The sequence below is a fragment of the Helicoverpa zea genome, chromosome 16, assembly GCF_022581195.2.
Source record: "Helicoverpa zea isolate HzStark_Cry1AcR chromosome 16, ilHelZeax1.1, whole genome shotgun sequence".
Taxonomy (NCBI): Eukaryota; Metazoa; Arthropoda; class Insecta; order Lepidoptera; family Noctuidae; genus Helicoverpa; species Helicoverpa zea.
This window is the reverse complement of record NC_061467.1, coordinates 1,434,468-1,554,460: the sequence shown is the minus strand read 5'-3', so window position 1 is coordinate 1,554,460 and position 119,993 is coordinate 1,434,468. Positions and strand designations below refer to the sequence as shown.

General features: G+C 36.9%; 5 protein-coding genes across 7 annotated transcripts; 2 read left to right on the top strand and 3 right to left on the bottom strand.

The window, feature by feature from the left end:
- Positions 1-2,877: 2,877 nt before the first annotated feature.
- Positions 2,878-58,581, bottom strand: LOC124637362. The gene is made up of 7 exons (XM_047173753.1): positions 58,370-58,581; positions 58,072-58,226; positions 30,188-30,299; positions 12,791-12,981; positions 12,125-12,254; positions 11,298-11,438; positions 2,878-6,979 (listed from the first exon to the last, which is right to left on the bottom strand). Exons 1-7 carry the CDS (start codon positions 58,416-58,418, stop codon positions 6,837-6,839), a joined length of 921 nt encoding a protein of 306 aa, XP_047029709.1. The 5' UTR covers positions 58,419-58,581; the 3' UTR covers positions 2,878-6,836.
- Positions 58,582-59,127: 546 nt separating this feature from the next.
- On the top strand, positions 59,128-81,357 carry LOC124637369 (kinase suppressor of Ras 1). Of its 3 annotated transcripts, none has more exons than XM_047173764.1 (18): positions 59,128-59,438; positions 62,662-62,799; positions 63,126-63,264; positions 63,633-63,773; positions 64,564-64,693; positions 65,133-65,250; positions 68,885-69,063; positions 69,708-69,790; positions 70,076-70,182; positions 70,653-70,794; positions 71,247-71,339; positions 71,769-71,893; positions 73,215-73,385; positions 74,005-74,190; positions 74,567-74,712; positions 76,024-76,155; positions 77,980-78,109; positions 78,551-81,357. In XM_047173764.1, exons 1-18 carry the CDS (start codon positions 59,274-59,276, stop codon positions 78,701-78,703), a joined length of 2,478 nt encoding a protein of 825 aa, XP_047029720.1. In that variant the 5' UTR covers positions 59,128-59,273; the 3' UTR covers positions 78,704-81,357. The 3 variants fall into 3 exon arrangements, with proteins under 3 accessions (XP_047029720.1, XP_047029721.1, XP_047029718.1); XM_047173765.1 differs by having other exon boundaries at positions 71,244-71,339; positions 74,567-74,700; XM_047173762.1 differs by having other exon boundaries at positions 71,244-71,339.
- On the bottom strand, positions 81,085-82,351 carry LOC124637370 (exosome complex component RRP40). Its single transcript, XM_047173766.1, has one exon. It carries the CDS (start codon positions 82,218-82,220, stop codon positions 81,510-81,512), a length of 711 nt encoding a protein of 236 aa, XP_047029722.1. The 5' UTR covers positions 82,221-82,351; the 3' UTR covers positions 81,085-81,509.
- Positions 82,352-90,403: 8,052 nt separating this feature from the next.
- LOC124637368 (probable RNA 3'-terminal phosphate cyclase-like protein) lies at positions 90,404-93,605 on the top strand. The gene is made up of 6 exons (XM_047173761.1): positions 90,404-90,796; positions 90,901-91,086; positions 91,679-91,848; positions 92,149-92,283; positions 92,813-92,983; positions 93,377-93,605. Exons 1-6 carry the CDS (start codon positions 90,505-90,507, stop codon positions 93,581-93,583), a joined length of 1,161 nt encoding a protein of 386 aa, XP_047029717.1. The 5' UTR covers positions 90,404-90,504; the 3' UTR covers positions 93,584-93,605.
- A 63-nt stretch (positions 93,606-93,668) lies between these two features.
- LOC124637476 (mucin-5AC-like) lies at positions 93,669-115,301 on the bottom strand. Its single transcript, XM_047173985.1, has 7 exons — positions 115,272-115,301; positions 114,616-114,898; positions 98,134-98,373; positions 97,494-97,736; positions 95,976-97,226; positions 95,410-95,709; positions 93,669-94,620 (listed from the first exon to the last, which is right to left on the bottom strand). The coding sequence occupies exons 1-7, from the start codon at positions 115,299-115,301 to the stop codon at positions 94,427-94,429; spliced, it is 2,541 nt and encodes an 846-aa protein (XP_047029941.1). The 3' UTR covers positions 93,669-94,426.
- Positions 115,302-119,993: the final 4,692 nt, after the last annotated feature.

Here is a 119,993-nt window from a genome sequence, read left to right as displayed (position 1 = left end):
ATGAGATTCACTGATTTCTTTTACAACAAATAAAAAAATTGTCTTCAATCGCTTTTCGTATCAGTCCACAGTGCAAAATATTTTAGTAAAAAATTCAATTGGACAACACTGGTTATGTGAAGACAAAAGTATTGTAGATTTTTTTAAAAAGAATGTTCGCTCCGATTTTAAAGTATATTTTTTGTAGATAAAGTTTGTGCTTAAAGAAACAATAAAACATTTTATATTTCAAATTATAACTGAATATATAGGTAAATTGTTATTCCCAAGATATAAATGAGTTTTAAATTCCCAGTGAACAATTGACGTATATTTTAAAGCGATTACAGCATATTTTTTTAATGAAGACAGGCGAATATTTTAAAATTAATATCATCATGTGCAGATCTATGGAATACATTGTTTTAATTAACTAGTCTTACAATAGGAATGCGCATAAACAAACAATATTTGGTAACACTTTGACACAACAAATAAATATTTGCAGAACTTTTGAGGACACTGAATTTAGGAAGACATTTTTATTTTTATAATTTGAATTCAAAATGATTTATTTATCTTGATTTTTTTATTGCCATAAGATATACATATTTTCCCAGATTTTTTTTTCAATATGGCGTCCTGCTTCTATTTATCTATGGTGCCTCTATAATAACTTACGTAATAGCGAAGAACTAAACAATTCGCTGCCCTCACCAACTGGACGTGCTTAATTTATAAAAGGCAATCTTAACCTAACATAATTATTACTTTAATATAAAGTAAAGTTGAGATATATACGCGGATAGCTTTGTATTGTTAAGCTAAGGATATACAACTCATAATCACCATTGTTTTTTTTGACCATTGAATTTGACATTTGACAGTATGAGGCTAATGTCAAAATTATATCTCTAGTAGGCAAATCAACAGATAGATGTAATATTGGAAGCAGCCGTTAATAATTGCCATTTTAAATTATCTATCACTGGTAATCTGCTGTACTATATTTACTTGATTTCACGGCAAAGTTTGGCATTGGTCATCAGATATTGAGTATATCCTTAGCTTAAACACACCCCTATAAATACTCGAATATTCATACAATAACAATACGAATCGTTGCAATTAGCACTAGACCTTTATAATATATATTAATATATTTACGTCTTTGTACGAGAATTATGACTACAAGTGCACAAAACTGAAAACAGACAGAATCACATGAAATCCACAAAAATATATTTTCCCACATGTTTCTACTCATGCATTGCTTTTGTACCCTGTGCAATTAATTGATCGAATTTATCATTCGAACGATTAATATTACTGGGATATTTGAACAGAATTTATAAAAAATATATGTTTTAGTTACGATCAAACCGAACGTTTTCCAACGATGAAAACACCGAGTGTATCATGCAATCTAAAAATACATGAAGCAAGTTGTATGCAGAAGAATTATCATGCAGCATAAAGGCTCAAAGTAAAGAAAATAAAATCAGCAAAAACGTGCGCCTGGCAGTGGTCTGTGGCTCTCCTTAGACCTACCAATACACTAAACATTACAAATAATCTTTACACGTCAATTATGACAATTAAATCCACCATTTTTCAATGAACAACTCCTTACAAAAATGTCGAATTATTTAATGACTTTTCTGCGCATCCTACATTCATATAAGACACCGAACACACTTGACTTTTGCATCGACACGCTTGTCGCACGACAGTCGTCACAACCATTCTCAAATCACATTTATTCACACTTATTTATATAGGGTGACTGGTCATTAGTGACCAACACTTGAACATGGTGATTCTGCTCATACAACAAAGACCTTTCTCAAAGAAACTTTTTTATATACTCATTATAAGTTTCACAAACTTGGAACTTTCAGACAGCTGTTTGGTATTGTAATTAAACTAACGAATGTGAAAAGTATATTTGGGAAAGTTGTTTGTAATCATGTGTATTTACCAGACACCCTACATACTGGATGTTGATGCAAAAAGTTTAATTTTAACCAATTACTTTGTTACCTTTCCCCGTCGCTTGGCAGTCTTGTCGCTCCGCGCTTCTACGCTAGCGTTCAACAACTAGTCTAGAACAACACTTAAGCTTGTGGCACATTGTAGCAGCACGGCAACAGCACGGCAGCAGCACGGCGTCGCCTCGAATTAAGACTACGGCTAGCTGTCAGCGCGCTAACCACGCGCTGTCCGGTCGCCGTCGGCGCGCCGTTGGCGCACCGGCCGCGCGCCGGCCGCGAGGTGTAAGCTTGCTGTCACCGCAAACTCAATATTATTTTAAGACGATTATGATTGATGTTATGATTGAACACGACGCAATGACGTTGTTTCGCTGCCGGCTCGGAGTCGGCGCGCAATTAGCACGCCGTCGGCGCGCTGTACGCATGAGGACCGCTCGCTTGCAGCACGCGGGCGGCGAGTCGAGTTATGTGGAAGCGGCAAGCACGCTGACTGCTCGCCGTTGGCTTTTTTATATTGACATTACGAAATATCTTATAATATACACGATTTAATGCTCTAAATTGAATGACACCTTAAATGCTGGTGTGGAGCCATGCTGTTGCGGTGCCGCTATAATGTGCCATAACCTTGAGTCTACAGCCATTTATTACTAAGCTACACGCATTCGTTAGGCGATGTCGGTTGCCGTGGCTGTTTGGGTATATATAAAATTATCAACTTAAATTTTATTTATTTATATACAGCAGAATATTAAAACAAAACTTTAAATTTAAATTTTGAAAAAATTGTAGATAGTTTTTTTTTTCAAAATCAATCTGAGAAAAGATATTATATTTCTTCATCAAATCTAATTTTACTAAATATAATGTGTAGTTTTATGTAAATAATTTTGTATCAACCCCGAAAACAGACCAGTTTGCAGTTTATCTAAAAGACAACGTTGAACTACAAGCTGCTATGTAGTTACACATTCTGGTCATTGTATTGGCGAATACACTGAGATTCAAGTAGAAGAGAAAGATTAACATTTAGATGAGATAGAGCACACATTACCTAAAAAAAAATATATAAATTTTTTACCGACTTAAAAAAAGGAACAGAGACTTTTTTCTTTTCTTTAAATGTCCAGTTGAAGGTGTTTTCGAATATTGTTAGAATATTAAGACAAATCGGTAATGTGCGCTTTCTCTTAAATTTTATGCTCAAAAGGACGGGTCTAGGAAAGACAATATCAATGTTACATTTAGGTACGTATTAAAATTTCTTGCGTTTTGACTCACAACACAATTTTACGATTGTAAATAATTAATTTTCGATACAAAAATATGAATTTGTTAATAAATATACTTTGAAAGGAAGAGCTGGGTAGGTAGAATGGTGCATACTCGTCACAACTGCGGTTTGTGGTTCTAGCTAATAGGTCAAAGATAAAACAGTTTATATTTAATATTAGGCATTTTGTGGGGTATTTTTTAATATGTTTGTTTATTAATTCATGATTAACTCTGTGGTCAAATAAAATAATTCTAGGTATTGGATTAGCCTGGAAAAACAATAAAATTGGCGTACATAAGCCAAGTATATTGAATTATTTTAAAACTAATCTATATTTATAAAGAGATTATTTATACATTTTACATACTTAAGTATGGAAAACGCGTTACACAAAAGAACCCGTAGATTGAACTACAAACGCAGTCGCACGAGCACATTTTTTAAGAATAAAGTGTGAGGGTGCAAGCACGAGACACGACGAACACAAACGGATGCAAGTTACACGTAATTGACACGATAGCACATTGATACGCAAGACGGACATAGTCGACTGTTGGGGCTCCGAACCCACACATTGAGACTACATAAATAGGCTGCATTAAAGAATAATACCTAAGATGCTACTATAACCAGCGTGGTTAGCCAAGATTCCAAGATGTCTATTGTCTACTTAGCGAAACTTTTCTGAAGTCTGCATCGCAGTTTTGTGTGGGAGCCCTAAGATAATCGAATTCAAAGTGAACTCAAGATTTATTTTCGGGGATTATCACTCTCTAAAACCATATACATTATTTTCTTTCTAAAAATATGTAGTGATTGCGGAGCCCCCAATCCTTAAACACTATTCGTTTATGAAGCGAGCACAACGCGGTAGGAATATCCGTTAAATAGTTATTGAAGGGATTTCAGTATCAACCTCAACATAAACAAAATAACATATACAATAAATAACAAAATTATATATAACATAATACGATGATTGCGAAATATACATATCTTATATAAAAAAAAGGTTTATACTGAAATCTCTCCAAACATTCTTAAGTTATTCTTTCGATATAGATTTTTTACTATTATTTCGTTATTATATAATATATTCTTTATGTATTTGAGTGCAAGAACAGTTATGGAAGGTAGTGAGAACACAGAAAGGCAATGAGCTTAGAAGAAAGGAAAATTACTTGCACGCTTAGGATTTAATTAATTTAAGGGAGAATTCTTGGCAGTGGAATATATCTAGAATATACCTCAACATTTATATTGGTTAAGTTTAAAAATTCTTTTTTATTATTTTATGCATTAAGATTATACATTTTAAAGTTTACTTACGTATTTTTTGTTAATACCAATTTTATCTACTACGTATTTTATCGATTTTAAGTTAGGTAGTTTACATATTTAGCGAAAAGAGGTTCAACTGCGTCTAAGCGTGCAAGTACACAGATTGGAAGGAAGTTAAAAACCGTAATATATAATAATATGTATATCTCTGTACATCCTAAGGCTCCCTGATATGTATACAGGCCGTATACAAAAATAAACAGCTCTACACTTACACAACAATGTTATATATCAACTTATTTTATATTCTGTCGCGAGAGCACGTGAAGATCTTACGTAAATTTTATTTATTTGTTCATCACGACAGTTTGTAATTCCTCTATGTGAGAACAATCGACATCTTCGCTGATTTCAATCTACGTTTGAATATAAAACAACCGCCAATTTTGACAGCTGTCAAACACCAAACGCCAAACTGACAGCTAAGAGGATGCCGTTTATACTCACAAAGCGGAACAGTCTTTCGCATCATTGCCTTCAAGTGTCGCAGGATATAACACAGATAATATACAACCACTACCATATTGTCATTTATTATATAACCTTCAATAAAGCAGTGTCTGTCGCTACGCTACGGCGAGCTCACGATAAGCTTACGTTACGCCACTACATTATACTAACTATATTACTCAATACCATTGCACCAGTCTCCATACGATATATATCAAAATATATACACTTATCCATTATCTTAATTACAAAAACCAACCAATTATAAGAAAAACATAATAATCACAGCGTTTAAAATCACAAAAATTTGAAAATAAACCGACATTTTTCTATATTAAATTGTTAAGTGTCTTAAATACATGAGATCCCCGTTATAAAAATATCATCTAAAATATAGCAAAATATATATAATTAAAAATATACTATCACTATAGCTAGCAACATTAACAATATTGAACGTTAAGCAATATGTTTTCTAAAAAAGTTTTAATCAGATTTTGGGGTTGCCAGAAAGGAGAATATTTTATAAGAATGGTAGCACACAGCTGCTGAAGAGAGAAGTAACGATATTTATTGATATACTTTTATGAGATTCAATTTTTTCTGGAGTATTATTATATTTGAATTATTAGAACTACGCGGTTAAATGTTACCACCCTCATAAGATACAATTACAAAATAAAGCGTCCGTGTCAGACTTACGGCGATTATGTGTAAATGTATAAAAAGTAAATGCAAGCATCAGTTCTTAGAAACAAATGTGTACAATATTATATAGCGAACACTACAAATTCTTATTTTGTATACGGCAACCACCACTACGGTTAAACACGAAACGCTTACAAAACTAGAATGATCTCTCTCAGTGATTAGTTAAAAGCTTATTATTTGCTTTAAACGCGACTCTGTTTCTCATAAGTTGAACTACTATTCAAACTACATTTCACAGATTAAAACAATCTACTGCGAATGATAAAATACTGTCATTCCATTTTGACAGCTCGCCACTGGCGTTTGACAGCTGTCACACGTACACGGAGGTTTTATACATTTATAATTGACATGCAGATTTACAAATATACATTAGAATCTACGGGCATTATACAAGGGATATAGGTATACTTAGCCACAACTTGTGAGAAACTCGAGCGCACATTAACCCGGCTACCCTATCGCTCCGATCGGCTAACGAAACGAAATTCATGCATTTGATATGTCCATCTTTATCCTACGTTTTGGAGTCGTTTTTAATAATCGCTTAAAATATTATTTTCTTTGGTTTCCGCTCATTTTAAATGACATGATATCGCAAATGACTAGACATTATTGCACTGGTGTATGTCAGATTTTTTGAACACACATGTTGAATTATTTGATCACTGGGGTAAGTTAAGCGACACAAAAACGGACTCCTTTCCTTCCAAAATATACATTTTGGCGTTACAGACCCTGTGATGGAATGAAAGCGTTTTCTAAGCAGTTAGTTGAACTTGCACGCGCGTAGTTTACCAATTCATTCGATGAGGCATACTTTTATAACTCTACTAGTTTTCCATAGACATTCTAAAGTCTATCATGGAATGCTTGATCACTGTTCTAATATTGCAAATGACTTTATGACAAAGTAGCTGCCACTCTACAGTGGTCATACAGTATTGTATTCACATCTCAGAATTGGTAATGGTCCAAACGCGAACGCTTTTATCGACCACCACAGTTCCGTCATGAGGCCACGATCATGACAATAGGCCGGAGTCGGTGCGATAGAATATCCTAAGGTTAAGTATTGACGAAAATCAAACGCGCCTCGGCTTCCCGGGCCCCACACACCCGGTCGCGCGGATGTGTGACGAGCGGCCCAGCGGCTCCATCTCCATGAAGCCAGGGTTGAGGATGATGTTGGGCACCAGCTCCATGACGTCGGGCTCGTCGGAGTAGTCTTGGGAGGGTTAGTCATACGTACCGAGTGTGTGTGTGAGTGTTAGTGTGAGCCCGCAGTCCAAGCGTGCGATCCAAGCGAGTGCGATAGAGGGGAAAGAAGAAAAAAATCTCGAATGAATAAAAAATTGGCTGATACGGCGTTCTTCGTTATTGAAAGATTATGCAAAAGTCATGCGGATAGATCGAAGAGTGGAAATTCGCTCGGAATTCGTCTTTATCTGCATAGACTTGAGAGCGATTTTCTATTGTCTACTTTAAGACAGCAAAATTGGACGCAGTGATTCGACACATTTTGCTGTTGCAGACGAATTTCATACCAGAACTGTGATTTTATGAAAGCAATTTCTTTAACTTCTTTATGAAATTCGTCTTAGAAATAGTATAATAATGCACTTGAGCGCTATGCCAAGCAACTCTTTTGGTTAAAGTTGTCTAAGATTTCAAAAAAATCTAGTACTATTGTTAATAAGCAAGTTGTAAGTCGGCATTAGAGCTCTAGTATACTGCTTTACTTGTCGCTGTTTCGTTGCGACATTTCTTGCCAGGCACATTTGTATCGTATTTTCATGAAGTTAAAGAACAAAATTGATCATATGAAAATTATTCTTGATACAAATGAGCCCGTAATAAACTTTAAGATCTGTTTATAAAATAACGTTAACTTGTAACCTAAATGATATACCACCTCCTTAAAATTGACATTAGTTGTTATTTTCAAATAAATGATGAAAAACCGTTAACCGCCATAGAGTAGAATGGAAAATATTATATTTTAAACAATATTCTTATAGCGAAATGGAAAAATAAATTATACTTTTATAGAATTCATGTCATTCTGTCACTTAATTTAGATATTTTTAGTGCTTATCATTAATTATTGTGCATTTGATGCGATATATTAAAAATATTTATTGCATTGTAAAGTTTCTATCGAAGCTTACCTAGGCGACTACTGTAGTATATATTTACGGCCGCTCCCTATACTCTATCTATCTATGGTTTTCCTAACTAAAGATAGGAGTTCGACGTTACTTGTATGACGTTACTGTCAAAATTCTATCTCTAGTAAGCAAAACAACAGATGGATAAGACATTGGGAGCGACCGATAAACAGTAGATATAAAAAGTGGTCCTATAGTATAGCATTAGTGGTCCTGAAGTCATCACAAGATTGTGCAAGTATATTTATTATAAATAGTTAATTTTTATATGTGAAATTCGGTGGCTATATACTTTATTTAATGAGAAAATATATTAATTTAACGGCGAGATTATATATTGATATATTTTTACTTTGATTTTATTTATAAGAAAAACAAATAAACTTAAAAATTAAGCTTTATATTAGAAAAAATATTATATTTGTTTTTTTTTTTGTTATATATCACAAAATTTTATTAATATGAAGTGTTTTGGCAAGAATAATAAACTACTCAGCAATAAAGCTTTTTTATTCCTACATCTAATACGCTTTTTATATTAAAATGATTTATACTTACTTTTATTTTAGATTCAAAATGGCTTACATTGAACAGAATATATCATAGAACATAATATCTTGGATTTTTTATTAAATTATATATTTTTATTATTGAACGCGAACTTGAAATATACTTTAAATTATCTACGTATTATTATTTGTATAATAAAATATTGTAACGAGGTAAATAAGTTGTTAATACGAACAAACATTATTAAACTTCACGCTTTCTTATATTAAATATATTTACTGATATATCTAAAAAGGCTACTATATTATAATTGAATTATTTTTAAATCTTTTTGTCTTTTATTATCACAAAGCTGCAAAAATTTATATTGCAGGAATTATTTAATTATTTTTAAGCGTAGGTAAATATTGCGAGATGTGTTATGGCAACACAGCGAAGTATAGACAATAGTTGATTATCAAAGGAGGTTGAATGGATACATAGTTGTTTATGGTAGGAACAACATTCAACCTTTTTTATAGTTCTATTGTTGTAATTGACGTCCTGTAGTTAGTTATATTGGTCCGTATACTAGTATTTTGTTGGGAAGTTCCACGTCTAGTATTATTGTATGCACAATTCCATGCTTAGGGACAAATGTTTGTCTCTTGGTTTACTTAAACTAACTAAAATTAGAAAAGATATCGATGAGAACATCACTTGTTTTTTTGAATGTGATTGATTTGATCATAGTCGAATAAACTCGACATGTATCAAATTGTATAAAATAAATAGTATACCTACTATTTTTTGAGTATATATTTTTTACTATGTGAGCTTCAAAATGATATTGAATGCTAATAAAAAATTGAGTACTTATAAAATTTTGACTATAAATCTTTTTAAAAGTGAGATTTTTTTTTTCTTTTATTTGATTGAGCGTGGAAAATGCATACAAAAACAGTGCAACACTTCCCAACGACTTACCTAATTTACCTAAAAAACAGTAAACCCTAAGCAACATTACAGCAATAGGTAACTACTTAAAGCGAGATTCAATCAATTGCTTTTTGGTATTATTTATATTAATAATTAGTAACAATATCAATTTGCACAGCACCAATCGCGTAGAGTAGAAACTATAGAGAGTGAACGTACCAAAATTATTATTTTTGTACCATTTCTTTTATTTTTATTTTATCAAAATCTATTCTAATTATTGAGTTTTTAATTTGGAAGATTTTTTAAATATTTCAGTTTTTTTATTTATATAATTGGCACTATAAATACTTATAATTTTATTAGAATTTTGCATAATTAATAATGCTTTATTATTTGAAAATTCCAAAGTGTGCTTTAATAGTGAAAAATTGTGCTTTCAAGTCTATATTATTATTAATTTATTATTGAACGTTTATATTATGCTAGAATTTAAATCTAAGCGTTGAATTATTGCAACGATAGGAATAATTTCAACTCCTTAATAAAAGATTTAAATTTTGACGTAAGAATCAGATGATTGGTAAAATCTGATATTTTTTTTACGAATTTTAATTAAATATATAAATATAGTCCTATCATCTTATATAATACCCTACAAAATTGACGTTTTAATCAAACGATAAATTATTTAATTATTGTTCATCTGTTTGCCTACAATTTACTAAGCCTATATCATAAATGCTAATAATAATAATTATCTTTTTATTGCTAATATCAAACCTTGGTATCGACCGACATTTCAATGTCCGTACGGTCATTCAATAAATATCTATTCTATTTTTTATCAATGGAATGATAGGTTAACTAAATTGAGCGCTATGATCGTCGAACCTTTCAGTCTTACAAGTCATTTGAACAAGTTTTTAGTGATGTTTGATCGATCAACTATAGATCAAATCGAAGGTATTATTTTTATATAGGTATTATCCCTATTCACAGTTGATAAATTTTCAAACTTTGTTGCAATAGACTTGGTAAGACTGAAACCCAATTACATGGACATTTCTTAAATTTGGTACCGAAAGATTCCTTATCCAAACTGGTGGTCAACTGTTCCTGATTTTCAATCGAACCCTGTCAGTTAAGGGATATCAATGCATCTGGGTATGAAGAAGCTTGTAGGCATAACTGGAGGCAAACGTAAAAATATTTAGATCTTTTGCAAAACCATTAGCTCTGACATTTTATAGGTACACACAAACTCCAACTTTATCTCCTTTGGGGTGTTTCTACACAGTGCATGTAGCTGGGGCAAGTTAAAATGCGCAAGTGACGTGAGTGACGTGAGTGGGTATTTTGCTTTGGTACATGCGCCAGTGGCTGGACCCGCACGTTTCGTAACATGCATGTAACCTGAGCAATGGCTCAACATGCGCAAGCTACTTGCACCGTGTAGATGCACCCTTAAACCCACATCCATTTACACCCAATTTTAACGATCCCCTCCAGTAAGAGACCCCTAAGCTCGGTCGACAACGCCACCTACAACCTACATTCCCTACTTCCTAAGCTCCCTAGCGCCACAAGAAGTACAGGCGCTTCATCGGACGCTACACAACAGGCTCACCATGTCGGCGCCACTCGCGGCACAGCACGGCGCACGTGCCGGCCGCCAGCACCAGCAGCGTGTCCCCCCCACCTCAGTCAGACCTACAAGCTTCTTGTTCAAACGCCATCTACATTCCCTACAACCTAAGTTTCATATCCCCTAGCGCCATAAAAAGGATCACCTAGTCACCCTCATAATTTGAACCCAAAAGTTTTCCTCCAGTAAAACCTACAAGCTTCTTTGGTCAACAACGCCTCCTACATTCCCTACTCCCTAATTCCCCTAGCGCCACAAGAAGTAAAGGCGCTTCATCGGACGCTAGACAGCAGGCTCACCGTGTCGGCGCCACTCGCGGCACAGCACGGCGCACGTGCCGGCCGCCAGCACCAGCAGAGTGCCCATCACCACGCACACGGCCGCCACCCACGTGCGCGTGTCGAACTGTTCGGCGCCGCTGAAGAAGTGCTTGTACAGCTCTGGAATTGATGGCCGACATGTTTACATTTGTTGGTGATGATGTCTGTTATATATACGCGATCGGGTCTTGGAACGGGATATGTGCCCCTGTAGAATAGTCCTAACTGTTTTTAAAAAGTGCGCAAATCGCGTTAATTACAAAAAAACCTTTATTGCAGACATACTGTTCATCAGTTAGATATCAGGGACATAGATAAATAAAATCTGCGATTTTAAGCGATTACTGAAAAATATTTGCTTACGTAACATAATCCCAAATACATATTAACTTTCATGTATGTGACGCCCACGTAAAGACGAAGAAGTGAAATTGAAATGATGAATAATAAATATCGTTGAGAGGATTTCCAAAATGTATAATTACACTTCCAAACATGAAACAACAAAAAGTAACTTTCTATTATTGGCGCCCACCATGGGACTGAAGAAAAGTTCCTCAAAGTTTTGGCGCCCACATGGGACCGCTTTGGATTTACATCAGTACAAAATCTCAACCAAAGAGTACATTTGCATATACCTCAATATAGTATTGTAAAGTCAATAATTACTTTACATGGGGTATAAATTTTATATCGTGGGAGCTTGTTATTAGCGATAAGTTTACCTATATGTACTTAGTATCGAAATGATGTTACAAGACTGTAAGCCTTCCTTAAAATAAATTATAGTAAATATATAAACTCACCAGCCTCCTGGTCGCTGTACAGCGTGGTAGCAAGCACCTCTACCGGAGGGCCAGGCCCCAGAGCATTGGTGGCCCACACTCGGAACCAGTACGAAGCGTTCGTATCTAGGTGATACACGTCTACTTGGCGCTGGAAACAGATTCGAAATAGATTAATCACAGCTCTAGCTAAGTAAGATTTCAGTTTTAGGAACAGTTGTTTCTGTAAGTATCTGTAACCGTGTTTTCTTCCACTGTATTAAACAGAATCCCTTTGGCTGCGCTTTCGGTTCTAGGACTGCGGTAACTCTTTCAAACCGTATCGTACAATGTTTACTTTTGGAATGCTTTTAAAATGTACTATCTTAGTAATATCACGAATCATAGAAAACTTGTAAGAGATTCCTCGTTTACCGCATTAGAACCGAAGCCTGTGATGAGATGGCCGCTATAGCAGGATTTGTTGAGAAGTTGTCAGGTTTGAATGCCTAAGTAAAATCATGGCAGATTAAACAAAAATCTTTGTTTACCGAATTAAGACTGATGTGGTTGGGACTGATTGGTCTCCAGGGCTCCAAGCTGCCGTTAACAGGTGCAGCCGAGCGATACTGTGCGGTGAAGTCTATGATAGGATGGCCACCAAAGCATGATATGCACAAAGATAACTTTAATAAAATCCTCGTTTACCGAATTAGGACTGATGTGGTTGGGACTGATTGGTCTCCAGGGCTCCAAGCTGCCGTTAACAGGTGCAGCCGAGCGATACTGTGCGGTGAAGTCTATGATAGGATGGCCGCCATCGCCGGCCACGTTCCACAGGATCAGCGCCAGGATCGTGGACGCGTGGACTGTCACATTCACCAGCGGTGGCGGCTCCGCTGCAAACAGGTAGATGTTAGTTAGTCGGTTTATTAACATAGCAAACAATTGCTGTCCAATGTTGTCAGTAGAACGTCTTGGGTAGTCCGCATCCTTCCACACCGAAACCTTTTCAGAAAGTCGATTGCATCAATGTATCTTGGCTAGCCTGAAGTTTTCTCCGTGGTAGATACATATTTTAGGAAAGAAATAGGATACTGTGAATTTCTTAATTCGGTATCTGAAGCATCGCTAAGTTAGGTGCGTGAACATGGATGCCTACTGTAGTACAAATTGTGAATATCTGTTTCTGTTCGTTGCTGTTTTTGCTTAAAGTTGTTATTCTAAATCCTAATGAGAATTTCTGTTTACAATTTTACTGTAGTAAGTCAATAAGCACAGGGGTAATTTGTCATCTCACGAGCACGTGGGTTATTAACCATTGTTTAGGATTAGGTAGGTTATTTATTACAAACTTTAATTTTATTGCTTATTTTCCTGAAATTAGTTTATTTATAGACAAATTTTCTGCTTCTGTTCTGTGTGTTTTGAAATTGTACAGTATGTTTTCTATTTAATATAACAATGTGACGTATCTCAAAAAAAAAAGATAAAAATGTTCAAAAAAATATGGCATACTCTCTAATTAATTTTTTTTACACCTTCATACGAAAAAATTGCTTTAAAGATTGTTCAGGCGCTGTTAAGAAAACATCGTTCATAGGACTATTTATGGACTATTTTATTAAATTATTTTTTGTTTGATAGGGTATACCTCACAGGTGGTCCCATAATCATCAGGTCAGGATCTGATGATGGAAACCCTGAGAAATCCAGGGCAACTTTTGAAAGTTGTAGGCATGCGCAGGATATAAAACATGACTATAAGGTGTATGTCTTATAACAATATGCAACAGTGAAGGTTTGGAGCTGACCTGATGATGAAGACGAAAGCAGGGCGAGGGAACTCGACAACTGAATATGTGAACTACCTCGCGTTTGGGCTTATATTATTCGTATTGATGAGAACTTTCCACTTATATGGACGAAAAGCCAAAATTAAAAAAAAAAAAACATTTTACAATAAAATAAAACCGACTCCCAAAAACACTGAAAAGCAAAAAAAAAAAAACTATTCTTAGGAGCATCGGCCTAGAAGTCGGTGGCAAAATTAACTTAGTAACATCCATAAGACACCGACTTCTAGGCCGATGCACCTAAAAATAGTTTTTTTTTTTTGCTTTTTAGTGTCTTTGAGATACGTCACATTGTTATAGGACGTGGGGCAATTTTGTATGGATTGTGATCCGTCTTCTTTGATAGTGGAGTATACCAGGAAAAACGTAAGTTAAATAGCTTAGACCCTCGCAAAGTCCTAACGAGTACCTAATGTTCGTAAAAGACAATAGTGCATTCCCCGTACAAATGGGTGTAATATTCCGAATTTACAAAAATGATATTCGGCCATAGACATACCTAAGTGTTCCTACAAAGCGACAATTTAATGAAACCAGGTAAGTAATGTCCTTGAGTGTTACATAACTGTTGTCAACGTGATGAATGCTTGCACTGGGCTCCTGTCGTGCACCGGTGTATGTAGTCACAATGTCCACTAATGTATGAAGTGCTTCCGTTCCGCTGGAGGAACAATATCAAGGCCAGGTTTAAATTACGTATTTTTAGGTGAACTGTATGCTTTTAATGTATTTTCCGTATGGATGATTGGAGTTCAGTTATGATGCGGGACAATTGCATTAATATGTCTTTTTGAAGCCGGGCACGAGTTATAGCGTTATTGAGAATCGATAACACAAGAAGTAAAGTGGTGAATAGCAACTAAGACATCACAGCAACTTCGGAAATGCAACTATTCCTCTTAAATTATTCTTCATAAACACAACCTTTTTTATCTGTGTCACCATTAACCCCAACGGAACATTCTCGAACATTCAGTAGAAAATCTGCGAAAACACCGTGACGCGACACCACGCGCACAGCAGTAAGTAATGACATAAAACCACGCTTCACTGAGCCGCGTGAGAATGGCCGACCGTATGCCGTATAGATAAAATCTCCAACATTTTAATTCTGAGCTCCATCAAGTACAAAGACTACGGCCTTTATTGGATGCATGCCGTTCGGTAAATAGGTTTAGCACACTGAACGTGCTTTAGTAAAGTGCTCTATATGGGTGGGATAAAGAAACGATCAGGACAGTTTTTGCATTGCAAAAACCACGATTTCAATCACATTGTGAGGAATCCACTTTGTTGCAGAAAAATGCACCTACTCACTCACTATTCAATAAAAATTATTTGATGCCGAGCTCCAGGTGTCCCGTCAATAAAGCTCAATAAAACGAATACTCTAACAAGCCTATATTGAAGTATATATCAGCAGTCCAAGAGAAATCGTTTATCTCCTCAACTTCGTATAATATAACCACATCCCATATTTTTTTCCATCATAAAGGACTCCAACAGGGAAATAGCCCGAAAGGGTTCAACTTTTCGCACAAAAAGAGACCCCGGAACAGTAAAATTGTCATCAGATACATTTTTGCTTATTGTCGTGCCATTTCCAGCCATTTGCGATCAAGGACGCTCGTCTCTTTGCAACCGTCGGACTAGCATTAAATTATATTTGGCATTTAAATGGAATGCAGTCCACGATTTTCCGCACAGAGAGAGGAACTAGTTTGAGACGTGAGTCGAAAACTGCGTGATGTTTACAATTCTTGCAAAAACTGGATATGGAAATGAGGTTGTAACCGGTTTTGGGTTGAATGAACGAAAAATAATTAATTGGATATGTAAATTTTGTTAATCGTGGAGATAAAGCTACTAAGTGCATCCTTACTTAAATAAAACCGGCCAAGTGCGAGTCGGACTCGTGCACGAAGGGTTCCGTAAATTACAGTTAAATCAACCTATCTCAAAAACTATAAGAGATACTTTGATCAAACCAAAAATCGTTGAAAGAGTTAATTAGCATGCATCACCTCTATTTTTTTTAGAATTTTATACCCCGTAGTTATAAAAATAGAGGGGGGGGGACATACTTTTTACGACTTTGAGAGCTGATATCTCAAAAACCGTTCACTTTAAGAAAAATGTTTTTTAGAAAACTTTATATCATTTTAAAAGACCTTTCCATTGATACCCCACACGGGTATGTACATCGAAAAAAAAAATTTCATCCCTCAGTTACATGTATGGGGGGCCCCACCCCCAATTCTTTTTTTTACTATTTAGTGTCATATTTTTGTAGCGGTTCATACAACACATATTCCCATCAAATTTCATCACTGTAGTACTTATAGTTTCCGAGTAAATCGGCTGTGACAGACGGACAGACGGACAGACGGACATGACGAAACTATAAGGGTTCCGTTTTTGCCATTTTGGCTACGGAACCCTAAAAATGCCTAGGTGGTTAATTTTTACACATGAGAGCTTTGTTTCAGATGTCTCTAAAAAGAAACTAATTTCATATCAGTTTCAGTTGTACGATATGAAACATAAATAGCAATAAGATTAAACTAAATAGTCCACATTGGCATAACTTATAACCCTACATAGCTTTAACCTTTACACCTACGACTGTCTACAAATGTTATGCTATCTCGATCTATTCTAATAGGCTTATAGAGATTGTTTATTATATAGGTTTTGCATATATACTTTTAAGTAGAAATATACAAGATAGATAAGGTTCGTCGGATATTAAAAATTTGCTTCGCCATGCATATTTACGACGTTGTAAAAATAACATTTTTATCAATGAATTTATGTACGGTAGCTATAATGTTATATAACAGTTGAAACATGTTTTTTCAGATTGTTTACTATTTATAAAACTAAAGAGTTATTTGCACGCGCTATAATCCATCAATAGTTATTTATTATACAAGAGTGCAAAGTTGCTTTTTAACCGCGGGCTCAATTTTGATGACCGAGCAAGCGAAGGATTCTAAAATTGAAACACGAGCGTAGCGCGTGTTTCAAGAATTAGAATCCTGAGCAATAGCGAGGGAATCAAAAGAGCACAAGGTGAAAAGTCTTTGCACTCGAGTGCAACACGTAACTTTTCATCCCACCTCATCGAGGAAATTTCTAAACTCAAAAAAAGAAAATGGCCCGCACGTCACACATGGCAAATTAAAAAGATGTACCTATTAAAATTTATTTACGCAAAATTCAGTTTAAAAATGTAATGAGGTTTAAAATCGACCTCAATACAATAAAAAACCGGCCAAGTGCAAGTCGAACTCGCACACGAAGGGTTCTGTACCATTATTTATAAAATGAACAAAAAAATCACGTTTCTTGTATGGGAGCCCCCCAAAATATTTATTAAATTCTAGTTTTCAGTATTTGTTGTTATAGCGGCAACAGAAATACATCATCTGTGAAAATTTCAGCTCTCTAACTATCACGGTTCATGAGATACAGCCTGGTGACAGACGGACGGATGGACGGACAGCGGAGCGAAAACAATAGGGTCCCGCTTTACCCTTTGGGTACGGAACCCTAAAAATTATAATTTCATCCCACTTCGTTGAGGAAATTACTAAATGCAAAAAAAACAAAATGGCGCGCACGTATGAGTATCAAATTAAAAATAAATACCTATTAAAGTTCATTTATTTAAAAACTCAGTTTAAAAATGAAACGAGGTTAAAAATCTATGTAAAAATAATAATAAAAATTACTTAATTAATTGAATAATTATTTTAAGCAGTATTTTATTTGTAATATTTATTTGTTTGAAAAGTCTTGTCAAGATTGTCACAAATGGAGATTGCACACGATGTTCTAAATTCAAATCACTTTGCCGCTCTAGAGGATAAAAACGGCTTTTGCGCTCAGATATCAAAGGGTAACTACTCTTTCCGAGATGGTGGGATGAAAAAATTATTGCTTATCAATGTCCAGTAAGAGCGGTTTCCCGTCTTTTGCTTGAACTTTTACAGGTGTGTATTCCTTGGTGGCCCTACCTTAAAAAAAGGTGTTTGTTTCTAAAACAATTGAAATCGCGTGCTCATTCTTGACACCTTCAACCCCTATCAAAAGACTAAACAAAAGCAACCCCTATAGAGCCATGTGCGTCTACGTCATACCCCCTATTCGCGTGTGTATCAAAAATAAAATCCTATAAAATATACGATACAATAAGAACTGACTGATATGCTTATGTATACACGTTATTTCTACAGGGCTAGCGGGAAGTATAATTAACAATATTTTACGATTTTCGGACGACTTCCGTCTTCATTAGTGGCTTCAGAACTATAGTAGTTAAGAAGGGCATGCAATCATCAGTAGATGACTTTCAATTGATGACTTGATAAAAGAAGACCAAAAAATCTTCCGCTTTACCTTAGAAATCACGACTTGCCAAATAGGCAACCTTTTTGTCTAAAAATTAATTCTCTTGCATCAAAAGTGCACAATAATGATACCTACAAACAATGGTTCAAAATGACAAAAAGGCGAACATCTTTAACGATACTTCACCTACAACTTGTATTAAAAGAATAATATCCAAACCTAGTGCGAATTGCCGTAGGGCCTTTTTTCCACAATCCAATTGCAAGAAGGGTGGTGGGTGACATAGGTCGCGAAACCCTAATGAAGTTGTGATCCTATTAGTGGTCGCGTGAAGGTGTTAAAAGACGAAGTGTAAGCCACTTTGTCTTGTGGGGGGATTAAAGAAAGAAAGCTAATTGAACATAGTTTATAATACATAAACTATTCATGGAATAGTTTATTGCAGAAGGTGGTACAGCTGATGTGATGCTTTACCTAGACACAAAGGGAACGTGTGTCATGTTTTACCGTGCAGACATATACTCAATTCCGAACGATGATAACCGAATCAGTAATATGGTGCAGTTACTACTTGGGTTCATATGTGTCCTTAGTACCTCGGGCTTAGCTTTAAGCCTCATTCCCAATAAGGCTGCTTAATGTTTTTACCACAGCAGGCTTATTTTAGATAATGCATAAAGACACAGAAGACGAACTTTGAATACCATAACCCTTTGATAAATAAAGCTAAGGTACGTATTGTCCCTGATCGCGGTCTATTTGTGTTGTAACCAGAATTCCAAGTAACAGCGTAACATTCTCAATACCTGAGGTTCCCCCAACTATTTACGAAAGCCGTGTGTATGCTGATCGGAGCGTAAACAAACACTAAATATTTGACAACTGTGTGTCTGTTTAATGTCACTGTATCGATCTGCAGGATAGGCTAGACATCCAATTAACTGTGTCAACACACTGAACGAATCGGTTAATGAATTCGGCTGGAGACTTTAATGCGCTGGGGGATTAAGAACTTTTATGGACGTTTTATGGTAATGATTATTGCGGGGCTAGTTAAATTTCTGGCAAGCAGCGGTTTTACGTTTTGATTGTAGCATCGATAAGGTTTAATAATAGCCAGAGTATGGCACCATAGAAATATAATGAATCCTTTATTGAATGGTCCGATCTATCGCGTCACTTAGTTGAGTGACATGATTGTATAACATGTGTGGTAGTATCATCTACTGAACGAATAGGTACATAAACTAGACGCAATGTGGGCCAAAAAGGCCAGTTCTGGCTTCGATGCAATTGTTTACCCGGTACACACCGGTTTTGATCAGTAATTCTTCTAATAATTAAGAAGGGTTTCCCCAGCCTAATGTGCAATTTAATCACAAGCCCTTACCTACTTCAACAATATATGTCATGAACAGACACTGTAGCCCATAATAGCGGACACGTATTTATGAGAAAAATGGCCAGCGACACGTCGTTACGTCACTACGTTTAACCCACCACTGACCGTTGAGCTGCCTCGCTGTGCTAATGTTAAGGAAAATGTTTCGTGGAGGGGGTATGTGGTGCATGGTGGGAGGTCAGCTTGCGATGGTTGCTGAGTAATGACAGTCATTACGCGGCCTTCGTGCGGCGTGTGCGTCTTCAGTACAGTGGAATAACCATGTATGAAGGGTTTTAGAAGGAATTTTCCCTTTGTAAAAGTGTAAATGTGATTTTCAGGTTACAAACAACAGTTCAGTGGTCTATAAGCTGAAAGTCGACAGATCAACATACTGGCAATAAATTGGATTTCAGCGAAAAGTTTTTAATCTCATATTCCTATTTAACTTAATTCATTATAATATCCATCAGCTTAACGCTGGATCAGAAGGGCGATTAATTGAAAAGCAGGTAAAACAAATTCTATCCGACCTCCGGCAACTTTGACCGATCGTGGAAACACGACGGCATTTCAACAAGGGTACAAGGACTTTCATCTTCAGGGAAATAATTACGAGCTATTTGGAAACTCTTGATTTTCTGTTAAGGAAAAGGTTTATTGTGAGTATGAAAAAAGTACATCATTTAGTACACCAAACTTTTCTAACTTCGTAGAAAACGTTACGCAAGAATGCCCGAAATTGAATAAAATCTGTCACCCTTTATAAGAACTTCAGACAGGGAGATTTCTCATAAACTTTTATAACACTTTAACAATATTTCGAAATACAGCACATTTCACTTTATCCTAACTAGACTTCTATCTAGAAAATAAGGTCAAACACGACAAAGTCAAAGAGTAGAAGAAACAAGTAATATTGATATTAATGCACTATGGAGTTGCGCGGAAAACTTTTCTCTCTAACATTCAACATTTAATTCTGATAGACGAGCTCCCAGTCTATTGAAAATGCAGGCCACAAATGCCGTGTGCCTTTTGAAAGTACGGTTGAATCATTTCTAGAACTTCGTTTGCAAAAGTCGATTGTTGAAAACATCAAAGATTCCCTTTGCTAAAAGTATTAAATTAAAGGCTGCAAACTTTTTTGTCGGAGTATCCTATTGTGGCCTGTGGCTTCCTTGGTTCTAAGATCGGCCCCTTTTACTTAATCGTGGTTAAAAGAAGCATTTTAGTGCAAATTTTGTTCTGAACTAATTTTGGTTGTCCAGCAAAGCTATGAATTATTCCTTCTCCAGTCTCCAAACTTCTTCAGTGACTGTTATAAATTCTTTGTCCACTCCTGAAGTCATAACATAAGTTTGTTAAGACGCTCTCACTGCAATTCTACTTCGACATATAGGTCTGTGTAAGTCAAGCTAAATAATAAAACGAATCTCCACCTGCCATTTTTACATGTATTTAATACATTGTCATCGGCAGGTGCCATACTACCCTTGTAAACTCCTTTATGCACTACCCTTGTATACTCCCTTATGTACTTTCCTTGTATACTCCCTTACGTACTACCCTTGTATACTCCCTTACGTACTACCCTTGTATATTTCCTAATGTACTATAATTGTACAAGTTAAGCTCAATAACATCATCTTGTGTCAAAATTGCATATAGCAGTGGTTCAAATAATGTTAGTTAAGGTGGTTTTTGATCGCATTAATTTTCTTTTAAACCATAACAATGTCTTCTGGCTAGTTTAAGAAGATTAGTTAATCCCTTTATACAATGTCTTGTCTTGTATCCGATGGTTTAAGACCTTATGAAGGTTTCGCTTTGTTAATATACAAACAAGTTTCCTTTACCTAGCCTACAGCTTATTCTGCGGTATTTCCAACACTATTCTGAATCTCGTATTTACAGTCTTCAGTGTATAAAAGCCTGTTTTGTGGAGCGACGCAAGTTGAGTCTGAAAGGTTTCTCTCTGGTGCACTATTAGTGCGATACTGCTACATTTCTATGCTGTAATTAGTTAATTAAATGGGCTTTGATAGTGGAGGCTCTAATTTTACCGTTGATTGGCCGTGTTCATATAATGATGGCGTGGCTATGCAATTTGTATGTGTAATGATGTTCTGTAAGGGTCTTACCTACCACATATTTTCTACACTAAAATAATAAACAGCAATTTTTTTTTTCTCATATGTTTTGGCTATATTTTATCCGGGTACGGGCAGTAGTTGCCACGGGACGTAAGTGAAAGCTTTACTAAAAATCAGTATATTTTAAGAGAGATAAGATCTTTATTCAATGGGTAGCCTTATCACAATCATCGTTAGTTCAGTAACATTACATTTTCACATCAAAGACGAGGAAACTCAATCCCAATAATCGATGTGATTTTAGCAAATTGCAATTTTTGAAGAGCAAAGGTTGCCCTTTTGAAACAGACTGCAGACACTACACCCACACTTGGTAGATATTTTTAGTTTTCATCTAGACTTCGCTAAGAATTTATAAGTACCTCTTTAGACCGCTTATGCGCAATTATAAATACTGTACTAATAAAGATAATAACAGCCTGCTTAAGGAGTGGAGATCTACAGTTCCTAGTACTGAACTACGCACAAGTAATCGGAATATGTAAAGCAAGATGTCGTGACAAGATAAGTCTTGGAAACATAACATATAAACATTACATATTAATTTAACGAAGACATCCACTGCGTCTGTCCGTCTACTTGCGATAGCATCCAAAACTACTGATAGGATTTTCGTGAGGCTTTCACAATTACTTAAAGAGATTAAGAAAGCAGGTTTAGGTTTAATAACCTGTACAAATCGGGACAGGCAGCAACTATACTACATCTACCGCTGTCTATAATATTTATACTAATATATTATAATAAAGAAGAAAGAAGACGGATCACAATCCATACAAAATTGGTATATAATATAAAGGAAATGAGATACGTCACTTTGTTATAGGACGTGGGGCAATTTTGATCCATTTTCTTTTTTTTGTTTCATTTCACATTCTACTAAACAGATTTGAAAAATTGTTCCACTGTTGGAAAGCTACGCCATCCCCGAGTAACATAGGCTATAATGAATCCCAGAATGGAAAGGAGTTCCCCCGTGACGCGGGTGCAACCGCAGGAATACAGTTAGTAGGTATTTTTTATAGAAGACCATACTCTTTGTTGATATAAACTCTGGCTTCTGGTATCGAGGCAAGCTTATTTGTTTGATGTCAGAAACAAGTTAACGTGGTAAAACTATGACATGAAAGAGAGTAACAAACAAGGCTTTTGCTTTTTTACTTTGATGTTGTTTCCGCCAGAAAAGTCGCGTAGTAATATTTAGTCTTTATTTTTTTGTATGAAAATGTCAATGTTGCACGTGCCAAGCTTGGGTCGGTCGCTTATAAATAAATCCGTTACTTAAATACCTTTTCTTTGGCCTTTCCTTCTTTATATGTATTTGTATAGCGATAAAGAAAATAAGCCGCTTGTATCTCGTCTTTTAAAAGATGATCGATTAAATGCGAATTTCTATAACCCATCCGTTGATTTGCGATAGAGAGTTATCTCTTATCGCAAAACCACGGATGGTAGGTTATTGAAACCCACTGTAACTTAATTTTCCAATTCATTCGTAGTCATTCGATCCATGTATCGATATAACAGAATTGAGAATAATTCGATCATATAGGAGACCGATATACTTACTTATGCATGCCATATTTAAGGAGGACGCTATTGAATACGAAATTACATCGGATCTAATTATTTCCAGCCGCGTATTACGTAGAAAATAATTAATTAATATTCCCTGAATACCGCGATACTTATATCAATATGTGCAGTGACCATGAGATGTGTATCGATTTTTTCACATGCTGGGACTTTTTAAAAGCTATTTTTAAAAAGTTTTTTTATGAACCACTTTTAAATGAAATCGTAAGTATACTTATAAATGACCTGAAACCAGGGAAAATTGTAGATTTAAAACAGGGAAAGAATTTTTCAGTTATTTACTAAACTTCCCTTTATAATATTAATATGAAAGTATAGAATAAATCTTCATATTTATTTATTTTGGTATTATAAAATAGGTCTGCATTCTCACAAAGAGGGTAAAATTACCCTCTCGTAATAAGGCGCTAGCACCTTATTAACTAACCGGTGTTAAAGACGGCACAAGCAGCTATTCCCGCATACAATTTCCCCGTTTTCATTATAACGCTGATAAATGCATATTACCTTTTAAATTCTCAGGTGCGGCGAATAGGTAAGTAACTAACTGTAACAGTATTTTTCTTCATTCATGGATATTTTGAGTTAACACCAGTAGTATCTGGGATATTCTAGAAACTGGAAGAAACAAACTAACATGCAACGAAATTCGTTCTGAAAATATGGAGGACACAAAACCGCTAGCTCGACCGAGGCCATCAAAACTTTTCAAACCAAATCTATGCAGTCCTATCATATCACTGCAAACCCAATTTTAGTTCACTTTATGTAACTTTCTCTTTGTAGATGTGAAAAAACAGTGCTATCAGCTTACATAAATAAATTGTCATCATCATCTAACTAGCCTTTGCCCAACTATATTGGGGTCGACTTCCAATCTAAACAGATGCAGCTGAGTACCAGTGCTTTAGATAGAGCCACTGTCTATCTGATCTCCACAATCCTGTTACCTTGGCAATCCGACACCCCTTGCTAAGACTGGTTATAAGAATTTCTGGCTTCTGATCAGTTAACGTCTACTAAAGAAGTTCAAATGATAGCCTCCAGTTAGACCAACTCGTCACGACAAGATGGCTGATACCCATCCACGTACCGACCGCGCCAAGCGCCGCTTCACCTTATAATCGATCGATTTGCACGGCTTTGACTCAGTAATTATAGAAATAACAAATTCCTCAATAATGCCACAAAGCATCGTCACCCTACCATCCTCATTTTATCAGATTGCTATTTGTCTCGTGGATTTGTATTGCTCTCATTGTGTGTAATAGATTTCCTCCGGCACAATGCATAGTTTAACTCTCTGTGTGGGGGAGTGCGACTCAATCTAAGGAACCTTCCACGTGCTGTATTGTGTAGTGGTCTTTTGTATGTCTGTTTATTAAGATGTTTGTTTGATGGGTAGAAATGCATTTAATTTGTTGAAGAGATTCTGATTGAAATAATGTAATTATTCAGTATAATTGCAAAGTAATTTCAGCGTTCATTTGTGTCATTGGTTTGGTTGGATGGATTGCTGCTTTTATACATTTGTTAAACGACTTTCCAAAAGGGATACGGTTCTAAATTCGGATGTTTGCATTAATTTTTTGTTTGATCGCGCGTTCCTCGATTGATTCTTTCACCCATCAACTCAGCAATCGCTTTATTTTTGGCAGCATCAGAACTTTCATCAGTCGTCTAGATTTCTTGATTCTTTTCTTATATGACACTGAGTTCCAGTGTTCCAGAGTTATAGCCAAGACGACCCTAGATAAGCCATCAAACAACAAGGTTAAAAGAAGGATGTTAATCCGAGGAAAATGGCCATCTTGAATGCTGATTGTGTCGACTACAATGTGGGAGTCACGCGCCTCCGTTTATGTCTTGTGGTTATTTAATTGTATAGGATAACAATAGACTAGATAATGTTATTTATTAGCACTAGAGATGTCTATTATTATCCTTGTTATCACTTCTAGAATCGTCCGTATCTCGATGACCTTTCCTTCCAATCTTTAGCTAGCTAACTACGGATGCGACGATCTATCTTTTTATTTGCTTACTAAAAGTAGAGTTTTGACATAAGCCTCATTCAAGCACTGTCAAATTTCTATATCTAGTAAGTAAATCCAAAAATATTGGTTATTGAAATACGCCCTTAAAGGTCAGAGGTGCTGTCTGATTTTAAACATCTTTAAACAAAATCCCAGTAAGTGGGCTAAAGTCACTTCTAAAATCAGATACAGACATCAAGAGATTGCAACTCTAAAAATAACGAGTTGGATATCATCTGGAGCTCTTATGACACCAGACAGATAGAAAAGATGCTATCTCGCAAATCTATTGAGCTGTGCAATAACTCCTAGCTAGCTTCAGCGAGTTGAGAGACATATGGCATCCTAAATTATCATTGTGCATCAAAGTCAGAACATTTGTTTCAATTAAACCATTTACTGGTATTTTTATAACGTCTAGTAATTGTTTAGTTTTGTTAAAAATGATGGTTGTTGCTAAATATACCAAAGAAATATAACGGACGAGACGGATCAAATAATTATACATAGAAATGTCTGAGCAGACTGCAAACACGCCAAACCTACTTTCAGTACAAACAACAATTTTAAAAGCCAATACACAAATGTAGGCAAATGAAACTTTACTCCAAAACATCGCTTTAAATAACAGCAAAATACGAACAAACTGCAATAAAGCCAGTTCAACTAAAGTTGAAATAAAAAGTATTATTGCTCATATTTTCGTTCTGCGGAATAAAACAGCGCGTCGAGTGCCACTCCGGTTGAACCGAGATCATTAATATGCTGCTGTATTTAAACCTTTAAACATCGCATAATCCCGTAACAGGTGGCTACTTATTGAGCACTAGCTTCAGCTTGAAATTGATACTTGACGATGAGTTGAAAGCCGAGTGTGTCTTTGAGGAGTATTCTGAAGGTTTATTGAAGCGAGGATCGGTAGATACGGATTTTTTTGAAAGCGTAGTGGAAAATGCTGTAATTGACGCAGCTACGAAGGTCACAGTTTGGCGTAAGTAGGTCTGGAATTGGGCCACAGCATTTAAATCTTACATTCAAACGCTACATCTAGGTTGAGCTAGCGGGTTTTCTCGTCTTTACGCAAACAAATTAAATAGTATTTGTGTTTGGTCCTTTACAAACATGAACGTGTGCAGAGTAACACGTCTGAGATCCCCAAAAAATGAGTGTTCGCAAAGACCCGAAGGTGTTTGAGTTGGGTCGACAGATTTTCACAATGAAATCTGTCGTGATAACATCAAATCGACTGCCATTTATTGAGCAAATCCAAGTTTTTAACCCCCGACGCAAAAACGACGGGGTGTTATAAGTTTGACGTGTCTGTGTGTGTGTGTGTGTGTGTGTGTGTGTGTGTGTATGTGGCATCGTAGCTCCCAAACGGATGATCCGATTGTAATGCGGTGTTTTTTGTTTAAAAGGTATGTCAGTCGGGAGTGTTCTTAGCTATGTTTGGTGGAAATCGGTTCAGGTCTTCAAGGTCATCAGCTCGTTTGCTAGATGTGATAGGAATGTTACACGCTCAGTTTACTTGCAAGTATATGTGGGATCTGAAATTTGAAACACTAATGTCTTTTGGAACCACTGAGCTGGTCTGCTGTTAGGGCACGAAGGTAGGAGACGTAACCCTGAACTGCCTTTTAGTAAACCCATCGAGTTTGGGCTCGTTGAATTTGTCTTGACGAGTTCTCTTCATGTTTCTGATTGACGAGAACCTGATGCTGGAAATGGGATGTGGCGGATGAAACCCTGAAATGCCGGAATGAAACGGATAAACCGATTTATATTTTTGCTGAAAATCTAGAATGTCCAAAGGTTAATCTTTATTGTTTCTCAATCTGTGCAATTCTCCCAGAGCCAATTTGTCATGAGGATTGTTAAGCAGGTTCCTTTGGCCGAGATCGCATATAGCGACCCATCTTAAGATAAAATAAATTAAATGAAAGAAGGAAAAATTAAGGAGCTCCTTTAAAAAGCATGAAATAAAATTAAATTATAAATTTAAAAAAACCCCCGACCCAAAAAAAGTACGCAATAATTATGACAAAAGGTTAAACACGCCAAACCCTATAAAAAGCAAAAAATAACTTTTAACACTACGTAAACTAAATTTTGACGTGTCGGGGGACCGCTTTTTACCTTCATAAATACTTACATAAATCAAATGATACCTACCTAATTACAACATTCGTTTAAAAAAAAAACACGTATCTAAAGTAATGAATTAGAGCGGTCCCCCGACACGACAAAATTTAGTTTACGTAGTGTTAAAAGTTATTTTTTGCTTTTTATAGGGTTTGGCGTGTTTAACCTTTTGTCATAATTATTGCGTACTTTTTTTGGGTCGGGGGTTTTTTTAAATTTATAATTTAATTTTTGATAACTAAGAAATATTCACATCTGAGGATTTTAGATCAGTTTATTTTAAATCTAGATCTTTCAGACCATATTGATGACTTAGGAGAAGTGCAAAATCCTATAGTGACTTTTAAGTGGTTCCACAGATAAAAATATTTGGCTCAAAGCGATAAGTTACCCAAAATAGAGCTTCCATGAAATAATAAAAGACAGGAGTGAAACTAGAGCATCACACAACCGAGCGCGGATCAGATACCGCGGCAATTATATCAAACTGTTGCTAAAACTTCGTTAGCGATGCAGGATCGCGTCGAACGTGACGTTATTTAAACTTTACATAGAGCGGAGAGGGTTAGAATTTCATTTTGTTGTAAAACTCAACTAAATTCTCTAACATAGCGATAGGTGTTATATGTTAGATCTTACCCAAAGAAAATTCCATTGTATAGTCTTTCTGTTTAAGACTCTCTGGCCCCATCGTTTGATTATATTAATTTTGCTGTGTTCTTGCGAGAATCTTAATTTGAGACATTCTTTGATGAAATTCGTAAATTTCATAATTTCCAAAATCGCAGTTTTTGATTTATTACCATATAAATATAACTATTAAACAGCTGCAGTGATCTGGTAGATGTGCACTCGGACTCACTTGCTAAGTTCAGAAGCATTATGTTTAAATGTGAAATCTTTCTATGAATTTATTCTCTTCTCTTTGGGCACATATTATTATTTGTATTTTTTTTTTTAATTTTTAATTTGTATTATAATAATATTTTGTTTACGAATTTAAGTTCTATAACATCTAATTTAACTATAATAATTTAATTAGATTATAATTTTTATGTTTTTGATTAACTTTACTTTTGAATTTGATTTTAATTCCATTTGGCTGTGAAATCCGCATGAATTGTGTGTGTTGATTATGTTCTTTGATGCTGTTAAATTAAATTATTTTGATTATGTTTTATTAATGAAAATTTAGATTTTTTGTTCAATTTATTTATTTGAATAACTAGTTTTAATTTATTTAATATTAACTTTATTATGTTTTTAATTCAATAAGGTTTTTCTTTTTTATTAATTTTATTTCTTCCACATTTTGTTTTTGCATGTAATCTTATCTCATAGTTTTAGTCCAATTTTTAGTTCTATAGCATCTAATTTAACTATAATATTTAAATTACATTATAATTTTATGTTTTTGGTTATGTTAACTTTTGATTTTGGTTTTAATTCAATTTGGCTGTGAAATCCGCATGAATGTGTTGATTATGTTCTTTGATTCTGTTAAATTACATTATTATGATTATGTTCTTATTTATGTTAATTTTGATTTTTTTGTTCAATTTATTAATGTTATTTACTAGTTTTGATTTATTTAACTTCAACTTTATTATGATTTTAATTCAATTAGGTTTTTCTTTTTCATTAATTTTATTTTTTCGACATTTTGTTTTTGCATGTCAATTCATAGTTTTTAGTTTTAATTTGTCCCTAGGAGCCTGATTGTGTGTACCTACATGAATTTCAAGCCTTTATATATTTAATCTTAAGTAGTGCATGATGTGCTTACCTGTAAGAGATTGATACACTAGACCCTAATTGATGTAATGTAACCCATAATTGTTGAGTGTATTCAATTGTTGGTGAGCCAAATAAATAAATAAATAAATAAATATTGGACCCAAACCAACACGGACCGCCTTGTTTGATGGTCATTGTTCTCAAATCCTACCAGTATAGAACTAAGTGACGTCAAACTCCAATTGACTTTACGAGCTTGCACACACCTTGTAGCGTCAGCAAGCCAGTTTCATTAATAGGTCCATTCCGCATGACTCAATCAAGATAATTTTCAATCAATACAGCTTCAACGAAGGAGTCAAGTGTTTTCAAAAAGACAATTTGCCTGAACGAACCACGTCCTAAGGAAGCGAACTTAATCCAGCGGTAAGATATACCAATTGGAAGTCCAGGCACGTCTTCCCCTAACGATGTATTATTCATTCCTACCTACTTTATTCTGAATACAAAAATTAGGGCTTATAAAGAAAGTGTTATATTTTCAGTTATATTAGCTAAAGAAAGGTCAAACCTGTGGTTATGTTAATTAGGTTTTACATGCGAGGGTAGAGCTAATTAAAACTAATCTGATTAATGAAAATGTAAGCTTAGTTGGTACACTGTTAGCTTTTAGGTATCAGGACCTAGTCCTCATTTTATCCGCCGTAACTTTGGACACATTGAGAACCTTTTGAGTTCGACTCCTAAGCCATGTGTCATGGCTTATTGAGGGAACTCTTAATCTTCGTTGTTTCGGTATTTTCTAGTTTTGGGTATAGTGATATTCTTAATAAAATGGTACTTACTCCGCACAGTAATGTTGACTCTGTCGACGTACGCCGTCTCGTTTTCCACTGAACACTCGTACAGGCCCGCATCATCTACGCCTATGTTTGTAAGAAGTAAACTTCCGTCGGTCTGAAACAATACAGAAAAACCAAATTCATACTATTGTTTTTGTAGAAGGGAACTTAGGATAATTCTTGGTCTCTTACTGCCTAATTATTCAATAAGGAAACCAATGCAATGTTAACCACTTCACTGTCTTCACTCCACTGCACTGTCCACGATGTAGACGCAATAGTTAAACAATAGGTGTGTATCACATATGACTAATGGGACAGGGAAGTTAATAAGATTGGCACCTGTAAATAAAATATAGTTTTTTGGTTCACTTATTCAAACAAATTCACTAGACGTTTGCCAATCAGTTTTCAGCACACGCCGCGTGGTAAAGGTAAGTCCATAAATGAAATTAAAAGATAAGTAAGTTTCATCAGGTCTACGTGTGAAATGAAATAACATGTTTAAGTAATAAAATAAATATTATGTCAGAGCAAACATACGTCGTCGTAAAACATTTTCATCGCACCTAGATCGTGCCATATTTCCCTTCAAAAATTAGGTCTGAAAACCAGACTAGGTTTATTAATTTCATACATAAAACCTAATTGCGTGTTTGGGTTACTTCGTCGTGTATTTATTCGTTTCGTCTCGATATCAACCTGTGACCTCTATTATATCGCGTGCGGTGGGTCACCCCAAAATCGCTTCAAAATCTGATTCATGGTGTGGTTTACAAAACAGTAAGACAGAAGACGTGATTTCGTTTGTTTAGATTTTTCAAATATTTTTTTGTAAGTAGGTAGAATCAATGTAGATATTTTACCAAAAACTCTGAAATATCATGTGTTACCGAAGTCTCTTCTGACATCAAAACCATTTTGGGTTGGGTTAGATAGAACTAAATTGCTAGCACCATATAATTGTCGACCTTCCAATACAGCAAGATGGTCTGGTATCCAATAACGTGTTTACGATAAGGACCAACTAAGGGAAATTGGTTAGTGCTGTGGGCTGTGCCACTGGGCGTTGGACTACTGACCTATTTTGCTGCACCGATTTTCAAAAGCCCAGCGTAGTTTTAAATTCCTCATATTGGCATCGACGGAAAGTATATGAATTACTTTGAAGGGTGGAGGGTGAATGTTTACAAAGTTCAACGTTACGTTTTTATGTAAGGTCTTGATATGAAAGGTTTATGAATATGGAGGATTTTTTCTTCACGCTTAAGGCTTCAGAGAGTGTCTTGCAGGCCTTTTTTGTCGACTTACAGACATAAATATGAGAAAACTTGCTAAATGAAATTGGTACTCGTAACAAATCTACCAGTATCAAATAAGTTTATCTTATAGCGATTAAGATAAGTCTTGTCATTAGGTCATAGACACACTAAATTGATCGATTACATAAAAGACCTGTTATTTACAACCTAACTTACAGCCGAACATAAAGTTGTAAGTGAACAAAGTAGAATTTACGACAAAAGCCATTACATGATTAATACCCGTAACTTAGTTTCACCAGACATAAATATTTGCGGCTAAGTTTAGACGGACCAATGAGAGAATCAGGTTAACTGTATTTATGTAACGCCATGATCTGTGGACCTAAGTGATCTGAGACGTAACTGATGTGCCAATAAATCTAGTGTACACTGCTTTATCACATTCACCAGCAGGTGCAATAAATTGATACATGACATAATATATAAGACAATCCTAATGATTCATTTTGTTCATAGCATCATTAATAAAGACTTCAGCTTCCGAGTCGATGATGCTTTCAGTTATATCACAGAATTGGTGGTTATGGACACCCATTCTGCAAAGGACTATACTGCACACTTCGAATAGGGCAATCAAAAGTGCATTCATCATCTCCATTATTGTTATGCTAAGCGCTCTCAAATACAAAGTGAAAAATTCACGTGAAAGCCATCGGAGTGATGGTCGTAACTCAATTTTGCCAAATGCCAATATTTGCTAAGGCAATTTCAGTGGCACCGTTTAGGCCGAGCATCGAATTATGTAGGCATCGGACGGCCTTGGTTCGAGCCTTGAACTGCGATCGATATGGAGTGGCCCACGTCTGCTGGCCTAGGTATCAACAGTTGTATATAAATACCATGCAAGTGAACTTACATGGAACTCGTACACGGAAATACTTATGTAAGTGTACCTACGTATACAGCTCGCGGGGGACTTGACAAGAATTTACGTTACGTGTGCGGGCGTGTAACATTCTGATACCATCAATATCGGTTAAGGGATGGTTTGCGCAGAGTTTCGGTAAGCTTGTACTCGTATGTACGTTTTCTTGTATTTAGTATTTACTTCAAATTCGTCAGTAAGAATACTTCTGAAGATTAAGAAGGTCGTGGAAATCAGAAACGAGCATAAACTACACATAACTCAGTGATAATCTGCTATCAATATCATCATTCATCACAGTTGATGAGTTATTAGCTATTACATCATTGCCATCAGTAATAAAACAAAGCGTTATATCGAATGATGCGCAATAAACAACCTCACAAATACAGTTTTTATAACTTACGTGAAAGCACATATTGGCCGTATTAAATGTATTTTTTTTCTCAGTCTCACGCAAGCAGCCTTTTTCTGCCAGAAACCAATTTTAATCTGACAACGGCCGGTATTAGGGCTTGAAGGTTGGTCAATGAGAGAAACGGACCAAATAACAGGCAGACCTAACTTATCCGACGAAAATCCGTATTCTTAAGACCCACATTAAAATTCACAGAAGAATAATTAAGCTTTCATGTCCACTTTAAGAGCTATCAAGATGTTTGAAGTCTCGTAGATCAAACACTCGAAAGGTCAAAGCCCGAACTGGCCTTAAAAACACTAATGCTTAAGGTAAATATTATAAAAATACTGCTCAAAAGAGCCATATGACCCTAAAAGATTCGATTAGCTCACGGTAAAGGCGATGTAAAGGCAACACCATTATCTGATTGGCGCAAATTGAGCGTTCCATCCGAAGCGTTAGACGATCTGATAAAATAAACATGGAAGGTATATTATCGCGCTTAGGTATAGCTTTTACGGAGCAAACAGGTATTTGCGTAGGACAGGCAATCTATCTGAAGTGTTCCGTCTTCCTGTCAAAAACACTTCGTATTATGTATGGATGTTAAGTGTTTTTCGAGCCAGAAATATCGATTTGCGATGCGGGAAGGTGAGTGGTAGAACATCGAGGCATCTACCGAAGAAGAATGATCAAAATCGAAAATAGAATTATAAAGGCAATATCGAAACGAGCTGGCCACTACACGGATACTGCAGAATAAATTAAGCCTGAAAGTACCTGTTTTGCAGCACTTTATTTATGTGGGACTTTCGGGGTAATTTATGGTTGACTAGCAAGTAGCGACCCGACAGAGGCTTTCCTTGCGTTAAATTAAACTAAAACGGTCCTGTAAACCCGTTCCGAGTAACCGTGAAAATTGTATTAGAGTCCGTGCACTGGGTTTGAGCATTAGCCGTCACTTCTCATTTGTAAACCTCGTTAAGTATGTTGTTTGTATTGGATTTATTACTGTTATTTACTTGTTAACGTTTTTTATATCCAAACTTAGGATTTTCATCCTCGGAGTATTGTTTATCGTCCAAATCTGGGATCATTAATTTCAACCTTTAGTGTTCGAGTAATGGACGTTAAGCCAAAACAATTGCGACTGGTGATGATACAACGGGTTAATAATTGAGAGTCATCTATCACGGGGCTTGTTTGGCTTACGCAGTAATTACTATTAATAGCATGGCTTCGCATCGATATCCATTAATAGGCATTAAAACAATATCCGTAGGCAGACCTTATTATAAAATATAAATGTATATTTTGCCAGTTAGAGATCAAAATGATTAAAAAGAAGCAAAGGTAGGAAGGTCACAGCGTTGCATAAAAGGGTTGCTATAATAAACATTAATTTTCCGCACGTGGAAACGCGTGGGGTGTCGGCTATACTGGGTAATACTCGGCATTCATCGTGAGTTATGTGACGACGTGCTGTACTCCACTTAGAAGGTTAAACACAGGATGCAGAGAATCTGACCCGTCGTTTATTTGATGAGGCCTGGCTTCCAAATAACATTGCGGTACTTACAGCTGATTGGTTACGTTTAACTCTAAAGGATATTGACAATTCTAGTTTCTAAAGTTACTTCCAGATCGCTGGCGGGGCCGCGACAACTTGAAGTTGCTTGTAGCGTGACTAAAAGTTTTGTGATACTCGGAACACGTCTTTATATAACACGGGCTGCGATAGACAGGCTTATGAAAAGCTTTTATTCAAGTTTATAAATAAACCCGCCTATCATGAATAAACTGGGCACGAATAAAACAATGAGAAAAATAAATAATCTTCTTTCAAAACTTTACAAAGACTCCGCTGTGACAAATTGCTCAAAACTCGCCTAAAAATATATAATAAAGGATTGTCTCAACCGTCATAACTGTCGTAACTTAAAACCATCCGAAATTGAACCAGATCCTTATTACTGTCTAGACGGAGTTTGATTAAATTTCCCCAGTTATGAGTTTGTACAGAAATAGAATGGGTGTATTCAGTGAATTCTACAATATGCGGTCATGCGACATCGTAAGGGTCATTGAGGAGGGGGATATTCTTGACGACCTCGACGACGATCGATCAATTGTTATTTATTGCACTCATGAAAATTGTTTTTCTTCATTGTGCTGGGAGTTATGAGGTAGCTAGCAATTTTATCAACATTATGTCAATAAAGCTCTTAGTCCCATGGGACCAAAGTATCGGTATTGGTAAATTGCGCTCCTTGAAACTTTACAAGCCAATATTTTATTGAAATTATAAACGTAAATTCACTCCAGAAATCTGAATTTATAAATAGGTATAGGGAAGGAGATGTTATTACATGGTAAACAGTAGATCATGTTTTTACTTTACAGCTTTAAAGGCGCGGAATACTATAGAAATGGTATCAATACGCAGACAACGATGGGTTAGTAGGTCAGTCAGCATTTTCCATGGAACAACTCCGCATAGTGAATAATAAAGGACGAGAACTAGCGCATCTCTTGCAATCTAGTCACTGCAAGCAAGGCCTGCATGACGTACAGGATTTAAGCTAAAATCTCTCATTTACTTTCTTTTGGGATCAGAATCAGAAAGTTAAATATTGTGCAAGACATAAAGTGTGTTGTACTTTTTTTTAATAGGAATTCATGAAATACCTCTACCGCTATGGGTTAGCAACGTGAGCGAGGGTCCAACTCTTACTGACCAAATCCCATCATGTTTCTTCCGAAGCCTGGTAACTCTTTTGAAAGATCCCGCAGCCCAACATGCGGTATTCTCAATCGAGATCAACTCCACCCTTGCATGCTCATACTTGCCCACTATAGGTCGGAAGCCGCGCAAAACCAGAGCGAATAAATGTTAGCAAATAATAATAGTATTGTGTTACAATTTGCCAACATTTATTACCTGGCTTTATGGCTTATTTATCAGGAGTTGTTGCCTAGCGGAACATGACCATAAAGTATGAGCGAGGTCAATTTCTTTTTGATAAGACGAAGAGCTGGGTTTATGCGGAATGACCTCATACTGGTATATTCAATCAATGGGGAATAAGTGAAATTTGTCTATACCACTGTAATAAAGAAGAAGCATTTTTTTGTTTAAAGTTTAAAGACTCCGAAACTACTGCAACGATTTGATAAATTCGTTGACTGACTAGTAGCTACACTATTCCCGAGTAACACAGGCTACATTTTATTCAAGTACGGGCAATAGTTCCCTCGGTACGCGTTGACCGTAGGTCTAAAAACTGAATTGCAGCCAAAGTACCAGGTTCAAACATTTTTACTGCAAGCATTAATAAACCAACTCTTCAACAAAGCAAGTCTATATTAAAACATAAACACAGAGGTAGTGGTGACACCAACTTCGAACATACATTTCAGTACACTCCGCATGAAAACAGCCCTAGAGAGAAACAAACTAGCGTATTTACAACATCGGACGAGGGGGTTGGAATTCACGGCTACAGCCACTAAACTTCTTGAAATCAATAAGACATCGGACCTATTCTGTACTGGACAGTCTTTCTATTATTTGTTTTGCTACATATGTTTTTACGTGGCCCAGTGGGTAAAGAACCAACCTCTCAAGTATGAGTGTGGGTTGATGGTCAGGCAAGTAACCAATGTAACGTTTTTATGTTTGTATATACTCTCTAGCAATATCTTGGACACCAATAACTGTGTTTTGGAGGGCATGATAAACTGTTGCGGCTGTCACTTCAACATCTTTGGCAGTCGTTACGGGTAGTCAGAAGCCAGTAAGTCTGACAAACACTCTTAATTTGGGGTATTGGGTTGCCCGGGTAGCTAGGTTTAGGAGGTCAGACAGGCAGTCGCTCCTTGTAAAACACTGGGTACCCCAACATAGTTGACCAGGCAGATGAGCTGACCTATTATGTACCTACTGGACAGTTTTCCTATTCATGTTTTGCTCCATATGTTTTTACGTTGCAAGTTATAGCTAATAATACACCATTGTACGAACAAGGTCGGCTGTCGATACATGGTATGTCGATGCTCGTGATAAGCTTGAACAGTCTAGCCACTTTATACGCCACATAGCTGGAGTAGCTTACCTAGGTATATCGACGATATTCCGACGGTAATATGTTTTGCTAAGGCGAGAAGAGAATCCGTAACCGCTCAATATTGGCGACACAGGAATATGCTTAGGAAATTCCTTGAAGGTGTTATGTAACGCAAGTATAAAGATACTTTCGGACAATTTTTCAAAATAAATCTTGATATCTCAGAAGTTCCTTCTGTGTGGGCTTTAAGGCATGATGTCGGATTACCTATACATAAATCCTACTTATATTATAAATCCTACTTATATCCTACTTATATTATAAAATATTATAAATGTGAAAGTTTGTGAGAATGTATGGATGTATGTTTGTTATTCAATCACGCAAATACGGCTGGACCGATTTGATTGAAATTTGGTATGTAGATAGGTGATACCCTGGATTAACACATAGGCTCCTTTTTATCAACACTCCACGCGGGCGAAGCCGCTGGCGGAATCTAGTATCACATATACAAGGTGTTGATTTGCATTTGTGCCATAGTTCAGGAGGAGGACATACAATACGTAAATAATCAATTGGAATTACAGTAGATGGGAAATAACTAATATGCACTGCTTTTTTTGTCATTGTAATGTCGTGGTATTTCCGAAGTAATCCAATTTTATGAATGAAATTTATGAGTGATCGTTGCGTATGCTTTGTGTTTGCGTTTGTGTGAGGGTGCAGCACGGTTTTAACGCCAGTAACATACGCGCCAAGTTTAAATAAGGGCTAGATGACATTTACGGAATTCGGAAAAAAAATTAAAGAAAAAAAATTACGTACCATTTTTTTTATTGATTTGGGTCGAGAATCATTAGCATAATTACCTCCTTGAATATGGCACGGATGCAAATCAACAGCTTGTATAGGCTTACTTCTGGACAATCTGGCTGTAACTTTCCTTATAGCCAAGAGAAAGAAAATATTTGTCCACACAAATAAATCCGAAAAACAATTCGATATTGGGAAAAAAACTTCGTATTTTCTATCAACTCCTTTCAAAGATCCTTGTACCTTAGGATTGTTATATTTGGCACAAAAGAATAAAACCTTTGGCACATTGTTTGTGGACGCCTGCAAAATACATAATATATCAGTGCGGCAGAACCACACTAGCTGTGAATTACGGATTAGGGTGGGGACAATGTTTTTATGTTGTTGGTAGTTCGAGTGCTCGGGTCTAGACAATTTTTTTGAAAACATACTAATGTCCTCTCGGTCTCATTTGGGTCGTGGGTCAAGGCAATGTTAATTGGATTAGTAAAATATAATTCTGAAACTTGAAGATAAAAAACTATGCAAATGTTGACACTGACTGAAAAAATATTAAATAAGTCAATTTTGTAATTTTTCGCTATCTATTCGCATCATTCTAAGTTGAATCTCAAATCAGTATATTCCAGAACGACGATTAGCTTCCATCTCAGTCAAGCACATAACATGCTCTTCAAAAAGCAATTACAGCCACGTTTTTCTGTGCCAAAATATATGCGCGAAATGATCTCTAACTACCAAACCGCTTAGATATTAACAGTCATCAAGCTAGACTGTTAATAAAAACGCGTCGCGGGAAATTTTGCTGCAAATACCTTAAAAACTATTAGTGTTTTCTAGGAACGTGGTAAATCGTAGTAAATCATACCGGTCTGGTTTGCAGGTGCCACATTTTGGAGCGCGGTGAAACAAAAGTTAAACGGGAGCTAACACCAACGTCTGGAAAGGAGTAGTTTACGGCCACTTTTAAAGCTGCGGTTTTACTGCAGCTAAGTTTAAAGCAAGAAAAAGTTCATTAAGACGTTGTGACGTAGACGTATGAAGTTGTAGAAGATATTAAACATATGACAGTGAGATCTACAGAAATCAATGCAGCCAGCAGAAGATGAAAAATGTTTGGAAAAATATGTAGCGTTAAACCGGGTGACAGTTAATTGAGACTTTGGATACTGGAGGTGGTCAGCGAGTCAAAATATCCTGAATTCCATTTTATGTCATGCAGTTCTACAAAGTAACGCCTGATTCCATAATTTATCAGCTGAAGATATATTTGAAAACTGATCCATTGAAGCCTTCTACTGACTGTCTTGTTATGTAGAACAAGCAGAATCAACACTACTGTTTTCTTCTTCTTCAGTAACAGCGTTCAACCATAAATTCGAATTCAAAGTTGCAACTATGAAACCACAGCTTTGCCTAAACGTACGAACGTCCAAAGCATTTTTATAGTTCCTGTTAACGTGGCGTCTAGCCGGTATTTCGTGTGAATTATGTGAATAGGTGGAAAATACATTACTTGGGAAGATGCAGTCTTTGGAATATTATTCCTGCAAAACGCAGTAAAGTTTCTAAGAAGCTAAGTCTGAGGTGTCTTAGCTATTGTTGAAAGTTACGGCTGCAAGTGAAGGTGCTTAACTTAGTTTGCTAAAGTAAGGTATCATGATGTTATCTAAGTTCAGAATAACTGTACACGTCTGAAGTTAGGATTCTGGAACTTCTTAGCGGGAACAGTCATCGAGAAAACTGTTATGAGATTACATTATATTTTCCCTTATTTTACTATGTCTTTTTAGAAAACATATTGTTGCCATATCGTCAGAAACACCAGTAAAATCGTCTTACTTGCAAAGTTATACTTCAAGACACTAATATAAATAAGCAAAGCTTTCCCCACCATACTAATGCAGAGACATTAATAAACAGTCCCCGGATATTCATTATACAACCATAATGAATTCCTTCAGGACTTCAGGTAAAACGACCAACCGCGACGACCAGGCGCACAGCAATCGTAAACACTTTATTACCTAACTTGACTGTAAACTAAACCAGCCTAAGTTATAGGAGCCAGCGGGAAACTTCGAACAACAAGTAAAAACTTGCAACAGCTAGCATAACTGAATAAGAACTAAAGAGACTAACTTAGCACAACTTGCGAGTTATGAACGCCTTGGGCCGTATTAAATGAGAAAGGAGCGATAAATACCTGGTCTTTTTACACGCTTTTTATTAGCTTCACCTGTATGTTTGTATGTTTGTATGTTTGTAGGTTTGTAACCGACTTCTTTGGGCGCGATTTTGACCCACTTTAAACGGCCAGATTTCGTTCAAACTTTGTAGATTTATTGAGGACCGATGACAATACACTAATTTGATAAAATTATTCCATTTTTAACCGACTTCCCAAAAAGGAGGAGGTTACACATACACATCGATTACTCCGAGGTTTATAGACCGATTTACGTGATTCTTTTTTTGTTCGACTCGGAATAGCTGCCAGTTGGTCCCATAGTCATCAGATCAGGATCTGATGATGGAAACCCTGAGAAATCGAGGGCAACCTTCGAAAGTTGTAGGCATACATAGGATAAAAACTTGACACTCAGGTGTACGCCTAAAAGCACTATTCAACTGTGAAGATTTGGAGCTGACCTGATGATGGAGACCAGAGAGGGTCGAGGGAACTCGACAACTGAATATGTAAACTACCTCGTGTTTGGGCTTAAATTATTTGTATTGACAAGACCTTTGCAACACTGAAGGTTTGGAGCTGACCTGATGATGGAGACCAGAGAAAGTCGAGGGAACTCGACAACTGAATATGTAAACTACCTCGTGTTTGGGCTTAAATTATTTGTATTGACAAGACCTTTGCAACAGTGAAGGTTTGGAGCTGACCTGATGATGAAGACCAGAGAAAGTCGAGGGAACTCGACAACTGAATATGGAAACTACCTCGTGTTTGGGCTTAAATTATTTGTATTGACAAGACCTATGCAACAGTGAAGGTTGGGAGCTGACCTGATGATGGAGACCAGAGAAAGTCGAGGGAACTCGACAACTGAATATGTAAAATACCTCGTTTGGACTTATATTCTTTGTATTGATGAGAACTTCCCACTTGTATGGATAGTGACAACTATTCGTATCACTGAAAAGCTTTAAATAAAAAACTTTTTTACAAAAAAATTAAACCGGCTTCCCAAAACACTAAAAAGCAAAAAGAATACTAATTTTAGGTACATCGGCCTAGAAGTCGGTGGCAAAATTAACTTAGTAACATCCATTAGACACCGACTTGTAGGCTTTTCAATTTGCAAAATATGATTTTTGCTAATTTATATAATTTTTATCTATAAGGTAAGAAAATTAATTAAAATTTTCTATAATTTTTCTCTACAGTCGATAAGGCAGGACTCGATGTTAATTTTTATTTTCAATAATTATCTTTAGCCGTTTTCTCTAATATTGACAAATTTTATACTAAAGAGAATTTTAATTCTACAAAACAAATAATAGTTTTAAAACAAACTAAAAACTAGAAAATAAATAATAGTTTAAAAAAACTAAAAAACACGCTTTTTATAGAAAACCGAACTAAAAAATAGAAAATAAATTTTAATGAATTTAAATTAAGAAAATAGTGTTAAAAATTTCAATGAATATAAATTAATAATAGAGTGAATACAAAAAAAAAATATTTAAAAAAAGCGTGGGGTGCTTTTTAAGGTATTATCGAAATGAAAATCACTCTACTCATATCTGTCAATAAAATATTTATAACTATTGACACCATGCACCCCACGCTTTTTTTAAATATTTTTTTTTGTATTCACTCTATTATTAATTTATATTCATTGAAATTTTTAACACTATTTTCTTAATTTAAATTCATTAAAATTTATTTTCTATTTTTTAGTTCGGTTTTCTATAAAAAGCGTGTTTTTTAGTTTTTTTAAACTATTATTTATTTTGTATCGGAACTTTGTTCCGGAACGCGTATTCTGTTTCATATTTTATGTTTAATAAAGAAAATTTATATTAATAAAGTCGTACTGTAAATATTATTAATGTAATATTATATCTTGCCGTGCATGAATGAATTTTACAATTCAAATGTTACGCAATTCGATGAATGAACGTTTCAAGGATAATATTGTATTACGCGCACTGTTTTCCGTTCACGACAAGTGCATTACAAAGAACACGAGAAGTACATTGCGCGTAAAGGATTATGTAGACCAATTAATCAAGCATAAATCTATTCTAGAGAAGTTGTAAGAAGTTTCAAGTAAAAGGCACACCAGTAAAACGAATAGTTCTTCTGAATCCTAATGAAAGGCAGAATGCATTGCCTACCATATAGGGATTTATGAAACATCTATGGAGCCATCTAGTCACATAAAGTTTACAGCCATTTCAGCCTTCCTGAAAATGAGTCACAGGAACTCCGCCATCCTTCCTGACTTGCTCCTGCCACCCCGTCTAAATGTGACTCACAAAGGGCAACGCACCCTCGCCTAATGCCATGCACCCCTGCGAATAGTCGTGAAGCGGCTGAATCATAACCACGGACTGCAAGACGTATGGGATCTGTCCAACTTCAGTAACTGCAAAACTTTTCCAAGTCAAGCTTTAATTGTAAAGTTTTTAGTACTTTTGTGTGAAGGATGGAGTAAATGTTGAACTCCTTTAAGCAAACCAGGTACGGATTTCCTCTAAGGAAGAAGCAGGTGTATGAAACGTTAAGCAATTCCGAGTCTTCCGATTGGCTGTAAACACGGCAATATAACGGTCTATATCCCGAATATCACGCATTTCGGTCCGGAATTCCCTATTCAATTTCCGGGAACACGATGTATCATTGACTTATATGAGGTGGGAGGCTGCTATATAAGTCTGTCATTTTGATTTTTTCCTGTGTTCAGTTCCGGATCTCTAATTCTGTGAATGCCGAGGGCCTTTTATCTGAATGGCTTTAACGTTCTTATGTTCAAGTGGTGACAGCGCTTTGTACATAATACTTCTTGAATAGGGCTCAGAAAATTTTATCTCCAGATTTGAATGTCTCAAGGGCATCTACATAACGTTATATTCGCTGGAGTCCATCAAAAGATCGTTCCCGAAACGACTTTTGAAAGTCTTTTCAGATTACGTTGGGCGGTTGCTACTGGAGACCCAAAGGCCCGAATTGAGGCTACAGTAATCTAAAGATGAAGTATTTTTCATAATATAAATCAGGTTTTAAAATTCAGATTCAAGCTTCAATGTTATTCTAGAACACGTAGATCATATTCATTGCATGTAACACATTAGTAATAAGCCTTGCATAATGATGATGTGTGCAGAATTGCTCTATCGCAATTTACGAGTTCATTTCGGATGTATGTGGTTAAAGTCAAATGTGTTTCAGTTAGGACCAGTCCGCTTTGTACGGTACGCGATCGGAGCAGTTAGTGTCGCACTCGGTTGGCAGTCATTTGGGACGACACGTCAACAAGACTCCATTTTGAATTGGCTCCGGACGACTTAAATGTTGTAGTTTCGTTGTCACTTATTGTGGATACCTTTGTTCATGTCGCATGTGTCAATGGGATCCTGTACCATAGGTGCATCAGATTATTGTGAACAGAAACTCCTGAAAACGCTATCTATTGTTATGAAAACATGCGGTTTGTTGTATCAATTCCAGGGCGGTAATTATGAACTATGCATTCCATGATGAATAGTCTATGTTATAATAGTAATTTTTAAAGTTATTTTATAAACACTGGACATAAAATGTGAACATTTCATAAAAGACGTTATAACTTAGCGGTCAGAGGTTAAGACGGATGTCAATCTTGCTTGACCTAAAAGGGGTTTAGTGCAATAGCCGCATTAATCTTTAAACGTTAAAAGGTTTATTGGGGTCACAATTTTACGGATTAAAAAGACCTTTAACGAAATATTAATAAGAGAAGCAGATTTATAGAAGAGACAAATTTTAGAAAGGATGGAACATACAAACGATATTTGTAACGTGTGTTCGAAAAAAACCCGTATAATATCATGACAATATTGTTGCACAAACACACAAGCTTATTGTACGACGACAAAAGCGGCCATTACAACGCACAGTTGCTTTTAGCACGCTCATTGTCTATGATTAAACGACGGTACACTGAATGGCTTTGTGTTGGAACGAGTCGAGGGAATCACTCATTTGTTTATAACTGCTACTTACAGGTGAAAACAACGAAATGATAAGCGAAATCTGGGATCGGTTTTAAATCTGTCACTGTCTGAGACAAAACTTTGTTTACATTGCAAGGCTTTTGATATAATCTGTCTCGAAGACAGGAAGGGGTTGTTTTCTGTCCAAACTGTAGATTACAGAGCACAAACTGATTAAGATCATAATTTCATTAAGCACAAGATGGCTCGCACAGCGCCTTGCGAGCTCCGCAATAATCCAATTAAAATTGACGACTGTCACAACTCGTACGATACAATAGCTAACAAATAAACTTGTATTTAGTGCTGAATAACTCACAAATCTCTAACAAACATCATTTTACTGAATAAGCTAAATCGAAACCGTGAATCACCATACCAATTTAAAGCAAAACACTAAAGTGCGCAAGCCTGCAATTTGAAAAATTGCTAGATGATTCGACCGAGCACTATAATATTATCCTCGAACGGTCCTTTATTTCAGGATCATAAACGGCTTATGAAGCCAGTATTTCAAGTGGGACCGAAAATAAAGCTTTTATTAAATTGATACATGGTTTTGAGGCGCGAAACATCTCGGCTCATATATCTAAGGGAACGTTTAGAAGGCGGAAGCTATATCAGGACACAAAGAACGCGAGGGATCTCTTCCGGGGGGTGGCTGAAGGGTGGCTGCTAGCCAGATGGGATATTGATAAAAGACACGTCCGGTACACGTCTGGCTTACCCGCTTAGGATTAGGACAGGTTTTAAGAATATTGTCATTTTTCGAAGGAACGATGTTACGGTTCTGGATATAAAAGTTGGACAAGAAATTGATTTCTGCTTTGAAACTTTTCTACAGATTTTAGTTGATTTTGATTTTAGAAAAGTAGTCACATAAATAGTAGAGCAAACAGAACATTGTTGAACTGTTCTCGCTTCAAAACGGCTGACAATAATTACTGAAACATTGATCTGCAAGTCATAACTTCTATGAAAACCATAACACCTTACCCTTTGCCGTAGGTATTTGGTCCAAAATTTTCATGTTCAAAACCTTCAGATCGCTTACAAATCGGTACCGAACCTGCAGCTGACGTTGATAAAGTTTTTGCTGGCATAAACTTTGTCTCTGACCTCGATACAGAGGCTAGTAAATTACAGGAGTCGTGAAATGGGTCGAGGGATTACTCGCGTCACTTAGTTACTTTTTCACGTTTCATTTTGACCGTGATTAGCTACGAGAGACCTGAGTCGGTTAATTTTGAAACGTGAAAGCAAACTGAATGTCAAATGTAATTGAAGTAAAAGACTGACTATGAAACTATAGGTAAATGAGAAGTCAAGAATAACGCTCAAGATCAACCAAAAAAGCAGCAAAAACTGATTTGAACGACAGCAAAACCATACATCCTATGACAAGCCAGTTTTTTCACGCCAACTCATTACAATTACTGATATTACGCAAGATCTAGACATTTCGACAATCAAAACAAAAGCACGTGGTTTCAAACCGAATATACATAGAGGAAATGACAGCGACATACGTGGCCAAGGTTATCAAACGGACTTTCGGACTTTTTACAATAGATATAAAAACTGTTGGTACACCGCACATTCGGTCACGATTGAGTGCAAATATTGTAGAGCTGGATATGTTTAAATGATATTGGATCGAAGTGGAAATGGTTAGTGCGGTGAATATTGAGTGCATTCATCAACTATATTGTCGTTCTGAGGAGAGGAGGCTCTTGTCTGTATTTAGAAGACAAAAGAGAGGTTAATATAATTTGCAGTAATGGATATGGGATAAATTTACTTTGGATTAAACAGACGATTTAAATCATAAAAAGATACTCAAATATTTAACCAGTACAAGTTGTTATTTCGAAACAAATATTACAAAGTAATTTTGAATTCGTCCAAAACAATGAATTTGAATATGGTAATGAAAACAATCAGCGCAGAAAGGAAGGTTTTATTGACGCAATATTAAGTTAGAAGGCTATTTTACATTACATTATTCGATGGATATGAACGAAATAATGAAAGCTTCTAAGAATAAGAAAGACTTGTATTTTAAATTAATTCAGAGAAATACGATATACCATGATTACCATTTTGGCACAGCTACGCTTATCATATAAAATGAAAACAGGAACATTACTGAGAGTCCACATTAACTCCCGAGGGATGTTGATTAAAAATATTACTGAAAGCAACGGAACGAGGGCAAACATTGACTGACTCATAAAAGTAGATTACTATGATCATAAAATTCCGGTATCTCACGTAACATTTAATGCTGTAGGTGATGTTGATTGATATAAAAGATAAAACTCCGATTGATGTAGACATGTAGGAAAATAAGACGGTTTGTTTTTTTTTTCAAAGCTCAATTGAGAGTCCTATATAGAACGACTGTTTTCTTTCGGCTTTTCGAAAAGCCTCAATGAATGACAATGTACCATTAATTACTAAGCTGACCATAAATACCCAAAGAAGCACATTGCACGAGAGTGCAATTTCATGTAAATAGTCTTTGCCAGAGACATCTTTTAATTTGCCCCAACACACAATCGTAAGTGTCAATTAACTAACTAGATAGTTGCTGATCCCTCACCCTCTTCACATTTAATTGGTATAGGTAGGAGCCTTGAGGATGCCCCGGTTCAATGACCAACGGCTTCGTAGCCTTCAAGGAAAATTATAATTAGAGGAAAGGACAATGCTATTCTTTGTATGCAAGTTGGGCTCAAGAGTTGCCCACAGTAACTGCATAGTGTATTATGTTCCATAGGCTTATAATAGGTCCCAGACCGAAATATTTCGAAATCTATCCCAGGAGTCCTGAGAAAAACTGGTTTGACTCTTATTCAATATTACGAAAAATATGCTTACGAACTCTTAACTATTCCACTTTTATTACCTTAATTGAAATGCATTATAATATTAATCGATAAATACGAGGTATTGAACGAGATTTTTTTTTACCGACTTCAAAAAATGGAGGATTTTCTCAGTTCGTTTGTATTCTTTTTACGTAAGTACGTGCATAACTCCGTCATTTACCAACCGATTTAAACAATCATTTTATTGTTTGAAAGAATTTACTTTCCAAATGGTTCCTTTGTTATTCGGTCCAGGGTCTGGTGATAGAAACCTTAAAACAATAGGGAAATCTCGGAAATTGTAAGCACATATCGAATAAAAACTTGTCATTTGGGTATATGTCTCCGACACCACAAAACAGTGGAGGTTAAGACCTGACCTGACGGTGGAGACGACAGTGAGACGAGGGAACTCCTCAACGGTATCTATTTACTGCCTCGTGTTCGAGCTTATTTTATTTGTCTTGATAAGATTTTTCCATTGCCATTACGGATATTAATTGCATGACGCTACACGAACTTAGGACTGATTGTGGTAGATAGAGACTGAAAAGCAAGAGAAACAATAGTTACTTTTCAATTTATTATTTTTTTTTTCCTGTTAACAGTGAAACCACTAACTATCTGAATATTATTTCAAGAAAAGAGGTTGTTAGGTTTGTGGCTGCTTAAAATGGCTTGCTAACAATGGCTGGCTAACATTAGAACCGGTTTTTCTCGGGACCTCTGGGACCGATTTAAAAAATATTTGGATTCCGTCTTAAGAGTGAAGTAAAGAACCTATCTTAACCATTCCCACTACTGGGCAAATGGCTTGGGCTTTATAAAGTGACTGTTCAAGTTTAACATTAGAACCGGTTTTTTTCGGGACCTCTGGGACCGATTTCCAAAATATTTGGATTTCGTGTTAACAGTGCAGTAAAGAACCTATTTCGACCACTTTCACTGCTGGGCAAATGGCTCAGGCTTTGTTAAGTGACTATCTATGGAGAACATTTGAACCGGTTTTTTTCGGGACCTCTGGGACCAATTTCCAAAATATTTGGATTTCGTGTTAACAGGGAAGTAAAGAACCTATTCTAACCATTCCCACTACTGGGCAAATGGCTTGGGCTTTATAAAGTGACTGTTCAAGTTTAACATTAGAACCGGTTTTTCTCGGGACCTCTGGGACCGATTTCCAAAATATTTAGATTTCGTGTTAACAGTGAAGTAAAGAACCTATTCTAACCATTCCCACTACTGGGCAAATGGCTTGGGCTTTATAAAGTGACTGTTCAAGTTTAACATTAGAACCGGTTTTTCTCGGGACCTCTGGGACCGATTTCCAAAATATTTGGATTTCGTATTAACAGTGCAGTAAAGAACCTATTTCGACCACTTTCACTGCTGGGCAAATGGCTCAGGCTTTGTTAAGTGACTATCTATGGAGAACATTTGAACCGGTTTTTTTCGGGACCTCTGGGACCGATTTCAAAAATATTTGGATTTCGTGTTCAGAGTGCACTATGGAACCAGCTGGAACTACTCCCACTGCTGGGCAAACTTTTAGCCCAGACCCTGGCATTGTCCTTTGCTTCAACAGCTACAGCGAAAGCTACAGTAAACATTTTATATTAATTTTCAGTTCAATGAATTCAACTGCTTCTTGTTTAACTTTTCATCGTCCATACAGTTCTTAGAATAGACGACACTCAAGCAGCTAGCTAATTTTAACGTACAATTTTAATAACTATCCTGAAGTGTCAGGCCCTTTTGAGAATTTTGCCTTTAGCTTTAAGTGTGAAGTTAATAAAAAATCTGGAACAGAGAGTTCCTAGAATAGTGCAGTTTTCTACACTTTGCCAGTAGTTGAACTTGACAAAGCAATAAAAGGATGCTATTCATCAGGTCTATCAAGCGACATCTGCTCGCCTGATACGATATAAATAGACGGAACACTGTCCGAATTGAGACATCGGCCAATTTACTTTACGGCAGCCATGTTTGCAACATCTATCTCGGCTCAATTAATACGGAACTGCTACTTGGAGATTTTAATGCCGTTTCTTTATTTGGGTAGATAAATTTAGTAAAATTCGTCTTGGTTTATTAATAAACGTAATTCGAGGTTTAAAACAATAGCAGCTTGAAAGACGACGGTATTAAAACTCTAATCTCTCCGAAAGAAATTACAAAACGGATATTACGCTAAAGACTTTTATGGAAGGAAATATTTCTTGTCCGTTTGTTAAATCTTACACGACGTTAAGGCGGGCACGTACAGAATGGAAGACAATGCTGCAAAGCGTGGCCGGATTAAAGATTTATATCACCTCCCCGCGGACGAACTATCCAGAAAGTGTCCGAGCCAAACAACCAAACAAAACCAGTTAGAAATTGTCGGTCCAGATCACTTTACTAATGCGGAAACTGATATCTAAGACTCCCCACGAAACCGCAAATCCTTTGGGAATCAATAATAGGTATGTCGAAACCGTGGTCCTTGTTGTTACGAATGTAATAGAGAGAGATGGAGCGCAGTGGAGCACGTTGATTATCTCCAAATGAATACCAGTTGTATCCAGATTTGTCGAGGCCGACGGTGGACAGCGGGGACGATCTGAAGTAGATAGCTAGCAATAAAAATTCTGATAAACATGATATTTGGATGTAAGCTTGCCAGATTGATATTGTTGTTTATTTGTGTTATATGAACTGTGATTAACAATAATTATTTATTTTATAACTTTGAACATGAGAACATACATACAACGCTGCTCCAGATTTAGAATGAATTAGTTTATTAAAGCCTGCTTAGGGAAACTAAATTAGGATGATTAAAAACATTTCCTTCTAAAATAAGTACTGGAAAATTTTGCGATATTCGCAAATTAGACATGAAAAGTTTATTCAGCAAACCAAGCAAATTAACCTATGAAATATTGATACTAAAACTTATCTTTCGCGAATCTGAAAAATCGCAGAACATAACCAATTTCGTTGGTAAGCCGAAGCTGAGTTAAGCAAATGGAAAATGCACGACCCCTAATCCTGATTAAGTGCATTGAAGGGAGGAATTACGAACGAGCACCCGTAAAGGATCTAACATGGAAATACACCATTGGAAATAGCTGTAAGCGTTTTGATATTATTTGCATTTGAAGATTGGTTCCATAAAAAACATTAATAAAATATGGTATACCAGGATATCATTTTAAATTAAATCTTTGTGTGAAACTACTAAAGCACGTGTAGTTTTTTATTGAATATATAGGGGAAGTATATTTCTATAATGCAATGTAAAATGTTGGTGATATACATACATACACTTTTGTTACATTTAACGATAAGAGAGATGATATAATAAAGATATAGTAGAGATATATAGAAAATAACAGGAACGTTTTCATTCAGGTGCGACAAGACATTCCCTCAGGACATAGTTTAAACCGAGGCATTAATATTGAACATCAGGTAAACACAAACATTGAGAACAGTTCAAACTTGGATAACGATTAAAATTTCACCAAGATTAGGTTAACTAGCCTGTTATTGGACAGGAATTGGGTGAAGTGATGTAATCTACAGATTGTTTCCCAGAAAACTTTTCGTGTTTACCTTCGGGAATCTGAGAGCTCAAACTGGCACAACAATTAAGTTCTTTCAATATGTATGTGAGTTCCTATTGTAAGAAAATATGGGAGTGCTGTTAAACTTCCTAAGAAAATCAAAATCGTTTTCGTTTAAGCAGCATTTACAAGGGAGGTTTCGATTACGCAATCTGCTCCAAAAGACAATCGCTGTCTTGGATTAAAGATTTTAATTTCGTTACAGATTCCCTTGCGTATTTATTTATTTATACTTTATGTACAAAAAAGGTACATTGGCGGACTTAATGCCTCAAGGCATTCTCTACCAGTCAACCATCGGGTTAAAGGGAGAAAATAAATGGGTAGTACAAAAAAAAAAAAAAGAAAGAGAAAGTCATGAAACGATATGAATAAAAACATGATACAATACATAAATACTCAATACATAATATATATATATATATATATACAAGCTGTTGATTTGCATCCGTGCCATATTCAAGGAGGTAATTATGCTAATGATTCTCGACCCAAATCAATAAAAAAATTGGTACGTAATTTTTTTTCGGAATTCTGAAAATGTCACCTAGTCTTATTTAAACTTAGCGCGTATGTTACTGGCGTTAAAACCGTGCTGCAACCTCACACAAACGCAAACACAAAGCATACGCAACGATCACTCATAAATTTCATTCATAAAATTGGATTACTTCGGAAATACCACGACATTACAATGACAAAAAAAGCAGTGCATATTAGTTATTTCCCATCTACTGTAATTCCAATCGATTATTTACGTATTGTATGTCCTCCTCCTGAACTATGGCACAAATGCAAATCAACACCTTGTATATTACAACATAAAAATATCTTCACATATCTTCGTATCTGCTGCGTATCTTCACAGATGTCCCAAAATTACAATTAGAATTTCTCCTAGAACTTTGAGACTCTGGTAGGTAGATAGGCTGTCTGAAAACTGTTAGCTACTTTTGTTTAAGTGCATGATCTCCCTCAGGAAGAATGCGACCCTGCAGAAAACATCCGACATGAAACAATTCCATATCAAACGTTCCAATCTGTGCGTGGCCAGCTGCATATTATAATCGTAATCACACTTCACAAGTCAATTGAAACTAGACACGCAGGCACCGTTTGTTCTAAATTGGTTGCAAGTGCAAGGTTATATTTGGTCTGTACCAGTTCGTTCTGACGTACATTTTATACGGTTAGCTAACTGGTGGATATGACCTAAATTAGCCTTCTTTTGTATTGAAATGAATGTTGGACTAGTTGATATATTTATACGCAACAGTCGTACACAAATAGTGCTTTTGATAAGCGAAATTGCATTGCAAGGTTCGGCCATATTTTAATGAGTTTTTACGTTTTTACTGTTTCAGAGGACAACAAAGCTTTGGTTACACCAGTTACTCATGAAACAATTCAGTCACAGGACTGCCAAGTATTGCATTGTATGTAAATATCCAACGTGCTGCATATCATGTGGGGTGATACCATCGTCTGCTAAATTGCTCGTCTCCCGCCATTGTATAACGCCGGGCGGTAGGCGTAGTTGATTGATTGAACCAGTGAACGTAACTGTGATATGATTGGGTACACCCCTGTGCAGCGATATAGCTCGGTATCTCTGAATAGAGGTCTGAAAAGGCCGCTGACCCAATTAGCCTTTCACCGGCGACACTGATGCTTGAAACATAGGTCGTTTTGGGACCATTTAGTTAGTGAGTGAAGCTTTTAAACGAAGACAGCAAAATTTTGACTACATGACTGCGATCTTTTTTAAGCCAAATATTCAACCAACAACCACCATTAGGAAAACTCAGGGAATATTTGGCTTAAAAAAGATCAGTCATATTCCCTGAGTTTTCCTAATGGTTCTTGTCCTTCATTAAAAGAAGCTCACATCATTATCGTTCTTTCAACGTGCTTTCTAGTAAGAATGTTAACCGAGCCATATTCTCCGCTTAATGAAGACAATACAAGGTTTCTTCTTTAAAAAATCTTTTCATCTCCGTAGAAACAAAAGGTCTCTAAGGAACGTCTCCAGTTCGTATATACTATCTGCCTTGACACAATACATGTTTGTTGGATACATATTTGATATCTTCGTTGTACGAGAAATTGCGTATCATGAAAATGATATATTTTCGTGGAAACAATGTCGAGCAGAACGAGTTTACAGCGAATATAAATACTGCTTGGATTTGTAAAATCAATACTTAAAGCTTGCTCTCAGATTCTGGAAACGATTTTAAAGGATGTTGTGATGGTCAAAAGTATTCTGACAATGGCCTTTGAAGAAATCCCCCAAATCAAAGAAATTATGCTTCAGCATCTACATAATGAACCAAGTCTCCATCATTGTCCCCATTTCGTGTTACCAGCTATTGAAAATGTATTTTGAGTGAACAGACAACAAAACATTTTAGTTGAGAAAGTGCTGAAAGTTTCGTATGACGAAAGTTGTAGATGCAATTATTAAATTTTAATTGTCCGTAGCGTACATTTTCTAGACACACTAATTACTGTCAGACAAGACAATATCAAACTGGCTAAGTTTGTAATAACAGTTATCGTTAAAATAATGAGAGTTACTAGCATTTTGAAAGCTCTATGCACCAAACACAAGAGTTTTGACTGCACTTGAGGAACTAATAAACGTTAGTTGTGCAAGAAAACTTGAAGTGCATCGTTACAATTTTATTAAACGCAAATATGCTCACTAAAAGCTTAAAATCTCACGATAAGTACGTACTAAAATTTCTATGGAGTATTAAATTATGCTAGTCAGCTATAATCAGGAGTTGGTAAAAACAAAAATAAGGCTCATGAAAGTTTTTAACTATCACGATAATGGTATGCAAACACAGACAAACCCAAAGTAATAACAATCCCAAATCAGACTAAACAAAAATTGCTTTGACCCACGATTTGTACAAAAATTATATCATAGCACTGACAGGTCAATATCCACAGTTTTCCTAACGTATAATTATCGACAATCGCCGCACCTATTAGTGGGGTTCCCTAATTCACACCCCGTTAGAGTTCAGAAAGGATTACGATGTAGCCAGGTGTAAAATGTCATTAGGGACATAGGGACCGCGATACCATCAGACAACCATTTATCATGTTTACTTCAGAACCTTAAAGTACCAGTTATTTGGACTTTCAATTACATAAATGTAGTAGTTGATGTTTTGTGTTTAATATTTGATGGTGTAGACAAACAATGCTGCCGAACAATCTTTGAGGGGACATTTTATAAAGACGTGAAGCTCGAAAGAAAGTCGAATAAGCAATATTTCACTGTCAACCTGTTCAGTAATGATTCTGGTTTTCGAAGCTTTTGTCATTTATTTGAATGGGATTGGTGAGAATAGGGAAGCAAGCTTACGGAGTGCAGACTATAAAAATCAACTTGATGACCCTCATGATCCATAGACGTGTTAGTTGTTACAAGTAGTAGTGTTAGCTATTTTCCTAACTTGGCAAGCCACATAGTGAAATGTTACAAATGGCAGTTGTTCAATTCCAAACATATTTACCAAATTAATCAAAACAAATCCTGAGTGTCTGCTATAATCTGCATTTAAATTACTACTTTTTTGACATAACATTTCAAGTCTCCTGAAACACCTGACGTGAAACCTTTTATTACGATACACTGCTAAGTATATTTTTAGAGCCCATACTTATTACGTAATGCGGTCATAAAACAATTTGCCATAAATAGCTGGCAGCCAGTAAATATATTGTAATTATGTTTGTGCTGCACGCGAGTAACGCAGGTGACTGGCTCTCGACGACTACTAGCTTTAATTGCATTGCCGTGTTTGGAACACTTACTTACTTGAAGACTTTTTAATTTATTTACCAAAAGTTTTGGAAATAAAAGCGGATTTATTTAAGCAGTGGACAGTATTGACAGCTTGCCAACGTTTAGCTAGAAACATTTTCACGATCCAAATTGTCATTTTCTAGTCTAGAACTACTAGAATAGGTCCCTATAAAAATGCCAATTTAGTTTAAACAACCTTAAAACGAGAAAGCAAAGGAAAGATTGGAATAAAAAAGCAATATTTCATTTCCTTTGCTTGACATTTACTCCTAACTTTGAATCGTAAATTTCTCGTAGCAGATCCCAAGCCGCAAAAAACGCCGGATTGTAAGTAAAAATTCGTTACAGCATCGGTAGACTGGTTTCCATAAAAAATAGCGTAATTCAAACATCTTTTATGCTCTAACGACATGGAAAACGTACAGAATTTTATGAAAGGACGCCCTTTGAAAATGGGACAAAATCAATGATCCGATTCTCTGACGTGGCAGAGTTGCTTTTACATATTCCCCCCTTCATTTAGGGGAGTTTAGACCTCAAAAAACGTTGGACATCAATGGGGAACCGACGTTACGCAAGCATGATGAGGGTACAATCAGGGTTTTTAGCGAACTCTTGATGGACAGACAGACAGACGATTTTATAATATTAGAGGCGATTGCAATGATTATGGGGGCGTGATTGAGGGACAAAAACTCTGTGGACTCATTTGGAGAAGAGTAAAATTATGAGGATGATTGGAGAAACCTTAAAATAGAAGATTTATAGTGAAACCTGTATCTCGGCCTATTTTAAGTTCTATCGATATCGTGTCAACTTATTAAAAATTTTACAGGTTACAATAACAGCAGCTCTCTTCGTCGCGTACGTAAGTTTTTTTCTTATCTTGAACAAAGTTTGCTTGTACAAGTGTTTACATATTAAAACAGGTTTTATGGTTATGTTCTTCACAAGTAATGTAAACAGTTCTTTTATTAGTATGCATAATGTACGTATGTGGACATTCAACAAATACGGAGACATAGGAGATGACCGATAAATAAGGTTTTTGAGGTCTTTATTAAGTGGTAGCCGTGTCATTTATTTTTTATTCTGTTTTAATAAGTAAATGGCTTTTGGTTTTCTGACGAAGGAGCCTCTTGAGACTACTTAGGAGCTGGAACAATTTTAGTTATTTTTTAAATTTTCAGGATGGAAGAAAATTTGGAAAAGAGGGGAGAATGCTTTCTGAGAATAGAATTACGAATGTCTAGTAGGCTAGTTCATAATATTGCTTCAAAAACAGAAGAAATTGAGGTTAAAGTGTTCGAATAAAAAAACATTGTCCACTGCCAATATGGTCTTATTTATCGTCGGTCATCGGAAAAAGCATAAACTTGACGCAGAATTACCAAACGACAAATATAAGCACACATAAATACTTTAGGAGCATTTAAAATGAGAGGTTTTATTATAGGCTGAATACAGATTATTGTCGTTGAAATGATAAAAAAGTATATTTATTCGCGGGTAAATAATTGTGTTTCATAAAGGATACCGGGACTCTCGACTTTTATTCGTTTATGTAGTACCCTTGTAAATCCGAACATACATGAAACGTAAAATGTGATTAAGGAATTTGGTACTGAATGCAATCAATCGAATAAAATGGCTTTCATTGTAACAAATTAATTTCAGTAAATAAGTATGCATTCCAACTACATTTGTAGATAAGACTTTTAATAATTGTTCTACAAGATCTAAGTGGGGACGCAGTTTTTTATAGCTTTGGAAGTCAATCCAATTTACATAATGATATTTTTCAGAATATTTTCTAGACACAAATTAGAATTTGAAGACCTAGATGGTGAAGGACAAGTTTAATAACTTTCTTATTTTTTTTTACTTGTTGAATTATTCATTATTGTTTGTAAATAGGTATTCAGATGATGAAAATGAAAAAAACTTCTCCTCGGGTAGTAATCCCACATACCTTTAAAATATGACACTTATGGGATCTATCACGAAAACTGTACAGAAAACAAAACAAAATATTTCTACAAAACCAATAAAACTTTTAAGTGGTTTTCTTGTCGATGTTGTTTGTTTGAAAAGTGAGGATTTTGCCTACTTAGCGCTGAGGTCAGCTGAATAACGAACGTTTTGTTTTCGTAATAAATGTGTGTGTTTAGTATAATAATACGTAAGGTTGTTGATTTTGGGTTTAATTCTTGAAGCATACCGATTTACTTTTTTACGCCTGCGAGAACTTAGGATGATATAAGTTCGTACACTAGGCAGGGTGCTGTGTGATTGTTCGCACGAGTTACCGCGGGAGGTACTTAGAGGGCTCCAAAAGGAACATGATGGGGTTTACTCAGAAAAAAAGTGACATTCCCACAGGGATCTATTGATTATACAGAAAACGTATAAAATGGTGTACGACTTTCTGTTACATGGGTTCGAATTTCGGCAATGGGTTAAGTGTCTCTGGTGGGTGGTCCAAGCATTTACTTTATCGATGCTCCATAAATTAGTTTTTAACAATACCAACACCCTAGCCTGTCCATCATTATGCTTAATTCATACGAGACGAGGAAAACGACATTGTTTGTGGTCTTTGAACCTAACAATTATTGATGCACGTGGCATTAAGCGCCATCCATTCGGAATATATTGATAGTCATTAGTTCTGCTGCCGTGGGAGAAAATATGCGTTACTAATTTATTTTGACGGTTGAAGCAATTGACCATAGATATTTGCATGCTTGTGTAGACTGTACCTAAGCAGAGCGAAGTTTTTGAACAGCCAATAGAATTTCTCCGCTTAGGGATACTAACTACTACTGAGTCTGCCGGGGCTGCGTGATTGTACGAAAGAGTTTACATGGCCATGGTACATAAGGGGCTTAAGAACCAGCACCCACAGCTGATAGTCATTCGACGATTTCCCATATGAAAAGGGATACTAATGAGTGGAAGGAGAAGAGATGTTTGAATAGCGAAATTATATTCGTAATTTAAAATCTTCTCCGTTTCGCTCTTTCTGTAGTCTGGGCCTGAAAGCTTTTTGTCTCACCAGTGTCTTGGATTACTTTAGTTAGGTATTTAAACGTCAGAATCACGTTCTGATTGGGAATTGGCATATTATTTTTGCGCGATTATCGTATGCATAGTTTGACTTGATCCCAAATATTTTGAGATTACCTATAAGTACACCATAACGCCGATTATCCGAATTAATTTAGAACAGGATAGATTGGAATAATTGGCGTTCTACTATTGATACGATCGATTGTATTCGATTTTGAAGGAATTTATAAAAACATCATGTACATAGTAACTTAAGTACAGTAGTGTCCTTCTGTGTTAAGTTTCAAAACATTTTCAATTAAATACGAGATATCTATCTACCTTCTTCATTAAAATATTTATACTTCAATAACAATAGATTTTATTACAAAAAATAATATAAATCTGTCCTTGTTCCATTCTGATCAGATTCTAACATGAATATGAAAATCATATTTTATGCTGAACTAATTGCTGTTATTAAATAATTATTATAAATAAGTCTTTTAGTGCTTCACATAAAACTGCACCTTGTTATGGCAATGAAGAAATCTGTTATTAGCTGTAAATTGTTGTTGTTATAATATATTTACCTACAGTTTTTAATTAAAGATATTTCAAGAAAATTCCTTCATAGAAGGAAAAATCTGATGAACCCTTTACTTTGATATTAGCATTAGCATTAACCTTTCCTTTGTATTTAGACAATATTGTAATATACTTACATTTATTTCTTCCCTTTCTATTTCATTATGTCATTAGAATATTTTATACATGGAACTAAATATTAATTAATCATAGATTTAAATTACTTATTTTTTTAATGAAACTTACCAAAACTTCATGGTGTGTCCGGTTGCCCCGGTGCACCCACTGCACATTGGGCAGTGGTACAATGTCCAGACTGCCACAAGGTATGGTCACATTAGTACCCTTGTCTGCAGCTACATCCCTGATCTCCACCTCCTCGGCTGAGGCCAGGGGGAAGGCTACAAAAAATATTTACAATATTTATTTTTTATTTAATATTTTATGTAATTTCAACTTTTTGTTCAATTTAAGATAAAAAATCAAGGAATAAATTGTTGAGTCGGTTTATTACACAAGCAGTTTTTTTTCGTAATTTATTTACCTTTTATTCCAAGGCAGAACACAGACAACAATATACGCTCGAAAAACATTCTACTAAAACTACATCTAGACACTTAGAAAAAAATCTCGAGCGCTACTTTTGGTAAAGTAAAAAAGATTTGTTTCCTATCTATTTATTTTACATCACACAGAATTAATTAAACGACGGAAGGCGAAATAATAGGAAACAAATCTCACAACAAACGTCTTCACTCCATTGATAAAAGTCATAGACTAATTTATTTGATTTTATTTTTCCTAAATTATGTTGCTATATCTCATTTGTCGCCGTTCAATATTGCTACTCGAAAAAAGAAATGTCATTTGAAATAAGGCTAGTTATACATTTTTCGAAAGCTTTACTTTTGTATTTCACATTAAATGTCTATATTATAAGCCTGGGGTTCCAATAGGAATAAGTAAAACGTTTTTTTTTATTTGATGTACATTTTCCAAACTTTTCATTGGAATTCAAGGGTAAATAAAAGTGAAAGAAATAATGTTTCTCGTGTGTTTTAGCTTTAGAAGCATAGACAATCAAATCACTTTCTGCCATCTAATTATAATATAAGGATTTTCAAAAGTTAGTATATTAATTTAAAAACACTTAGTTTTATTGCTAAAAAAGATATATTGAGAATTTGTTAAAATAATGCAGATTTTTCTATTTGCAAAGAGTGACATTTCGTATTTATGACAACTGTCAGATACCACCCACTTGTCTGTGGTTTTACAATGCCAATGCATGATCATAGACTAAAATATAGATTTTCTTCGGATATGGCCGCTGTATCGGCAATACAACATCTGCAATGTTTTGTAAATTCATTTTTATAAAATGAATAAGGTGTTTTTTACTTATGTATAGTGATTAGTGGACCGTGTACAGTGCTGTGATATTTGTAATGGATGCAGAGAACGAGTACGAAAAAAAGAGAGTTCGTGAGGCCATACAAACGATAGAGACTATCCAGTCCATGATCGACGTTTCAGCTGATAGACTCGAGGGTTTACGGACACAATGCTCGACGAGCGCCGAGCTGACGCAGCAGGAGATCCGGACCCTGGAGGTAGGGGTGCCGACCTTCACAACTCGTTACGCTTGTAGGGGAAATAAGCAATGCCCTTGAAAGTATTATACGGAGAGGCCGGGCCTCAAGGACTTAGCTGCACTCAAGGACTGGGGTGAATAGTTCATTGCCGTAGTGGAAATCGTTGCCGTACGCGCGCGCCGCTCCCTCTCACCTTGAATGTTTACCTTTTTAATTTCACGCGATAAAGTACTGTAGTACTCATATTGTTGGTATTTGAATTTCGATGGCACAGAGAGGTTGTGAAATAATTTCAGACACTGAATTACAGTGATATGCGTAGTTACGCTTAAATATGTAGGTTTTTTTGTTATAAATGTAAATTGTACATAATAGTGGCATGTTTTGATACAATTTAATGAGAAAAAATGCATTCCTTTGGAGAGAGTAAATGATTGCCAGTTGTTAAGTCAATAGTTATGGAATGTAAGAATTTACATTGATCCACTGCTTTCTACTGCTACAACACAAGTTACACAGTAGTACTAATGAGAATTTAATCTCTATGATGTGAGGAATTTCTCTTTCAAGATAAATCAGCACTCAAACATAATGATTTGAGATAAAGTTGTATATTTCACAAGAGTTTATATATACAACAAATTCGTACCTTTTTCCTTCTACTACTGTTGCTAAGTTATCAAAATTTCTTACTATAGTCATGAATCATGCTTTATTTATAAATGACTTGTAAATAATGTAAAGTATAATTTAATTTTATTAGTTGTTAATTTTGCATCGATATATTATGAGTCAATTAGAACCACCTCATATTAAATAGGCAAGAGACGTAAGGTAAAGCAGAATAAATGATAGCTTAATATAACAATATTGTCTAAAATAATGACTTATTTATAGTTACTGTGAGACATAATATTCTGACCTACTCAACAAATTGACCGTATGAAACTCAAGAAGCTCGACTACATCAAATGTTTACTTAATATTATAAATGCTAAAGTAACCGTTTCTCTTACTTTCACACTGAAAGTACTGAACCAATTTAAATTAAAGGAAGGTACTATCAAGTTTCAACTGAAACTATTCCGATATAAAACCTCTACAGTAGGTACATAGGTACACTTTTGAGCCTAAAAGAGAAAGATGATGATGCTACTTTTTATCAGATTGCACAAAACGTTTCTTCTGTGACCATGTCCATCTATACTAATGTAAAATGTAATAAAGAGGAAACATTTTATGTTGGTTTATTTGTACCAAAGGCTTTAAACTTGTGCTTTTCTTTCACTTTTGGAAAGCTACATAGCTACACAGCTCTTCCTAAGTAACATAGGCTATATTTTATCTGGGAACAGGCAGTAGTCCCTACGGGACACAGGTAAACAGCAGGAAAAAGGCTAGTAAACAATAATGACACATCCTAAGCCTATTAAACACGAATTTCATTATATTTGTCACTGCAATGTGTCACAGTGCCATAATATTGTCAACAATGGGTGCGATATTTAGCTAAGTGATTCAATGCTAATATTTATATACTTCATCACACTTATGGCTGTTTGTATAAGGTGTTCAGGGGTATTTATTTACCAACAATAATACAATTAGAGTTATATGAGTAACCAAAATTCGTAAGCTGAGAAGTGGATTAGGAAGATGATGAGGCCAAAGTATGAGGTGTTCATATCATCTGCCTAGACTTTTGTGCACACAGCAAATAATGCATTTCAATCAGACCGTTTTGGATCTAAAAGCCTGTCATCATGACCCAGACTATTCCCTACTTTTTTGACCTAGTCTTGCCAGATGCAGATGAGTCAATATTTTACATGGCTTAACTGCCATCCTCTTCAAACCTGACAGATCTCCTTAAACCTGATACCTCTTGGTCTTAGTGACCATATGATATGAATACCAGAAATACCAATTAAGACTGTCATAAAATCTTTCAAATACTATTTTCCTGTGCATTTCCTGTGTGCTATATTATTGGTATCCCATATTATTTAATATAGTAGGTGTATCATTCGTAAACCGCAAATACATACATTCTGCAACATTTTAGAACTTGGTTGTGGTTATTAAAATTATAAATAACACAACCTTCAAACATACATAGATTGGTTCTTAACTTATTTATAGTAATAGTTTATTGATAAATAAGGTTCAATAACAATAGTTTGTATGCCTGCATGTTTTTGTAAACAATAATATTGCTACACAATTTATAATGTAGTAGATGCTGTTGATGGCAATCTGTTTGATATTAATCAACATTAATAGTAATAATAGTAGCTATTGATGAGTGAGGAATTGGTTTGTTGTTAACAGAATATACTATTGTTATGTCTATTAGAGTTTGTAAGAAGACTCTATACTATGCTTTAAATTCAAATATATCTGTCTCTACATTAGACTGAACAATTATTAAGAAAAGTTTAGTTCTAGTTTCCGCCGGTGGTTTCACTTGCGTTCTGTGGTAATTTCATGGCACGCCCGTATAAAAAGTAGCCCATTGCCTTCCTCGATAAATGGGCTATCTAACACTGAACTTTTTTTTAGCAATAGTTCAGTAGTTCCCAAAAGTAGCACATTCGAGCAAACAAAAAACTCTTTAGATGTTACAAGTAAATATGCTGAATTATATTTCTCCCACGAGATCTAAAACTAATTCATGCCCAACTATCGTTTATCGAGATCTTTGATAAAAACTACGTGCGATTTAGAATATTGTTTTGCCTTATCAACTGAGAGATGTTTACGACTTTATCGTATGCGCTCCAAACTATCGCCATGACGACCGATTGTGCACGGTCTGCGAAGAACAAAAATATTGACGGCAGACTACTCTCTAGTAATCCGTAGCAAAATAAATACAGCAATAACCACGAAAAATCGACTTCTACAGTAATTTCTAGTTCTAAGAATGTTTTTTTGGTTCCTTGATGTTTTTTATTTTTTTGTAAAAAGTATTTACACATGCTGTGACTGCATGAACATAATTGATATTTAACTGCACGATAGTCGACTATCTGACTGCACGTGCTGCTGCGGCTTCGAGCCGGAAGACAGTTTCATATAAATACATACAAACCAGAAGTGCAGCTGTGGCCGATTTTATGCAGTCGTGGCATGTGCGGTCGGCAGTTTGCAGTCGGCCTATAAAACGTACCTTTAGAGTCAGTTCTTGTATACAAAGTAATTCATCATATACCTACATCAATATTTCTCCTCGTTCCAGGGCAAGCTAGTGAAGCACTTCTCCCGACAGCTGGTGATCAAGGCCAGCTTCGGTGAGGAGTTGCGGCGTGAGCTCGGCGATGTGCCGTGTCTTGCGCAATGGCTACGAGTTGTGGGGCTCAGCCCCGAGGCTATCGAGGTAAGGATCTGTGTCCTACTCTAAAGCTATATACTCTTATATAACTTTCTCTTATATCTTGTATCTTGTAAGGAGTCCTGGGGTGAACTGCTTGGGTAACCTTCAGTGGTGTATCTGACCTTGACTCGAAGGCTATGTTGTCAAATGTATCTTCTTATTGATGCGATGCTGAATGGTATTCTGACAATTTGGTTGATTCGGGAATTGATGGTCGTTGGCCACGCTATTGCAAAAGGAGGTTCGGAGGCCACAAGCGACCTCTTCAAGTCGTGTGTTGAAAGCGACAATTGAAAAGACTAGATGTGGCTAACACTGTGGTTTCTCAGGCGGTATGTTCCCGCGTGGCGTCGTTGGAGACGCTGCGGGAGCGCTCCGACCACGAGATGCGCGCGCTGCTCGCCGGCGCCCGCGACGAGGAGGTGCTGCGCCTGTGCCGCGCCATGCAGCGCCTCAGGTCTTATATAGGTGAGTGTGGCAGGGGTCGCTGTAGACAAGGAAACCTGGTAAATTAAGAAGGTCCTGTTTTCAAGACAATTGTGGACCTCGCCTTATGATTGTCTTTTACATAAGAAGTCGCTTTCCGGTTCTTCTCGATACCTTTCAAGTATCTGGAACCACATCTGCCATTCGATATTTTATGTTCTCTTCTCTAATTTCCCACAGGGATGTCGGAAGACCAATAATATTAACCCCTCTACGTGTTTACACAACACTCAAAAGCAATTTTCTTTCATAAATATATTTTAACGCGGTATGACATGAACCCCCTACGTGTTTACACAACACTAAAGCAATTTTCCTTCATATCTGGTTAAATCTGGTATGTCCTGTAGAGGCGCTGGGTCGCGGCGAGGGCGGCGCGGAGCTGCAGCTGTTCTGGGACTCGTGGGAGCGGCAGGCGCGGGCGTCGCCGCGGCCGCCGCGTGCGAGGCACGCCAACCACGACCACCACGGCACGCCGCATAATAAGAAAGGTTTGTTAACTCTCATATATTGACGACATCGACTTGCACTGAAATGATTGAATTACCGTATCCAAATTATGTAAATAAAAAATGGTCTGAGATCAGCTGCTTTCTTCACTTTATGATTTTATATATTTTTTCTGCTGTTTCTTATCCTTTACAAAGCAATAAAGATTATTTATTTATTTATATTTATTTAAATAGAACGGCCAAAGCCAATTACACTATTTAACTTATAACTAATTTTAACTCAGTCATGCATCCTTCTCACAAAAATTCAAACATGCTGACATTATCACCTTCCATTCATCCGCAAACACATCAAGATCTGTGTTTGAGTTCAGGAGAGCATTAATGGCGGCTGTCGTTCGAGGAATAGGCGACTTGGAATGTGCCACAGTACGGGAACTTGGGACATCTAGTAAGCGATGTCTTCTGCCACGACGATAATTGTCCGGGACGAATAGGTTGCATATTTCATTATGAAGATCTGGAGCATCGATTACCTCTCTGAGAATTTTGAGTACTACAGTCATCTGATCATACATTTTTGAGTACAGTCTCATGCAATATTTGAAAAGTGCTCTTCATTTCGAATAAATGTATTTTAATTTGATTAGAACAGCTTATATGTTTTTTCAATGTAAAATATAATCTAAATTAAAAGTTAATCTAAATGACAGCTTTTAAATTCGATAAAAAAATATAATTTCAACACCAGTATGCTGCTTGATGAAGTCAACTCCATTGAAAAGAAGTGTCTATCTTGTCCAAACCTTACACAAATTCATATTCGCAGGTGGCAAGTCTCCCCCCACCCCTGTGGCGAAGCGGAAACAGAACAGCAGTCTGCCCGCGCCCGCCGCGCTCACCAAGTCACGCTCGCACGAGTCGCAGCTGTCCGTCAGACCTGATGCTTCAGACCTCAGGTAAGAGCAGTAGTGGAGATAGATACTGCATGGTCATCATAATCCTCTTGCCCTTCTCTCATCTCCCAAGTAATATTATTTCCAGCCATATTGACTTTCACACAATTCATCCATCGTTTCTCTGATCGTCCGCCTCCACTAAATCCATCCACGTTTATGCCCAACAACCCATGTAAATGCTCAAATACGATACATAAGGTATTGTGTATTGAAAATTGTCGCGTTACTGCTACACGTCAGGGGATGTATTATTTTGTGGTTGACTGCAAAGATCCAGACTCCAAATGACGATACTCGAGAGGAAGAATTTGATTAGTTTTATACTTCAGTACTTTGGATGGAGTTAAGTCGACCTAATGAACATTACCCGCTCAATAATCATATTTATGTTGTTGACACGTACCTACTTACTTCTGCTAATTTCTCTTTTTTCCTACAGCGACAACAGCCAATCCTCAGCCGTGGGAACAGGCGAGGTGACTCCCCCCGCCTCACCTCATGACACTGAATCCGACAACACGCCACAACATCGACCCCTAGCCTACTACAATAATAACGTAAGTTTTACTTATTTACTTACACTATAACTTCATCAAACGACCCCTCCGAGTGTGAGAGGAGTGTCAGACTAACTGACTAAAACTCACCATGTTTCTTCTGGAGCCCTTTGTGTACCAGGGCCGCGGTAACTCGCTTGAACATCACAGCCCCGATTTTTTACTAGCACTGCTTGCTATATTAATAAAATTTAATTTAGCTTGACATAAAAATATTCGACACGTAAGGCCGGCAATACACGGACCGCTTGAAGCAGTCGGGGGTGACAGCTTCAAGCTGTCGACTGCACAGTGAACTGCAGAGTTCTATGGACGCACATACACGAACCGCTCGCCGTTGCAACTGATTCGGGCGGTCGACAGCTTGAAGCTGTCGTCCCAGGCTTCAAGCGGTCCGTGTATTACCGGCCTTACGCACTATGTCGTATTTGCTTCGCTACATTGTCACTTTAGGGCTAAAACAAATAAATTTCTTTGTCGAGCCGATTACCAATTTCCAGGAACTTTTTTTTTTTCGTCAATTCGGGAATTATTTAAAGTTAGAGTTTTTCGCAATCGTGCGTTCGTTGCAAGCATAGCATAAGCTTAGGCAGGCTAGTTGGGTACACACATGACCCGGGCTGTGTGGCAGCGGCGGCGCGCGGGCGGCGGGCGGGCGGCGCGGCTGGCGCGGCTCGTATGCGCCTGCGCCGCGTCTCAGCCGCAGCCGCTGCCTCTCTACACGCAGGTATATAGGCTCTTAACTGGTTAACTTCCTTCAATATGTGAGAGGTTTAAAACGACTCAAGTTGATGGTACAATGTCTTGTGTACCTCCTCTCCGCATTTGCAGGAACTTATTCAGTTGTTGCGATATAATAAGGTGTCAATATTGTACGTGTGAAACCTTGTTCGCCGACGGTGTCGCGCTGCATGGCACCCGATACCCGACACCTCGATACACTCTATTATACTTCGGCCGTTCAGAGAATGCGTTCCTGACACCTATCAGTTAGTCACGACTAGTGATGGGCACAACATAACACTGAGTTCGTTACCGTTCCTTCAAAATGAACCGCCGCATTATTTTAAGATTATTTTCGTTTTAAATTGGCGGAATCATTTGTTTTATATTTTATAGTTCGGCCATTCAGAGAATGCGTTCCTGACACGTCGCGATTGAACTGACGACGTAACTTTGCAATGGCGTTGCAGTTACGATAAAAATATTTTTGCTGGTTGTTTACCGTTTTAACAATTGAGGAGCATTAAAACAACATTATTATATCAATAATCAATGAATGTTATAATTTTGTGCCAAACTGAGTGTCAAATAACTTGGTAAACAATATTTTTCTAAATCTATACTGCGCTATTACAAGGTTATGTCAGCGGTTTATATTTTGTAGTGCTGTGCTAAAAATAACAGGCAAGTATCGTAATCTGTTCTTATACAGTTATAATATAAAATAATACGTTTTGATTTTCTTTTTAAGAATTGGAAAATAATGGACTATAAGACTTAATTATAACTTTTATGAAATATAAAAATAAAACTATGACCAAACCGCATTTTTATACTTAGATTAAAAATGGTAACCCCAAATGGCGTTATGGGCCGCCATTTTGTGACGCTAAAACAGTCGTCCGTTGTCGTTTCGTGCGCATAGACCACGTTTTTCAAGTGTTTTCGATCTGTTTTTATTTGATTACCCGGCTTTTGTTAGACCGAGATATCAGGATTGATTCTGTTATTGATAATAATATAATTATACATGTAGGCGAAGATGATGATGAAGACACCACCTCCTCAAGCAAATCGGAGTCTGATTAATATTCTGTTCGCACATTCAATTCAATGTACTTGTAACAAAGAATAAATAAAACAATTTTATTATATGAATATTACCTTTTTTTGGTTTCCACTTAAATAACTAAAATATAAAACAAATGATTCCGCCAATTTAAAACGAAAATAATCTTAAAATAATGCGGCGGTTCATTTTGAAGGAACGGTAACGAACTCAGTGTTATGTTGTGCCCATCACTAGTCGTGACTAACTGATAGGTGTCAGGAACGCATTCTCTGAACGGCCGAAGTATAGTTATTTAAGTGGAAACCAAAAAAAGGTAATATTCATATAATAAAATTGTTTTATTTATTCTTTGTTACAAGTACATTGAATTGAATGTGCGAACAGAATATTAATCAGACTCCGATTTGCTTGAGGAGGTGGTGTCTTCATCATCATCTTCGCCTACATGTATAATTATATTATTATCAATAACAGAATCAATCCTGATATCTCGGTCTAACAAAAGCCGGGTAATCAAATAAAAACAGATCGAAAACACTTGAAAAACGTGGTCTATGCGCACGAAACGACAACGGACGACTGTTTTAGCGTCACAAAATGGCGGCCCATAACGCCATTTGGGGTTACCATTTTTAATCTAAGTATAAAAATGCGGTTTGGTCATAGTTTTATTTTTATATTTCATAAACGTTATAATTAAGTCTTATAGTCCATTATTTTCCAATTCTTAAAAAGAAAATCAAAACGTATTATTTTATATTATAACTGTATAAGAACAGATTACGATACTTGCCTGTTATTTTTAGCACAGCACTACAAAATATAAACCGCTGACATAACCTTGTAATAGCGCAGTATAGATTTAGAAAAATATTGTTTACCAAGTTATTTGACACTCAGTTTGGCACAAAATTATAACATTCATTGATTATTGATATAATAATGTTGTTTTAATGCTCCTCAATTGTTAAAACGGTAAACAACCAGCAAAAATATTTTTATCGTAACTGCAACGCCATTGCAAAGTTACGTCGTCAGTTCAATCGCGACGTGTCAGGAACGCATTCTCTGAATGGCCGAACTATACTATACTATACCCTATTCGCCGAGCCGTGAGCCAAAAGGTAAACAAAGAAAACACTCTTTCAAGATGGCGGGTATAACCCGACCGATGGCAAAACGTCACATTTTTATGTAAAATGTTCGCAGTATCTGTGGTCAACAATTTAGTAGCGTTCCATATTTGACAATGAAGTCTTTTACGTACTTTTACATGTAAACGATTTAATAATTTACGGCATTTATTATATTTGATTTCAAATAAGTGAAAGGATTACATAATTTCTACAGACATCGTTCTAAAATGTCAGTGTAGTACTCCCGTAGTAATTTTTATAAAATATGTTCACTACTTCAATCGTGGCTTATAAAGAACCCTTTTATGGTTTGTTTACCTTTTCGCTCATGGCTCCGTGAATAGGGTATAGGAACACATCCCCACTGGACGTACACGCGTGACCCCAGCATAGTTGGGGCATAGTATAAAGAAACCAAGTAGGTGATCTTCATACAAATGCACCGCGCGCGGCTCATATGTGTGCGCCATAGTATCCATGCGTCCACGCACACTCCGCAGTCACTCCGACTGGCGCACTGAGAAACGGGTCGAGATTTTGTTAAAGTGTGCGTGCGTCGACGCATAAAGACTATGGCACACACATATAAGCCGCGCGCGGTGCATTTGTATGAAGATCACCTACTTGGTTCCCTTTTCTTTATACTATGGTTGGGGGCAGGCTCGGGAGATGATGATGACGTACACGCGTGACGTGCCACCAGGTGGCGGTCGTGGCCCCGCGGTCGCCGCGGACGCCGACGGTGTCGCGCTGCATGGCGCATGACATCGCGCATCGCTTCACCAAGACCTTCAACATGATCGCGACCTGCGATTACTGTGATAAGCAGATGCTTTTCGGTTCGGGACTCAAGTGTAAGGAGTGCAAGTTTAAATGTCACAGGTGAGTATTAGTCGAAATTTTTCCAAAAATCGTCTTCCACCAGTCTATTTTTTTTTTGTTTTTATTTTAACAACTTCAAATGAAAAATCATCAAATGACCCCTCCCGCTGTGAATTAGCAGCGGTGATGGAGTGTCAGACTCTTACTGACTAAAAACCGTCGTGTTCCGTCAGAGGCCTTTTATGTACCAGGGCCGCGGTAACTCTTTCGAATAATCCCGCCAGTCCTTCCCTGATGAATAGCCTGTCTAACACTGAAATAGTTTACGTAGGTCTTCCGCTTCTTCCTGCCCTGTTCCCAATTTTATTTGCCGTTGGCGTATTGTCTTCGGCTTCCATTCCTCCCTGTCACTCGTCATACTGACACTCCCTTCCTATTCATGTCATCCATGCAGGACGACAGGTCTAATTACGGATTTGCAGATTTTACTCTTCAATTTGTGACTTGTCGCCAGTTCCGCATTTGATTCGATACGTAGTAAGTTACATCTTATACTCATAAGTATTTACACATTTCATTTCATTCTTTTTTTGGTTTAAAGTCATCATTACCCCCAAAAAGATTATTAAAGATTGAAGATTACTTTACCAGCTATTGGCTTATTTGTATTAGCCGTTTGAAATAACATCTTTTTGTTCTTTCAGGGATTGCGAGAGTAAAGTACCCCCCTCTTGTGGTCTACCGCCCGAGTTTGTGGATGCTTTCAAAGAAAAGTTCCATAAAGACGGTGAGTGCTGTTAATGCTTGTTACATCTTTTCAGAATATTTCTTTGTCCCAGTTTTGGACATATTTAGTTTCACAGACAACTTTTATTCACAGCACAAATGAAAGCGTTATAAGGGTTCAATTAGAAATAATATATTCGTAAAATTGTATATTTTATAGCGCTTTATAAACTTGATACAAAATCCTTTGAAAATATATCTTGTTTAACTCTTGTCTGCTAGGCCATTACAGTTGAAAAACAGGTATTTTTGTTGCATTTTCTTTTATTCCTGGTACTGTATGCAGGCGGTTACTACGGCTACGTGTCGCCGACGCCGGGCCGCGGCTCGGGCTTCCTGTCGTCGCTCACGCACCGCCGCCGCCCGCACGCGCCGCCCGCGCCACACCATCAGGTTATATACGTACTCATATTATTCTCATATTATCCTACTAAACATAAAAAATATCTTATTCTATTAGCTCTTGCAGATATATACCAAAACTAACTTGGGCTCTCATCTCAGATATAGTCTTTACAATTGCGATGTGAAAAAATCACATGACTTAAATCCAACATGGCCGTCGTCCCAAAGTGGCGCATTCGCTATTTGAAATGCAGCCCTATGATTTAGGTATCAAAAAGTATAAAATAATAATAATAGTATTAAAAACTGTATAGCACGCACAAAAAATTACAAAATAATTCGGACATTATGTCGAAGAAAGAAAACGCAGAGGGAATTATTATTTTTATGACTTGAAGAATCCAGTACAACTTGTTACAAGTACCCAGTGAGGACCCTAGATTCTCAAAGCTTTTAAAGACCACATTGTCAGTATTTTTTCTAGTTAACACACTGTAACTCAGCTTCATACATTACAGGGCGGTCCCGACTCATCCTCCAACACGTCATCGTGCAACAGCTCGACGCCGTCATCCCCTGCGCTTGCGCCGCCGCTCACCCCCCACCATCCGCATCATCCCCACCACCCACCCACTACGAAGCAGCAGTTTCATTTCCCTGGTATGTGTCATAAAGTATAATCTTAGATTATAGTGAGAAAATGAATAAACCAAATCTCTGTAAGTCATCGTTATCTGACTAGCTGTTTGGGGTCAACTTACAGCCTAACCGGATGCAACCCGATACATCTGGTAAGACTGGTATGTCAGACTTTCTGGTTTCTGACAATACCTAACGACTTTCAAATAAGATTTGGGACCCACCAATTTAAGGTGCTGCTTAAACATGGAGGAACTCGGTCAACTTAAATGGTCGCCTATCAACACACCGAAAGCCGGCGAGGACAATTTTTTTTGTTTTGCGATCGATGCTTGAAGTATAATTATATCATATTTTCCCCAATCTCTGGTCATCTTTCAAAACGCAAGTCACCTGTATCTCATTTAGCATTTTTATTTGTGTAAGGTTTAAGTGTGCAGTTGTGTCAGTGGCGTGTTGTCTGTTGCCAGAAGTAAAGCCGGTGGTGTCGAGCCCCAACCACGTGGCGGTGCAGTCGCCCGCCCGGCACCACGACAAGGAAGATCTCACCGCTAGTGTTAAAAGTGGTGAGTCAAAATTAAACTTTTTCTGAGAACACTGCGATACTTTCTGAAATATTACGTTACGTTTTTTCTTCAACGCTTTTGCGATTAAACCAAGAAAAAAATTGATAATTGATAAAAATTGTGCAAATCTGAAGTATAAAAATTGTAATTTAAGAATTGTTTTATTGAGATTTCTGGAGCTCATAGCCATGTAAGAAGTTACTTTTAAGATTTCAAAGCACGACATGTAGCTTTGAGGAAGGAAGTCCATAATTATCCACGTTGGGGATGTGGATGTGGACTACATCGTTGCGTCAGTGCAGTCACCTCACTGGATTGGATTTGTCATCTTTCAAGTTCATGGTGTCCAAGATACAACAGCAGTCAATATCTCTTGATATTTATATGTTGTTTTGAAGATAATATTTTGAATGCAAACGATTATTGCAGGCGACAGTTCCCGCTGCGTGTCGCTGTCGGGCTCGGGCTCGACGGACAGCGGCGGCTGTCAGCGCGGCGACTCGCTCGACATGTCCAACAAGCACGGCGACTCGCGGTGGCCCAGGCAGAATAGTGTAAGTTTATATTATAGTCTAATATTTAGCTGGTTCGTAGGGAACTGGGAATAACGCGAAACTTTCATTAACAGAAAACATCATACAATATACATACAATCATAAGAAAGAAAGAACCTACATTTATTTACAAGAACACGACGCACAACATAAAAGTAAAACGTATAAATTATAATTATATGGAAACAATACATGAGAGAAAGAAACTAGGTAAAATATGCGTCACACTCACGCAAAACGTTAATCAATGTTAACAAAAGAAAATACAGAAAAATAAAAACTCGAATTGTAAACTTTTGACTTTAGAAAGTCGTTAAAAAAAAACAAATTATTTGCCAGTCTAACCAATTTTATTTTAACAGAAATCGATACAATTAATATCCATGTTTACATTCGTATCTCTGAAAGCTTAACTCCTACACTGCACACTATCAGTAAAAGTTCCCACTACACACAACATACAGTAGCTATATTCCCGTCAGAGATAACGTCACCCACTGTAGCTCCCGCCGATAACTTACTGATAATGACATTCAATACTCACTCAGTTTATTGTTCTAATGCTATTGTTTTACAATACTTTGTGGGGTTAAGCTTTTGTTAACGATTTTCTGTTAAAAAGCTTGACTTTGGATGTTTAAGTGTTATGTTATGTGTGATCGAATCATGGAGTAGTCTTGGCAACTGCTTAGAAGTGATTGAGAAATGAAAATTGTACTATAATATTTTATAGGATAAAGCTTTTTGTAAAATAGTGTAACTTTGGATGTGTGGTGGTGTTATGTATGGATTCATTTGTTGTTTTTGAATCGTGGAATAGTGTTGGTAACTGCTAATTAGTGGTTGGAAAATAAAAGTTGTAATCATGTCTATTTTTCTACGGAGCCGAAGATTGTTTGAAGAAGTGAGTTAAGGATTTATAACGTTTTTGCTTAGCTGGTCGCATAGAACGACTGTTGTGTTTTAGATACAATTTTCTTGAAACTTTCACGATATGTGATATTTACGGCCAGATTCTTCATCAAACATAAAAGTCAAAGTAATGTCTTAAGTAAAAGTAACGGTCAAATTCGTTTTTTCAAGGCTAAAGTGACAGCAAAACTAATAGAAAAAGCGAATTTGACCGTTACTTTTACTTTAGACATTACTTTGATTTTTACTTTGGATTTTACTTTTGATGAAGAAATTGGCTGTTAATCTGAAAGTGCCGTCCCATCGGACTATGAGGCTTGAGAACTAGAAAGTGCACTTGTATCTGCACAAACGCTGTAATACTTGTACTAATACAATTTAATTTGACAAATATTCCTTTCTTCCACAGCTATCAATGAAAGAATGGGACATACCGTACGACGAGCTGAAGCTGTTCGAAGTGATCGGCACGGGCCGCTTCGGCACGGTGTACCGCGGCAGCTGGCACGGCGCCGTGGCCGTCAAGGTGCTGCACGTGCTCAGCGACGACTGCGTGCCGCTCGACACATTCAAGCACGAGGTTAAATCATGTGCCTAGCCTTTTCCTAACTATGCTTTGATCAGCTGAGTGCCAATGTGTCATAGATCTGATAACTACAATCCAGTTACCCGGGCAACTTAATACCCCTTGGTAAGACTTTCTGGCTTCTGACCACTCTTAACTGTCAAAGATGTGCAAAGGTGTTGTACGTGCTCGGTGACGATTGTATATCGCTTGACACTTTTAAACACGAGGTAAATATTGCTCATTGTTTGATTAATCTTGGCCGTGAAGTCTTTACGATTAGTCAAACTGTTCGAAGTGATCGGTACTGGTCGCTATGACAAGGTATTTACAAACTGTGATTAATAATTTCAATCTGTGTACCTTCTACCTATTTTTGAATATACAATGACTATGGATTGCTTATTTGGTCTCCATATAAAATAATAGTTACCGCTTAACAAGTACTGTTTGCAGTGTTTCTGAAAACCATTCACAAGCTGTGGAATTTTTTCGCCATTTTGAAAACGAATTAACTAAGTATAAGAAAATCTTTTGTTCAAAATCAACAGTCTGGCAACTAACCTCAGCTTATATGGGGGATTAATCTTCCTGTTAGACCACCAATAAATAACATATTCTCTTCACATTTCAGGTGGCGACATTCCGCAAGACCCGCCACGAGAACCTCGTCCTGTTCATGGGCGCCTGCATGAAGCCGCCGCGGCTGGCGATAGTGACGTCACTGTGCAAGGGCATGACGCTGTACACGCACATCCACCTGCGCAAAGACAAGTTCACCGCCAACAAGAGCGTCATCGTTGCGCAACAGATATCTCAGGTATTTACACTTTGCGCAACATTTTGTTGATTTGCGTAGTTTACAAAAATCTATATTTTCTAGAGCGAATTCAGATATCATATGGTTTGCGCAAAAGGTTAATTTAGCGCAGAGTTTTGCGCAAAAACCTAACATAGCGCAAGTGTGAAAGTTAAAAATCGGATCCCGTGGTATCATACCCCACCCATACACCTTGATAAAAAGCCACCATACCCAATAGCCAATACATGGGAATATTTTTTCAAATCGGACTATTAAGTTCCTGAGATTAAGCACACACTCTCTTCAATTCTTCTCTTCAAGTCTTCAACTTTACAATATAAGAATATATTACTTTTGCAATTCACCATCCTAATTATAACTTTTCCTCTTCCAGGGTATGGGCTACCTCCACGCACGAGGCATCATTCACAAGGACCTGAAAACCAAGAACATCTTCTTAGAAAACGGCAAAGTGGTGATCACGGACTTCGGCCTCTTCAGTGTTACCAAACTTTGTTTTGGAAACAAGTTAGTACAAAGGTCATTAGTCAAACTTTTTGCACATATTAACTTAGTATTAGACTTAGTATTAGAGTTTTTGTATGCTGTGCTTGTAATGGGGGCTACCGTTTTTTGTTTCACCAGATGGCGCAACTGTAGCGTGAGGTCTAAAACTATGGCAATCAAAGTTCGTATTATGAGCGCTAAAACTTAAATCTACATTAGATGATTATATTAGATCATATGTAATACAATAGAACTATAGTGTGAACGTATTGGCGATGCCACAGTGTTGCGCAGTGCCGTTTTGCTCGAAAAAGAAATGTAAACATTAGTTTCCGAAAGATTAAAGAGTGTCAATGCAGTGACATTTATAGAACCCTGATCTGTATTTGCCATAATTAATCTAAAGTATTGTTAAATATTCATAATATTAATTTAATTAGAAATATAAACCCTCGCGCGTAAACAAACAGTGGCATTTGACGTTTCGAAGACCTCACGCTACACAAGCGCCTCTAGCGGCGATTTCATACGCGGTAGCCCTCATTATCAAATTGTGTGACAGTTTGAAATATACTAGCTATTTCCCGCGGTCTCACTCGCGTTTCGTGGCAACTAAATTCTTATACCTAAATGAAATATAGCCAATGTCACCCGGTGATAGTGCAGTGGCGGTAAAATATGTTTTTACTACTTAATTTTACCTATATTTTTAATTGAATAAAAGCACAGTTTACGATCACTATTAGATTAATATTATCATAGTTTAAGACATTTGCGGTAAAGGAAGAATTAAGTAAGATTCATGATTAAATTATATTTTCATTGTTTTCCTTTGTGCAATTGAAATGAAATCTAGTTTCTTTTATATGAAACAAAAACCAATGTATAAATGCAATTTGGCCGCACCATTAAATGCACTGCACATACTCTGTAATGTCATAACATTTTGCGTAACATCTGACATAAACTTTCATGCTAGTTTCATGCTATGGCCATACTTTACAAGGCTGTGAACAAAAATTGCATATAATTGTATATGAATTAATACGAAATAGATGCATTGTAAATACATGAAGTTTAGTGCTAGTTACATAGGATTAGTATTTCTTAAAGAATCTTTTTTCCTCTCTGAAGATTCGTAAAAAAAAATTTACTTTTAAGTTGAGGATGTGCCGACAAAATCTTGTGTACTGATTATATCAATAGTCCAATGTTACCATTAATCAATGTAGAAATGTCCAATGACAATTTTGTTTAAAATAGCCATTACATCTAACACCTAGCCTTTTAACTAAACATTAACATAAATATATGTATGAATATGTTGGCTTGTTTGTCCTGCAGTCTGCGCGGCGACAGCCTGGGCATCCCGGCGGGCTGGCTGTGCTACCTGGCGCCCGAGCTGTGTCGCGCGCTGACGCCGCATGCCAGCCTGCACCTGCCCTTCTCCAAGGCTACAGACGTCTACGCATTCGGGTAACTATTCTTTTTATTTATCAGGCATCTTAAGGTACACAGATGTCATGACGTAAAACTGATACTGATACATATTTAAAAAAGAAATAGTTTAAAAAATACGCTTTTTGTAACGTTTCATGGCTAGTCATGTATTGTCATCAGAACTCAGAGCGTGTGCAAAATGTCATCCTAATCGAAGACCGGGTCAACCTAAGATTCCAAGATTTTCTTACATAGTTACAATGTAAGAAAATGATAGGGAAGAAATGGGGCTTATCCCCTAAGATAATACTATGGCTATACAAAACAGTGATCCGCCCCATGATCACTTACGGCGCCTTAGTCTGGTGGCCCAAAACCGACCAAACTACAGTCGCAAATAAACTGGCGCGAGTCCAAAGACAAGCCTGCATGGCAGCCACAGGTGGCATGAGGACAACACCAACGGCAGCGTTGGAAGCCATGCTAGGTCTGCCGCCGCTGAACCTCTTTGCACAGCAAGAAGCAGCAATGACGGCTCTAAGACTCAAAACCCTTAATCTCTGGAGCAAGTTGCCTACAAAACACACAACTATACTAAACAATCTTTATGCAGACTTTCCCATTATGCAGGCTATAAACGACCGCATACCCAAAGTCTTTATATTCGATAAGAAATACAGGATCCAACTTTTTGAGGATCATCGTTACGAGGGACATAATCCCAAAGAACTAAGAATTTTCACCGACGGATCCAAAACAAGCACCGGCACAGGTTCAGGCATCTTCTCAGAAGACCTAAACATACACATATTCACACCCCTAGGAGTACATAATACAGTATTCCAAGCTGAATGTATAGGCATCTCCCTAGCGGCCGAAGCAGTCATAAAGCGGGAAGTAACCGGTCACTCTATCCGAATACTCTCAGATAGCATGGCAGTAATACAGGCCCTAAGCAAACACTGCGCAAACTCCGGCCTTATACACGAGTGCCACCAACGGTTAAACAAGGTAGGCAGTTTAAATAACATAACCATTCAATGGATAAAAGGACACAGTGGCTCCCGAGGCAACGATGCAGCGGATGAGCTGGCGAGAAGGGGATCAGACCAAACAGCAGTAGGACCAGAACCCATACTGCCACTCCCCTTCGGCCACCTACGAACACTGGTAAGACAGCGTACTAGGCACAAACACAACCACCTCTGGACTAACCACAGCGCGTGCAGGCAGGCGAAGATGGCCCTCCCGACCATCAACGATCGCCTCACTAAACAGCTGATGGGCCTATCAAAGCAGAATTTACGTAAGTTTACGGCAGTTCTAACTGGACACGGCTCCTTCAATAAACACCTCTATGTTATAGGAGTTACAGACAGTCCCTTATGCAGAGCCTGCATGGGGGAAGAAGAAACAGCGGCACACGTGCTACTAGACTGCCCTGAAACCGCCATATACAGGGCTAAGTACTTCGGTAACCCAGGTACTATCCAAGAGATAGTCAGCAGAATTAAACCTCTGCTGGCTTTTCTCGAGGAGTTGGGGTGGATCGAGTGAATAAACACCCATTATCACCCTCACACGCAAAATACGCGCTTTGTCGTGGAGTTGCGGAAACCAGCCCGAGTAATCTAATCTATACATAGTTACAAGTGAAGCAAGCGTGTTAAAAAAATAACTATTACTTAGTCAGTTAATTTGAATCATTATTTTAAGCAATAATTTATTTGATACGTTATTGTGTAAAAAGAACCCTTTCAAAAAGTTTACCTTTAATAAATGCCTAACCAAATATGGTTCAGCAGATACATTTCCCATTTTTCCAAGCATTAATAAAACAAATATCTTATAAATCAACAGTACGGTGTGGTACGAGCTGCTATGCGGTGAATACCCGTTCAAGAGCCAGCCGCCCGAGGCCGTCATCTGGCAGGTCGGCAAGGGCGTCAAACAGTCACTCGCTAATATGCAGGCCTCCAGAGATATTAAGGTAATCATATTTTAAGTCAAAGTACATGTATAAATGGACAAGCTTTTTTGATATAATAGGCTTCTTCAGACTCTTCTTTCAGACTCAGTCAAAGAGTACTGATAAATAAAAAAGTTAACTAGTAACACACTGGTTATCAATAACCAGTCTTACCAAGGCGTTTAGTCTTTGCCAAAAAACGAAGTTCTACGTCGAGTCGGTACCAGTTTCATTAGCGCATTAGCTACAATCAGATTTTACCAGTCCAAGCAGTTTTACCAAAAAGTACTGAGGACTTAATTGGGTTGAGACAGTCAAATGTATAGAATTTCACATCTGCTTAAACTCCAATGCAGTTGAGAAAAGGCTAGGCTGATGAATCAGAGTATATTAGTTACTGCTACTGCATTTGGTTTATGTTGTAATGATAGTAAATAATACATATTTTTTATTATTCCCCAGGACATCCTAATGCTATGCTGGTCGTACCGCTCAGCAGAGCGGCCGGACTTCCCGCACCTGCTGTCCACGCTGCAGAAGCTCCCGCGCAAGCGCCTCGCGCGGTCACCCTCGCATCCCGTGCATCTGTCCCGGTCTGCTGACTCCGTCTTCTGAAATATGAGGGTAGGATGCTGGGAAATCGTGGTGGAGTAGGCTGGTATCAAACGTAATGGCGGCGCAGTGTTTCGGAGGGCATTGGGTAGGTGGTGTAAGTAAAGCGATTTGTGAGCCGTCATTGAGTTTGGTGAGGGCTAAATAAGATCTGGATTCTGCTGCCTTCTTGTTTTTCTTTTCTGAGATGGTTTGGTAACCTAAAAAGTTAAAAGGGCATTTCTACAAGACAAGATTCTTTTCATTCCTTCTCAATAAGTTGATGCTAAAGTTCTTGTTATACTATTTTACTTTCAATAACTTTCCTTATATCTTCTTTCTCGTGTCAGAATCTCTTTGCAATCCCTGCCCATTGCCATATTACGGATTCCTTATCCCATCATCGTAAAAGTTGGATAAACCGTCATTAGTTTTATCAAGACTTACTACTTACTCACGCCAGCCACTCTCACCACAGAGGGTATTCGCCAATCTCGTATATCGACGAAATAATTATTTAAACGTATGTATTCAAACATTTCATCTGATCCTGGTCTTTTGAAATACCAAGGATATCTTCTCTTCAACAAATTGGGAGAACAATTTACTATAAATTAATTTCTAAGTTATTTATTTTAATTATCATAATTGACCATATCGTCCAAAATTGTCGCATAATTTATTTAAATTAATTTGTAAATATTTTGATGTTTTCTTTGATTTGTATTTAACATTGCTAAGCATGAGACATCTTCAATGTAATGATGGAGCGCTGTAAGTATTAAATTTGATTTAATTTTAAATTTAAGACGATAAAAAAGACAGAAATTGTCCTCCCAACTTGTCCATTAAAATATAACAAAGAAGTTATATTCAGTATAACACAACAAACGGGTTTTCGATACTTAGTATAAACATTTATAAATAAAATGTAAAATATGTTAATAATGTCTATTGTAAGTAAACAATCTTGATCTCTGAATAATCGATAGAATAAATTATATTTTCGTAATTAAAGTAATAACTGATTCAAGTAAAAAAAAGAAAAAAAAAAACAAGTGAAAATGACTGCTTTGTTGATAGAATGTAAATATTATGTACAGTGTTACGATTTTGCTGTGATCGATTACTCGACTGTTTTAAGTTGCAAATGAAACTACACAACATCATCTTGTATTTAAAACTTAATCTGAAAAAAAAAAAAAACTAATGGCAAGTGAAACAATTACATATGGGCAGTACTATATCACTTTGAAATGACACCTGTGGATTTTGTATCTCAAAACAGTCGAACTGAATGCACTGATCTATTGTACCAAGTGAATACCAAGATAAAGCCTTATAACATTTATAAGAAAGCTCCAGTAATTGGGTCTATCGCTGTCCAAAATAGACTCAAAGTGTTCGCAAATAAGAATACTTATTTTATTTATGCGTTTAAGTATTTGTTTCAAAATATTATCAAAAAACGTTGAGCAATATTTTAATGTCAACCTCAGTATCAATAACTTTACAGGGTTCTCAAAAATAAGGTTAGTAAAATATTTTTTTAGACCCAAAGGTATAGCTTACTAGATTAAAAAAAAACTGTATTACTATAATAAATGTCTTATAATAATGATATAATTATAACACTACGAAGATCAGTGCATTCAACAAAATATTCTGTCTATACTAGGCTAAGAGTTGACATCTTTCATACCTACTATGTTATTTTTACAGGTTTTCTTATTAAAATCTTCTATGATAGTCCCCTGTGGTTCGACACACGAATTTATTTGATATTACATAGTATAACGACAGTTTATTTAATGTAAAAGTCAAAATTTTAGCGAAGGTTTTAGAGATTATTGGGGTCACATTTATTCTGTTCCATCCGAAGCAAGTTTTGCTTCATTGTACTGTGTGATTAAAAGCTTATTTTATTCATACAGATAGTATGTCAATTTACGTAAATTTGCTGGCTCCAATAATCTCTTCAGCTATCAAAATACAAATATGTTTTGTAAATAAAAGAATATAACATTCCTTTTCGTAGGTTGTTGAGGTTTAAAACTTGATAGTTACTATTCAAGCTGTAGTAAGTACATCAGTTTGTATCTTTTTAAAAGTTACCACTTTCTTATATCGTTGCTAAGAGGCTTATCGTTAGTCTAGGCTGAAATACAGGCGATGTTTATGCTGTGTCGCGGGGTTAGATGTGACTGAGAAGACTAGGAAAAAATAAAAGTATTATTAAATGGGAGAAAAAAATTTCGAACAGAAAATTAAATTAGCACAAAATTATTTTAATTATGATAAAAGGTTGAGTGTCGAAGTCACATCTAAATCCACCACATGAAAGCTATCATCAAATCATCAATTAGCAAAAAATATCATTTAAAATTAAAAAAAAAAGAGAAAAATAACAGTTCATTATTTTATTGTTTACTAAATTATTGTTATAATTAAAGGAAAATTGTTCTGGTCAGTCGACTCCTATTACTATAGTTTGTAATTAGGCGAGGCGTCCGCAAACTGTACATAGACCACCCGCGAGGCGTCCGCCATTTGTAATATATATTTATTAGAAGAGAACAATGGTTGGAATGCAGATGGATGTAGTTTTACATTATGTATTGAGATTTGAAACGATTAGGTTAGTTGCATTTGCCAAAATAAATTTCCCGATCACTGTTTTTGGTTGTTTTATTTATGAAATACACAGAAAGAACCCATACATATGTTAAGGTGAAAGGTGATTTTGGGAGCTTGTGAATATGGGTGAATAATTAATTAAAGCAAAATCATGTTCTTTTAACTTAAAATATGTATTTAATTTAACTAAATTTTATGAAATATGTCCAGTCAATATACCAGCAATGTTTGTGCACATGCTTTTGATCTCATCATTACTTAGATATTCTGAGCCTAAAATTGCATTTCCTAGTGCAATAGTTTCTCTCATAGTATTAGCCTTTATCCATATCCTTCCGTTCATGCCTGCTGCTAACTCAAAAGGCCACTCATTCTTCAAAGAGTCTAATAATGGACATTCAGGGTTCAATATCTTCCTGATTAAATTTAATGAGCATTTAAATACGAATCCGTCTTCTAGTACGCCCAAGCGGCCCTTCTTCCCGTGAGAATCGACGCAAACTATCTCTGGTTCCATGTCTTTACTGGCTACAAGCATTTTAGCGTAGACGACGTCACCCAACAGTACTTTAGGCCTGTTCTTCTTCGTAGCTCCTTCGAAGGACAGGTAAGATAGAGACGCTGTGCAACTGGCTCCAACGTCAACTCGAAAAATATCTCCTGCCTTTTGAATCACGATTCCTATGACATTTTCCCCGCGTGCTGGAATGTACCGCTTCTGATAGTTGTCCACCCAGTATGTGTTAGGTGGCCGTTTCCTTAAAGTCCCAGCTTTCGTAACGAAAATGCCGTCGATTTCCTTTCGAAGTCCAGGCCCGAGTATAACTTTACTTTTCTCGCCAACTGCGGCTATTTCTTCACAGTGATCTCCCGGCAGAACTACGTCTCCAATTGATACTTTCATTATGATTTCGTTTTATCATAAGCCTAAGAAATAGGTAAGGTTTATCGCAAGAAATAAACAGTTTTTACACAATAATCAACAGTGCACATAAAATAACCTCAAAGATTGTTTTGACAGTGAAACGCTGTCAGTTCACTTTTTTTTTTTTTTTTTTTTTTTTTTTTGCCCATATGGCAGGCTAAAGTCTTTCGACCATACTGCCTAGTCTTTCGTAGGTATTTATTTCTTTCGTAATATTTTTTTTAAAATTTTGTCATACGTGTTTAATTCATGTCAAATCAATAATTTTTTGTCAAGTCATTGTCTTCTTTTATTATCCAGGTTTTTTTTTCCTAATCCAGCCGTTAAAGGCATAATTTCATGTCAAGTCATATCAATTTTTTTTTTTTTTTTTTTTTAAAGACAGTGTCAACGTATTTTTTACGTCAAGTTAATGTTATTTAAAGGTTGGATTCTCGCCACAGAGTGTCTTTGGTAAGCACGTGTGCCTAGAATTTTCAGCTGTTTTCAGTGTTTTAGTGATCTTCTGTGACTTATTTTTGTGATTGTGTGTTGTCCTTGTGTTTGTTACCAGTAGTGTAGTGTTATTTAGGTAATTAACTAGGCTTAACAAGCACTATGGAACTCAATAAACCCCCCGACCCCGATCCTCCCGACATCTCTGCATTTGCTCCTCTTTCCCCCAATTACCCACTCTCCCAATTCGCCGATGTTGCCTGCAGCATCGCGGACTCCCTCACCTCATCACCCTCGAATGCCAGGAAACGCTCCGGAGATGATGCAAACATTGCCGTGTCAACCCCGCCACCGAAACAACTAAAGAATTTAATTGGCCGCAGCAGGTACTCTGCTACTGATAAGGCTCCGTTCATTGTACACGTCTCTCGATTGGAACCCCAGCCTAACACCGGTACCTCTCTGCATCCAGTTACTTTTGGCATATTCCTTCAAAAACACAACATAACCTGCATTGTCCGCGATGGCGTTAAAAAAGTTGGCAGGAACCGTGTGTCGGTAGAATTCAAATCCCCTCAGGATGCGAATTCATTTATTATTAATAACATCCTTCCTAAAAATAGTTTTGTTGCGTCTATCCCTACTTTCAACATTACTCGCATGGGTGTTGTTACCGGTGTGCCCACTGATCTAAATGAAGAGGAAGCTCAAAGGTATCTACAAGTCCCCTCAGGTTGTGGTGAAATTCTAAAAGTGCGACGCATAAATAGGAAAGTGGTGATTGATGGAGTGACACAATTTAAGGCAACAGAAACATGTGTTCTAACATTTGACGGTCAGGTATTACCACAAAGAGTTTTCTGTTGTTATACTTCCCTCCCAGTCCAACAGTATGTCTACCCCACCATCCAGTGCCGTAAGTGCTGTAGGTTCGGTCATGTGGAACTTGTTTGCCGGTCTAAACCCCGCTGCAGTAAATGCGGCCATGATCACCCTGGTGATGGTTGCAGCATTTCTGAGGCGGAGGCATTTTGTGTGCTCTGCTCGGGGAATCATTTTGCGAATAGCAAATCTTGCCCGGAGCTGGGCAGACAGAAGGCCATTAAGACCGTTATGGCTGAGAAGTCCCTCTCATATGCTGAGGCCAGCAAAACTATCCCAATTGTTTCTCGCAACTACGCGAATGCTACAAAAGCAGTTCCTGCCCCCACTCAGTCATATCGCAAAACCGTTTTTCTTAAGCCGAAGACCCATGCCCCTCTATCTCCCTCTTACGATAAAGCTGCTCATCAGCAAATCATTAACTCCCCTGCATCTTCACAGCCTGATGGCTGCGCTTTAAATAACCCATTCGTCGATAATAATACTTCATCACTGATAGAAATTCTTGTTAAACTTTTAAGTACAATTTTATCTTCTAATAATGCACAAATACCGTCCAACGTTGCCTATCAACTAGTTAACTTGCTCTCAAATATTAAAAATGGCGTCCCGTCAAATATTCCTACAATGGAATGTGAGGAGCGTGTGGCATAAGAAACACGACCTCATATTCCTTCTCAATAAATTCAAGCCTTTGGCTTGCTCAATTGCTGAGACTTGGCTTACCCCGAGTCTCAGTTTTAATATACCACTTTTTAATATTCTCAGATGTGACAGATCTGATGGCTATGGAGGGTCGGCTCTCCTTGTTAATAATCGTGTTCCACTCTCAACCCTAAGCCTTTCTGCTCTGGATGGTGACATGAATGTAGTCGCAGGTAGAGTTGAAGGTATCACAGTTTTATCTGTCTATATCTCCCACCCACAGCACAGGTTCTTAGGTACTATTAGAGACATCCTAAACAATATTGTAGGACCCGTCCTTGTTATGGGTGATTTCAACTGTCACCATTTTAGATGGGGTTCCAATCGCTGTGATTCTTTTGGGGAAGGTTTAGTAGAAATCTTGGATGACCTAGACCTTTGCATCCTAAATGATGGTAGTCCTACTCGTAGATCCCTCCCCGGTCAGCAAAAGAGTTGTGTAGACCTCACATTCTGTTCAGTAGAGTTGGCGGCATCAATTCATTGGGAATGTACTAGCCTTACGCATGGTAGCGACCATTACCCTATTGTTATAACTTTTCTTAATAAAACCTATTTAGAGAAAACTTCTCCTCCACTATTGAAGTACAACCTGACCAAACCTGATTGGTCGAAGTTTTCATCTTTACTGGAGGAGAAAATCAGTTTGCTTCCAAATTTAACTTCGAGTTCCCAAGTTTCTTCTGGTCACGGCCATGCTAAGAGTTGTTACGATGGCTTTATCTCGGCCATTACTTCAAGTGCAGACACTTCCTTTTCATTGCGTAACTCTGCCAGAAATAAAATCCCGTCACCGCCGTGGTGGGATCAAGAATGCACATCGGCTGTCAAAGAAAGGAAAGAGGCCGAAAAACAGTACAATGAAGCGATGAATAGCGACAATCTCCTACGGTACAGACGAGTGTTTGCTCAATCTCGGCGGCTTCTTCATAAGAAGAAACGTCGTGGTTGGGTTAAGTTTTGCACTTCTCTATCCCCTTCCACTCCCATATCAGCAGTATGGAAGAGCATTAACCGTTTTAGGCGAGGCTGCTCCCCATCTATCTCCTCCCCCATCACGAGAGAAACTGCTGAATCCTTCTTCGACAAAATTGCTCCAGCCTATGTTCCTTCATTTCCAGAACTTCTGCTACCGCCTGTAAATATTTTGGACGATCCTATGAATGAACCATTTTCGTTGGAGGAACTTGATGCGGTGTTACGTTATGTTAGGGATTCCGCCCCAGGCATAGACGGCATACCGTACTCATTTGTAGCTCATTCCGGTTCTCAAGCTAAGCAATACTTCCTGGAAATTATCAATTATTGCTATCAATATGGTTGGGTTCCTGACCAGTGGAAAGTCCAAATAGTTATTCCGCTCTTGAAACCTGGCAAGACTGCTGATGATCCGAATGGCCTTAGACCAATTGCTTTGTCCTCAGTGTTGGCCAAGTTACTGGAACACTTAATTAAAAATAGGCTTGAGTGGTTGGTTGAGTCTAGGGATTTACTGCCGAGCCACCAGTTTGGCTTTAGAAAGGGGCTTAGTACCATGGATAGTGTGGCAATTTTGGTAACCGACATCCGTACAGCCTTTTCCAAAAATGAATCTGCTGTAGCCGCATTCCTTGACATATCTTCCGCATACGACAGCGTTCTTCTTCCAGTTCTCAGGCAGAAACTGCAACAGCTGAGGATTCCGGGTAAGATGGTACAATGTATATGCGCACTTCTTATGTCTCGCTCATTAATGCTCAGAGTGCAGGGGGAGGTATTCGAGGTGAGGCAGACGTGGAAGGGCCTTCCTCAAGGCTCTGTTCTAAGCCCTTTACTCTACAATCTTTACACGGCAGACATTGGCTCCAGCCTTAATTCTAATTGTCATTTACTGCAATACGCTGATGATCTGGCGTTGTATGTTGTCAATCCATCCATCGAGGATGCTGCCACATCTCTCTGTCTCTCCCTGGACTCTCTGCACACATGGCTTCTGGACCATGGTCTCTCATTATCCGCCCCAAAAAGCTCGGTAGTGATCTTCTCCCGAAAACGACTGATCCCTCAGGTCTCAGTGAACATCCAAGGTCAAGGCATCCCCATAGCCAAAAAGGCAAAATTTTTAGGGGTTTATTTAGATTCAAAATTATCCGGTATTCACCACATAAATTATCTAATCAAAAGATGCGAACGAGTCATCTCCATTTTGAAAGCTCTTTCTGGGGTCTGGTGGGGGGCACACCCCTTCACTATGAAATTAATTTATAATGCTTTAGTCCGTAGCATTCTGGATTATGGGTCACACTTGGTGATTCCTGGTAACAAGGGTGCCTTGGCCGGCTTAGATAGGATCCAATCTCAATGCCTCCGGATCATCACAGGTTGCATGAAGTCGTCGCCTATTAACGCCTTACAGGTCGAATGCGCTGAACCTCCTTTAGCCCTGAGACGTCAGTACCTTGCTTCCCGTTTTTTGTCCAGGGTTATTCCTAAATCATCCCATCCTCTCATCCCAAAACTCAGAGAGCTTGACACTCTTTGTCACAGCTCAAAATATTGGGAACATAAAGAAATCCCCTTATTCCTTAAAGCATTCCGATTTTTTCAAAATTTAGAATCTCCTATTGCATCACATCCCAGGCTTCCTTTATTTAATTATCCCTATGATGTACTTTGCTTCACTCCTAATATATTTTATAATATTGGCATATCTAAAAACTCCCCATCGGCAAATTCGACCTTTAATGCGGTTTTGGGTGAACGATGGTCTGGGTTTCAAAGGTTCTTCACGGATGCTTCCAAATTCAATGACGGTTATACTGGAGCCGCGGTTTATTACCAGAACTCGAAAATTATTATGAAATTCAGATGCCCAAAGGAGTCTTCTATATTTACAGGCGAGTGCGTGGCATTATTGGAAGCTTGTCACTTTATAGAGTCCCATGAGATCAACTTCGGAGTTATCTTTACTGACTAAGGCTTGGAGGCAACTAAGGGTAGTTGCCTCCAAGCCCTATCCCAGAATCCCTTTAGATCTAAACTCCATTGTCCTATTGTCCTAGATATCAAAAAGTCCCTTTTCTCTTGCACTCGGCAAGAGAAAGTTGTCCACCTAGTTTGGATTCCCAGTCATTGCGGTATAACGGGAAATGAATGTGCCGACGCATTGGCTAAAGATGCATGCACATCTGAATCAGCGGACCTTGCACACTTCTCCCTTCAAGGGCATGACCTACTAAACGTACCTAAATTGAGTCTTGAGACCTCGTGGCAGGAATGGTGGAATATCTCCAGCAGAAAGAAGGGTAGTTCGTACTACGCTATCCAACCGGCAGTAAAATCGAAACCGTGGTTTACTCGTTTTAAAAAATACCCTAAACAAGTTATTTCGGTTCTATGCAGGATACGTTTAGGACATTGTTGTACTCCGGTCTTCTTGCGCAAAATTCGGGTGCAGGACTCATCTCTCTGCGAGTGTGGACTGGATGAGGGTTCCCTGGACCATATATTTTTTAATTGTCCCAATAACTCATCTTTTGATTTATATGGTCGTCTCCAAAAACTGAAGATTCCTCTCCCTACTAATTTCCGTTCCCTCTTAACTTACTCCTGTCCAGAACTGCTCCAGGCGCTATTGATGTCCATCCATCGTAATAATATTAAATTATAAACTCTGGCCTATCTATTTAGACCACTGTTTGTATAAATGTGGTATATATGTTACTTGTTTTATGTTACTAACATTTTGTTATTATTTATATATGTAAATGTATTTCTGTTTGTTTCAGTGCCGTCCTACTAACACGATAAGTTACACAAGTTTGACTACAACATCAACTTAATTTTGTCTTTTTGTCAATCACAAGCACTACTTGCTTCTCCTTCCACTTGTCATTGGCAGAATCGTCGACGTTTGCATCGACATGGATTGCCATAAATAAAAATAGAATAGAATAGAATATTTAAAGGTTTCACCTTTTTCCCCTATTCATATGCTATTATTTATTTATATACACCATAAATTAGACAAATATAATAGAATATTTTAAAAACTATATATAAATTATATATACAAAGGTAATGCTAACTTTTATGAACATTTAAATGTCATTAACTGTTTCCAATATGAATCTGTACAAATATATATAAGTTGAAGCATTCATAAGCAACTCCTGTAAGCTAAGCGGGACCATTTCAGGATTTTTGTAAATTTTTAGAAGCTCATCCGACAACACAAGGCGCTGAATGTTGAAAGACGAACACTCAAAAAAGATGTGATGTAGTGTTTGAACCTTTTGCAATTGACAATAATCACAATATGCTGAGCTGACCATTTTGAGACGATGAAGATGATAATTTAATCTGCAATGACCAAAACGCATACGACAAATAATTGAATAAAATTTCCTATTTAAAAAAATGTTATTTTTACAGAACCAAGGTACAGTATTAACTTGGACATCGAGAGTATTAAACCATGAACCCACATTTTCATTGTGCACACAATTATATGAATGTCTCCCCCACGCTTCACACATGCGTTGCCTTAAGAGACTAACTACATCTGTGTAAGGTATGGAAACACTTTTATCGCTGCTGGGAATTGAATCCTCTAGTTCGACAATTTTTTTGGCAAGATAGTCTGCTTTTTCATTTCCTTTAACGCCAATATGAGATGGTACCCATACAAATTGAACTTCAATATTTGACTCAATCAATTGTACCCACATTTCCTTAATCAGATGAATAATGTAGTTAGTGTTAGCATGGAATTTATTATTTGCTATATTTTGTAGGACACTCATGCTATCACTTATTATGACCCATTTACTAGACTCTAAATTGGATTTTTTTATATGTTTCAGTGCACTCAAGATTGCAACAGCTTCAGCTGTAAAAATACTGGCATTTTTGTCAACTTTCATGCCTATACCGATATTTGAAGTAGGCTCATAAATAGCAAAAGAAGCCGCTCTATCATTCTTGGAACCATCAGTATATACAAATTTGTGATCTGACCACTCTGACAACATATTATACACATCCTCTTTAGAAGACAATTCTTTTCTCTTCTTTATAATGACAGTTATAGCTGGAAATTTACTACTAAATGAACCTTCATAACAAGGCAGGATATGTTTTGATTGATGAATGTTAATATTTTCAATAAAAGCTCTAAATTTTTTAAGACTTTGTAATATATAAAAAGGTTTTAAAGTAGTATGTGTAGAAATGTACAAGATTGTTTAAAAGACTATTACCAGAAACACTATAAAGCTTCAGAAAGAATCTTTCCAATAAGAAATCAAAACGAATAGCTAGAGGTGCAACATTACATTCAATCTGCAAAGCGTTCACAGGAGTACTTCTGAATGCCCCAGTAATAACCCGCAAACATTTGTTTTGCAAAATATTTAAACTATTTACATGTTTTGAATCTGCAGCAAAGCAATAAAAACCATATTCAAAGTGACTACGTACTAAAGATTTATATAACAATAATAATATTTTTGGGTCTGCTCCCCAGTAAGTTCCACTCAAGGATTTTAAAACATTAAAACCTCTATTTGCTTTGGCAACAATATTCCTAATGTAATTACTCCAGGACAAATTGTGTGTAAATATAACTCCCAAAAATCTAACTTCAAGAGAGCTGGGTAATGCACAATTATGATACAACACAGCGGGTAAATTATGATTCCGCTTACCGAAAACGACTACTTTGGACTTTAATGGATTGATAGTGAGATCAAGGTAAGAGAAGTAATTGTGCAAATGTGTTAATGCAACATTGACTGTCTCAACTACTTGCGAAATGTTCTTCCCAGATGAATAAACCACAAGATCATCTGCAAACTGTAGATTTTTAACTTGAGCCCCTAAAATTAAATTTAATCTATGTATATACAATATAAATATTAAAGGTGCTGTCAGTTCACTCACTGAAAGCACTATTTTCGTTTAGTTAAGCAAGGGACTATAATAGTTATTAAATTACAATTTAAATACTTTATGAATAGAAGTGTAGAAGGAAAAAACTCATCTTCTATGAGTCCAATTTCTAAATACTATTAGCTTGCATGTAAGCTATTATTATGTTGTGTTATTAATAAGAGAAAAGAAATATGGCACGTTTCGTTATTCCTCGTTTCTGATCTGACAGTGACAGTTTTAAAGTAGATCTGTCCCGCACACACCGCTCACACGTGTTTTTATTTGGCCGAATGTTTACATTTTTATTTTGTCCGAAAACTCCTGAAAAATGTTAGCGACAGTGCGTAATGACTTATTAGTTTATAAGGGCAGCAATTTCTTTCGTCAAAGATTATTGCTGGCTACGTTAAGTGGTCGTGCAATTAAAATAGAAGAGATTCGTAGCACGCATGATGACCCGGGTCTTCGGGAGTACGAAGTGAGTTTAATACGACTGCTGGATAAGGTGACGAACGGTACACGAGTGGAACTGAGTCAGACGGGTACTTCTGTGTATTATCAGCCCGGGATTTTAGTTGGTGGACAAGTTACACACAGTTGTAGCACGCAAAGGGGTATAGGTTAGTATTTTAATTTACTTTCTCATATAATTTGATTTTATTGATTATTTGAACATTACAATGCTATATAAATTACATATAATCATACTCATTAAAATTTCCAGGTTATTACTTAGAAATCCTGCTAGCATTGGGTCCATTCTGCAAAGAGCCATTGAACGCGGTGCTACAGGGAGTGACCCACAGTGATCTGGATGTGTCAGTGGACAAAATCAAGACTGCCGCCCTGCCTGTGCTGCTGAAGTTCATATTAGTTGACGATGGACTGGAGCTTAAAGTTGTGAGAAGAGGTCAGTCTAGAATCTAATATTAAGCTTATAAGGCAAGTAACAGGGGAAAATTGAATAACTAAAGCCAGTTGTAGCTTTAGCAAGGACATTTAAAATATGTTAATTTGAGGCACTCAGCAAAGTATTGAGAGGCAAACTTAAATACAGTTGCATTAAAATTGATTTGTATAATAATTTATTAGTACACTATAGTTATCAGCACGGACAATGAGCTCTCGGCGGAAGAGTGGGGATGGCTTTGCGCACTGTACACTTCAGGCAATAAACCAATAAATCACTTCTGCGCAGGTAAAGGTTAATAGCGCGCGGAATCATTAATAGACACTCAATTGTGTTACTTTTTCCAAATTGAGACAAAATTAACTTATTTATTTTATTTATTATTCAACTTTGAATTGAAAAAAGGCATTGAAGCTTTACCACATGTTTTTTTTTTAAAGAGTGCCTATGAAGTCTTCTCTTGCTTTTATAGCCCTTTTTTAATATTTAAAAAAATTACCTTGACTCCGAGATGATATACGGAAAGGGTGCCACCTTTTGTTCAAATTGCCAAATTACAGTCACATACAACCTAAAATATTTTATTTTACAGGGGCACCCCCTCTCGGCGGAGGTGAAGTAGTATTCAAGTGTCCAGTGAGGCGCAGTCTGAGGCCACTGCAGTGGTCACAGTGGGGCCTCGTGAAGAGAATACGAGGCGTGGTGTACGCACTGCGAGTGTCTCCTACCATGGCTAATAGAGTTGTGGAGGCAGCTAAGGGGGTAAGTCACTTTATGTGGTAATTAATTGTTACAATGGTGTTTCAAGGAGATTACATAGTTAAATGAGTCCATACCTCTATATTTTTACTGATCTACTTGTATCTCCAAGAAAAAGAGCAAATAAAAAAGTTGCAGTTATTATTTTGGGCTTTTCTACAACCAGCATAAATTAAATCATTATAAAACATTGCAAAATAAATTAATCAAATTTTTGAACTATTAATTTAGTCTCATTTCAAATAATTGACAAGAACATTAATTATTATTAGTTTCTTAAAAGATATAATATTTTATTTCCAGGTAATGTTGAACTTCCTACCAGACGTGTACATCAACACAGACCAGTGCCGGGGCTCCAACGCGGGCAAGAGTCCCGGATTCGGTATCAGTCTAGTCGCCGAGACCAACGAGAAGACATTCTACTGTGCTGAGGCTGTAAGTATACTGATAACTTTAATCCTTGCTAGTTTGCGCTTTTTTCCCGAAACTATTGAACGAATTTAAATGGGTACAGAGATGGTGAGCCAGAAAAATAATATAAGCTTCTTATTTATCCTGCTGCTGGAAATACTTTCCTTGTTATATGTTTTACTAGCTTCTGCCAGCGGTTTCACCCGCATCCCGTGCGAACCTCTGCACGAACCCGGATAAAAAGTAGCCTATAGCCTTCCTCGATAAATGGGCTATCTAACACCGAAAGAATTGTTCAAATCGGACCAGTAGTTCCTGAGATTAGCGCGTTCAAACAAACAAACAAACAAACTCTTCAGCTTTATAATATTAGTATAGATGTATTCCAATGGAACCAGGGAACAGTTAGTGAAAAATATTAATTCGATCTTATATGCTGTACACCAAGCTTCTTTTGTTCACGATGAATAACGACGGAACCAAATTTCACCCGAATTCATCAACTTGATTTGTTCTTCAGTTATTTTTACTGAACTTAAATCTACTTTAACAGAAATCGACAGACGTAGGCACCGGCGACATCACTCTCCCCGAGGACCTAGGCCGCGAGTGTGCACAGCGCTTGCTTGACGAGATCCACCGCGGCGGCGCCGTGGACTCCGCCTTCCAGTGGCTGGTGGCGCTCTGGATGGCGTTAGGCCAGAAGGATGTCAGCGAATGTATTGTAAGTGATTTTGAACTTTATGTTGTGGGGTTTAAGTATGTTTTTAGAGTGCGAGCCGCTCATGGAGAGCAAAATGACGAGCGGAGATGTCATAACGCAGAATCTCGAAACGCAGAAGAAGAGCTTCATCTATGGGTAGTAGACAACGCATTAACAGACATCTATACTTTTTTGCAAAATACATACAATAAGTACGTACTGTATATCTTTCTTGAAAATGTTGCGCGTTCTTTTCAAAGTACGGCAAATGCGCCGTGTTTTACAAAAAAGTGCAGTGAACGAGCTTCTAGGGACAATACAATATGTCGACATCGACAAATCAATAGGTACATCGCTGCAAAAAAAACATTAGATTTTTGTTGATAACTTATAAAATAATTGTTTTTTTTTCAGGTGGGACCTCTATCAGACTACACAATAACATTCCTGCAACACCTCAAAGAGTTCTTCGGCGTGATGTTCAAGTTAGAAGTGCAGCGGTCTGACGCGTCTGACGAGGAGTCTGACGGTTCTGACGACGAGGGTATTACTCCTGCTAGCAAGATCAAAATGACATGCGTCGGTATAGGTTATGTTAATATTAGTAAGAGGACTTTATAAATGTATTATATATTAAGATATATTTTTGGTTTTATTTAAACCTTAACTGCAATGTAATTTAAGGAGTAGTGGTAAAACAAAAAAATTGTTACAATATTTTTTATTGTCTCAATAATCTTATATCTAAATTGTAAAATAATTAAGGCACATTCTGAAATGTATGTAAAACCTCGACAGTTGTCGGGGTCTCTCTCTGCCTTACACACTTCTATACGAACTTAACCTACGAGTATATTATTGGCAGTGTTCGTACGAATTCGATACAAAAGTACCACGATTTGACTTAGAATTATAATTACAAGGAGCACTGCAAAAAGACTGAAAATTATCCTAATTTAAAGTCATATTTCATCATGACAAAATTTTGTTAGTCAATGACAAAATATTGCAATGACCAATGACATTGTCGTACCAGAGACAAAACTTTGTCATGAATAATGACAAAATATTGTCAGACCACTTGGATCGTGCCTTCGCTTGTATTCACTCCTTTTTCACTAATATATTTTATTTATTCATAAATTTTAATTTACGTTTGTTCAGTCAACGATACAGGATAGGTAATATCACAAGATTTTTTACAAAATTTTGATAATATAAGAATTATAAATATTAAAATAAACATACAATAATAATAATTTTAAAGACTGAAATAATAAGTATAACTGAGAAATTAATTTAAATACCGTACATTAAGATGTTATAAATCGCGATAATTAATATTTACAACTTTTTGTTAAATCTTCAAGATATTTTTCCAACAATAATTTTACATAATTCCCAAACAATTTTTCCTACTATTTTGAATTACAACCCCAATTTTTTTTATTCCAATATATATTTTCAAATGTCTTTCTCATCGCATCCAAGTCCTGCCGACCAGTTACAAATGCCTCCGACAGGATCGAAGCTAAGACCCTTAGGACAGATGTACTCCCATCCGAGGAGTGAGCCGTTGTCTATGCGAGCGCAGGAGATGAACTTCTTGCAGGATTTCGGATGGGGGAAGTTGCCGATGTCTAGGCACTCGATGTGGCCTGCGAAAATAAATGAACAGGTAAGTTAAGCAGTTAGTAGAACAAAATGAGAATGAGAAGTGGTCTAGCTATCACTGGCTGGGGCCCGATTCTCCTAATTTTACTTAAGCAACATACGATTCACGTTCGACTCGATTTGACTGATATCCAATCCCGACTCGATTACGATTGAAACGTATGTGGCATTCCGCTATTTTTTCTTTGAAATAAACGTTTTTATCCTTTTCTGTCATTCAATAATGAATCATTTTGTCTGCAAATGGTTTACGATTGCAAAATGATTGTACAGCAAACTACCGTATTGACCAAAATCACCAAAATAGCAGACCAATCGCACACCAATCAAATGTCAATCGAATACGATTGGTCTTTTATTAGTATCAGAATGCCTGATATGGTTAAAACTGCTATTGCGATCATATTGCGATTCGATTTCTATTCGATTTTGACATTATTAACTTAGGAGAATCGGGCCCCAGGATTATGAAGTCATAGGGTAAAAACAATGGATATGGTCCGACAGGAAATATGTAGTAGCCTTAGCCAGGTAGAAAGACGGCTCAATTGGCTCATTTCATGTTATTTCGTAACTATATCATTAGTTGTGTTTTAAGTAGCTTGGATAAAAAAATTATAGGTTTTGAGATTCATCTACCTATTTCTTCTTTACATTCTACTTAAAGATACTCAACAATATCTTCCAGAAATGGAAATGTTTTATTTATTCTATATACCTTTAGACTTCATTTATTTATATTATTACGTGAATGACTTTGATTAGCAACTCACCATCATCATGCATCACGATCTTAGTTCCCTCCACGTACTTCACAGCTACTTTCTCATCACTATCATCATAGTAGTCATAGTTGGCTATCGGCCGGTACGTCTTCTTGGGCGCCTTGGGAATCTTCTCGAAGGGTTTCTTGGAACGCCTCGGTATGACCGTGGTGGAAGAGGGAGGTTCTGTGGGTCGGAGGGTGGTGGAAATCTTGCGTTGGATCTTCTTTCTGATCACTTTGCGGGGTGTAACTGTTGGGGGGGTCGGTGTTACGGGAGTCGTGATCGGTGATAGGTACTGGTATTCTTCTGTGGGAGATAAGGTTTTGTTAGAAGCGTTTTGACTTTTGTTTAAGTGTCGATTTTAGATCCAAAAGTCTATATTATACCCATATATCTCATCTTTAGTGGACTGGTATAGATTTGGGCTTTCAGAGGGAACAATCGAAGTATGTAGGTATGTACCTACTTACTACAAATTTTTCAGTTCTACATTTTAAGTTTTGTAAGTAGGTACAAGATATCAAAAAGTTGTACAAAAGTAAAAAAAAAAAAATACGGAAGTTGTTCCTTACCATCATAAGTCTTAGTGACCGGCGATTCCAGGAGGTATTCCCTGGTGAAGTATGAAGGCTCTGAACTGGATCCAGAGTACCCAACAGTAGAGTACCCAGTGTTCTCCACCGGCACAGGGATCAGCTTCTCAGTCCTGTACCTTGGAGTTGAAGACCTTGAAGTGAACCCTGTAGGAGCAATACTCGTTGAAGCAAGACTGTACCTAGACCGGTTCCTTGAAAACTGGGTCGTAGCTGTCGACTTAGGTACGAATGTACTTGAGATTCTTGGAGAATTCTCAGTTGGAGTATCAGCGAAAGTCGTCCTTTCGAAATATCTGGTTGGCGTAGCTGGAGCTAAAGTTGTTGAGATCTTAGGACCAGTCAATTCTGTCGGTGTTTCATAAGAGTTCAGTGTTGTCCGAACATACTCTTGGTTTATCGTGTTCTGGTAGTCTGATGTCGGGAATTTTGGCACGTAAGTTGGTGATGTCTTGGACACGAATTCTGTTGACGTTTCTGGGAACGTGTTACCAGTTGTTCGGATGTATTCTTGTGGTACCGTGTTAGTTGGGAAGTTGGTCGCAGTAGCCTTTGGTAGATAAGTCGAGATCTTAGAATCAAAGTCGCTTCGTGTATCGTAAGCATCTCCTAAAGTTGTTCTAATGAACTCTTGGTTCGTGGCTGTGTTAGCGAAGTTAGTTGTAGGTGATCTTGGACTGAAACTTGATGGGGTTACTTTAGTATTATCAAATTCTGATGTGAAAGTATAATCGTTGGGATTCGTACGAATGAAGTCCAGGTTAGCTGTATTCGCTGTGTTTACAGTATTAGGGTAGGTAGTCGATTTCGGTACATTATAAGTAGTGGTAGAAATCTTCGGAGCGTCAAACGCTGTATTGTAGGGCTCGTCTGATGTTGTTTGAGCGTAATCAGTCTTGTATATCGCTGTTGAAGTTGTGGGTGACTTCGGGGCTTCGAAGTCGGTCACTACTTTAGTGGAATCGAAGTCGGTAGGGTTTCTGTAGACTGTTGTCTGGTCGAAGCTTCCCGCGGTGTTCTTGTAGATGGGTGTGCTCTGGTAGTCGTCATAGGTAGGTGTCCGACTGATGTCGGTATATTCGTTGTACTCTCGGCTCGTGTATTTGTATTCTACGGTGGTTTGGGTCTTTCTTGTGGGTTTGACGTCTTCCTCGAAGTCGGGTATGCTCGGTATTGGTGCTGTGATTAGTTGGTGTGCGGCTATTGCTAAAGCCGTTTCTGGGCTGATTTCTGGAAGAGAAACAGGATTTGTTTCTTCTGTTATAATACCGTAGATATTTTTTAAAGTCCTTTAGTAGTGTAACGTTAGTTTAAGTATAAGGAAATAATTCGGTAAAGAATAACTTAGTTGCTTGGCGATGTATTTAGTCACGTGCGAATATATAATGTAGAGTTCTAGAATTTGTATTTAAATTATGTTTAAATCAGCATGGCACGAATATCTATCACCATTCCTAGTTCTTCCAAGACATTTATTTTTACTGCACTACAACTTACCTTCAACCGTAGTCTTCGCCTCTGTCGTGGTCTCCTCCTGACTCTTCAGCTTCAGCAGATCATTCAACTGTATCTGCTTAATAGTCGCGCTGTATTTCTTACTTTGTCTCTTGTTCTCTTCCTCGTTGGTGGCTGAAGGGTTCTGGTCCTTCACGTCTTCTTTAAGGTTGACTAGGGGCCGCCTCTGGACTTTGTTGGTCCGTTTTGGAGCTTTAGGTTCAAGAGTTGGGTCTTCAATCGCATCTGTTATTTGAAGAATAATGAATATTAGTATACCTACTGGCTGTCCCTCGCGGTCCCGTGTCCAGGACTACTTTCAGCACCCGGTTAAAAAGTCTATGTACCTACTTTTTTAGGCTAGACTATCCATAGAAAGTCGGAAATATAGACAGACAGTTAGGTACTTTCGCATTTATTAGGTTAGATTCTAACTCTAAATAAAACTGTTTAAGTTCTCTACGTTATACTTATACCTAATAGTATCGTAAGAAAAAAATGATGTAATTCTAAGAAAATAAATGAGAATCTTAAAACAGTGTTCTAGTAACTTCTGCCTCGTACGTTTCTTGACATTCTGTCAGAACATAGTAACTTGCTTTATCAATTTTTACCCGACTGCCTAGATGGGCCGACTCCTTACCTGTATCTCCAATATCCTGAATATCCTGTAGCGACTCTTCATCTTCATACGCATTAGTGACAGCCTGTGGTGCTGCAGTAATAGTAGTAGGCTCTTCAGTAGTGGTACTAGTGGTTGTGGAGCTGGTGGTAGATCCGACGCGACGGCGACTGGCGACGCGGAACGGACGCCGCGTGGCGAGGGAGGATGCTAGAGCTGATGAAGCTGATGCGGATGATGGAGCGGCTGTTGATGTTGTCACTGTGGAGGTGATGTGATTTTGAGTTTGTGTTAACATTTGCGTAAGAAACAAAAATAAAATAAAACAATAGAATATGTGGGATAAAATGTATTTTAATGATATAAACACATATCTTCTTCCCTTTGTAAATCCCCATATGTATATACTATTATGTGTTCATTCCCTATATACCCACCTAAATGTACTACCCTTATGTAGTAGGTACCCCAATGTACTCCCTGATGTGCACCCCACTTCTATGTACTCCCTTATTTACTTCCTCTTAATACTCACTTCTGTACTACCCCTAAGTTCTTTCAGCCATATCGGATGGATTTAAGCACAAACTTTTTTCAGGGCTTAATCCACCCCTGCATCAAACACACAATAGTACCACAATTTCAAGCTCTACTAAGCCCAATTCATATTCAACGTCATACACAAATGATGCATACAGGATTCGGTTTACAAAACAAACTATTTGTACCAAGGTCTTAGACCGCAGTCAGGTCACCATTGTTCGGGAGCAGACCGTGAAATAGCCGGACGTGCCGGACGGACGCTCCGGACAAACCTTACAATGTATCGTTTGAATTAAAACTAGGTAGTGTGCTTGTTTTTTGTTTATTTTTGATCTTATCAGTCCCGTTGCCTGAGGGGGTTGAGACCTATAACGATTACCTGCAGGGTTTGCGCCGACGATTTTGGGGTTGGCTTCGAGTCTAACCAGATGCATTTTAGAGCTTTTTTTAAACATGGCGGGACTGTCCATCTTATCTCCTTAATCGTGGTTATATTTTGGACTAGCTTCTGCCCGCGACTTCGTACGCGGATCCTGTCCCTTATGCCAGCGACTACGGGGTCAGCAAAATCAAAGATCTGAATCGTCTGATATTGAATTTAAGGGCCCGTTGGCTTGAAAACAACGGAATACGCATAGCCATTAGAAACGTTCCATATATTTAATTTTTGTACTTCAACGGCAAAAGCACAGCAGACTAAACAAAACGCCAAGAACTGAACCGCAATAGACGTGACCATAGCGATAAATAAAAGTAGTGATTCTAATTAGTCCGCATTTAAGTTGTGTGTGGCAAAAATATTACACGTATTATTACGTAAAAAAACATTAAATGTTACTGAGATGACAAAGTCGTGATGACTTAGTGGAAGTCGTGGTAGTTTAGTGGGTAGAGAACCAATCTCTCAAGTATGAGCGTGCGTCTTTGATTCCAGATCTGGCAAGTACCTGCCAATGCAACTTTTCTAAGTTCGTATGTACTTTCTACGTATATTTTGGATACCAATGACCGTTATTTGGAGGGGATGTTAAACTGTGGGTTGTCATTGAACATTCTTGGCAGTCGTTATGAATAGTCAGAAGCCAGTAAGTCTAACCAGTTTTACCAAGGGGTGTTGGGTTGAGCGGTTAACCGGGTTGTGGAGGTCAGATAGGCAGTCGCTCCTTGTAAAACACTGGTACTCAGTTGCATCGTGACTGGAAGTCGACCCTAACATAATTGGGACAAAGGCTCTTGAGATAATAACGACAATAATAATGAGATATAAGCTCCGCAGGACATCTGAGGCTGATGACGGGGAGTAGCGACCCCGCGGGGCATATATACTGAGTTCTCCAGGGAGAGTATACTGTCCCCCATCTCCGGCCGGTCGGAGCGAACCATGACGGGGGTAGGTCTCAACCCTCTGGCTTGGCTTGACCGTCAGACTGACAGAGTGGAGTCGCTAGAGCAGGGTTAGTAGCCCTGCTCGGAGGATAGGTGCCTCGTGGTAAGTGACCCACAGGGAGCGCGTAATCTGCGTTTAAAATCCGCCGAGGTATCCTCACACTTCTTGTTGCCCTCTTGTTGCTATTCAGTGACTGATTCCCGGGGGCCCAGTAAGTGAGCTGGCGAGTCCACCTGCCATTTTTACATGTATCTAATACATTGTCATCGGCAGGTGCCATAGTTCCCGTAGTTTCCCCATTCCTAGTCCAATAGCATCCCATCACAATAGGCCCAAGTAGTATTCATTCACAGTTAGCAATGGTATAACACAGAACCGGGGATTGTTTTTTCTTTTTAACGACGCCCACCGGGGATTGTCCTTGGGTTCATTTCTATAGTGTATAAAGGGATAATCGTCGGTTTTGTGTCACCATTTCATTAAAGTTGTCTCAAAAGGACTTCAGCGTGTTGGCTTCGGCCCCACGTTTTCCTCCCGAAAATTCGGAACTCTGCAGTCCCGAGGTCTGGAAGAGACATACAAAATAATAATGAGATATATATAACGCAACAAATTCGGAGAGTGACTCGTGACAGAGGGGCTCGTGACGCCACGTCTAGGTATGTAATTTGTACTAAGCAGTGACTTAACACAAAATTCAAGCGTGTTATATCTTCCTTATTATTTGTTAGTGAGAAGGAGAAAAAAAATACGTGTCCATTATTTTAGGGTTATCTAAAAGACGGACTTTTTTGATTCACCATACCTATTTCATAACATTCATTTCTATACATTTCAAGTGTAGTATTGCTCTTGAAGTTCCACATCAGGTGTTCCAGATCTTCGATGTTTATACGTCAATAGAGAGTGCTTATCAGATTGAACCACTTTTGCTAAACGTTATACCTCTATATGCTATAGTCTTACTGGGCCCCTGGAGTTCCACATCAGGTGTTTTAGATCTTCAATTTGTATAAGTCAATAGAAAGTGCTTATCAAATTGAACAACTTTTGCTAAAACGTCATACCTGTATATGGTACAGAAAAACTGGGCTCTTGGGGTTCCACATCAGGTGTTCCAGATCTTAAAATTTATTATCTCAGCTGAAAATGCTCATCAAATGAAACAATTTTTGCCACGGCACCATATTTGTATCTCTTATAGTTTTATTGGTCTGTTGGAGTTCTGCATCAGGTCTTCAAGTTTCGAAGATAAATTATAGCCTATATGTTGACCAGGCCTAATACTGATACAACAAAGAAAAAATCATTGAAATCCGTTCAGTAGTTCGGAAGATTAGCGTGTACAAACAAACAGACATACAGACATACAGACAAACAGACATTTTTTTTTTTTGGATTTGTGCTCCATTACTGTTTCTAAACCCCACCCAATTATTATTTTTTTAATATATTCAATGTACAGACACAGTTTTTTTACAGATTTATTATATGTATAGATATTGTAAGGAGGAATACATAGTTGAAAATAATAGCCTACATATTGCATTCTAGCAGTAACAAATTGACTCCAATATCTCAATTTGGACCCGATTAAAACGAGACATCTCACCATTCAACTAATAAGTGTCGTGACTGATTATAAAACGAGAAATTAAGACCAGATCATTCGTAATAGCCTGATACACATACTCAATGACGTAAGGTTCGAGACGAGTTCTCGAGGCATTGATTAATTCGCTCCAATTTCTCAGCATTTCGTCATCTGATCTATCGAGATGATCGCTATATATGAAAGTCGGCGTGTTAATTGAGAAAGCTGTGAGATATAAATGCAGTTATTCTGCAACTTGTGATGGCTGCAACTTGCAACCTGGGTTATCGATTACAAAGTCACACAAGTCCGCATTTGGAGATCAATAACGATATTTCAATATCGTTGATATGATTTGAAATGAAGTCTCTTTTAGTTTTAGTCAAACTTAATTAATTAAGGTTTTACCGAACTATTGTAATGACAGTCAGACAGACAAAGCATTGAATAGGTCGCTGACCTCAACTCAAAGAAGTCAATCAGTCAAGTCAAATGATTGAAAAGCGCACTTAAAAGAGAATAGGTACAGAAGAAAGCACACCATTTTACTTCAATCAGTCAAACTTCAAGAGATTTTTAACCTTATCACAATAGTGGAAGGCGGTTAATGTCGGATTGGTAAAATTTGACCGATTCGGGTAGGTTGACCTGCTGTCTGTATCTAAATAATAATAAAGACAAAATATTCCTCTAACAAGAATGTCAAACCTACACATAAATGTTATGTCGTTATCATCAAATCCTAATATTATAAATGTGAAAGTCTGTCTGTCTGTCTTTTCTTCACGCTTAAACTACTGAACTGATTTGTGTGAAATCTGGTACAGACATAGTTTGGAACTTGAGAAAGGACATAAGATAGTTTTTATTACAAAAAATCCGGACATGTAGCGCCATCATGACCAATAGTCAAACCAAATATCTGCCGGAAGTCACTGTTCCACGCGAACGAAGTCGCGGGCAAAAGCTAATGGTAAAATAATTATTAACAAGAAGCATATAGCTGCCTACTGTATAATTATGAAGGTATATTGTACGGTAGTTAGTGATGACACGCTACTGTATTTTCGTACGTAGCTATAGTTCGGCCATTCAGAGAATGCGTTCCTGACACGTCGCGATTGAACTGACGACGTAACTTTGCAATGGCGTTGCAGTTACGATAAAAATATTTTTGCTGGTTGTTTACCGTTTTAACAATTGAGGAGCATTAAAACAACATTATTATATCAATAATCAATGAATGTTATTACGTCGTCAGTTCAATCGCGACGTGTCAGGAACGCATTCTCTGAATGGCCGAACTATAATTGTAGGTTGTATCTGTATGGCTATTGAGAAATGGTTATACAAAGATGAATGTCTTTTGTAAGCTTTTATATAGAGATAAGGTTAAGGTTCATAACAAGTTTAAGGCTTGGGTTTATTAACTTGTACCTACTTGTAACTTGGTGAGCTTGAAGTTAGCGTATAATCTGCGTATAAATATTTTTTTGTTACTAAAGAGGTATGCAGCTTAATTGCTAAACCTATTGTAATTTTCTATGGCTCTTATAAAAAAGGTTTACTGCATAAAATTGAACAACTAAGTAACTACTGAATTTAAATAATTTCAGGGAATTCTAAATCTATCTATAGAATCGAAAGTCTAATAATCAGTAGTTTAACTAACTATGAAAGCGTAACAAACGGACAATTGATTTTGTTTCTATTTCAATCCTAAGAAATTGATTATTCTAGCGTTACATTGTCACTTTGGTGCTGAATACCTATTCTTTTTCATTCTGTTATGTAAATTATTATATATTTATTATTATATAATTGAGTAATTTTTTTTAATGGTAATGATTCATCGGTAGATTTTTGGTGAAGGTAGGTTAATCAGAGTTTTATTTTCAATCAAATGTTTTCAATTAATAACCAGCCACTGAAAACTGAACGATAGAAGAAAACTGAACTGAACAGATCTGCACGTGTGTGTGTGAAATGAAGATATAACACATAGGTACTTACGCACTCTAAAAACAGATAAATGGCAAAAATGAAAGTAACACTAATTTGAAGCTGGCCCAAATGACCGCCTTTGTTGCTATAAAGCGCAAAGCAATTTAAGTCAATCGTGTAATCGTGCGTCAGTTTCGAGTGAGTACATACAATTATGCAGTTTATTACCTCATATCTTTTAATTGGAGCTCCATTTATCCTTGTATGGGAAAAATATTTTTTTTTTATTTAAGTGTATAGTATTTATTTGGTAATATCAATATTGATTAAGTCTGTAAAATGTATTTTGATGACTGGTTTACAAATTTCAGTGCTTAAAATCGAATTGCAACGCAAATTAAATGTTTCATCGGCTGAAATAGAAGCAGGTTTATTAATTTTAAAAGAATGAAATTGTGTTACGTAAATTGGGTGCTGATTTTATGCAGCAAAATTAATACTGATTGACTTTCATTTTTTGCAGAGATCAGCTGTTACAATTTCTCAAACGTTCTGCGTTTTTCTTTTTCTATATTTGTTTACTTAATTCAAAAGGAACATTTTGCAACATATTGTGATGCTTCTAACTTAATGGTTACCGCAGAGCGTTGATCACTTATTCATTTCTTATTTACCAAAGCCTAAATAAGACGAATAGAGAGCCTATGTAAATACTACTTTAATGAACGTGCTAAGTTTCACAGCTGTTGACTGTTAACAGCTAGACGCGTTTCCACACGCTGAACAAAACACCATGAAATGATCGTGGCTCAACCAGAGCGTGGGAACTATAAGGGTTCGTGCACATTCAATAGAAAAGTTGCGTTTTTATGATAATCACCGCATTTTTACTGTCAAGTTGGCACTTAAATATGATATTAGTTGCATAGTTACTACGCAAAAATGGTAGTTATTGCTATTGAATTGGTTTGGACGTTAATTTGTTTTTAGTGAATTCAGATTGTCATATTAGGTAGGTAAGTATATGAGAAGAACGTTTACTGACGAAGGAATACAGAAGGGACTTGTTTGACAGAGATACCGGGGATTACAAAAAAGATTAAAAAGAAATATTTAAGCTTATTACATACAGAACTTACAGAAGTAAGCTTGTTACATACAGAACTTACCTATAGAAGCAATTGGGTGCTACCTATTCAGAAACCGATACATATACATAGAAAACCGATAATAAAGGGTACATTATGAAGAATGAATAATTCAATAAAGAAGCAGAAAGCTCACGGTTAACTACCAAATAACAATCCAATTAATCAAGTAGTTACACACGATTTTCGCGTAAAATTCTTATGTACAAATGTATATAATTATGAGGGCTGAGGTGCAATCGCTCTAGTTTCTCACGCCTATTCGAGACTATGGGACGATTGCGTGACATACAGACATACAGGCTCAAGCCCAACCTTGTGTACATGACAGACAATTTGTTATGTTGTAAGTGTAAGAATATGATAATTATTGTAAAACACTTTGGTGTAATTTAAACTCTGCCAAATTGTAGTAAAGTCATTTGAAAACTAAATTAGTAATATTAATAAGAGGATTTTTTTTTCTTGTTTGGGAGTACCCTAAAAGCCTCGAAACTACCGAACCGATTTGTTTGAAAAATTACTTTACTATTTCATAGGCTATGTGAATATTATTCTGGCACGGAAAGAAGTTCCCTCGGGACACGGGTGAAACCGCAGAACAGCTAGTTACCAGTAAGAAAATAATGCATAGGTATGGGTAAACCGACTATTTTATTAGAGTACGTACGGAAACAAGTCCCCTCGGGACGCGGGCTCAACCGCGAGAAACATCTAGTTAACAATAAGAAAATAATGCACTGATCAAAAGGCAGGTAAAGAAGTAAGATTATAACGCCAAGAAAAAACTGCAACCTCTCTATTTTTTCGCTACCGTAAACTGTTGACAAAGTGTGCAGATCAGGATCGCTCCATCAGCCGCAACGCCAGCTAATCTATTCGACGCTCGACCAGAGCTATGATTTCTATCACTTTCGCCATAATTCTCCTCGTATCATTCTTTAATATCTTGCTCCGACGTTCTCGCAATTCGTTTTACCGTAAAACCCGTGTGCATTTGTGCTACAATTTTTTTTGTAGAGTTTCTTGGAAGATAACGCCACATAGCACATATATTATTTTCTTCATGAAAACTTACGTCTTTTACATTTATGAGGTTTTCTCTTTAAGGTGAATAGGTAGTTGATGATGAATTCACCAATAACGAATTGTTAACTATAAGTTTTAAAAGTACTTAATCAAATATGAACGTAAATTGGCAATTTAAATGTGAGTATTTTGTTACGCTTTTATATCAAAATGTACCAGATGTGAGAGCAAATGAATATCCTGAAAACGTGGCTGGTACTCCAGAAAATGCTTGTAACTATAAAGATTTGCAACCACAAAAAGAATCTTAGCTTGACTGAACTTGTAGTAGGTAGTTATTTAAATAGTCTAGTATGCGTTTATTAAACAGATTATCCAAACCACATTTATTTACAACCAATAAAATCCCTAGACTAAATAACTGAGCGCAGATATTTCTTAGCACCTGTCACATTACTTATCAGTTATTACGTGTCGACAAGGAAAGTGAGTTGCTATCGCCACCGGTCCACCGGTCACACTCGAGCGCTCGCTTTCACCTCATCTCTGTGATGATAATTGCTATTGTTATTGTTATTGATAGTAAACTTGCAAACTGTTTACGTATTGAGGTTGTATAACACGAAGTGTCTTCTGTCTATTTAGTTTAGGAGACGTTTTATGCAGATTTTTATTTAAATTTTTTGTATATAATTTTTTGCGAGATTTGAAACGGGTGACTTTCGAATTTTGATGCGGTGTTGAATTTTGTTGGTAGGTACTTTCAATTTGAGTATCGATTTTGAACGGTAATTTTTTGGTGAAGATTAGATTGTAGAAGTTGCTTCCGTGGGTGCTGTTTTAACAGACACAAACCTTATTTGTAGTAGACTGATCAGTCCTAATTTTGATTAAATGGATTTTTTCACCACTAATTTTGTTATAATAACAAATACATAATAGAAATGGTTTCCATTTTCCTTAATTCTACCTCCTTTTAGTTTCATCATCATCTTCCTAGTCTTTTCCCAAATATGTTTTCGGCTTCCAGTCTAACCGGATACAGCTAGGTACCAGTGTTTTACTAGGAGCGACTGACTCTCTGACCTCCACAATCCAGTTACCCGGGCAACCCAATACCCCTTTTTAAGATTGGTTGTCAGAATTTCTAGCTTCTGACTACCCGTAACGACTTGATACGTAATGAGCTACCTTCTGTCAATGAGAACAAAAAACAATACAATTCCAATTAAATTAAAGCAAACGCATCAATCAAACGACAATCAATCAACGATTAACCGCTGAAACAAGCAAAAACACCAGAGACAGAACAAATGAACATCTTAATCATTCACTCTGTTACGCAATATATTTCCGTATAGATCAGTCGCGAATAGGAAGAAATGTTAATTGCTGCGAGCACGCAACACTTGATATGATGAGTCTGCTCGTTGCAACAGCGAGCGTTTATATTGAAGCAACTGTTGCTTCATGTGACAAAATTGCTGGTTCCGACACTTGCCTGTTCAGGGTCAATAAAGTAAGATTGAGTGTAGGTAAGCGTTTTAGTAACGGCTAGTCACATTTTTATCCCGGTACGGGTAGAAGTTTCCAAGGAAAACTGTTTGAAATTGGCTACTATCGATTAAGAACACTGTTAAGATGCTGTAGCTAGACGAATCTTAATTTTGCGAAGTTTAAAGTAAAAGTTAGTCATCGACATTTCGCCGAAACATAGTTTAAATTATACCCGTGACATTTAATTTAAGGAAAATGCTAGTTTTACCGTAGACCAACCAAAACAATTTTCTCCTTGTACGCCTAATGTTGCATGATCAAATATACAAAATAGAATTGTTTCATCGAGTTTTTAGCAAGCTATCGACAAGTGTGTCTGTAGATCATTTCCATACACACAGTCAAGGCTTCGTGAATACCATGACACCATTTCATGAGAGGTGTCAGGATCACTGTCGTGTAGACTGCAAATCAGCTTACTACCTGATAATTAATTATGATCTTTATCAATGTTGTCTTGTAATGACGTGATGGCAGACTTCCGCAAACGATAATATTTTATGAAGTCTACTAGCTTCCGTCAGCGGTTTCATTTGCGTCCCGTGGGAACTATTCCACGCAAACGGCCAAAAAGTTAGCTTATTGGCTTTCTTGATAAATGGGATATCTATCACTGAAAGATTTTTTCAAATCGGCGCAATTGTGACTGAGATTAGCGAGTTCAAACAAATTCTTCAGCTTTATAATTACTAGTATAGATTATTTAGATCAATGTCGTAAATGCGATTTGGAAGAAAATATGCAAGTTTACTGAATACATGTTCTAGATTTTAAATATACATACATAAGTTATTTGAAATATCAATGTATAAAGGAAATAGCAAATAAACAAATTAAATGGTGTACAAACATGAATATTTGATCTTCAAATTTGAAAATGCGATACAATTCTGCACTGGAATTATCAACATTTTACCCAATACAAAACATAAACAAATAAACCTGCTTTTCAACAAACAGTAGTAAAAGCCAAAAGCCGATAATGAATTTGACCCTGCAACGGACTTGCTAAATTCATCGCTTATTTCAAATCAAGCTATTTCGGGAGGCGAACAAATCATTTCGACCTGGTCAAGTTAGCGGGCAGATGTTAACCGTTCATGGTCAGATTGTTGCTTCATTATAGATGCAAAAATGCAACTGCTTTGCTTAACTAGCTATCTTTATTTGAATGTACGAGGTTGAAAAGAAAATAATGTTCGTCAATGACTGTCGTCTCTCGTTAAATGTTTTGAAAGAAAACTAAGCTTAACCGCTTACTTAGGTACCTACTATTTTGGGAATTTAACTAAGGCAATTTAGCTTTAACAATGAGTGAAAGACTGCTTAGTAATGTCTTCTTTTCTTAAACAAAGAGAGAAAGAGAAGATCTTTAAGGAAAGTCGTTGAGCTTGTCTGAAGTTATTTGGAAGGCTGTGCTATGTTTTTTTTTTTTGGAGTTTTCTACGTCGGAGCTACTATTATTTTAAAACCAACAATTATATTATAATTGAGGTATTCTGAGCTACTAAATTTTATTGATTGTTCATTATTCTTTAAGTCATTTTTACACATCCATTTAGGCAGTTTGTTTACAATCCTTAAGCACCACTAAGGAGAAAGTTCTGGGTCAACACTCAGTGCCGGCTAATAAGGCCTTACATAACGAGGGTCCATTGTTGCGCTGGAAAGTGTGATGGGAACCTTAGATGACATCAGGTTATGTATTTAAGCTTATTGTTTTTTGACTTGACACGCCACGTGGGTGACGAAAGATTAGTAAGTTACGTCAGAAATTCCGCTATTTTTTGTGTGCAACTTAGAATATTTGACTGTTAGAATTTGTAGTTTGGTCATCGTATCGTATATTTTGATTGTTCGATGGGCTTTTCGTGGTAAGATGGTTATCGATAGTTTTCTACGTACAGGGGTGAAATTAAAAAAATGGTAGCGACTGTAACAGTAACTATTATAGTAATCTGTGCTGTAACGTCGAGATTCCTCATTCGAGTACAAGTTTGCTCATCACCAAATGAAATCATGAATGAATAAATTATACGTACTTATTCTTATTACAGTGCTTTCAGACTGGTGAAATAATTATGGAAAAAATTCTGCTAAGAAAATTCAATTGACAAGGAAACGGCTTGCTAATGGGAGCATAAACTGTTATTTTATGCAAAGAGAAAACTAATGGCAGGAAACTCGCAGATTTGAATTAAGATATAAAGAGGACACGCACGTTTTATAGTCGTATTAAATTGCAGATTGCAGTTGGTGCATCTTTAGAGTACTCACACTGCAAACTTTTAGTCGGCCGATAGTTTGTTTGAGCTCATAACTCAGTATGAAGATGACTGGTAGTAAGCTCATTACAAAGATCTGGTGTTTGTGTCTGTATTGAAAACTTTGATTGGAGTCAATGACCATCATCTCCCGAGCCTTTTCCCAACTATGCTGGGTTCGGCTTCTAGTCTAACCGGATGCAGCTGAGTACCAGTGTTTTAAAAGGAGCGACTGCCTATCTGAACTCAACCCAGTTACCCGGGCAACCCAATACTCCTTGGCTAGACTGATGTCGGGACTACTCGTTACGACTGCCAAATATGTTTAATGCCGGCAGGGACCTAGAGTTTATCGATTTAGATTGGAATAAAGATCTTCAGTGAAAAAAAAATTGCCAACCGTCGGGTCAACTGTCGGTCGGCTGTTGAGTCTAAGAGCCCTGCCCCACTAGGACGCCAATGGCGACGTCGCCGGCTACGTATCCAAGCAGTTAGTATTGAAATGAATGGAACCTCACTCACTTGGCGACGGTTTGGCAACGTCGCCAAATTGGAAGCGTGGCCACGAGCTACAGTTCCCTACGTGGCTACTGGCTACTCTGGTAGCTTGGCGACGTTGCCACGGTTGCCAATATAATGTACACAGTAAAGTGCAATGCCCTCACTCAGTCGCCACTTTGGTCGCCAGTCAGCGTGCGATTTCTTCAGCGACTGTCGAGACGCCATGGCCACTCGACTTGGCGACCTTTGGATGCCATAGGTAGCCAGACTTGCGCCGCTGGCGACGTGGCCATGGCGTCCTAGTGAGGTAGGGCTCTAAAAGGTACTCTTAAAGTCTTATTAAATTGCAGATTGCAACTGATGCATCTTTAAGTGATGACCGGGTAGATGTTTACGACTTACTGAATATTGAAATAGCTTCATCTCAGTATAGTTATAGTGGCTTGTTAGACTTTGCGGTTAGTTAATGATATTCTTAATGGTAGTTTGATGGTGTACTAATAGCAACTGCAATAAGATGGTAAATTATGATGGTAGCGACATTTAGTCACGCCATTTTTGAAGGTTTAAATCGTCCTTAAACTGTATATTGTCTTTGAAATAATGCCAGGTCCTGTATCTCTCTTTTCAAAACAGTATTGGGGTAGATTTACGATTTAAATACTAGTGTTTTACACGGAGCCATTGCTTAGGTACCCCTCTTTAACCCAGTTATGTACCTGTGCAACTCGACACACTTTTCTCAATCCTGGCTTCTTACAACTATATTAAAGATACACAAATAGTCATCTATCCATCCATGGTATATGGTATTGTAAAAGTAACACTTTTCCATATAACAAGATTGATCATCGCACTTTTTACAGACCATTCACAAATCATTTACACCAACAATTTACCCATGATTGACAGCATTACCACTTACAGAAGAATTTTCCCTCACACATCCAGTAAGTTTCGTAGATTTCAGTCGCGTGATCTTGGACCAGTATCGTTTAGTTACGCGCTACCGGTGTGCTAGATAATGTAGTAGAGTGTTCAACTAATTTGAATGGAAATTGATATTGAACTGTATTTGAAGCAGTTATATTAAGAAGGTGGTTATTTTTAACGGCGGCCTATTCAGTTCGAAATATAGGACAATTTTTTTATAGAGAAAGACATGAGTTTTGACTCAAATTGTAGGGCTTTTAAAATGAATCAGACTTTTAAACTGCAACTTTCTTGCCCAATTGACCGTGGGTCAAGTCCGAAATGTCCTTATTATTTGGTAGTTTTAATACAGTAGCTTTTTTTTAACCGGGCAAATAAGTCAGTAAGAAAGAAGATATGAGACTGAAGATTTAAAATACGTAGATTAGATTTTTACGCAACTCTGAAACACACAGGTGTTGTTGAAACAGTTAATTGCACCTTCCTAGCCTTGAAAGCAGCATCTTCGAACCTATAAAAGTATTTTAAATTTTTCCAAGAACTATCCGTCATTCGCGGATCTAGTAGAGCTAAACACATACTTATAGCCTGGTATTTCCAACATTGTTCCTAATAAATATGCAAAACAGCATATTTCTGACATCATGTTGCTCCAGTTTATACCTATAGTAAAATTATAATATAGTATTTTCTTATGTCTGTGGAACGTCCGACCTCCGTGGAGGTCTGGTCGCCACTGGCAGCCTAGCAGAGAGGACAACGTCCCCGGAATGTCTAGGTCGTACTCTAGGCAGGTTTGTTGTTTTAATTTATTTTACTTCTTAGGAATCTTGACTTGAATGGCTGTTTACAACGAAGCTGCGCATTTCTATAGATCTGTTTACAGGCTTTGATTCATTTGTTTTAACGGCCTTATTCTGGAATGTTGTTCTAAAGAATAAATTTTCTATTTATGAAAACTTTTTGGCTCTTTCCTCAACACAAAGTTGAGGTTGCTAAGATGTTTCCTTTATACATTGTTTACATTTCTGATTCAGAGATTTTTTTTTGTAACGAGTTGTTCTTTAAATAAGCCTTAGGTAAGTAATTGATCCCAGAATCTGATTTATGCTCGGTTATTTTATCTGTTAGTTAATATCTTAAGTGTCCCACCACGACCGTGTTTATTTAAAGAAATTAATGGTGTTAAAGAAACATATCCAACACCTATAGTTTCCCTAAAAGGTCCGTGATGGGTTGACCTCACAAGTTATTTATTTATCCTTATACCTAACTCTTTATTTAGTAATCTGACTCTTATTGCGCTTTATTTGTGGTCGGTGATGTCACCTGTTTATTTTGAATACCGACTATAAAAAGATTTTCTTTGACTCTTGCAATTTAAAAATCAAGGTCTTCGATTTTAATACTTATAGTGTTTAGAACAGAATAAGGCTCTTAAATGGGCAGTGGTTATAAACAAAAAATAACTAGTAGGTAGGTAAATGTATGTTACGTACATATGACGAAATTTCTAGAATCTAATGGTTTTTAACATTGAGGTCGTGAACTTTTCAAGCCAACATGTACAGGTGAATGAATTTCATTCATGACTTTTTGCTATCGAGTAAACTTTCAGACATCAAACGTGTACACTGTTTGATCGTCTACTTTCTCTTAAAGTAAAAGAGGTACATAAACGATAATGATGTCTCTAATTTACTCTCCCCTTAACTTACATTATGTACGTTTCATCTGAATTTCATATAAAATTTTACAGTTTAATTCCATCAAAGATTTTGTGGTAGGAATTGCTTTATATTGATAAGGCCTCTTATTGTACCTTCTCATTCACATTTGTTTGTCGTAATGGTGTAATATAAAGAATATTGTATTCTATGATCCTGGTTCATTAAGTTTTCTTTGAAGTCTTAGGTAGGCCTAACGAGACATGACTTTCATCTTCGCAGTGGAACTAGTAAAAGCGTTCGATTTCTCCCACAGTTAAGGTCGCATCGTGTGGCCGTTTATGTAAGAGGTCAGAGGTGAGAGAGAGAGGTGTAATCCGGAGTAATAGTTACTGTTACTGCTATATTGAAATGTATATTATGTAGTTTATAGGAAAGTTATGGAGATTGTTGCAAATTATCTATATACCAGTAATTCTTCTGTTTCTCTTGGGAGACCTACATTCAGCACTGGGTGGCAATTGGCTATGATGATGATGATACCAGTAGCCAGCCGGATTACAGAATTTTCAGCACAACGGCCGACAAAAAACTTTGTGAAAAGGACGTTAGGCTAGGTACCATTTGTGGGTAATAATATCATATGACTTCTTCAAGTGTGGGTGCGGTGAGAGGGAGTGTCAGGCTCTTATTGACTAAAACCCACCATGTTCCTTCTGGAGCCCTTTAACTACCGGTATGTTTTAAAATAATCTTAACGCCTTTTTCATCAGCTCAAGCAAGTTCGGTCGAGGAAGTATTACAAAAACAATCAATGTATTTATCAGTACATGATCAATTGTAATCTGATCGAATATAAATATGTATGGCTGCTGAAATGCCGACACACCTAGCAAATCAAACATGTCATTGTTATGACAATGTGGGCGTTACTCAAGTACAATGCCTATTAAATGTTAGTAAATAGGTAGGTACCTGTGTGTGATCATTTTGGTTAAATACAGTCTACTTTTTGGGCTAGAGACTTCCTTGAGAGAAGTCTTCCAAATAAATTGAATTACACAATTTATTTGGAATTAGATTTAATTGAAAGATCTTGCTATTTAATCAATTAGATATTGATACCTTAGATATTTATAGAATGATACATAGATAGATGGTATTTGAAAAAGAACAGCACCCTTAGGAACCATAGAGTAATTTTGTCAGATTACAAATAAAACACCAGAAAACATAATGTAGAATAAATAAGTAATAGGTCATAAACTCTAAACCTAAGTACCTCTAGTAGAGGTAGTATTTTTTGAAAAGATTGAATCTTATCTTTTTTTATTCGTGAATTCGTGATAGTTTTTCTGATCCTAACAACACGATTCTGCTAGCTACCTACATACTTAGAAAACCGCTATATTTACCACTTATTCCCACATTCGTAAACCATGGTTCACGTCTTCCCTTCTAAAGGTTTATAGTAAGTACCTGCCTACTTGCTATCATTACACCATAGAGTCGTGACGATAGTAAACGCAGCGACCTTCGACTTCCACGCTATGAGTAAGGGCTTCCAAGGAAAAGTTCCGATTGTTTTATTTTATAGAATTACGTGTTACCTACAGTGTTAGGTGATTAGTCAGTTAACTGTTTTACTAAGTAGGTAAGTAGGAACCAACATGTTGTAATTAACTAGATCGGCATTAGTGAAAATTTTAAGGTGCAAATGATAAATGTCCGTCGGTGATTAATCCCGCTCTGTAAATTAGCCCTAATGGAACCCTTAATAAACATTAGAAAGTAAATGTCAATGTCAATATACTTTGTAGATAAACCTGCAGTCTGCTACACCGCAAGTTTCCCTTCAGCTTTCCATGGAAACTGTGATAGAGCAACACAAAATAAACACAAATAGCTTACTAGCTTAGAGTAAAACCGGACTCACCATTTGCCCCCCCAGGCCGTGCTCGAACAAACTTGCGCGTCGGTCGCTCACTACGCCGCGCGCCGCCGTTCAAAGATGGCCGTCGCGAAGCATTTTCAACCTCATTTTTCGCAGTCGCACCTTTTTTCTCAAGTTCGGCTTCTTTTCGCGATTTGAATTTGGAGTTCCCGCGTCTAGTGAACTTGTTTGTGGTGGTTTCTAGTTTATCTGTGGAGGATTCCGTCTCCGTTGTGTCTGGTGGCGCGGTCGCTTTTGTGCGCCGAAGGAAATTGCGCCTTGCAGCCTGTGGGAAAAATAAACGGTTAGTAAAGTTTTATTTTGCTTTATAAAGATGTTTTCTTATAGTATATTGAGTTGTATCTTGTGTTTGACCTGACTGGAATGTCGTTTATTACTAAATGGGCTAACTATATACAACTAGCTGTGTGATACTCGGCTTTGTTTGTGTATTTATAAGGTCGTCACAATATCCTTAAGTTATCAAAATGTGAATATTACGCAAAATACTAGCTTGAACTTTGGATTGCGCAATATTTTCACAAGTGAAGGCTTTTATAAATTGTTTACACTATCTTACACGAAAGTTAGAGGTATTTCATGCCTATTAATCGCAGCTATATATTAATGTAGCTACATTCCTATGGGTAAATAATTACGGATATAAAATAAACAAAATGTAGAGACATTTTAGCCACTTTGACATAAATAACAAAATAAATACTTAAAGCTATATTTACATACATTTTCCTAAAGTTAACTGTTACACAATTTAATAGTTGCTTACAAAATAGTTTTTATTCGAAAACAGTCACGGTTTGTCTATGGGTTGTTAAAATGTAATGGCGCGAATTACACCGAAGGTTTTTGATTGCGGTTTTCGGATTATTTCCACTTATACAAGTTGTGATATCAAAGTACATAACTACGTGGTTTGCGGTCAAAAATAACTGAAACGTAAATATAGTGACCCACATTCGTTCTTGTATTATTTGCGTTTTATTGGTTTAAATTGTAGTCTGTCATATCCGGATCCGGCATTTTATGTTTATTGTAATGAAAAGTTATAGTTTTGTTGTCAGCTTTTAGTTGTAAATAAAATAATTATATAGGCACATTGTATCACAAATATATATATGTACAGGATATTCATGTACTTATTTTAAAGTGTCAATGATTTTATGTAGTTTTTGTTTTGTTAAAATCTCCATTGTATATTATTTCCGTGTATATTTTCACATAGTTTTTTTCGTTTGATGACTTCCAATCGGAGTTTAGATATTTGTGTTTAACTTAGGTAAATAAAAGCGCATATTTTCTAAAACTACAGAAAATGTGAACTAAAAAATAAATATCTACATACCTAGGAGAAATATCGTAAACTGGTTTCTTAATTTACACCGATCACGTTTTTATGTAAAATAACTATCATTTAAAATTCGTATGTGTTATGTAATTTTTTTTTTTAACACGACGTAGGGCAGATGAGGTTGTCAAGTAAGGTTTTATTGATTTCGATATGGAAAATTCCATGGGTTTTTATTGGAGGAAAATAACTAAGCTTTAGTCACAATACAACGTTTGTATTTTCGTTTTCCTGGTTTCAGAAAAGATATTTTGATAGTAATTAAAAATTATAAAAACTAAACCTAAAGGTGGAATAGAGTCAAGTTTTTAAAACTTTCGGTGGGTTATTTTAGCATAATTTGTGAAACAAAATAAAATATAGGGACGTATCTATATCTACAGGAAAGACGTCGAATTTTAGAAGATTGGCTAGATAAAGTTTTTTCCAAGAGGTGAAAACCAGTCAAAAACTAGTTTGGATAAAAAATTGATTACGTAAAGAATTTCTATCTCATTTACATTTAAATTTTATGTCCATGCCTTCATAATGTTATGTATTCTATTTTATGGTTTCCAGTTTTGTAGTTTTACGTTCTTTCTTTTTGTACCTATGTATATTTAATTAAAACTTATTCTAGTTATTTCTGTCGTCTTTTGAGATTTATAGAGTTTTCTGGGACTTAAGTTGTTTTTTTTTATAATTGAAGTTATATTTATTAAAGTTTTATATAATCGTAAGCGATTAACATTGTACCTAATAGGTAGATATGAAGTCTTACAATATTTTCAATCAAGTCATCGTGAAAGTTTACAAAAATGCAAAGAAAGTTAAAAAAACATTACATAAAAGTTACACAACTGTCCATTATCTAAAAGAAGGTAACTGAAAAGAAACCGCAACTCGCCTACGCTGTTTACTTAATAATAATAAAAAAACATTGTTTAACGAGAGAGCGTCTACATTATAGTTCGGCCATTCAGAGAATGCGTTCCTGACACGTCGCGATTGAACTGACGACGTAACTTTGCAATGGCGTTGCAGTTACGATAAAAATATTTTTGCTGGTTGTTTACCGTTTTAACAATTGAGGAGCATTAAAACAACATTATTATATCAATAATCAATGAATGTAGTTACGTCGTCAGTTCAATCGCGACGTGTCAGGAACGCATTCTCTGAATGGCCGAACTATAATTCATAAAACCAATTAGGCCGTTGTACGCGAGACACAATTGATTTTCTGTTGTTTTATAATTAGCGACATACAAACAGTTAATCTGAGATCTTATATTAATATTAATTAAACATATTCGGTCATTATCAGGGTTTTCTGTCTCCTCTATGGTCGGTTGGCGCGCAAACTGAGCGTGACTTACTCTACGTTTGTGATGAGCGGAGCGGAAAATCTGTCATTGTTTATTTTTTTAAATTTCGATTGCTACACGCTAAGCTGGCTGGAAATCATTTTTATTGAGTTTGCTTGACGTTGGAATGCGTCGTTGACGCCTTGTGTAACGTACCTAATTTTTTTGTCAAGAGATTTATATACTTGGTTGCGACTTGTTATATCGTGTTTTACGATACAATAAATAATTTTTATTTATTTCTGTACATAAAAGTTGAAGATTAATTCTAATTATTATTGATTCTCACACTTCACAGGTGTTTAATCTTAAGCCTGTATGACAGTGAAGGTTGTATGTAAATGTACAAGCTCTTTACCGACCCACTTCTACGTAACATAGCACAAAGCTTTGGCATACTTAATGAGGATTAGGACTGATTTCACTACTACATAGTACGTAGAAAACTGTCAGATAAATAGACTGTTGGAATGATGTATTTTAGTACGTATTTATCGAAAACTAGCCGTTTTCCCACGGTTTCAACCGCGTCCCAAGGGGACTGCTGTCCGTACAGGGATAAGATATAGCCTATGTTACTTGAGGAGAGTGTAGCTTTCCAACAGTGAAAGAATTATCCAAATCGGTTCCGTAGTATCGGAGCCTTCAGGATGCAAAAAACGAAAGTTTCCTCTTTATTTGTTGGAATTGCTATAGGACCTTTCAATTGATCGCAGTCTTCAGTTGTTAAGGTACCATTCTCTATTCAATGTACTCGTAGATACTAGTTACTTCTAAGACAGCATTCCTAAGTTACAATATAACAATCCGTAACTAAATCATCATCAGGAAAACCAACTATGGTCTGACCGTTTTCGTGAAGTTGACAGTTGCTGTCAGTCCGTACAAACAACGGTATTTTCCATTGAACACTGACAGCTGTCAACTGGACCGAAAAACGGAATAGGTGTAGTTGTTGATCCGATCAAGCGTCACAATTATGTGACATGCAATACCAGTCCTGATGCCTGATTCATATCTACACAACAATTTATCGCAAGGTTGTTCGTCATTGGCACTCCCGATTTCATTAACATTATCTTAATGACTCATTTCGTATAAATGCAGTTTGCACCACGTGGTGGGGCTGACTTATTATTACAATGTACTCTGCTGAATTTTTCAACTCGTGTTGCTTTTGCTGTTTTGTACAGTCAGAGACATACACATTAATACGGTCAAGGTACTTTATTTGCAACATTAAAAACTATATAGTTATGTAGGAAATTCTTTCTTTTGATGCAGGTCCAAATAAACTGTAACAATGCTGTACTGGACTACTTCTGTATGATTCTTTCGCCTAGCATAAAATTATTTTACCAGTCCTCTGATTTTCCTGCAATATTATTTTCAATCCTGTACCCATTAAATGATGTACGTGTCGGTTCAAAAAAACCGCAACTCATTTCAGAATTGCTTCTTTATCTAATCTTGTAGCTTCTAAACTAATGGAAAAGCTATCAAAGCACCAACTGAATGAAACACCCTTTTTATTCCACTATAAAGTTTTTGCAATTTCAGAATCATTACACACACGTTGTTTCAACAACACAAGAACTTTAATCGCGGTAATTATGTGACATATATTTAAATACAAAAAAATGATTCATGAGGTCGTATGTTGCAAAAAATCGCTCATTACGCTAATGTGGTACTTACCTTATAATGTGACAAAGTAATTAACTGCGGATTTCAATACCTGATCTATCCTTAGTTCTGGTTAGAGATTGACATCAACTTCACATAAATTATTTCTTTTTTATCCTAACTCTCCAATAACGGGCCTGCTGGAAGTAATTTCTTATGGCATACCTAATAAGCTGTACATTTGTAAAAAATTTCTTCTGTCTGTGTTCTGTGTACATAGCAAAACAAGGCATGGATCGATTATTAAAATCCGCATTAAAGACGCGTGCGTATGGCGCGAAATTAAATCGCGTAGGCCATGTTGAATATTTTAATAATGTTTTTATAAATAAAACTGGTCGTATTTATGTGGATTAAGGTTTTATTTGTTACTTTGCATATTTTGTAGGATTTTCCTTATTAGGTCCGTGTCTTTTTGAATCTATAATGTATTTTTAATCTCGTTTCGTATCACGTGAGTTTGAAGTTTAGTCTTTGATTGTAATGTTGGGGTGTCCTTTTTAAATTAGGGCGAATGAAATCTTTATTCCGGGGCCTTTTCCAAAGACCTCTTCAAAGTATACTTTTCTTATTCATTTTACTATCTTGCAGTTACATTGATTTACCACTATATCCATAGATATTTCATTCAAGTTAGGTACTTTAAATCTACGTCATAGAATCTCAAAGCCAGCTACACAACATCCATTCAAATAATGACTACCAAAAATTTCGACATAACCAAATTGAGATTTAACTAACTACATAATTCATATATTCACAAACTAACAATATCAATTTAAATGGTTGTAGGCGTCAGGTGGGTTATATTCTTACATTCGTAACAAGTGATGTTGGCTCAAGGTGATCAACTGCTGATCATCGTACCACAGATTATAAAATACTTCTTGTAATTGCGCTCGTACTGCCCTTGGAATTTATAAGAAGATTTTAATATATTCCAGTTTTGTATATCACTTCTTATAATATACAGAGTTGTGAGC

Coding starts and splice junctions, on each gene's coding strand:
- LOC124637370 (XM_047173766.1), bottom strand. CDS start 82,220: ATGAAAGTATCAATTGGAGACGTAGTTCTGCCGGGAGATCACTGTGAA.
- LOC124637476 (XM_047173985.1), bottom strand. CDS start 115,301: ATGTCTCTACATTTTGTTTATTTTATATCC. Junction 97,737..98,133: donor TCAGGATATTGGAGATACAG/GTAAGGAGTCGG, acceptor TTCAAATAACAG/ATGCGATTGAAGACCCAACT. Junction 95,710..95,975: donor GGTCACTAAGACTTATGATG/GTAAGGAACAAC, acceptor TATCTCCCACAG/AAGAATACCAGTACCTATCA.
- LOC124637362 (XM_047173753.1), bottom strand. CDS start 58,418: ATGTTTTTCGAGCGTATATTGTTGTCTGTGTTCTGCCTTGGAATAAAA. Junction 58,227..58,369: donor GTTCTGCCTTGGAATAAAAG/GTAAATAAATTA, acceptor TATTTTTTGTAG/CCTTCCCCCTGGCCTCAGCC. Junction 6,980..11,297: donor CCGCGAGTGGCGCCGACACG/GTGAGCCTGCTG, acceptor AACCCTCCCAAG/ACTACTCCGACGAGCCCGAC.
- LOC124637369 (XM_047173762.1), top strand. CDS start 59,274: ATGGATGCAGAGAACGAGTACGAAAAAAAGAGAGTTCGTGAGGCCATA. Junction 62,800..63,125: donor TCAGCCCCGAGGCTATCGAG/GTAAGGATCTGT, acceptor GTGGTTTCTCAG/GCGGTATGTTCCCGCGTGGC. Junction 70,795..71,243: donor GCAGCAGTTTCATTTCCCTG/GTATGTGTCATA, acceptor GTCTGTTGCCAG/AAGTAAAGCCGGTGGTGTCG.
- LOC124637368 (XM_047173761.1), top strand. CDS start 90,505: ATGTTAGCGACAGTGCGTAATGACTTATTAGTTTATAAGGGCAGCAAT. Junction 91,849..92,148: donor TTGTGGAGGCAGCTAAGGGG/GTAAGTCACTTT, acceptor TTTTATTTCCAG/GTAATGTTGAACTTCCTACC. Junction 92,984..93,376: donor AGGATGTCAGCGAATGTATT/GTAAGTGATTTT, acceptor TTTTTTTTTCAG/GTGGGACCTCTATCAGACTA.